This window comes from Sarcophilus harrisii, chromosome 1 (genome assembly GCF_902635505.1).
Source record: "Sarcophilus harrisii chromosome 1, mSarHar1.11, whole genome shotgun sequence".
Taxonomy (NCBI): domain Eukaryota; kingdom Metazoa; phylum Chordata; class Mammalia; order Dasyuromorphia; family Dasyuridae; genus Sarcophilus; species Sarcophilus harrisii.
The window spans coordinates 645,363,369-645,507,547 of NC_045426.1; the positions used below are offsets into that span (position 1 = coordinate 645,363,369).

Genomic DNA, 144,179 nt, shown 5'->3' on the forward strand with positions numbered 1-144,179 from the left:
AAATTTGTAAGAAATCAAGCCATTCTCCAATTGATAAATGGTTAAAAGATATGAACAGGCAATTTTCAGATGAAGAAATTGAAATTATTTCTAGTCATATGAAAAGGTGCTCCAAATCATTATTGATCAGAGAAATGCAAATTAAGACAACTCTGAGATACCACTACACATCTCTTAGACTGGCTAAGATGACAGGAAAAGGTAATGACTAATATTGGAGGGGATGTGGGAAAACTGGGACACTAATACATACGGATCCAACCATTGTGGAGAGCAACTTGAAACTATGCTCAAAAAGTTATCAAACTGTGCATACTCTTTGATCCAACAGTTTTACTACTAACCTTATATCCTAAAGAGATCTTAAAGAAGGGAAAGGAAGCTGTATGTGCAAAAATGTTTATGGAAGCCCTTTTGGTAGTGGCTAGAAACTGGAAATTGAATGGATGCCCATCAATTGGAGAATGGATGAATAAAGTGTGGTACATGAATGCTATGGAATATTATTGTTCTGTAAGAAATGACCAGCAGGATGATTTCAGAGAGGCCTGGAGAGACTTACATGCACTGATGCTAAGCGAAATGAGCAGAATCAGGAGATCATTGTACACTTCAACAACGATACTATATGATGATCAATTCTGATGAATGTGGCTCTCTTCAACAATGAGATCATCCAAACCAGTTCCAATTGTTCAGTAATGAAGATAATCAGCTAAACCAGAGAGAGAACTATGCTAATAAGTGTGGACCACAACATAGTTTTTCCACTCTTTCTATTATTGTTTGCTTGCATTTTTGTTTTCGTTCTCTGATTTTTTTTAATCATCTTTCTAGATCCAATCTTTCTTGAGCAGCAAGTTAACTGTATAAAGATGTATACATATATTGTATTTAATATATACTTTAACATATTTAACATGTATTGGACTACCTGCCATCTATGGGAAGAGATGGGGGAAAGAGGGGAAAAATTGGAACAGAAGGTTTTGCAAAGGTCAATGTTTACAAACTACCCATGCATATGTTTTGTAAATAAAAAGCTATAATAAAAAAAATAAATAAAGTGGAGGGAAATAAAGTATAACAAGATAAAAATGTAGAAAGAAAGGTTGTGAAGGGCTTAAAATGAATATAAAAGAACCTTGCAAACTAAAAGTGTTATATAAATGTCAAAAAAAGAATATTCTGTAATTTCCTATTATCTTTGAATAAAACACAGATTTTTCTGTTTAAAAAAAAAAGGAAATGAGATTCCCAGCACACCTTCATTCAGAAGGAGTTAAGTGGTGCAGTGGACATAGAGTTGGAACCAGAAAGATCTGAGTTTACTTTCTGCCTCTTCCTTGTTGTGTGACCATGGGCCAATCCTTTAACTTCTGCTTCAGTTTCTTATATGAAAAATGATGTTAACAACACACATACCACCCAAAATTCTTTCTAAGGATCAAGTGAAAAAGATTCAGTTCAATAAATATTTATTTGGTGGCTTATATGTGCCAAGCATAGTGCTAAGCATTAGGGAAGGAAAGAAGGAAGGGAAAAAGTAAGAAAGAAGGGGAGGATAATTGCTAGATGGCTCAGTGGATAGAGCACTAATCCTGAAGTCAGGAGGACCTCAATTCAAATCTGGCCTCAGACACTTAACACTTCCTAGTTGTATGACTCTGGGCAAGTCACTTAACTCCAATTGCCTTAGGAAAAAAAAAAAGCGGAGAGGGATGAAGAGTGAGAAGAAACAAGAAAGAGAAATAAAGATGAGGAAGAGAAAGTATAGGAAGAAGAGAAGAAAAAAGGAATATGGAAGGAATAAAGAAAGGAAACAAATTAGGAAGGAAGGATGGAAGCAAGGCAGAAAGGAAGGAGGGAAGGAGGGAGATATCTATGGGTGAATAAAGGGGACAAGGAATGGAAGAGAGAGTAAAAAGGGCCAGAAAACCTAGGGAGGGGGCTAGTGATTAGAAAACCTGAAATGTAAGGCCATGGCCCCTGTTCTTGCTATGCCCATCCTTCTCCCTGACCAGACCCAAGATGGCCCCTCTCCTCAACAAGAATGTCCTTATAGCTAAATTTCTTCTACTTGGGTATGAGTTCCCAAAGACCAACATGGAATACTTTTCCCTGTGCTAGGATAGAGTATGAAGGCCATACTCTCCTGAGTGGGCATGATGTGTTTCTGGTGAGGAAGTGATGATAGCAGGGCATTCCCTGGTTGGATTTATGATGGGACTATCATTTTTAGACAATGTCATATTTAATTTCTACATTCTTCTTACTTACTTTACATAAGTATGATGAAAAGTCAGGGCAGGAATTCCACTTGAGCTCCATGGATCAGTTTAAGCATGGAAAGTGCAAGGATATGAGAATCCTGTACACTTCATTAAATCCATTTAGTCCAATAATGGCACCAGTAACCCTTAAATACCTTTGTGCTTTTCTGGGGTGCTTAACTCAAAAGCTAATTCAGATAGAAAATTTACAGGAGTACAAGATGTATTATCATTCCAGTGTTTCTCTTTCTTTGAGCATCTATGATAGGAACTAAGGAATTCTCCTCTACAGTGATCTTTATCATTTTTTGAAATGTTGCCAATATAAGAAACTATTGGTGTAAAAAGTGGTAATGAACTTACTTTGGTGACCATGAGATCTCCCCACTTCAGTACATTCTCTCTTAGATGGGAGAGTTGAATATGATCATCTATCAGAGATTTAGTTGGAGAAAATTCCTACTTCCAGTCCTTGGGGCACTCAAGTCCTTTTTTCAAAACTGACAGAAAAGAGATACATGATACAAATTCTTCCCAGTTGGCAGCTTCTTTTTTTAATCCTGTTGATCAGTTCATTTTATTCACATTACTATTTATTCACATTATTATCTATTCTTTGATGATCATTGTAATACTCTCTGACTGACTGACTTTCTCTCTCTCTCTCTCTCTCTCTCTCTCTGTCTCTCTCCTATAACTGAAATATACCTGATAGGCATTTTTAATGACATGCTCTTTAATAATCAAGTCAGGTATATATCTCAAGCTTATTAGGGTATAAGATGTGATTTTCCTAAGCCAAATTTTTATTCTCAAATTGCTTTCCAGGTCTTCCTAACTTCAGGTCCAGCATTATATCAATTCACTACAACATCTTGCCCCTTCAAATAGCTAGTATTTATATAGCACTTTAAGATTTATAAAGTCCTTGATTACTCCATCATTTGGTGAAACTGTAAAAATATAGTTTGTATTATTGCAGTTTGAAAATGATCATTTGTCATTCCTTATCTTCCTAATACCCAGCTCAGTTATCCCTGCTTCCAAGAAGACTTTTCTGATTCTATGGATTAGAAGAGATTCCTCTTTCTACTCTCTCTTTTCACTTCTTGATCTCCTCTATCCACTTACATTGTAACCATAATTCTCTGTATTTGTTTCTCTGTCTCTCTGCCTTTCTGTCTCTCTGTGTGTGTCTCTCTGTCTCTTTGTCTTTCTCTGTCTCTTTGTCTCTATCTGTCTTTGTCTCTCTGTCTCTGTCTCTGTCTCTGTCTCTCTCTCTCTTTTTCTGTCTGTCTGTCTCTTGGTCTCTGAATCTGTCTATATTTCTTTCTATGTCTCTTCCTTTGTTTAGTTCGGCTTCTGTTTCTATCTCTGTCTTCTCATTTTCTCTGCGTGTGTCTGTTCCTTCCCCTCTACTATATTTTCAATTTCTGAAAATAAATCCATATAGAAAGCACCTAATATATGTTTGTTGTCTTGAAATTGAATGTTTTGGTTGACCAGCTCACATTTTCAATGAGTAAATGTCTTCCCCTTCCCCGCCCCCTCCTGTGACCCCATGATCTGGTTTCTATGCTGTTTATCCCTTCAGCTCCAGTTAATTATAACCAGTCACAAACCAGAGGCCACTTTATCTTTGAACATAAACAGGGTGAAGAGAGCCACAATGAATATACAGAAAAATAACCTGTGGCAGAGACGCCACATGTTTAAGGTTTCTTCAGAGACTTTCCCTAATATTGCCTTATACAATCACTATACTTTATCTTGGACCTCACTTTTCCCTTGACAATAGCTTTTGATTCCAGCACATCACCTTTTATACAACAGGACTGCTTTCAGTCCAGAGTCAATCTGAAGAGATTTTTCACATGTTCTATGCCCAGGTATTATTCTAGAGTTCCACCTACTTGATGATAGTAACAAAGGCTTGTCATCTGACCCAGCCCTACCCAATGGGGTTCTGACATTTCACAATCTTTTACTTGATTTTATATATATTATTTGAACTTTCACTTTTAGATAGAACACAGAATATAGCCACACTCTAGGATATTTCCTCTGGATACCAAGGTAGGTAATGTCATAAATATCATCTGTGAATTTCCTTAAGTCTCCTCTGTCTTTTGGCTGTTTTTTTCCTATGATAAAATGTGTGGACTGGGTGAATGTGAAGTGGGACGGCATGCCAGCCCTGAATATTTAGGTGGGGGTGGGGGGAGGGGGAGATATTGGACTTGGTAAACTCCCAAGATCTCATTCATCTTTGTGATTCTCATTACTATGATTTCCCACTCCCACATCTACCCTTTCCCCAATATTTTATTGAAGGAAATTGTCCAGAAAGCTTGATACCTTGAAAGAGTACTCTCTGGGAGATCCATGCTAGGGGAGGAGTGTGTGTGTGTGTGTGTGTGTGTGTGTGTGTATTAATTTGGGACAGAGGTGGGGAATATTCATGAGTGGAGAACAGATAAGGTGGTGAATAGAAAGTTGGAATCTAGGTAACATGGATTCATATCCTGCTGGTGATGTGAGTGGGAAATCTGTAAGTATGAGAAAAGTCCTTAAAGTCTTTGATGATCAGGAAGGATCAGGGATGATTGAGGAGGGTGAAGCCAGGATGGCAGAGTAGACAGGTCTTTGATTTCTTCCTGTTTTCCCTCAGAACAATACCAGATCAAGCATCTGAATCAGTTTTGATGTGACAGAACCAACAAATATTTGGAGTGTAACAAATTTCCAGCAGAAAATATTTTGGAAGAACTACATAAAAGGTCTGTTTCAAAAAAAAAATTTACTTGATGTCTATAATGTTTTGTCTAAAATGTCTATAAATATTTTATTTATCTATAAATGATGTCTATAAAATGTTTTGCAATTTTCAAATTGTTATACAAAGAATTTATTATTGTTGTTATTACTGGAGAAAGAATATGAGACCCAAGGCCACATGATATAAAATTCTTCCAAATAGATTCTAAATACAAACTCTGGTCATGTCTCTAATAGAACCTGAAATGATTCAGACTTCTGAATGAACACAAATATGTTTGAGCAAAACAGGGCTAAAGAAATTTGCAAGTTGAAGGCACTTCAGAAATAAGGGATTAAGGGGAGTCCAGGAGACGAGGCACTGATTTTTTTTTTTATAATAGCTTTTTATTTTCAAAATACATGTAAAGATAGTTTCGAACATTCATCCTTGCAAAACTTTGTATTCCAAATTTTTTCTCTCCCTTCCCTCTACCCACTCCCCTTGAAAGCAAATAATCTAACATATGTTAAACACGGGGACACTGCATTAAGGGAGGAAGAAGAGTGCAGCCCAGTCCCTGAAAATTTGTTCAGAGATGAGAAGAGAGGATAATGAGACTGTGGCAAGAACCCTAGGGGAGATGGAATTAATTAGTATAGGAAGTAATCAGTCCAGTAGCGAATTAGCAGTTGCCAGACCAGTCATTGTGAAAGCTGAATTCCTGTTGATAAAAATGGGGCTTACTCAGGAACTGGAAGCAGACTTCAAGCACTGCTCCTTTCTCAGGTTCCATCTCCCATATTCCAGGGTGGGGTACTTTTCACCTTTGAGCTCAGGTCTGTTCTCTGTTTTCTAACTCCACCCACGATTAAACATCACAAGAGGGAGAGGCAGGGGCCTCTAAGAGGCTAGTCTGAAAGGGAAAAGGATTGTTCAGAGTACAGGATTGTACATTGTACAGGATCCAACGTATGTTAGTTATTTGAAAAGAAGACATTCTTAAGAAAGAGAGGATAGAGAATTCTAGGGTCCCTATCATGCTCTTAGGATCTCTCTTGTCAGTCAATTAAATTTGCTTCCCATATTCAAAGGACACTCAGCATATTCTGGTAATATAGTTAACTGAAACTATAAAAATGAAGAGGAAAGAATAATATGCTTCCACATGGAGCCCTTTACCCCCAGCTTCCATCTGATCCCACACTCCCAGGTACTGAATGAAGAGATTAAAGACCATTTATATTCAGGATCTTATGGAATATATGGGAAACACAATGGGAGAGTAGTATTTCCTCTTTCATTTCAGCAAATAATGGGATTTTCAATAATTGCCAGGTCCAGTCACTCTAATCTTGATCTCCATGTGCCTCAAATTGACTGGAACGCTGGTCTTTCTTCCCAGCTCTTCCTTCCCTGGCCTCAATACGAGAAGAAAAAATCTTGAAAAAGTTCCAACCCCACAGTTCCAATCCTGACGACCAGGGCAGTTTATAACCCTTGCCCCATGGGGTAATTTCAAATCAAGTGCACAATAGAGATTGCTATCTTTTATCTAGAAAAACCAGGTTCAAAAAAACTAACTTAAACCATTAAAGAACAGTTTAAATGTAATAGCAAACTTTGGATTTAAGTTTCTGCCTTAGAGGATAGAAGGGAAGAGGGGAATGGAGTGGGAGGAGAAAAAAAGGTATTTCTTCAGCCACCTGGATTCATGGATAGAGATGAGGACATCCACGAATGATCAGGCTTATCTTCTACTTTTGGTGCTGCCATCCTACCTACCCAGGATTGATGCAGACCTTGGCTATCCTGGTGCCATGCTCAATACCATCTCCCCACCTCTGCCAGAGTCAGTGTCTGCCTCTCTATCTTCTTCCTGAAACTTATGAAAAAATTGAAAGACTCATGGAAATTTGCCTCATTCCCATCTGTTAGTTCTGAATATTTTCCTGGATGGAAAAATGACAAACTCCATATACCAGAATTGTCAGAGAAGATTTAAACTACTTCTAAAAGATTTCTACCACTGCCCTCTTACTCAGAGAGGAATCAGATATATCATTACTTTTTTATTTATTTGTTTCCAGGGCCTGATTAAGAATTGAGTAGGAGAATCACTGAAAGCTAAGAAAGTTGGGAGATTCTGGTCTTTTTCCTCCCCATAATCTTATTACCTAATAAATCCGAGTAACTACTCTTGATTCATTTTCTTTGAATTTTTTTTTCTCTCTATGTCTTCACTAACTCATATGGAGCCACTTTTTTTGCTGCTTCTAAGACTTCAGATAATTGGAGAAGATGATCTCTGGAGTCTAATATGATCTAGAAGGCTTACAAGTATGTGTGTGATTCTACTATTTTATGAACCCAGCAAGAGAAATGATTATGGATCTACCATATAAATAACCACTTACAGTATTGGGCAGATCCAAGTTATTTTTTTTCCTTTGCTATTTCCTCATTCTTTACTAGAGCAAATCACTTCATGAAAAACAGGTTTGATAATAAGATTGAATTTAATAGAGATGAGCATAGATAATTTGTCGTCATAGATCATGTTAGGGAAAGTTTGAGAGTAAGAATGACATGATTAAAATCACGCCTTATTAGAATAGCTCAGTTTCCAATTATAATATTCATTTTCCTCATTAATTGTTATCCAATCAGAATTGATTGCCATCTCCAGAGAATACTCACTTTACCAACAGTATATGTGTCAGTAGGCTTCCATGATCCATTTTTGGCTTAAAAGAAACAATCAAATGACTAATCTTTTATTAATTTTTCATAGTCATAGAGATCTCTACTATATTGATAGTACACAGGAACAGCCAAAGATCAAAAGTTTCCAAACTAATTTGACCAAGAAATACTTAGGCCTTTCAAATACATTGACAAAAAGCATAATTCTTATCAGTATGGGGCATGGAATATGTCATGGGAAACAAGATGAGAGATCAAGAGTAAATTTGACATCGAAAATGATATTTTGCTTGTAATTAGTTGTAGGAAGTGACTGATAGTATTCTGGTATGGGACACTACTAAATATGACATATACATGATTTTAATTGTTAATAAATTAACAGGAAAATATCACTGGTATCAATATTATTTTTTTAACTCGTCTTCATGAGGTGCTATAAAATAAGTTAAAGAGTGAGATGCTGAACATAACCTTTTTCAGAAGGAGCTGAGTGGTGTAGTAGATGCTCAGAGTTGGAGTAAAAGATCTGAGTTCACTTTCTCAGCAGACAGCTTGCTAGTTATGTGATTCATGTCATTTCCTTAATCTCTCAGCCTCAGTTTGTTCATATGTAAAATGGAGTTAATAACAGCACATACCACATGGCATAATTGCTGAGGTTCAATTGAAAACAATTCAATTCAATAAACATTTATTAAGTACCTCATATTTGCCAAGCACTGTGCTAAGTAGTAGGGAATGAAAGAAAGAAGGCAGAAGGGGAGGAAGGTGAAGGAAGGAAGGAAAGAAGGGATGAATGAACAGAGGGAAGAAAGGAGAGAGGGGTTTGAGGAGAGGAATCTGTGGACAAGAAATGGAAGAGGGAGAAGCAGCAGAGTCCTGAGAGCCCCAGGGATGGGGATAGTGATTGGAAAGCCTTTAGTGTATGACCATGGACCTTGTTTTCCTATGCTCAGTCAGATGTCCAACCTCCTCCCTGAGGAGGGCCATCAGTACCCTTCTCCTGGAGAAGGATGTCACTATAATTGATCATTAGTTTCTAGTTCTAATTTCCCAGTATAATTGATCAGGAGATCTCTCCAAAGACTAATATGTAATGATTTTACCTGTGCCAGGACAGAGTATGCACATCAGATTCTCCTGAGTTATACGATGTCTTTCAGGTAAAGAAGAGACAAAATCAATGGATCCTCAGGTGGGAAATACGATGAGAAATATCATTGGCTTGTGGACAATATCATATATATATTGTTCATTCATGTTTTTCACCTACAAAAGTAAGTATAAAGAAAAGGGAAGGGCCCTAAAGGCCAGTTTTGAGAGCGATATAAGCACTGGTTGCCTCTACCCTTCCCCTAACTAATTTAAGCCAATAATAGTACCTGTAATCCCTATAATAAACACCTTATTGGGGTTTTCTGGGGTCTTTGCCCATAAGCTTATACAGACAAAGTATTAGTTTATAGTCAGATTATAAGACATATCAGAGATTGAACAATTCTCTTTCCTCAGGACTCTGAGACTGGAGCTAAGGAATTGTCTCTGGATCCCTGGAATCCCTACTAACACCTTCTATCCCTGAGGCTACTGGTCTCTTTCCTTATCTGGGATGTTTCTTGTATGAGAATACATGGGCACAAAAATGTGGTGATGAGCTACCTTTTTTTTTTGGGGGGGGGACTATGAAATCTCAATTCATATCTATCCATTTTTGTGTCTTCAGTGGGAGAGCTGGGGCAGCAGTCTTCTTCTGTGAGATAGATTCAGTTGGGGAAGGCTCCTACTTCCTGTTTTTGGGGAACTCTTGAGTCGGTTAGTCAAAGCTAACAGGCCAGAAAGTTGGGGAGCATTTGAGTGGTTATGCCCTTGACGCTTGTTGTCTTTTTGCAGAAGATTTTCAGATGCAATCTTTTCTGTGGAACACACATGGGATCCTGTCAGTGACTTATTCAATGGAAGTGGGTGTTTGTATTTGTTATTTGTGGACAAAGCACAGTTGTCCAGGTAATGGTGACATGGGAGCAAGGATGGGATAGGGGGAAGATAATTGGACAATATTAAAGGGCAGTTCTCATGAAAAACTCATTGGGTGTCAACTCCTTGTGCTCATTCTATTCTTACTCCAATCTCTGGACAGTCCTGACCCTCAGGTAATGCAGAGGTGGTAGAGAGAGCTAGCTCTGGGCTTTGACTAGGGAGATAGTTAGTTTTTTTCTTTTCTTTCTAGATTCGATTTTTTCTTATACAGCAAGATAACTGTATATTATTGCCCATGCATTCTCATACAAGAAAGAGATAAATGGTTTCCACCTCCCTAGAGGAGAAAACTAGGAAGGGAAATCATATAGTCTGTCTTGTACCAATTTCTAAGATCTATTTATCCTTTATTTGGCAGGATTTATTTACAAAGAAGACTGGATGAACTGGTGTTCTTGGAGTCTCATTGTGATCTTCATCACACTCTTAATAATATTTATTTTTAAATTTATGCTACGATATTTTTACTTTTTTTTTATATTGCTCTTTTCAATAACTTTCACCAATACTGATAGTGTTATCTTTTTGATTCCTGTATTTAGGTTATATTTTTGGTGGTTTCTTCGTATTATTCAGTCAAAAATGTGCTCTGTTTCTGGGGAAAAGGAAGAGCTGTCTAAGTTGTGAGCACAGGAACCCCTTGTGTTTGCAGAGGGAAGCTTTGACTGCTCTTTTCAGGAAAGAGCCTGGTTTCCCAGAGTTTGCCTTTTGAACTGGGACTGGAAGCTGCCCCATTGATTTGCTCATCTACTGAGCCAGGACTGAGCATCTTCATTGTGATTTGCTGTGATTAAGACTCTCTCACCAACTTTCCCAGAGTCCATCTGAGCTGGCCTGAACACCCTTTTCACCCCAATGAGACTGACCTTTCTTTTTATTATTATAATTAAAGTTTTTTTTTATTTTCAAAACATATGCATGGATAATTTTTCAACATTTACTCTTGCAAAATTTTCTGTTCCAAATTTTTCCCTCCTTCCCCTCACTCCCTCCCCTAGATAGCAGGTAGTCCAATGCATGTTAAATATGTTAAAATATATGTTAAACACAATATATGTATACATATTTACACAGTTATCTTGCTGTATAAGAAAAAATCAGATCTAGAAAGAAAAGAAAAAATGAGAAGGAAAACAAAATGCAAGCAAATATCAACAGAAAGAATGAAAATGCTATGTTGTGATCCACAATCAGCTCTCACAGATTTCTATTTGAGTGTAGATGGCTTTCTTCATCATGAACAATTGGAACTAGTTTGAATCATTTTATTGTTGAAGAGAGCCATGTCCATCAGAATTGATCATTATATATTCTTGTTGTTGCCATGTATAATGATCTCCTGGTTCTGCTTATTTCACTTAGCTTCAGGTCATGTAAGTCTCTCTAGGCCTCTCTAAAATCATCCTGTTGGTTATTTCTAATATAACAATAACATTCCAAAACATTCATATACCATAATTTATTAAGCCATTCTCCAATTGATGGGCATCCATTCAGTTTCCAGTTTCTAGCCACTACAGAAAGGGCTGCCACAAACATTTTTGCACATATGGGTCCCTTTCCCTCCTTTAAGATCTTTTTGGGATATAGATATTCCCAATAGAAATACTGCTAGATCAAAGAGTATGCACAGTCTGATAATTTTTGAGCATAGTTCCAAATTGCTCTCCAGAATGATTGGATTCACGGTTCTACCAACCATTTGTGATTCAATTTATCTAGTTCTGAGAGAGCAAGGTTGAGGTCCCCCACTAGAATAGTTTTGCTGTCTTTATTTTCTTGCATCTCTCTTAACTTCTTCTCTAAGTATTTCCATGCTATACCACTTGGTGCATGTATGTTTATTGCTTCATTGATATTGCTTCATTTTCTATGGTACCCTTTAGCAAGATATAGTTTCCTTCCTTATCTTTTTTAATTAGATCTATCTTTGCTTTTACTTGATTTGAGATTATGATTGCTACCCCTGATTTTTTTCTTCACCTGAAGCATAATATATTCTGCTCCATCCCTTTACCTTCACTCTGTATGTATCACTATGTTTTAAATGTGCTTCTTATAAACAACAAATTGTAGGATTCTAGCTTTTAATTCAGTCTGCTATCTGCTTCTGTTTTATGGGGGAGTTCATCCCATTCACATTCACCATTAAAATAATTAATTCTATATTTCCTGCCATCTTATTTACCCTAAGTTATGCTTTTCTCTTTCTCATCCCCTTCCCTCCTCCTAAGTATTATGCTTTTGATCACCACCTCCCTCAGACCCCCCCCTTTGGAGCCCTATCCCCCATTTTTACACCTTTCCCCTAATTCTTCAGTTTTCCCTTCTATTAGTCTTTCCCCTTTTTCCCCCTTTCCCTCCTACTTCCCTATAATGTGAGAGAAGTTTCTTTATACCAAATAAGTGTGATATTCTTAAAGCCAAATCTGATGAAAGTAAGATATACGCAATGCTCATCACCTTCCTTCTTTCCCTCAATAGATTTCCTTTGCCTCTTTGTGAGATGTAATTTCTCTTATTTTACCTTCTTTTCCCTCTTCTTACAGTATGATCCCTTTTCTATCTCTACTTTCTTTTTCATATCATAATAAAATCAAATTATAGTTACATTCTCTAAGTATATCCATAACAGAAATAGAGTTCTCAAGAATTCTTTTCTTTTTACATTTTTATGCTTCTCTTGAGTTCTGTGTTTAGAGATCAAATTTTTTTGTTCAGTTCTTATCTTTTCATTAGAAATAGGTGAAATTCACCTATATCATTGAATGTCCATTTTCTTCCCTGAAAGATAATGCTCATTTTAGCTGGATAACTTGTTCTTGTCTATTATCCCAGTTCCTTTGCTTCTTGGAATATCAGATTCCAAGCCCTTTGATCCATTAAGGTGGACACTGCTAGGTTCTAGGTAATCCTAATTGTGGCTCCTCTGTATTTAAATTGTTTCTTTCTGACTGCTTGTAATATCTTTTCCTTGATATGATAGTTCTGAAATTTAGCCACTATATTCCTTGGGGATTTAATTTTGGGGTCTCTTTTAGGAGGTGATCAGTGGATTCTGTCAATGGCTATTTTACCATGTGATTCTAATATATCAGGGCAGTTTTCTTTTATGATTTCCTGTAAGATAATGTCTAGGTTCTTTTTTTTTTCATCCTGGCTTTCAGGAAGCCCAATAATGCTTAAATTGTCTCTCCTAGATCTATTTTCCAGGTCAGTTGTTTTTCCTAGGAGATATTTCATATTTTCTTCTATTTTTTCATTTTTTGTTTTTGTTTGACTGATTCTTGAAGTCTTATTGTGTCATTCACTTCCATTTATCCAATTCTAATTTTTAGTATTTTTTTTTCAGTTTTCTATGTTAGCTCCTTTTGGAATTGGCCAATTAAATTTTTTTGTTCATTGCATTCATTTTTTTTCCATTTTTCCATTCCTTCTTGCAATGATCTCATTTCATTTCTCCATTTTTCTTCTAGCTCTCTTTTAAGATCCTTTATGCAATCTTCAAAGAAAGTCTTGTGAAATGGGGACCCGTAGAGGACCGCAGATAGTGGGGGAATTCTGGATAAGATATAAGACCCTTCAGAGCAGAGGGAACCCAATGACAATGTCTGGTTTGGCTCCCTACCTCCATTTGGTGTTCTCACCCTTCCTGAGAAGTCAAGAAGGGTGTGAGCACCTGTGCTCTTCTTGAAGCAAGGGATACTACAGTAAGAGGGATTTATATATCAATAGTGAGATGCTTACAGTTAACACTTGCTCAGTATGATGTGATATAATGGTTCTCTAGTTGGCACATGCTTAGTGTGCTGTAATGATGTAATCATACTGAAATATTTAAGAGCTGAGAGGACTGGAAATAGAGACACTCCATCTTTTACCATTCTGGTGGCTCTCCTGCCTCCTTTACTCTTACACTAAGACCAAGGCTGGAACAGAGATCCTCCAGAGAGCTAGTCTGGATATTACAGAGACCAGCTCATATCTATCTTTGGGGCTTTCTTCTTGAGTTGCTTTGCCTTTAGGAACTTCAGGATTTGAGGTCTGTTCTTTCTCTCCATAAAAACATCTATGGTGAGTGTTTTTTGATTTTTATTCTTTTTTTTTAACACCTTGAGGTCTGTTTAATGCAAAAAAAAAAAAAATCAGCTGCTTTAATTTGCCCTGGGGCAATTTTGCTGATTGATTTCCAGTGCTGGGTAATCCAGCATTCTTCTGGGACTCGATGACTTTTGACTTTTGACTTTTTGACTTTTACAAAAATCTAATCTTCCAAACCATCTGTTTGCAACCAGGACGGAGTGGCCGAAGAGGCTCACAGAAGATTCCCAGGTGTGTGGAAGCTTCAATGCTCTGACTCCTGTCTCTAGTGCCTTGCCTCAGGCTCCCTATACTGTGGTTTGGGTTCAGCAGACTGTCCCCCTGCCCGATTGAAATAGACCTGTTCTGAAATTCTTCCAAGGTATCTTCTTCTAGAAATGTGTTGTACTCCAAATATTTGTGAATTCTTTGACTTCAAAACCAGTTTAGAGACTTAATCTGCTGTTAGTGTGAGAGAAGGTTAGAGACGGTTACAGAGTCACGTCTGCTCTCTGTCATCTTGGCTCCACTGAGACTGACCTTTCTTGAAGTTTTTCCAGTCTGTGTTGAGCTGGAGTATGGGTTCATTCAATCAGTCTCTATTCAGAGGCTTCATTTCATATACTTTTCCAGGGAAATTGGGAGAACTAGAGCAGCTCCCTGACTTTACTCCATCTTGACTCCACCCCCAGAAGTCTTTCCTTCTGATTCTTATTTAGAGGTTTGAGTTCCAAATTCTATCCTTCTTTCTCTTCTCCCCTCTCCCCAAGATTGTAATCAATCAGATATAGTTTATACATGTGCAATTATGTAAGATACTTCTATATTAGTCATTTTGTACAAGACAACTCAAATGAAAGAAAAAAAGCAATAAAGTGATAAATAGCATGCTTCACTCTGAATTCAATCAGTATGAGTTTTTCTTTGGAGGCAGATAATGTCTTTTATTACTATTATTTTGGGATTGACTTTAATCATTGTCAAGTTGAAAATAGCCAAATCATTCAAACTCTAAGTATACTTTTAACCTGTATTCAGCTTATCTTCACCAGTGGTTCAAGTAACTGGAATTTATCCTTTAGACTTTTTGGCAACAGAAAATAGCCAGACTGCCTTGGCAAAAGAGTTAAGGATCATCCAGTGTTTATCCCCCAGAGCCATTGATGCTCACTTTGAGAGAAAATGGGGAAATAGTCCCAAGGGGAAGGCTAACAAAAATGAAGCCAGGGGAAAGAAAGGCCCGAGGAAGAAAGTAGTTCAGGAATCTTAGGACCTGATATGAAGGCATCTAAGGAACAAAGATGGGCTGAGTTAAAGAGCAAGATAATTTTTTTCCATCCCTACTCTCTCCTACCATCTTTTTTCTTTCTCTCCTTTTCTCTTTGTTCTTATCTTCTTCCTGCTCACTCTCTGCTTCTTTCTTCCATCTAAAGCTAGAACTAGTATCTAAACTATCTGGGATTCTGCCCCTCATTCTTACAACTTCCCCTGGAAAGGGGAGGGGTATTGCTTCCCACCTTCTGTCCTTGTTCCCTTCTACTGCCATCTGGTCCACAGGCTCACTAACCCTCTAACCCTCAAAACTTCATGATAGTCATTCTCCTTCCCTGAGGAAATTTCTCAAAGGAGAGGAGAATGCACTTCTCTTCCTCTACATCAAAGAACCTGCTAGTATCAGGATTTGTTTGTCTCTCCATTCTATATCTACATTTCATAAGAGTGGCTATGCCCTAGACTTGACATCTGAGCAACACATTCCTCGTGTCCCTATCCAGTCTTCACCTCTGTTTCCCAGGGAATTTGCTTCAGTAGCTATAATTCCTTTACTTGTTTCCCTTGATCACTCTCTTTTCCTCCTTTCATCTTTCCCAACAAACATTCCCCCAGTGTCCTTGTCAGAAACAGGATTCTGCACAGATCTTGGACTATATCCTGAGGAATCTCCAATTTCATCCTTTTCCCTAGGATTGATCTAATTTTTTCATAAGCATGATACTCTTGGAAGCATTGCTGACATGAGGCAGCAAATGCCCCCTGGAACCTTTCTTGATTGACCCTTTGCAGTCTAGTGTTTTATGAGCATCTTCTGAGTCACAGATTTGATTCTTTAACACCTTTACTCATTACCTGTTGTATAGAGAATGTGAGTCCACAGGAGTCAGATCTCTCATTCAATATTACATAAAACAGAGCTGACAAAATATTCTTCTGGATATCAACATAAGTAGATCATGTGATTGTCTTTGTAAAAGAATAAGAAAGCTGGCAAGTAAGCTCATCTTCTGTACACTCACTGGAAGCCATTTAAAATCCATCTAAGAGCAAAGACAATGATAGGAATCACATGGATTATCTTGTTCACACTTGGCTCTGATTTCTTCTATTTAATCTCCTTTGCTTTGGAAACTTTCAATCCAAGTAGTTTGGATATCATGAATATTCCATGTAACCTCATCTATCAAAAATTGTTCTTAATTTTACATATCAGTAATTATGGTCATAATCGTCATCAACACAGAATCATCATCATCATCATCATCATCACAGAATTTCAGATTTAGAAGACTTGGCCTGGAATCAGGATGACCTGAGTTCAAATTTGGCCTCAAATGTACTTGTGTGATCCTATGCAAGTCACTTAATCTGTATTTGCCTCAGTTTTTTCAACTGGAAAATTGGGATAATAACAGCATTTACCTTTTGAGGATCAAATGAGTTAATATTTTAAAGTGTTTAGCACTGTACCTGACACATAGTAAGGCCTACATAAATGCCATCATCATCATGATCATTTTTATAATCTCTGTCAGATTCCACTTTTGGTCCCAAGAAACAGAACAGCAATGGGTGGAAGTCATAAAGTGGCCAACTGAGTTTTGATGTCTAGAAAAAGTTCCTAATAAATATAGCTGTATAAAAGAAGATTGCGAATCCTTGGGAGGAACTGGGTATCCTCTTACTATTATTGTTATTGTTCTTTTTTGTGTGACTCTTAATGACCCTGTGGATCTCTATCCATAAGGCTACCTGGCAAAGACATTTGAATGTGGTCAAGATATAATTTCTGGGTATTTTAATTATTTTTTTTAATAATGTCAGCATTTTAATAAAAGGATAAACATCTGGCCATCTCTCTCTTAGACCAAAGAAAATCATGACAGTTAGCTCACCATTTTTATGTCCTTTTTTATTTTTTAATTTTTAATACCCGTTGCTTAAGAATTAGGAAAGAAAAATCAGAACAATGATTTCCATGATTTTCCCTTCAAAAGGGAAAAATTATGGAAAATATTTTAAAAACAGAAAAAAATAAGTGAACATAGCATGTTGACTTATGTTCAATCTCCTTAGTTCTTTTTTCTAGATGCAGATGGCATTTTTTCTCTAAAGTCTACTGGGATTGTTTGGATCACTGAACCACTAAGAAGAACTAAGTCTTTCGTAGCTGATCATAGCACACATTCTTGTTATTTTGTATAATATATTCCTGGTTCTGCTTGTTTTACTCAGCATCCATTTGTGTAAATATTTCCACCCATTTCTAAAATCAACTTCAAAAGCAGGTAAGTCCTGCTTCATTAGTGATAAGGGTGTGAAATTCAGGAGCCAGACAAAAGACTTCCTTATGAAATCTTCAAATTTATTATACATTATATATAATGTTTTCAATGCTCATAGATGCAAATGATTAAGCCCAGATTTTGGCTACTTCAACAGAAATACAAATAGTTGTGATACACATCAGAGCAAAATTATTATACCAATGTCCTCAAGTACCTTTCTCCCAAATGCCTTTAGTCTTCATTGTAGGCTGCTTTTCCTGTCCTGAGTTCCAAGTTATATGTTTGATCTATTATATAGCTGTTTGCATTTTGCTTCAGTCACAAGGATCTTTATCAATGTGTTAAACAGGTCTGTCTCTGTTGTTATAAATTAGGAAGGGAAATTGGTAAGCTGAGTGATTGTTTCTTTTTTTTTAAGATATGAGGCAATTGGGGTTAAGTGACTTGCCCAGGATCATACAGCTAGGAAGTATTAAGTGTCTGAGGCTAGATTAGAATTCAGGTCCTCTTATCTTCAGGGCTGGTTCTCTATCTACTGCACCACCTAACTGCCCCAACTGTAAGTTTCAAAACCTAAAATGGATTCTTACCTCCTAGCCCTTTTTAATTATTCCTTTTAATTAAGTCTATTTTTACTTTGGGGTAGTTGGGTAATACAATGGATAAAATACTAAGCCCAGAGCAGGAAGATTCATTTTCCTTAGTTCAAGTAGAGCTTCAGACACTTAATATCTGTGTGACTTTAGGCAAATTACTATAACTCTGTTAGCCTTAGTTTCCTCACTGTAAAATGAGATGGAGAAGGAAATGGCACACCACTCCAGTATCTTTTCAAAAAAAAAAAAAAAAGAAAAAAAAAAAAAAGAGAGAGAGAGAGAGAGAGATCACATTTTGCCCCCACTGTAAAAACTTTTCATTCCATGACTCTTTAACATGAAAAAATTTCCTCCATTGTACTCTCCCCCCCAATTCTTCCAGTACTCATTCTTTTAATTTTTTTAGATGATTCCAACATAATTGACTCATATCTATGCCCTTTATCTATGTAAATTTAATTGCCCTACTAGTGATAAAGTTCTTATGAGTTACATGTATAATCTTCCTGTATTAGAATATAAAAAGTTTAACTTTATTGCGAGCCTTATGTTTGCTCTCATGTTTTTATGCTTCTCTAGAGTCTTATATTTGAATACCAAGTTTTCTATTAAGTTTTGATCATTTCATCAGAAATACCTATAACTTCTCTACCTTATTAAATATTTATTTTTCCCTAAAGGATTATACTCCATTTTTCCTGGGTAGGTTATTCTTCATTGTAACCCTAGATCCTTTGCCTTCCACAATATCATATTTCAATCCTTCTCCTATTTAATGTCAAAGTTTCTAAATCTTATGAGATCCTGATTGTGGATTCACAATATTTTTTTTTTTCTTTCTGGTTGCCTGAAGTATTTTCTCTTTGACCTCAAAGATCTGGAATTTGGCTATGATATTCCTGGGAATTTTCATTTGGGAATCTCTTTCAGAAGGTAATGAACAGATTCTTGCCATTTCTATTTTATTCTCCCCTCCCAATTTAAGATATTGAGTCAAAACTTCTTAATTTTTTAAAATGTGATATGTAGACTCTTTCTTTGATCATTGTAAAGGGCTGAAACTTTGAATAGGTTGAATCAGACAACCGAGCACTTAAAACTAAGTACCTAATAGCAATAAGATAATGACTCTATTAGCATATATTTGGATAAATGGCCCTTGTCATCACTGATGCTGGCTCAATGTTTATGTAAAGATAATAGGCAAGGAATAGAGAGTGAGGTGACAGAGGCCATAGTCATTTGGCCAGAGGACAAGGAGGAGAAAGGTGTGGAGATTTTTAGAATTCCTGAAGTGATCTTTGGCAAAACTCCTGGCAGTTTTGTCCATCTCCTTCACTTCACCTAAAGACCAAGGATTTTTACTTATCCTGATTCTGGATGATTCTGAGGCCTCCAGGGAGTTAACCCAGACTTTACAGATCGTGACTTTCAGTAGCCCAATAATTCTTAAATTATCTTTCCTCAACCTGTTTTTCAGTTTGATTGTTTTTTTCAGAGATATTTTAGCTTTAACTTTGACTGAGATCATGATTACTATCTCTGCCTTTTTACCTAATAAATTCTATTCCTAAATTTATTTTATATTTGTGTGAATCTCTTATTTCCCATCCCTGCTGTCTCCTCTGCTTTTCTTCTACCTGCTCCATTCCTCTGCCTTAATCTACTCTCCCTCCCAGGATGCCTCTCTTGTCGTGCCCCTCTCCCCACACACTTTTTCTTCTTGCCCTCTCCTTTATATCTAAATTCAGAAGATTTTTATAGCCTTCAAATATATATAATATATGTTGTTTTCTCTTTTTCCCATTACTATTAATCTACATACCCTTCAATACTTTTCTCCTTATCCTACTCCCTAATCCTCTTATTTATTTATAAATTTAGAAGAATTTTATTCCCTTATAAATATATGTTATTCTCCCTTTAACACAAATCTGTGGTGAGAAGAGTTCCCTCAAAAAATCTCCCCTTAGCATCTCCTCCTCAATCCCTACAGCCTCTTATTTCTTTTTGAATTTAAAAGATTTTTATACATATATATGTATTTATATATGTATATTTCTTTCCATTTTATACCATTTAACCCCTGAGGAAAGTAGAGCTCTACAGATGTTAAAACCTCCTCATCTTTCTAATTTCTCTGTTTTAGGGCTTCCTCTCACATATCATTTGTATAAAATAATTACTCTCTTTACCTTTTTCTACAGGATTTTGTTTTTTAGAATTACATCATACACAGCTCTTTCCCAGTCTTTCTTTTGAACTACCTAATTATTATTGATCATCTTAAAATATGGCTTACATTGGATCTTGTCTGTCAAATTAGTTATTAAGTTCAGGTCTTTCCTGAAATCCTGAAAGTCTGACAATTTATTGAAAATCCTTTTTTCCATTAAGGATTAAGTATAACTTTGATAGGTATGGTATTTTTGGCCATAACCACAGTTCTTTTGGTCTTTGATATATCGTGTTCTAAGACCTGAAGTCTTTTAGTGTAGCCTCTGCTAAGTCTTCTCTCATTCAAATTGTGTCTCCATTGTATTTGAATTGCTGCTTGTAATATTTTCTCTTTGAGAGATCTTAAAGGAGGGAAAGGGTCTCATATGTGCAAAAATGTTTGTGGCAGCCCTTTTTGTAGTGGCAAGAATCTGGAAACTGAATGAATGCCCATCAAGTGGAGAATGGCTAAATAAATTATGGTATATGAATATTATGGGTATTATTGTTTTGTAAGAAGCAAGCAGCAGGATAATTTCAGAGAGGTCTGGAGAGATTTACATAAACTGATGCTAAGTAAAATGAGCAGAACCAGGAGATCATTGTACATGGTAACAACAAGACTATATGATGATCAATTCTGATGGACATGGCTTTCTTCAACAATGAGATGATTCAAACTAGTTTCAATTGTTCAGTGATGAAGAGAGCCATCTACACCCAAAGAGAGAACCAAGGGAGCTGAGTGTAGACCACAACATAGCATTCTCACTCTTTCTATTGTTGTTTGCTCGCATTTTGTTTTCTTTCCTGGTTTTTTTTCCTTCTTGAGCCTATTTATTTAACATATATTTTAACATATGGTACAGTATTTACATATTGTAACATTAATATGTATGGGACTACCTGCCATCTAGGGAAGGGGGTGAGGAGAAGGATAATTTAAAACAGAAGGTTTTGAAGGGTCAGTGTTGAAAAATTACGCAGGCATATGTTTTGTAAATAAAAAGTTTTAATAAAAATATTAAAAGATAAAAATATATTCTTTCTCTTTGATATGAGGATTTCAGACTTTGAGTATGATATTGTTGTAAATTTTCCTTGTAGGATCACTTTCAGGTGATGATAAGTAGATTTTTCCTATTTCTTCTTTTTCCTTTTATTCTAACATTTCAGGTCAATTTTCTTTAATTATCTCTCATATTACCACATCATGATTCTATTTTACAGGGAGAAGATTCTGAAAAAAATGGTGGAATAGGTCAGAAAATTTTAAACTTTCCAGATTTCCTCCACAAATAAGAAAAAATTGTGCCTCAAGGTAAATGTAGAATAGTTAAAAACAAATAAGAGATCAGACAAAACAGTGATCTTCCTGGGACATTTGGAAAAGGTTTAAAAACAATGATACCAGGATGGAAATTTGGTCCCTATGAAACGTAAACACCTCCATGGTAGATTCATTGAAAGAGCAAGAAGTGAGCCCTAAGGCAAGCTAGGATGGGAAATCCTAGCCACAAGAATTTTCACATCCCAGACATGTGAGGAGTTGGGTATCTGATTTTGGAAAGATTGGGGAAATCTTTGGTAATAAAAAAAAAAATCATACTTACCTGTGCTATCTTGACCTGACCCCAGGTGAGAAAGAACCAGCATATTCATGATGGGTACAAAAGCAGTAGGGCAAAGATGCTGCTTCACTTACAGAAAGATAGAGTTCTTGGTTTGGAGTTCCAGACTAGAGGGCAGAGCTGAAGGCCAAGGCTAAAGGTACCATTTTCCCACTCCCACCCTAGGACTTAGAAGTTATTACATCAACAAGCTGCCATTTTTTAAAAATAGCAGATAAAGGAGATAAATGAGAAAGAGCCCAACCAGAGACATATAAGATCTAGGAGAAACATGAGGTAAATGTCAAAGATTAATTTCAAGGGACTCAATAAAAACAAATTATTTACTTTTTATACATGGAAATATAAACCATATTCTAAGATTGTTCTTAGTAAATGGGTAGTTAAAAAGAAAGATTGGGGAGTATTATGTGATTCTAAAAAACAAAAACTGTGCAAGAAAAGGTAAAAAAAAAAAAATAATTAGATTATATAAATGAGGTCCAAGAACAAGAACTGACAGAGGAATTAGATTGGGTGGGAGGGCTGGTAGTTCTGAAGTCCTAGTCATATTGGGAATGGATAAAAGGGGCAACAATAAATATATATCTATAAGGATATAAAAGTCTTCTAAATTTAAGAAATAAGGATATGAGGAAATAGCATAAAGGAGTATAGAAGGAAGTGTTAATTGATGGGAATTGGATAAGATGTATTGTTTAATGAGAATGGGAATAAAAAGAGAGGAAGCAGGTTGGGATAGAGAATAAAAGAGGTATCCTTCTGGAGTGGGGTGTAGATTAACTAGTAACAAAGCAAAGTCAGGTAGAAGTAAAATAAAAGCATCAATAAGGATAGGAGATGAGAAGCACACAAATATAATAATGATCAGGAATAGAATTTTTCAGGAAAAAAAGGGACAGTAATCATTCATCTCAAATGAAATTAAAATTAAAATAGACTCAATCAAAAGAGAAAAATAGGGAAAACACTACATATTAGCCATATTAATTAATATTGTAGGCTATTTAAAACAAGAAGAAAGTATGTTTGGGATATTGCTATAATATAAGAGATGATGAATTGGTGGTTTTAGAAAAATATGGAAAAACTTGGTGCTGAGAAGAATGATGTTATCCACATTTGAGAAACAGAGGACAGATAAGCATAGTACAACCTTACATAGATGTATATGAATGTATATCTGTATATCTATGTATTATAAATATCTATGTATATGTAAGTACTTACAGTATGTTATTATGTACATATGCATGTATGTGTGTATGTATTGAGTATATATGTCAATATAAATATATACATGCTTAACTGTAGCCAGCTTTGGTGGTATGGGGGGAGTAGAAAAGGAAATAAAAGAGTAAAATGAAAAACCCATTAACTCCAGAACATGTGGCTTGCTATTTCTGTGGAGCTAGCCTGGAAGTGTTTACATTTCAAATGGGCCTAACTTCAATCCTGGAATCTTTCTTTGCCTCTTCCCCTATTGTCCCAGAAGGACCACTGTCCTCCCCAAACTCTTGCAAATTTTTGTCATTCTATGTTCACGCTGAGGAACTATTTTGTTTTGTTTGTAGAGGAAATCTGAAGAGCTTGGAATTTTCTGACTTATTCTTCCATATTACCAGAATTTTCTCAAAGCATTCTTTTCTAAATAAAAGTTTTTGTTCCAATTTTTTTCCCCTTCTCCCTGGCACAGTTATTATAAGTCATATGGGTACAAAAAATGGATGAATTTTTAATGATGTGGATAAATTCACTTACCTTGGCAACATACTTTCCAGAGACGTCCACATAGATAATGAAGTTGATGCATACATTGCCAGAGCTGGCTCAGTGTTGGAGATGCTCCAAAAGAAAATGTAAGAGAAAAGGTATTAGACTGCCTGCCAAACTAAAGGTTTACAGAGTCATTGTGCTGATTTCATTATTGTAAATCTGTGAAAATTAGACAGTCTATCAGCACCATGCCAGGAACAGAAGTGCTTCCATTTGAAATATCTTAGGAAGATTTTTTTCAATAACTTGGTAAGATAAGGTACTGAACACTAAGGTCCTTTCTGGAGCTCAACTGCAAGCATTCAATCTTTACAGCAAAGAGCACAACTCACATGGTATGGCCAAATTGTTTGAATGTCAAACAATTTACATTCAAAAGAAATGCTACAAGGACTTCTCAAGATTTTTCTGAAGAATTTTGGAATTTATTGTGAGACATGGGAGACATTGTAAAAGGGCTGGTCAAAAAGTAGAGCCTACATCAAAGAAATCTGCGTGTTGTTTTTCAGAGAGGTTTGAGAGTTTCCTCATCTTGCTTCTTCTGAGCACTATGTGAGCATTTACTTTGCGTGAGTTCTCTACAAAATAGTTTGTTAGGTATGACTGTAGTTGGAATTCTGATGGGCTATGCCTGGGATGGGCTCCATGGCCAGCACATCAGAGTTGTGCTCCCTGCAATATATTTTGAATGCTTGGCAGTTAAGTTCCAGAAAGGACTTCAGTGCCTAGTGCCTCATCTTGCTAGGTGATTTTCAGAATGTTCCTAAGACAATTCAAATAGAAGCAGTTCAGTTTTCTGGCAAGTACTGATAGACTATCCAGATTTCACAGCCATAAGACAAAGAAGTCAGTACAATAACTGTAGACCTTCACTTTGGTGTGCAGCATATCACCTCTTCTCTCCCACACTTTCCTTCAGAGATTCCCAAACATTGAACTAGCTCTACTAACATATGCATCTTCTTCTCATCTTCTTTGTGGACATCCCTAGAAAGTATCTTATCAAGTAAGTGTATTTATTCACAGCATTCAAAATTTTTTCCATTTACTGTAACCAATGGATGGTGTGATATTGGCTAGAGGAGAACTGTTTTCTTGGTGTCAGGTAACAGGACAAAACTAGCATATGTAGCAAAGAATCAATCCCTACTCTTGCAACTTATCCTCACAGGATGCATTGAGTTCACTATCATCTTTGAACAAAAAGTTGTATACTACTTCTGACTCCACTTTAGTCTTATCTTGTAGTCTTTTTAAGTTAAATAATTTACCATCAGTGTGGCAATTGATCTTGATGCCATTTTATCCTTGTTGAAAATGGTCAGTATCATTGTTGAACATATGCTAAAAATCATGGTAGGAAGCATATAGCTCTATTTCACTCCATTGGTGACTGGGAAGGCATGAGAGCATTGTCCTTCATCCTGAACCCATGCAATCATCCCTTGTTGAATTGGGTGTACAATACTGATGAGCTTTGGGCAACCAAATTTTGCTATGATCTTCCAGAAGCTTTCACAGCTGATAATATCAAAAGCCTTGATCAAGTCAGTGAATGTTGTATGCAGACCTCTACTGTGCTCGTAAATTTTTTTGGAATTGTTGGGCAGCAAACACCATGTCAGCCATTCCTTTGTCCTTTCTAAAGCCATACTGTCTCTCAGGCAGATGACCATCTTCCACATGAGGAATCAGGTGATTAAGAATGCTTCTGACAAGAATCTTGCCAAAAATGACAAAGAGAAAGACAAATCTCCTTGTAAATTGTAATGGGATAGTCTGTTTCTTTTGCCTTTATGTAGGTGGATAATGGAGGCAAACTTGATCTCCTGGGGAATAATTTCCTTGTGCCTTTAAATCCAAAAGATTTCAGTAAGTTTCTCTATCAGCAATGAACCCCCTGACTTGTGGATCTCTACTAGGATAAAATTACCACTAAAGAGAAACCTGATGGTATTCAATGCCATTTCTTCCATTGGAAGCTCTGGTTAAGAAGGATTGATGACAACCTGCGGGTAATAGTTTGTGGCTTTGACATTGGTTGATGATTGTCTGTTGATATCACTATGGAAATGTTCAGCCTACCTCTCCACCTTATCACTAATCAGTGTGATTCCATCAGCACTGAGTAGTAGAGATGCACCAGACATCTTTGACCCATAAATAATCTTCAGGGAATTGTAAAAGCATTTTGCTGTTTGCATAAAGTTGAATCTCACCTGCATTCTTACTGAGCCAAGAATACTGCATTTCTCCAAGTTTCACTTATACTTTATTTTTGATGGAGTTAAAGGCTGCTTTCTTGGGAACATCCAAAGAGTTGCTAAATCCCACCATTTTCAATCCAGCAAAAGTCAATACAATTGGCATTGACCTGGAATTCAGTTGAAGATTTTGATGTCAGACCAAGTTCTCCGCACTCTCAGCATCTGCTTCAGCCACCATAACACCTGTATGAATAATTTGTCTACCCATTCTTCCAAGGGAAGTTTTTACATGCTTAGGATAGACAATTTCCTGACTCACCAAAGAGTGTAAGGCTTGGCAATTACCCTCAGCCTGGTTTAATCCATCTGCTAAGACAACTTTACCAGGTGCATGATACACTTTCTTGGAGCCACAGTTGAGAATTGAGGAAAAGCTATAAAGTAAAAATGGATGAGAGGCCTTTAAAAGGGCTCAGTCAGCAAGAACTAGTCCTCCTTGAATAGCCCATATACATACATATAAATGTTAGCTATTATTAGCTACTGTCATTATTATCATTATGTGCTCCAGATGGAAAGAGTCAAGAAAAGGGGCTTTGATCATGACGTTATTTCTGCCAAGGTGGATATTGTAATGGACAATTAGGTGACACTATGGACAGAGCATTGGGTTTGGAATCAGTAACCCTCTCCCTGAGTTCAAATCCAGCTTCAGATACTTACTAGCTGTGTGATCCTGGATTTAGTTTCTTAATCCTGTTTGTCTCAATTTCCTCACCTGTAAAATGATTTGGAGAAGGAAATGGCAAACCATTCCAGTATTTTTGCCAAGAAAATCGCATGACATGACTGAAGCAACTAAATAGCAACAGGTGTTTGCAATTATGAATGCTTGTGTGTAGTGTTCTGGTTGGTTTTCTGTAGGTCTCTGGACCGACCAGCCTTCATTTTAGCAGAATAATCACCGTGAGACTAGCCAGGGATAAAGTCCAAATTCTTTATTGTCTCCTTGCCTGGGGCTCAGCTAGCTTTCTAGAGGCCCTTGACTGGCCTTGGTCCCAGTGGGGGAAGCAGGAGGAAAGGCCAGCCACCACAGAATCTCTCTCCTTGGCTCTGAGAGCTTGAGCTCCTACCTCCAGTTCTCTGTCTTCTCCGAGTCTGACCCTGGCTGAGTTTTCCAGCTTATATGCTCTATTATAATTAGATCATTTACAGTATAATGAGTATAAACCAATCATTATATCACTAGGGAACCATTATTTGTGGTAAGATTAAATCAATCATACTGAACGAGAGAACTATTAATCACCATGCTAAACTAGATAACCATTGTCTTAGCACCTTGTAAGAATCCTTGTTTCAAGTACAGAGTTCTGGCCCATAACACCTGTGTTTCATCATAAATAAGAGACAATCTCTAGGCTCTGTACCCTTAGCTAATAATAATGATAATAATAGCCTCACAAAAGTAATATGGTACAATGGATAAATAAATGAAGGAGGAGTCAAAACATCTGGATTCAAGTCCTTGTCCTACCATTCACTAACCCTGAGACAACTAGTTTCCTTATCTGTAGAATGAATGGGTTGGACTAGATGTTCTCCAAGGTCACATCTAGATCAAAGACCTTGATATTCTCACTGATGTTCTAAATGCAATAAAGCTGTTTCCTGCAGCCAACCAATTGTCTGTGCTGCCTCAGTACCACCTCTAGGGGGCAATGCCACCATGCTAATTAATGCTATGAAAAAACAAGGCTCATTTGGGATCTCCACCAGTCACAATTCCACTATCACAACTACTTATAGACACAACAAACTTTTTCCTCATGAATGTGCAGAAATCTTGCAGATTTCCAACCTCCAATCTAAAATGGTGATAATATTGATGCTAATACCTCACTCTTCTAAAGGGTTTCAAGGTTCCAAAGCATTTTCCAACAACAATCTTTTAATGATTTAGTACAAATATTATAATTGCTTCTTTGCAGATGAGGAAAGATTCTCTAATAAGTAGTCAGTCCCAGATAAGCCTGAATTGATCTGGGAACTTCTTTTCCTTCTCCCATTTCTCTGGATGATTTCACCAAATCTGTTTTTTTTTTCTTTTTTCTTTTTTTTTTTTTTTTTTTTCCTGAGACAATTGGGGTTAAGTGATTTGGCACAGCTGGGAAGTGTTAAGTGTCTGAAATCAGATTTGAACTCAGATCCTCCTGAATTCAGGGCTAGTACTCCATCCACTATGCCTCCTAACTGCCCTTGATTTCACCAAATCTGTTGGGCTCAATTAGCCTCTAACTCTCAGATTTATATAGCTAAATTTGATCTCTTTCCTAAACTTAGACTCCAGAGATCACCAACTTACCTGAAGTACATTTTCACCTGTATATCCAGGATGCATCTCAATTTAACTTAAATGGAGCCCATTACTTTTTTTCCCAATCTACTCCAAACTTCCCTATTTCTTTTGAGGCCACAGCCATTTTGACTTGTGATGTTTCCTCAGTACTTCATGCTCTATGTAACTCCACCACCTCAACTAATTACTTATCATGTTTTGCCTGTTCTATTTCCCCAACATCTTTCATATCCATTGCCGTTCACACAGCCACCACTGGAATATTATGAAAGTTTCCTATTTGATCTCCTTCCCTCCAGACTCTCTGGCCTCTAATCAATTCTTCTTATAGCTACCAAAAAGACTTTATAAAGTGCTTATGTGACCTAACTCAAGAAGCTTTAGTGGCTTCCCATTTTTCTAAGATATAATACAGACTCCTCAGCTTAGCAATTCACAACCAAACATTTCAGTTACTTCCCCTGACTCTGTTTCAGATAAACTGGCTTCCTTTCTATTCTATCCATCAAGATTCTTTTCTGGTGACACCTCTTAGGACAAAATCCCACCATTTTTAGTGCCCTTTCCCCCCTCACATTATGTTGTTTATGTGGCCTTCACAGTAACTGGCATGTTCTATTAAAACTGGAATTATTCTTTGTTATAATTCTTTTTGCCCAAGGGACATATAGTCCGTATTTTTTCATGACTACTTTTATAAAAAGCTGGGGGGGTTCTTTTCCTCTTAAATTGATTCATGAAGAGATTGTATGAAGGAAAGAATTGGCAGCCAGTGCTTCTTCCCATCAGGAGGAGGAGGAAGGAAGCAACAAGATGACTCTTCAGGCTCCTCTGAGCTGGACCCCTTTCTGATGGACCAACAGACTTCTTTCTAAGTTAAGACTATAATAATTCTCCTATACTGGGCAAGTATCTAGAGAAGACAAAAGTTCTTGCGATAAGGATAGAAACCAAACTGAGGAAGCCAAGAGTTTGATTTGGATATATTTCACAAGTGTGTGTGTGTGTGTGTGTGTGTGTGTGTGTGCGTGTGTGTGTCTGTGTGTGCACGTGTGTGTGCCTATCTAATAAGCTACACATGTCTACTTGGGTTGTGGTAGTTCTGTATTCTTCTGCCTATATCATACAAGGTCTAGAGTTGGTTTGGGGGTGAGTGTCATCAGTTAGTTCAGTCTTGGACCCATTGATGTTGAAATGCAATGATGAGAAAAGTTCAAAGAGCAATGAGCAATAGTGATGAGGAGCCCAGGAGAGAGATCAGACCTTGAGATCATTCCCATTTCAATAACACATTAGAATTTACAAAGTACCTCCTTCGCAGCCATTTTGTGAATTAGGAAGTGTCAGTATTGCTGGTGTTCAATTATTATAAGGGTCATCAAATGGAAAGGTGACTAGACTTGGTCTTTTTGACATGAGAGGGCAAGCTAGAAGATGACAAATGAAAATTTGAGGTTTGATAGGGGAAAATTCTTAACAATTAGAACTTTCCAAGAATTAGTAAACCAGATAATGAATTATTCCTCACAAAAGGTCTTTAAGAAGAGACTGGATAACCACTTACTGAATGAATTTTAGAGGGGATTCTTTTTAAGATGTGGATTCAACTGAATGACCATTCAACTATGACCAGTTACTAGCTTATTAGCTCTGAAAATGATTCTATAAGGAAGCACAGTTACCTTTCCAGGGACATAGTGGGTCAGACGGTGAAGCACAATTTCTTTTTTTTTTTTTTTAACATTTTTTATGTTAAACGTGGTAGAAATAAATGTTAAATCCAATATATGCATATATATATTTATACAATTATCTTGCTGTACAAAAAATCAAATAAAACCAGAAAAAAATGAGAAAGAAAATAAAATACAAGCAAATAACAACAAAAAAGAGTGAAAATGCTATGTTGTGAACCACACTCTGTTCCAACAGTCGACTCTCTCTGAGTGTAGATGGCTCTTTTCAACACTAAACAATTGGAACTGCTCTGAATCATCTTATTGTTGAAAAGAGGTATGTCCATTAAAATTGATCATCATATAATCTTGTTGTTGCCATGTATAATGATCTCTTGGCTCTGCTCATTTCACTTAGCATCAGTTCATGTCTCTCCAGGCCTCTCTGAAATCATCCTGTTGTTGTTTCTTACAGAACAATAATATTCCATAACATTCATATACCACAATTTACCCAACCGTTCTCCAATTGATGGACATCCACTCAATTTCCAGTTTCTTGCCTCTAAAAAAGAGCCGTGACATTGTGGATCCTTTTCCCTCTTTTAAGATCTCTTTGGGATACAGGTCCAATAGTAGCACTGCTGGATCGAAGGGTATACACAGTTTGATAACTCTTTGAGCATAGTTCCAAATTGCTCTCCAGAAAGGCTGCATCTGGTGAAGGACACTTTCTACCAAAATGTCACACCTCCAAGCAGCTTGCAGAGGTATCCACATGACACAGTAGTGGACCTGGAATCAGGAAGACATTAATTCAAAACTGATCTTAGATACTTGCTAGCTGTGTGATCCTGACATGTCTGTTTACTTTCCAAACTTTCAAAGTTTGGATATAATAATAGCACTCTGAGAACAAAATGAAATATTTGCTAAGGATTTTGCAAACCTTAAAGAGCTATATAAATGCTAGTTCTTATCATTGTCAATATCATGATTATCACTCTTCAATTAGTTCACACAATTTCACTCCTGATCCCTGTTTATACCCATAGTCAGATTTCTATTGGCATGAGTTAATACCTATGCCAGCTTCCAATAGAGAGAAAGGAGTGTGTATGGGGACGGGGGGGAGGGGGATTGTGGGGTGAGGGCATCACAAAAGGCTAAATTGTCAGATCCATATAAACTTGGCCTTTGGATAACCCCCCGTGATACATAGAAGCCCAGAGCCCAGCAAGGTTTTCTCATCTCTATTGTTGAACTAAAGAAATGAGAAATGCTATATCATGGGGAACATAGACTCAGGATTGAAGAGTCTGTAGTTCAAAAGAGATTGAATGTAACTGAGATAATTTTGGGTCCTTAGTATCATTAGAGAGTTATCTTGAGGTTATCCAGAAGTCATTCTGGGATCCCCTGAGAGATCCAGAATCCAAGCAGTAGCTTCTTAGACTTTCTTCCTCAGGTTCTTCCTGCAGAAACAGAAAGAAGAAGGCAAAAGTCAAAGAATCAGATGCCAAACACATTGCCTTGTCCTCAGCTTTTCTCTTAAGGTCCAGTCTCAAGAAGAAAGACAAGATGGAAGAGAAACCAAGAGGGCAGAGATGAGACCAGGATGAACAGGAGTCTGAAGTGAAGCTGGAGAAGGGTGAAAGAGTATACAAGAGGAGAGAGAAGAGACCAGAGAAGAGAGGAGGCTGAAAGGCAAATGGTGCATAGTGAATGAAGAAAAATCCCTGGAAAAATTATGACAAGTCAGAGAGGATTCTGTGAGAAATGAACAAAGCATAGAGCAAAGGGTCTAAAGAAAGTCTGAGGGACAAACAAGAGTCTGAGGAGATAAATTGGACACTGAGAAAAAGGATGTGATTGCTATGAACTACAGAGGAAAATCTGAGAAAACAGAAAGGAGACTAAGATTAATGGTAAGAGAAGCTAGACATTTACCTCAGAAGCTCAAGGCTATGGCACCGAAGAGGACATTGATAGCCACAGTCTTCATGAATAGCAATCTCAGGACTAGCACATCAAAGAGTAGCTTGTTCCCCTGCTCAGGTCCTTCTGAAGGGGGCAATAATCAAGGTCAAGGGGAATCATGCTGAATTCTAGGGCTACCTAAGCAGTAGATACATTAATCTGGGCTTACATTTATGTAGGGCTTATATGGTTTGCAAAGCAATCTACAAAAAATCTCATGAGATTTTCACCAAAATATCATGTGGTAGATACCAGTTATTATTGCCATTTTATTTTAAAAAATAGCTCAGAGAGTTTGCCCATGGTCAATAGCTAATATGTATCAAAGATGAGAATCAAATTTAGATCTTCTGACTCCTGCTAGGTATATCCTAGGCATTCTAAACTGAGCATGACTAACATAAAATTCATCACCTTTCCCTTAATATTACAGAAGGAACAAGTTTAAAGGAAATTCTAACAATCTCTATTTGAAATTGGATGTCTGCTGCAATGGTGGAAGATAAGGGAAGAAAGAGGAGAGTAAAGGAGGTCTGGAGTAATCTGTAAGGAATCAAGAGAAAATGAATTATGAAAGAGCAGGGAGGGCTTAGTTCAGTTTATGGAATATCACATTTCCTGAGTCTTGGATAACATATACTTTGATCCCTAAATTATGACACATTCACACTGTGAATATGAGACACTCTCTTGTCACTCCAAATCCTGGACTATTCATCATCAAAGGAAGACACATAAAAACTGGCAAAGAACTTCACTTAGAAAGAACCTGAGGAGCTAAATGCTTCAACCTGTTCCTGGAAGGAATTCCCTCTACAACATTCCTCAAAATGTTCTTATTTAGTTTCCCAGGAAGAGCCTCAAGGAGATGGTTCCTTGACCTCCTCAGACAGCCAATTCCACTTTTGAACTGTCCTAACAGTCAAAAAAATATTCCTTACATTTTCGGAGCTAATTTTGCTTCCTGGTGACTTCTAAGCTTTGTCAGTTTCCCTTCCTGGTCACTAATGGACTTTTCTTTCCTATGAATCTCTCAGGTACAATCTCATTAGCTCTGCCTTTTATCGTGAATCTTAACTCACCCATGAGGTCCTGCTCAGAGCAAGATAGTTTCTGGCCAGAGGCAATTGCAGAGTCTGGTCTCATAGGATCTGAAGCAAGAAACACATTCTCAGACACAGCTCTGATCCTCAGTGACCCCAGGATTGGCTTTCTCAGTACACAGCTCCCATCAACAGCAGAAATCACCTTTCCAGCCTAGCATGATGCCTCTTTCAATCTAAGACATTCCTCAGACTAGAATTCCTACCTTCAGCATTAGGATACCCTTTTGCTAGGACAGACCTTTCCATCCTAGGATCCACATTCCAGTTCCAGGATCCTTTTCCCATGCTTAAAACTTTACTCAGTTTTCTGTATTATCCCATCCCCAGATAGTCTATATCCTTGTCCCTGTTCTTCAGTGAACATATGATGCCCCTTCTTGGACTAAAATACCCCTGTTTTCAGTCTTCTTCACCTCAGGGGCTAATCATACCTGGCTTGTGGGACACATTTATCTCTTTCCCAAAGTACTTCACTGAGCAGGTTACTGTATCATCCTCACCAACCCTGCCAACCTGGATGGCATTGTAGTTGCCATTAGCCATGGGACCTAGAGTATGGGTCTGGGCTGAGATCAAAGCCCTAGAGGATGCCAAGGACACATGGATTTCCTTGGGGTAGAAGTTTCTGATCAGGCAAGCCATAGCATCCTGACTCTTCACCAAGAACACACTGGGTGACAGTGGGTTTCCAAGTCCTGCAAGAAAATGAAAGTTTCCTGTCTCTTCCCTGCACCTAGCCCCAGATGTGGGAAAGACACACATATAAACAACATATATCTGTGGAAAACAATCTTTACCACCTAATTTCCTGCCCTGCTCTTAACCTCAGTCTGTATGTGGGGAATAAATTCATGTGACCAAGTAACTGTAAAAAAATAAACCTTAGCCCCATTTCCTGTCCCAATCCCCAGTCAAAGCCTGCTTCCCATGTGCCCAACTCACATACCTGTGCTGCCCCCAGACCAGTCTCCCCTCCCCTTCCCAACAATCCTGATTGTCCCTCAAGTTAACAAGTCTCAGGATTTTATTGCTGAGTGTCCCAAGTCACTGGGTTTTATGAAGACATAACTCTGTAGCCCTTGAATGACCTATTATAATCCATCCCAAAGGATTACATCTAGATTAGGAATGTTAGCTGAGTATGGTTACAGAGCATATTGTGGTAGAGAGAGGAGATTGGGAGATAGGAAACAATGTTTCTGGTCTGCGTCCAGCAGTGACTATGTGCCCTGAAATCGTACGATTTTCATAGGTCTATGATAGTAGAGGTACTCACCAGGCTCCACAGTCACATCTGTCCCAAGACCAAAGACCAATCTGTCTGTGTCATCTCCAGGGCCCACCCTCCTTACACAATGGTATTGGCCAGAATCTTTGAGGCCCAGGTCCTTAATCTGTAGGAAAATTCGGCTCCCACTGTCCTCCCTGGAGGTAGTGATTCGGTCTTCAGTGACATCTATAGAACTACTGTCAAGATTGTTCAGTCCTAGTGGGGCATGACCAGGTACCCAAAAGTACCAGCCAAGTTTGCTTGTCTTGAACTGGAAACCAGAGGTTTCACATTTGAGGTTCAGGATGCTTCCAGCTAGGTGAGAGCCTCCCCCTGACTCTTTCAGCAATGGTGGTTCCACTGAATGAAGCAGAGATGAAGGTAGAGTAAGTAGGGGAAGTCCATTGATACCTCCTCCCAGGAGATAGAACTTTGATTCCCTTAAATTCTCTTACACCTTTACCCTGACTCATTCCCCTGCCTCTAGCCTGGGCCTAGGGAAGAGTATGGGGGACAAAGGACCCAGAGCAGCAGGAATGATTGTTGGTAGGATCCAGGGAATCACAAGGATCAAATGTGGTCCTAGGTTCAAAAGAGTTATCCCTGGGGCCAGAGACTTCTCAGATTATCAGATGCTCTGAAAGTCAGCAGATTCTCAAGGATAGGGAGATAGGGATTCATAGTAAGAGCAGACTGACAGAATTGGGGATTCCTGCAGCAAAGAAAGGGGGTCTATTTAAAAACAATGTGGTCTCAGAAGCTCACTAGGTCTAAGCAAGACATAGAATGAGTGGGACCCTCAATCCAACTTAAAGCCCCCCCCCCAGTATATTGGTAGGCCTAATCAAGATATAGAATGACTGGAACCATCAATCCAATCTAAAGTCCTCCCTCACTCCTTGGTAGCCTTCATTCCAATGGAATGAAATCCCTCTGCCAAGCTTTCCCCACCCCCCACACACATTCCCTGAAAACACAGAAACTTACATGGCCACACAGTAATTGTTGTTCCAGAACCAAAATTTTCCCACTGAGCTGCTCACAGTGCCACAGGAAGGAACCTAAACCCCTTGTCTCCAGAGAATTAGAAAGGGTGGAGGAACGTGAATGTGACAGGAAGTGAGTTAAGAGTCCCAAGAGTTGAATCACTCTTCAAGGTAATGAAGCCCAGGGAAAGATCTTCAGGTAATTGTGAGGGATCTCAGGATATACATTCTAAATCAACTTCACAACAAGGCTCCAGGCAGGCTAGACATTTGGGTAGGGGTTCACTTTTGCAGGATTTAAGATCTGTCCCCCACATGTCTTCTAGGATGGCTGAATTAAATGACTTGTGTGAGTTTGACTGATCTATTCTCAGGCTAATCCAGGAAACACAAGGGTATCTTTGAAAGGGGAGTCCACTCTGGGATACATTGGAGGAACTGGTCATAGACTGGACAATACTCAAGAAGAATTGGAGAATCTCAATAACCAACTATGGTTGCCCAGAGATGTCTAAGTTGTTAGTCTCTTCTAGACCTTGTCTTGGTAGGTACCTGTCCAAACTGTAAGTGACCAATGTCTCAGGCGTTGGTAGAATTGGTGGATATTTGCATTGATGTATATTACTGTGGATTTTCGGAATCTTAAACCAACCAATCCTCTCAAAGTCTTTGGAAATATTTCAGGGAGCCAATGATGGAACCCTGATGTTCTTGCAAAGAATGTTGTAGACCCTCGTGGAGCATCCAGGAAGGGTTTTCCAACACCAGCTTGATGAATTCCAGATCATCAGAATTTCACATGATGACATAATTCTGATATGGGATTTCTTTTTATTCTTAAGAATTTTTATTGTTACCTTTATGTGATCTGTGGATTTTATTTTTTAATATTTGTTTTTTAAATCTTAAGTTCCAATTTATTCTCTTTCCCTCCCATCCCTTCCCCACACATTTAGAAGACAAGCAATATGATGTAAGGTATATATGTGAAGTCATATTTACATATTAAGTCATAGTTTAAAAAACACAAAGAAAAATTTAAAAGTATGCTTTAACCTGCAGAATTCATCAGTTCTTCTTTAGATTATGGGTTTTTTGGAATCATTCTGGATCACTGTAATGATCAAAGTAGCTAAGCATTTTACAGCTGATCATCATTTCGTTATTGTTTTTACTGGGTGCAATGATCTCCTGGTTCTGCTCACTTTCCTTTGCAATTTTTCCAGGTTTTCCTAAAAGCATTCTTTTCATCATTTCTTACAGCTTTCAATATTATTCTATCACAATCATACATCACAACTTGTTCACCCATGTTCCAGCTGATGGACATCACCTCAATTTTCAGTTCTTTGAAATCCCAAAAAGAGTTGTTGAAATTATTTTTGTACAATTAGGTTCTTTACCATTTTATTTGGTTTCTTTGGGATGTACATCGAATAGTGGTATGGTTAGGTTAAAGGATACCCACAATTTCATAGTTCTTTGAGCAGAGTTCTACATTGTTCTTTGTGCAAAAAGACTTTAATTTTTTTTAATTTGTTTATTTTATCATAATACTTTAGTACTTTATGAATCATGTTGGGAGAGAAAAATCAGAGCAAAAAGGGAAAAACCATGGGAGAGAAAAAAATAGAAAAAAGAAGTAAACATAAAATGTGTTGATTTACATGTAGTCTCCTTGGTTCTTTTTCTGGATGCACATGGCATTTTCTTTCTGAAGTCTACTGGGATTGCTTTGAGTCATTGAATCACTGTAAATTGTTCTTTAGAATGATTGTACCAGTTCACAACTTTAACCAATAGTGTTTTGGTTCCAGCATCTGCTATTTTCCTTTTATGTTAAGTTAACCAGTCTGAAAGGTGTGAGGTAGTAACTCAGAGATGTTTTCATCTGCATTTCTCTAATTGATAGTAACTTATCACATAATTATGGACACTTTTGATTTCTTCTTCTAAAAGCTACCTCTTCATATCTTTTGGCTATCAATTAAGGAATGGCTCTTATTTTTATAAATTTCACATGATTTCTCATATAGTTAAGAAATGAGGTAAAAAAATATGTAAACTTTTTTTGTTTTTGGCATCTTTTAGTAAAATGTAGTTTCTCTGATTATCTCTTTTATTAAAGTCAACTTTTGCTTTTTCTTTGTCTGAGAACATGATTACAATTCCTGCCTCTTTTTTTTTAACCTTAGTTGAAGCATGGCAGATTCTGTTTTAGAGTCTTATTTTTACTCTATGCATATTTCTCTGTTTCAATTATATTTATTGTAAACAAGTTATTGGATTTTGTTTTCTAATCTGCTATCCATTTCCATTTTATGGGTTAGTTCATTGCAATAATATTCACATTTATGGTTACTGTGCTTTTTTCTCCATCTTATTATCTTCTGTTTATCCTTCTCTCTTTTTAGCCTATCCCTCCTCAAAAGCAAATTTTGTTACTAACCACAAGCTTCCTTTTATTACTGCTTTTTTCTCTCACACCCTGCCCCCTTACTTCCCTGTTGTATAAGATCAATTTATTTGCCCACCTAAGTGTGCATGTATATTACTTCCTCTTTGAATCAATTTCAATAAATGAGGTTCATGTTGTCAATCAATTTTGTTTGGTAACTTATTCTTAGGTGTAATGCTAACTCCTTTGCCTTTTGGAATATCATATTCCAATCCCTCCACTCCTTTAACATGAAACCTGTTGGATATTGTGTACTCTTGACTTTAGATCTATATTTCAAGGGTTTTTTTTCTGGCTACTTGTAATATTTTCTCCTTGATCTGGGAACGTTAGATTTTTTTAAATAACTTTTTATTGATAGAACCCATGCCAGGGTAATTTTTTACAACATTATCCCTTGCACTCACTTCTGTTCTGACTTTTCCCCCTCCCTCCCTCCACCCCCTCCCCCAGATGGCAAGCAGTCCTATACATGTTAAATATGTTACAGTATATCCTAGATACAATATATGTGAGCAGTACCGAAAGTTCTCTTGTTGCACAGGGAGAATTGGATTCAGAAGATAAAAATAACCTGGGAAGAAAACAAAAATGCAAACAGTTTATACTCATTTCCCAGTGTTCTTTCTTTGGGTGTAGCTGCTTCTGTCCATCATTGATCAATTGAAACTGAATTAGATCTTCCATCAGAATACATCCTCATACAGTGTCGTTGTTGAAGTATATAATGATCTCTTGGTTCTGCTCATTTCACTTAGCATCAGGAATGTTAGATTTTTTTATAGTAATATTCCTGAGAGTGCTCATCATGGGATTTCCTTCAGGAGGTATATTCTTTCCATTTCTGTTTTGTCATCTGGATCTAAGATATTAGGGCAATTTTACTTTATAATTTCTTGAAATATCTTTCTTAGGTTCTTTCTTGCTTTTATTATGCTTTTCCAGTAGTTCAATAATTCTTAAATTATCTCTGCTAAATCTATTTTCCAAAGTAGTTTTTCCAATGAAGTGTTTCGTCTTTTCTTCATTTTTTCATTCTTTTATACTTTATTTTATTATTCTTGATGTCTCATGGAGTCTTTTACCTGCCCATTTCTTACATTTTAGGATTAGTTTCTTCAGGGAGATTTTGTACCTTTTTCCAGTTGGGTAATTCTGATTTTTAATGGTTTTCTTTAGTACTTTTGGAACCTCTTTAAATCAAGCCTGTTAATTCTCTTTTCATAATTTCCTTTTATCATTCTCATTTCTTTCTCAATGTTTCTTCTACCATTCTTAGTTCTTCCTTTAGTTGTTCCACAAATTCCTGAAGGGTATTTATCTGATTTGCATTTTTCTTTGAGGCTTTGTAGCTGTTTTAACACTGTCATCTTCTATGTTTGTATCTTAATTTTCTCTGTGACTATAGTACCTTTATATGCTCAGATTCTTCTGTTATTGCTTGATCATTTCCCCAAACTATTACTTGACTTTGAATTTTATGTTATTAAAGTTAGGCTCTGTTCACCTTGGGGTAGGGAGGCACTGTTCCAAGAGTCAGGCTTAAATAAGTGCTGCTGTTTTCAGAGCTAGTTCTAGGGATCTAGAAGTTTTTGATACTTCCAAGGTGATGTTAACCTCTGATCTTTACTTAGGAAGGGCTCCTCCTTCCCTGCAGAAACAAGCTGTCACCTCTCTGACCTGTAACTATGATTAAGACTTCAGCTCCTTTGAGACTGATCACAAGAACCCCCCCTCCACCCTAGAACTGCACCACAAAACTGCATATGGGCAATACAGTTAGCATCCAGAAACTGGCCCTATATCCAGTGTTAGTTTAGTGTCCTCTGTAATCTATTTCTGGTCAGTTATCCCCTTCCCTTCTGACCAGCTAAATCCCCATCTCTGAGCTGATAGTTCCTGAAGTTTCTTTTGTCATTGTGAAAAGTATTCTCCAAGGCCCACTCCTGGGTTGCTACACATGTGCTCCAGGCTGGCTTCCACCCTAATGTTACAAACTTCTTCCAATATCCTAAATTGTTTTGGGCTGGGAAATTATGTTTCATCCTAACCTTTTACTGGCTATGTAACTCCAATTAATTTTTTTAAATAATTATACCTATTTAATGACAAAACACATGTCTGAGTAATTTTTTACAACATTATCCCTTGCACTCACTTCTGTTCTGACTTTTTCCCCCTCCCTCCCTCCATCCCCTCCCCCAGTTGGCAAGCAGTCCTATACAGGTTAAATATGTCACAGTATATCCTGTGCAGAACTGAACAATTCTCTTGTTGCACAGGAAGAATTGGATTCAAAAGGTAAAAATAACTCAGGAAGAAAAACAAAAATGCAAACAGTTTATACTCATTTCCCAGTGTTCTTTCTTTGGGTGTAGCTGCTTCTGTCCATCATTGATCAATTGGAACTGAGTTAGATATTCTCTTTGTCAAAGAAATCCACTTACATCAGAATACATCCTCATACAGTTTCATTGTTGAACTATACAATGATCTCCTGGTTCTGCTCATTTCACTTAGCATCAGTTCATGTAAGTCTCTCCAAGCTTCTCTGTATTCATCCTGTTAGTCATTTCTTACAAAATAATAATATTCCATAACATTCATATATCACAATTTATTCAACCATTCTCCAATTGATGGGTATCCATTCAATTTTCAGTTTTTAGCCACTACAAAAAGGGCTGCCACAAACATTTTTACATATACAGGTTCCTTTCTCTTCTTTAGTATCTCTTTGGGATATAAGCCCAGTAGTAGCACTGCTGTATCAAAGGGTATGCACAGTAACTCCAATTATTAATTAGACATTTTAAGGTTATTTGGAGGGGAGTATGGAGGAGTTCAATTAGATTGTTGCCCCAGTGTCATCTCAGCTCTGCTCTTGTACTATATTTTAAAATGCAAAAGTCTCCCTTAGCTTATGGACCTTACATTTTGCCTTTAGGTCATATTATGATAGGAAGCTACTGGGAAAAAATGTAAGGTAAAGAGATTGTGGAGCAGAATCAAGATGGTGGAGAGCAGACATGACTTTCATGACCTCTGATCTTCTCTAAAAGCAACAGTAGATTAAGCCTCTAAACTTATTTTGGAGTCAAAGAATCTACAAATATTCGGAGTACAACACATTCCCAGAAGAACTTCAGAACAAGTCTGTTTCAATTGGCGAAAAGGAAAGTCTGCCAAGCCAGACCACAGTACAGGGAGACTGGGGCAAAGAGCTAGGGCAGGGAGTCAGAGCATTGCAGCTTCCATGCAACTGATAATCTTCTGTGTGCCTCTTAGGCTACTGTGTTCTGGTTGCAAGCAGGTGGGTCGGCAGATTTATTACAAAAAGCAAATTGTAAACCACTGACTCGGCGAAGAACAAGGGACATAGCCACAATTACCTAGCACTAGAAATCAATCAGCAGAACTACCCCAGGGAAAATTAAAACAGCTATTGAACCTCAAGCCTTTAAAAAATGAGTTTAAAAAAAACAAAAAGAACTCTCACCATAGACAGTTTTTATGGAGAGAGAGAACAATAGACCTCAAATTCTGAGGTTCCTAAAGGCAAAGCAACTCCAAATGAAGCTCAAAAGGGAGGTTTGAGCTGGTCACCATTTCATAATGTTTTCTTGGAAGACTGCATAAAGGATCTTAAAAGATAGTTAGAAGAAAAACGGGGAAAGAAAATGAGATCATTGCAAGAAGGAATGGAAAAGCATATAATGCTCTACAAAAAGAGCTATGAAAAAGACACCAATTCACTGGAAAACAAAATTTGTGAAATGGAAAAAATGCAATGAACAAAACAATTCAATTGGCCAATTACAAAAAGAGCTTAAAAAGATGACTGAAGAAAATAATACACTAAAAATTAAAATTGAACAAATGGAAGTGAATGACCCAATAAGACTTCAAGAAATCAATCAAACAAAAACAAAAAAATGAAAAAAATGAAGAAAATATGAAATACCTCCTACAAAAAACAACTGACCTGGAAAATAAATCTAGGAGAGACAATCTAAGGATTATTGGATTTTCTTAAAGCCATGATGGAAAAAAGAACCTAGACATGATCTTACAGGAAATCATAAAGGAAAACTGTACTGATGTCTTAGCATGAGAAGGTAAAATAGCCATTGAAATAATTCAATGATCACCTCCTGAAAGATACCCCAGATTAAAACTCTAAGGAATATAGTTGCTAAATTTCAGAACTATCATACCAAGGAAAAGAAATTCCAATCAGCCAGAAGGAAACACTTTAAATACCGAGGAGCCACAATCAGAATTACCTAAGACCTAGCAGCTTCCATCTTAAGGGATCAAAGGGCCTGGAATCTGATATTCAAAAAGGCAAAGGAACTTGGATTACAGCCAAGAATAAGCTATCCAGCCAAAATGAGCATTATCTTTCAGGGAAGAAGATGGACATTCAATGATATAGGTGACTTTTATCTATTTCTGGTGAAAAGACCAGAACTGAACAAAAATTTGCTCTCCAAACACAGAATTCAAGAGAAGCATAAAAAGGGAAAAAGAAAAGAATTCTTGAGAACTATATTTCTATTATGGGTATAGTTAGAGAGTGTGGGTATAATTTGATTTTATTATGATAATGTGAAAAAGAAACTAGAGGTGGAAGGAGGATTGTACTAGAAAAAAAGGGGAGGGAAAGGAGGTAAAATAAGGGAAATTACACCTCACAAAAAGTTAAAGAAGACCTATTGTAATTGAAGGAAAGAAGGGAAGGGGATAAGCATTGTGTGAATCTTACTCTCATCCGTTTGGCTCAAATGGAGAATATCAAACTTATGGGGTTTCACAGAGAAATTTGTCTCACCTTAAAGGAAAGTGGAGGGGAAGGGGGAAAAAAGGGGGGAAGATTAATAGAAAGGAAAACAGAAGTAGTGGGGCAAAGGTGTAAGAAAGAGGGAGAGGCTTTAAAGGGGAGGGCTATTTGAGGGAGGTGGTAATCAGAAGCAAAATATTGGGGAGGAGCAAAGGTTTAAAGGAAAGAGAAAAACATAACTTAGGGTAAATGAGATGGCAGGAAATACAGAATTAGTTATTTTAACTGTGAATGTGAATGAGATGAACTCTCCCATAAAATGAAAATGGATAGTAGACTAAATTAAAAATCAGAATCCTACAATATGTTGCTTACAAGAAACACATTTAAAGTAGAGTGATATATACAGACTCAAGGTAAAGGGCTGGAGCAGAATCTATTATGGTTCAGGTAAAGATAAAAAAACAGGGGTAGCAATCCTGATGTCAGATCAAGTAAAAGCAAAGATAGGTCTAATTAAAAGAGATAAGAAAAATTGTATCTTACTAAAGGGTACCATAGATAATGAAGCAATATCAATACTAAACATATATGCACCAAGTAATATAACATTCAGACACTTAGAGGAGAAGTTAAGAGGAATGCAAGAAGAAATAGGAAAACTATACTAGTGGGGGATCTCAATCTTTCTATCTCAGAAGTAGATAAATGAGCCTCCACAGCTGTGAATATCTGAAGGTGTTACAAAGCAACCTTTACTGACACAAGTATTATTTGTGGACTGGGAAAATAAATTGAATAAATTGGAGGCAGAAGGAAAAAGAGAGAGGTCAAACAATTCAAAGGTCAAAAATTTAGTGGGGAGGTCAGAGAACAGCAACTGACTCTCAGTCTCCTTGAATCACCATCATCCTCTCACAAGAAGAGAAGAAATGTTCTACCAGAGTTAAAGCAAAGTTACATATTCTGTTCCAACACTGTATCAATAATCAAACTAACAAAAAAATATGATTATCTCAATCAATGCAGAAAAAGCATTTAATAAAATCCAACAGTCATTCCTATTTAAAAAAAAAGAATAGAAGAATAAATGGACTTTTCCTTAAAATGCTCAGCATCATCTATTTAAAACCATCAGCAAGCATCATATGTAATGGGGACAAACTAGAACCATTCCCAATAAGATAAGGAGTGAAACAACATTGCTCACTATTACCATTACAATCCAATATTGTATTAGAAATGTTAGCTTTGGCGATAAGAGATGAAAAAGAGATTAAAGGAATTAGAGTGGGTAACGAGGAAACCAAATTATGCACTCTTTGTAGATGACATGATGGTACACTTAGAGAACCCTAGAGAACAACTAAAAAACTATTAGAAACAATTCACAACTTTAGCAAAGTTGCAGAATACAAAATAAACCCACATAAATCATCAGCATTTTTATGTATTGCCAACAAAGACCAGCTATAGATAGTGGAGATACAAAAAGAAATTCCATTCAAAAAATTGTTGATAATATAAAATTTTTGGAAATCTATCTGCCAAGGGAAAGTCAGGAACTATATAAACAACTACAAAACATTTTTCACAACAAATAAAGTCATATCTAATCAGTTGGAAAAATATCAAGTGATCATGGGTAGGCCAAGCAAATATAATAAAAATGACAATACTATCTAAATTAATCTACTTATTTAGTGATATACCACTCAAACTCCCAAGAAATTATTTTACAGACTTAGAAAAAAATAAGAAGAAAGTTCATTTGGAAAAACAAAAGGTCAAGAATTTTAAGGGAATTAATGAAAAAAATGCCAATGAATATGGCCTACCTGTATCAGAACTTAAATTATATTATAAAACAGAGGTCATCAAAACCCGTTGGTTTTGGTTTCATTATACACAGCAACAATAAAACTATCCAATGGTCAATTCTGATGGACGTGGCTAAACAATGAGATGATTTAACCGGTTCCAATTGTCCAGTGATGAAGAGACCCATCTACACCCAGAGAGAGGACCGTGGGAACTGAGTGTGGACCATAACATAGCATTCTCATTTTCTCTTGTTTGCTTGCATTTTGTTTTCTTTCAGTTTTTTTCCTTCTTGATCCAATTTTTCTTGTGCAGCAAGATAACTAGAAACATGTATACATACATTGGATTTAACATATATTTTAACATATTTAAGATGTATTAGACTCTCTGCCATCTAGGGAAGGGAGGAGAAGGGAATAATTGGGAACAGAAGGTTTTGCAAGGATCAATGTTGAAAATTATCCATGCATATGTTTTGTAAATAAAAAGCTTTAATTAAATTTCTACTGGGCTTGTATCCCAAAGAGATTTTAAAGGAAGGAAAGGGGCCCACATATTCAAACATGTCTGTGGCAGTCTTTTTCATTGTGGCAAGAAACCAGAAACTGTGTGGATGCCCATCAGTTGGAGAATGGCTGAATAAAGTTATGGTATATGAATGTTATGGAATATTATTGTTTCATATGAAATGATCAGCAGGATGATTTTAGAGAGGCCTGAAGAGACTTATATGCAATTCTTTTAAATGTATTTTCATATTTATGATACTGTGAAAAACAAATTAGATCAAAAGGTAGAAAAGCATGAAAAGAAAAAAACAAGGAAGCAAAAAGGTGAAAATACTATGCTTCAAACCACAATCAGTCTCCATAGTTCTTGCTCTCTGGATGCGGATAGCATTTTTCCATCCCAAGTTAAAAATTGGAAGGTGGAAAAAGCTGAAGAGTAGAGAATTAATGAAAAATTCCACTTTCATGGAAGGGCATATGTGACTACAAAGGAGATGATAATAGAGAAAAACTAAAAATATTTTGTGCCTAATTTGTATTTATTGATAACCAGATTTTTTTTCTGTGCTGATGAATAGAAAATAATCTTCTGCAATAAGTATACTCTTTATCTGATGGTAATCACTGCAAATCCTATTCAGTCCCAAAATTCTAGCTTTACCCAAAGGTAAAGCTTTTGTAGTACAGACTTCAGGGGATGCATCACTGGGTATGCCCAATCACCTTGACTCAGCCCTCAACAAAAACCTTCCTCTAACCAGACTCTTCTGCTCTCTCTCCACACACCCTAATGTTCCATGTCTCATGATTTTTTTGGACCTTTGATCTTAAAGGAAGAGAGGAGACAACTACCATTCTTTAATGTTAACAGAAGACACCTGTGTTACACAGAACAGACAAACTAAAATTGCAATAATCCAGACCCCCTAGAGAATAATAATCTGGGTGTTAACTCAAATTCTGGCTAGCATTTGTCAAGTCTTGTAGAAGTTTGCTGTAAATTTCTCCAACTGTTCCTTTCTACTCATATTACACCCACTCTATTTCATATAGATCTGATTATCTTTTTCCTGGACTTTTAAAATGGCCTTTAATTGGTCTCCTAGTATCCAGTTTTTCTCTTCTCCAAAGCATACTCCAAGGAGCTACCAAATTGTTATTCCTAAAATTCTGATCAGCTCCAGAAGCTTCATGTGGCTCCTTTTTGCCTCTAGACAAACTCTTCACATCCTTTTCAGACTGATTGATGATGATACTTGAATTTTCTGTGTTATCCTACTTGCTCCATAATCTTTCCTTTTTTGTTGTTTTTAAGAGGTTTTGTGGGGTTATTGGAGTTAAGTGACTTGTCTAGGGTCACACAACTAGTAAGTGTCAAATATGTGAGGTAAGATATGAACATACATAATGATTCACTTCTCCTATACTAAGTCTTATTAAGACTGGCAAACTTTAAAGATTCTTATCTTGACATATTAAATCCATTTTCTCTCAGAGCCCTCCAAGGATCTACCTAGATTGTTTCTTAGTATTATGGACTGAATAATTATGGTAGCTATACACAGTCACATAATACTAAGCTGAATAAGGAAGAGAGAAGACGTCAAAGAGGGGATGGATCCATATGTGCAAGAATTTTTGTAGAAGCACTTTTTTGTACCAAAGAAACAGAAACAAAATGTGGTGCCCTTCAATTGGGGAACAGCTAAACAAATTATGGTGTGTGAATATAGTGGAAGATTATCGTGCAGTGAGAAAAGATAAATATGAGAGATTCAGAGAAACCTTCAGAGACTTCTGTGAACTAATACAGAATTAAAGAAATAAATTTATGGATCAAATTTATGGCCCAGAATTCTGTTGATTCTTCCAACAACCTTCTCTTTTCCAATTGCCCTGTGTACTGCACATCCTTCATCCTGCTCTACATCTAGGGCCAGCATAGTATGATAGGTAATAGATTCTGAAGTGAGTTCTGGAAAACCACAGAAATCCAGAGCAAGCAGAGATGTAGAAGGAGTGAGGAGATGAAGATCCTCTTGCCCAGGAATAATCATAGATGGACTGCCCCTCCTTATTCTAAATCCACTAGAGATTTAGAGATAACTGGAAGAGTTAGAAGTTCCACATCTAGCAAGCACCATGTCACATACCATGCATGAACCAAGTTATGTTTTGGACATACTGAATTCAAGATATACAAGGGACATTAAAAATGAAGATTTCTAACTGGTGATGTGGAACTAGAATTGGGAGAAGACTGCATCTGGCAAACCTATCAAAATAAGAATTATAGTTGTAATACCTTTAATGTCTGCACTTTTTAGTTCAAGTTTGATATTGGGTTAAAGTGAGGCACTTGTAAATCATTGGATGGTTAATGAAAGGTATGAATTTAGATGGTTGCTGTTTGTTCTTCATTTTCAAAGACTATTAACATCACAAAAGTGATATCTTGATCTGCATATAAATTGGATTTCAGTGAGTCGGAATTGCACAAAGTAGTCAGCATCACTCTCTCTTCCAAAGTTATTGAAATCCAGTAGCAAGACAAAAGTTAGAATGACTGGCAATGCCCTGGGATGTAGTGGATGACATTGGCATCTTCAATATCTGACCACACTTTAATTGCTCTATATCTCCAACTTCAACCACATTCATAGCCACTGGACCAAATTATTCAAATATCAAGAGCAATTTATTGGGAGAAGTTTTCACACGCTTGAGGCGGACATCCCCCTAACTTACCAATGGGTTTGAGGTCTATCAATAATCCTCAACCTAGTTTAAATTATCTGCCAAGATGGTTTTACTAAGTTTTGGCCAATGTGCTTGCTACATACATCTTCTTGGAGCCATCAGTTAAAGTTGGGTGAGAGATAGACACTAACAGTACATGAGCAGCCCTGAAACCAAAAGTGCTAATCCTCCCTGAACATCCTATATGCTTTCTGCACTTCAGTAAGTGCTATATAATTAGAGAGGAGATAGACATGAGAGATATTCTGGAGGTAGAAAAGACAAGATTCCAAATAATAATGGCATATATGGGTAAGGTTGAGGAATTCAGCTGAACAATCTCTTCCTTTCTATAACACACACAGTAAGCCATCCCCTGGACCTTTCCAACAGATCTCTAGCAATGAGGTCAGTGATATTTTCTCAAATGAAATCCCTGGGAGCCACTAATTTGATTAATTTGAACTCTGTTCCTCTCCAGTGACTGGAACAAGTGGTAGAATTTGTTTTTAAAAATTATTTACAGACAGAAAGGAGAACCAAGCTAAGAACATTTTATTGAGTTTTTCCATGATCTTTCTTGATTTTCTTCAGGTTTACTCTGCAAAGAAAAATCTCAATTTGAGCCTTCCTTAATGCCACAAATTCCAGTATGTGACACTGGCCTCTCAGATTTTTCCAGACATTCTGGAAACAGAGAATATGAGCCTGAAGTAAGAAAGGCCAAAAATATTTGAATATTTCAAAAATCCAGGAATAAGAGAAGAAAAGTTGCATTTCATTTGATATAAGTGATAAAGAAGAGCAAAGAGTACAAGATAACCTCAAAGCAGGCAACATTGGGGATTAAATAGAGAGTCCACAAATAGATTAACAAAGTCAAAAAAGAAGTCATTTTGGGGAGGAAAACTAATGAATTTAGCTTTGAACAAAAGATGACTAATATGACAGGAGTATGAGGGATGGATCAGACAGGTAAGAGCAAAAGCAGGATACATTGGAAAATTATTAGAATGACACAGGTATTCAACTTTGAGTGTCTGTGTTATGAGATAGAAATGAGATAGAAAAGAGAAGAGGGGATAGATGTGTGTAATGTGTTAGAGACAGAATAGAAGAATTTGTAACTAAACAGGAATCTACTTTACAGCTTCATCAATGAATGGTCCTCTAGTCTTCATGTGAATCCTACAGAGATAACGAACCACTGAGCCAAAATCTGTCCATTTCAAATTTCTATCTTGTTGTGCCTTCTGAAACCAAGAAAATCAAGTCTGATTTCTCTTCCCCATGACAATATTTCAACTACTTAAAGGGTTTTTATCCTCTCAAATAACTGGAACTGGGAGTAGCTTGTCCAAAACAATACTGGGGAAAAGGAAGAGCACAGAAGCCTCCAGTGAATTACCCAAAGTAAGGCCTGACATTTGGCCTGCTGAGCTCTACAAGAGTTTCATCTCATTAGGAACCTGCTCAAGCTCCCCATTTTTCATCAGTATCAATGTTCCTTCCATTCTGTCTCAGATGTTCTAAGATCAATTGCGCAATGTTGCAGGAATACTGTAGCACCAAGATATGTTGCATGATTACAAGTCCCAAATGTCCCTACCACAGCTCCTAACCTCTCCAACTGGCTAGCATGTTTTTGTCCTAGTTGTCCCTGAGGTCATGTCACTGTGTTCCCAAGTCCCACACTAATACATGGCCCACCCTATTTTCTTCCTGAGAACATAAGAGTCCTGGCAAGGCTACAGAGATTCATAGGAAGAATTCACAGACCACAGCAAAGCATTTAAAGAAGATACACAGGTTGTTAGAGTGAATACACAAGGCAAGAAAAGGAGATAATGGATCTATGAAGAGAATATACAGACCGTGACCAAGGATATACAGAAGTGTATCACTATTTCCCAGATTTTACATAGAATGCTTCTGAGGGTAAAATGGAACACTGATGAGGAACAGTCTTCTTACAATGTATGTGGTAATCCTTATAGAGGATGCACTAAAAATAAACAGACTCTGAAATAGATATCTAGTTACTTGATGGACAATATAGAGGACCTTAAGGAGGATATTCAAATTCTGCTGAGAATGTACATATACTTCTGGTGAATGCATGCCTCTCCTTAAAGAACACAGATTCCACAGAAGAGATAGAGAAGTTACATAGATTCATAAAGGATGTCCAGGTTATTGCAGAGAATGCACAGGTTCAGCAAAAGATGAACAGGTACAGTATATTGGAAGCTTCACAGAGGATATTCAAGTTCTTTAACAGATTGGCAAATCAAGGAAATGCTGTTGATAGAATTTATTATTATTTTAGAAAAAGATTTGACCAAGTTTCTCATGTTATTCTTTCCTGTGAAAAAGGATGGACAGATGTGGATCAGATGAAAGTAAAATTACACAAATCTGTAACTGATTGACTAGCTGGAGCCAAAGAGAAGTCATCAATTGCTTAGTGTCAACTGGGAGAGTCTCTCATACAGTGTGCCTAGAATCTGTTCTTTTTTAATTCAATTTTATTTTATTTTCCATTCTGAATTCTTTTTCTAACCTCCACCTTCCCCCACTTTATTGAAAAAGCAAAAACTCATTACAAATATGTATAATCATGCAAAACTAATTCCCACATTGCTTGTTTCAAAAAAAAATTAAGGGAAAGCTGGAGGAAGGTAGGAAAGAGGATAAGGATAAAGGAACAATGGAAGAGAAGAGAAGGAAGAAAATATGCTTAAATTTACCCTTTGAGTCCATCAGCAATCTTTATGGAAATGGACAATATGTTTTGTCATTAGTTCTTTGAAATTGTGATTGGCCAATGTGATCATCAGAATTACTGAGGTTTTCAAAGTTGATTTTTTTTTTTTTACAATATTGTTATTATTGTTCTCCTAGTTCTGTTCATTTCGCTTTGTTTAGTTCATACAAATCTCAGTTATTTTTTTTTTCTGAAACCATTCCAATAATTGTTGGAATCTTTACAAAGTGTTAAGCCATTAGAGTTGATAGAGACAATAATTATCTAATTTAGCATGGTTCAATGATTCATTTGATCTTAGAAGGAGATATTTTGGGTCAGAACTTGAAACAAGGTACTAAGTACAACTGATAGAAACAATGCTTGTGTTCACACCTTTGGAGTTCATACGTTTGGGAGATTTCAGGGCTTAGTATGGCTTAGTATGAGATATCCGAATTCACATCTCCCTTAGGGCCAGAGAGCACTCTGGGAGATAACCCAGAATCCCTCTCTCTCCAGAAGGAGGAGTTAACCTTTGGGAAATCATACATATACAGGAAGCTCTTAGAGCTGGAGAGAGTTACTTGGGAACATTCCCAGGGGTCAGAGAGGAGCACTCCGGGAGGAAGCCCACAAGCCCTTATCTTCGAGGCAAGAGAGATTGCATTGCATCTTCTACCTTGGTGCTGGCTGGAGTTAGAAGGACAAACCTTTGGATTTGGAGACATTCGGGCAGAGCTCTTAGAATCAAGTGGAGAGGTAGGCCTCTGCAACCGGACTATATTGAAGGACACAATAAAAGATCTGAACTTTTATCACCTGGCTGTGTTTTGGAAAAAGAACCCCACATTTTGGCTCCCTGAACGTGGAGCTGACAGGCCCCTCAGTGGATTTCAGTGGAAAAGCTCCAATCCTGATTTCAGTAGAAAAGCCTTTGATCCTGATTTCAGTGGAAAAGCCTGTGATCCTGATTGAGTGGAAAAGTCTCCTCAACCCAGAAATTAGAGCGAGTACAACAAAGAAATTTTGTTAAGAGTTAAAGTAGGATTTCAGCTAAGATGGGACAGATATTTAGAAAACAGCCTTCTGTTTCTGTTCAAGGAAAATGTTTAGAGAGCATTGTCAAAGTTATGGAAAGCCAAGGTTTGATTATAATTTTGGAGCAGATCACTGAACTTTTACAAACTGTTAAGAACATATGTCCTTGTTTCTCTCTGGAGAAAGAATTGGATCTAGATGAATGGAAGTTAGTAAGAGAGGATCTTTATCAATTCTATAATAGAAAAGCAATCAGGATTACAGTTGGGGAGAATACAAGTTTTTTAACCCAACGGGGCAGTGGCCAGTGCAAACAGCTTTAATGTAATTACCAGATGATGAGGAGAAATCCCAAAAGTGGTAAACAGAAGGGAATTAGATAGGTTAACTGCTTGGGGAAGAGGATTTGCTTGTATCTCCACAGGAGGAGAAGGAATCAGATGGGTGCCAACGAGCCATATTCGCCTTGTCCATCAGAGAGAAACAGAAAAAGAGAAAACTCTCAAAACAAAGGAAAAGATTTAAGAAACATCTGACACTGAAGGAGCATGGCTGACAATGAGACTGTTAAAATAACTTTAAAATCTTCAGGAATCATTGGATTTCTATCACAAGAAGAGACTATTTCAAGTTCTTCAAAACAAAGGAGAAGATTCAAGAAATATCTGATACTGAAAGAGCATGAGTGATAATGAGACTGTTAAAATAACTTTAAAATCTTCATGAATCATTGGATTTTCTAACACAAGATGAGACTCTTTCAGTTCTTGAAAACCAGCAAGAATCATTGGATTTCCTTGAGATGAAAAATTGTTGATGAGACTATTGCAGTACTCCAGAGCTTACAGGAATTATTGGATTCTTGGCACATGAACTAATGGACAATGGGTTCCTTTTGGACTATTTTTAGGACTTATGGACATGTATAATTTTGTATGTTGATTCATGTTATGAAAAATTGTTTACTTCAAACTTACAGGAATTATTGAATTCCTGTCACATGAATTAATGGGCAATGGGTTCCTTTTGGACTATTTCTAGGACTTAAGGACATGTGTAAATTCTTCATATTGATTCATGTTACTTGTTAACATTACTACTAGCCTGTGTTATATTGCTATGTGCTTATGTAACTATGTGTAATGCCTCCCATATTGATGGATTTATGTACACCTTGTTTCATACCTTGTTGTATTCACCTTGTTTCAAGTGAGCCCCTTTAGAAACCCCCTAATCTGATTTGATTTTCTATTTTCTTTGGTATTTTCATCTCCCTTCCTGAGATGTCAGGGAAAGCACGATCAGCTTTTTGGAGTTCTCACCTCCTTAAGAAGTCAAGGAGGTTATGATCGCCTATGTTCTAAATCAAAAGAAAAGGGGAGATGTTGGAATCTTTACAAAGTGTTAAGCCATTAGAGTTGAAAGAGACAATAATTATCTAATTTAGCATGGTTCAATGATTGATTTGATCTTAGAAGGAGATATTTTGGGTCAGAACTTGAAACAAGGTACTAAGTACAACTGATAGAAACGATGCTTGTGTTCACACCTTTAGAGAGCTCATAAGTATCTACTCAATGGAGTTCACACGTATGGGAGATTTCAGGGCTTAGTATGGCTTAGTATGAGATATCTGAATTCACACCTCCCTTAGGGCCAGAGAGCACTCTGGGAGATAACCCAGAATCCCTCTCTCTCCAGAAGGAGGAGTTAACCTTTGGGAAATCATACATATACAGGAAGCTCTTAGAGCTGGAGAGAGTTACTTGGGAACATTCCTAGGGATCGGAGAGGAGCACTCTGGGAGGAAGCCCACAAGCCCTATCTTCGAGGCAAGAGAGATTGCATTGCATCTTCTACCTTGGTGCTGGCTGGAGTTAGAAGGACAAATCTTTGGATTTGGAGACATTCGGGCAGAGCTCTTAGAACCAATTGGAGAGGTAGGCCTCTGAGCTAACCGGGCTATATTGAAGGACACAATAAAAGATCTGAACTTTTATCATCTGGCTGTGTTCGGGGAAAAGAAGCCCACAAATAATCACTTGGTTTTTTTCTTTATTTTCTCTTGTTGTTGTAAAAAGAATTTTAATTTTTCTAATTACATGTAAAGATGGTTTCAAGTACTCATTTTTATAAGATTTTGGGTACCAAATTTTTGTTTCTATTTTCTCCCCAAGATAGCAAGCGATCTAATATAGATTACATGTATGTAATTATATTAAACATATTTGCTTATTAGTCATGTTGTGAAAGAAGAAAAAGAACAAAAAGGAAAACCCATAAAAAATTAAATATACAGAAAAAGAACTCTGGGAGATGACTAAAAACCATTACATTGAATTCCCAATCTCTATATTTATGCACACCTGCATTTTTGATTTCCTTCACAAGCTAATTGTACAATATTTCAGAGTCTGATTCTTTTTGTACAGCAAAATAACGTTTTGGTCAGGTATACTTATTGTGTATCTAATTTATATTTTAATATATTTAACATCTACTGGTCATCCTGCCATCTAGGGGTAAGGTGGGGGGTAAGAGGTGAAAAATTGGAACAAGAGGTTTGGCAATTGTTAATGCTGTAAAGTTACCCATGTATATATCCTGTAAATAAAAAGCTATTAAATATAAATAAATAAATTAATTAAATATAAAAAGTGCAAATAGTATGCTTCAATCTACATTCAGACTCCATGGTACTTTTTTTGGATGTGGATAGTGTTTTCCATCATGAGTCTTTTGGAATTGTTCCCTTCATTATTGCTTACAGCACAATAGTACTCCATCACATTCATTTGCCATAATTTCTTTACTCATTTTTCAATTTATGGGCCTTTCCTCAATTTCGAATTTTCTATTACCACAAAAAAGAATTACTATAATTTCTTTACACATATTTATCCTTTTCTCCATTCTTTAGTCTCTTTGGAATATAGAATAGTATTTCTGAGTAAAAGGATATTCAGAGAATGACAGAATTTGACATGCAGGTGTAAATGGCTTTTCAGAATGGCTTTTCACAATCCCATCAACAATGTATAATATCCCTCATTTCCCACAGACTATGCACCATTTGTTATTTTTTTTATTTGTCATCTTAGCCAATCTGTTGGGATAGAATAGTAACTCAGAGTTGTTTTGATTTGTATTTCTCAAAATACTGATGACTTCGAGGATTTTTTTTACATGGTTATTGATGGTTTAGAATTCTTTCTCTGAAAATTATCTGTTAATATATTTTGATCATTAGTCAATTGGAAAATGGTTCTTTTTCTTATAAATTTGACTTGATTCCTTAAATATCTTAGATATGTGACCTTTATTAAAAACAATTACTGCAAAGATTTCTACTTCCCCCATGAAACTATCATCACTATCTATTCAATATTGTATTAATCAATCTCAAAGAATCTAGTTTGAAGCCAGCCTCTCACGCCATGTAACAAAATGAAATTAAAATAGGGATATAATTTAGACATAAAAATGATAACATAAAATTAATGGAAATTGGAAGAGATTTTCTTTTTTCATGATTGCATAAAATGTTAGCTACATTGATTTCCTTTGTTCAAAACTTTTTTCATTTTATGCAATCAAAATTATCCCATTTTATCACTTGTGAACTCTTCTCTCTTAACTGGCCATGAATTCTTTCCCTATACATAGATTTAAAAGAAAATCTCTTCTAAATTTTTCATCAACATGTATTATAAAACGCTCTTTTTTCCTTATTTTTCTATTTCTCTCTCAAAGATAGATATTTACATATTATATTTACTGTTCTATTAATCTGTATAATTATATTTTTATAAATATTGATCTATATAATATAGATTGTCAATTTTATTAGTATATAGTTGGGAAAAATAATACCTCATAATTCTTTTTAATTTTTTATTATCTCTTGTGAATTCATCTTTTTAATCTTTCATACTGGTAATTTGGAGTTTTTTCTTTCTTTTTTCTTAATCAAATTAGCAAACGACATCTCTTTTATTGTTCTTTTGAAGCAATTCTTTGTTTTAATTATTAATTCAATTTTTTCACTTTTAATTTAGTTCATCTCTCCTGGGAATTTCAGAATTCCTATTTTGATCTTTAATTGAAGCTTTTTAATTTGCTAGTTCCCTAGGGTTTTTAAAATAATTACATGATTTGTTGATTTCTCCTTTTCTTTTTACAGTGATGAAATAGTTTAGAGGTTTAAATATTTCCTTAATGGAAAGGGATCCACATGTGCAAAAATGTTTGTGGCAGCTCTTTTTGTAGTGGCAAAAAACTGGAACTGAGTGAATGTCCATCAGTTGAAAAATGGCTGATAAGTTATGGTATATGAATCTTATGGAATATTATTGTTCTATAAGAAATGATCAGCAGGATTTCAGAGAGGCCTGGAGAGATTTATATGAACTGCTACTTAGTAAAATAAGCAGAACCAAGAGATAATTGTGCATAGCAACAAGATTATACAATGATCAATTCTGATGGACGTGGCTCTCTTCATCAATGAGATGATTCAGACCAGTTCTAAAGATCATGTGATAAAGAGAGCCATCTGCACCCAGAGAAGGGACTGTGGGAACTGAATGTGGATCACAATATAGCATCTTCACTCTTTTTGTTGTTGTTTGCTTGCATTTTATTGTCTTTCTCATTTTTTCCTTTTGATTTGATTTTTCTTGTGCAGCAAGATAATGTATAAATGTGTATGCATATATTATTTTTAACATTTTTTTACCATGTTTAACATATATTGGATTACTTACCATCTAGAGAAGGGAGTGAAGGAAGGAAGGGAGAAATTGGAACACAAGGTTTTATATTATCTATGCATATGTTTCAAAAATAAAAAGCTTTAATTAAAAAATAAACAAACAAGCAAATAAATAAATATTTCCTTAGCTACCATTCTGACTACATTACCACAATGGAATATTTTCCCATTGTTTTCAACATCTTTGATGAAATTATTTAATGTTTCTATGATTTTTTCTTTTACCCACTTATTTTTTAGGTTTGGGTTATTTAGTTCTCAATTAATTTTACATATTTGCTTCAAAGCTCCTTATTAAATGTAATTTTATTACATTATGGTAATTAAAAGGCATATTTAATATTTCCCCACTGATGCATTTGTTTGTGAGGTTTTTTGCCCTAATATATGGTCATTTCTTATGATGGTGCTATAAATAGATGAAAAATAGATATACTCCTTTCTATTCTTAGTCAATATTCTTCAGAGATTATTATATCAAACTTTGCTAAAATTATATTTATATCCTAAATTTCCTCTTTTCATTATTCTTGGTTCAACTTATGTGGGCATGAGAAGGTAAATTTAGGTCCCCCATTATTATGATTTTATTATCTGTTTGTGTAACTCATTTAATTTTTCCTTCAATAATTTAGATGCTATGTCATTTGTTTATATGATTAGTATCACTATAAATTTATGATTTATGGTAATTTTTAGAGAAAAAATGTAGATTCATTGCATATTTCTTTTAATTAGGTCTGTTTTTGCTTTTGCTTTATCTGAGATCATGGTTGCTATACGCAACTTTTTTACTTCAGCTAAGGTGTAATAAATTCTGCTCCAATCCCTTCATTTCAACTGTGGACATCTTTCTATTTTTAATGTATTTCTTATAAACAACATATTGTTGAGTTCTGGTTTCTAATCCTTGGTGCTATTCTCTTCTGTTTTATTTTGGGGTTTTTTGGTGGAGTCTAAACCATTCACAATTGTGATTACTAGCTGTATTTCACGCACACACACACACACACACACACACACACAGAGAGTATATTTATGTATGTATGTATATGTGTATGTATACTTTTATTTTTCCTGCCCCCTTTTTTATTGCTTTTTCTTCTGGTTATAAATGTTCAATAATCTTTTTAATACATATTTCTTTATGAATCATGTTGGAAGAGAAAAATCAGAACAAAAAAGTAAAAATGATGGGAGAGGAAAAACCAGAAAAAAGTGAATATAGCATGTGTTGATTTGCATTCAATCTTCATAGTTCTCTTTCTGGATGCAGATGACAGTTTCTATCCAAAATTTATTGAGATTGTCTAGGATCACTGAACTGCTGAGCAGCATCAAGTCTTTCATAATTGATCATCACACAATCTTGCTATTAGTGTGTACAATGTATTCTACTTGTTTCACTCAGCATCAGTTCATGTAAATCTGTCCAGGCCTTTTTCTAATCAACTTGTTCATCATTTTTATAGTACAATGTACCACAACTCTTGCTGAAGGGATTTGTCAGTAATATATAGAAATGTTGATGATTTGTATAGGTTTATTTTATACCCTGCAAATTTACCAAAACTGTTCATTGTTTTGAGTGGTTTTTGAATGATTTTCTAGGATTCTCTAAGTATATTGCTACATCATCTGCAAAGAGTGATAATTTTATCTACTCATTGCCTCTTCTAATTCCTTTAATTTCTTTTTCTTTTCTTATTGCTAAAGCCAACATTTCTAGTACAATGCTGAATAATAATGATTATAATGGGCATTCTTGTTTCGCCTCTGATCTTATTGTGAATATATTCAGCTTCTCCCCATTACAAATAATGTTTGCTGATGGTTTTAGATAATTGCTGCTTATTATTTTAATGAAAAGTCTCCTTATTCCTATGCTCTCCATCTAGTGTTCTTTTTGTTTTTGCTGGGGAAATTGGGGTAAAGTGACCTGCACAGGATCACACAGCTAGTGTTAAGTATCTGAGGCCAGATTTGAACTCTGGTCCTCCTGGCTACAGGGCTGGTGCTCTGTCCACTGCACCATCTAGCTGCTCCCCTCTCTAGTGTTTTAAATTGGAATGAGTACTGAATTTTGTCAAAAGCCTTTTCTGCATTGATATTATTATATAGTTTTTATTGGTTTTGTTAATTGATATAGTCAATTATAGCAATAGTTTTTCTGATATTGAACAAGCCTTGCATTCCTGATATGGAAACCACTTGATCATAGTGTATTATCCTGTTGATAACTTGTTTGTAATCTCTTTACTAAAATTTTATTTAAATTTTTTACATTGATATACATTAGATATATTGGTCTATAATTTGCTTTCTCTGTTTTGGCTCTTCCTGGTTTAGGTAACAGTACCATATTTATGTAGTAGAAGGAATCTGGCAGGACTAAATCTTTATCTATTTTTCTAAATATTTTATATTATATTGAAATGAATTGTTCCTTAAATGTTTAGTAGAATTTACTTGTGAATCCATCTGGTTCTGGAGATTTTTTCTTAGGGAGTTTATTTGATGGCTTGTTCAATTTCTTTTTCTAAAGTGGGACTATTTAAGTAATTTTTATCCTCTTCTGTTAATCTGGGATTCTGCCTTCTTTTTAAGAGTTAGTTTTGCCTTAATGCCGCCCTTAATCTACTCTCCCTCTTACTCTTCCCTTTTCCTTTAATCCCTTTCTTTCCTGTTTTACAGTTAGCTAAGACTGTAGGGTCTAATCTTCTATCTTTTAACCACATCAAATGAGAGTGAGCTCCAAATTTTATCTGCTTTTCCTCAAACCTCCACAAACATACACACAGATGCTTCCTTTCTGTAACAATTTCTCTTTGTACATCCCATTTATATGAGATGATTTTCCCCATTTTTTCTTTCCCATTCTTCCTCTCCACTATAATTCTCTCCTCCACTCCTTTCGTTTTTCTTTTAAAATCATCCAAAAACAAGAGAATCACACTGAGTCCTACTATTAGACTCCCTCTATGACTTTGGTGATAATATACTTTTGAGAGGTTACATGTATCATCTCTGCATATAAAAATGTAAACATTTTAACCTTGTTTAATCTTTCATTATTTGTCACTTATGTTTACTTTTTTATGCTTGTCTTTATTTTTGTGTTTTGTCAGCTTTTCTACTCAGTTCTCATCTTTTCATCAAGAATTCTTTGAAGTCCTCTATTTCATCTGTTTCATTTTTACCTGATATTTTATTAACTAGGCAAGTTACTTTTGGCTGTAATCCAATGTCCTTTGCCTTCTGGAATATCATATTGCTGGTTCTCCACTCCTTTATAACAGCTACTAAATCATGTATAATTCTGACTGTATTTCTTTTGTATTTGAATTCTGTCTCCATTCTGGAGAGGAATTTGGAACTATGCTCAAAAAGTTATCAAATTGTGGATACCCTTTGGCTTAGCAGTGTTTCTACTTGGATTATATTCCAAAAAGATATTAAAGGAGAGAAAGGGACCCACATGTGCAAAAATGTTTGTGGTAGCCCCTTTTGGAGTGACTCAAAACTGGAAACTGAATGGATGCCCATCAATTAGAGAATGGCTGAATAAATTATGGCATATGAATGTTATGAAATATTATTGTTCTTTAAGAAATGACCAACATGATGATTTCAGAGCAACCTGGAAAGACTTACATGAATTGACGCTAAGTGAAATGAGCAGAACCAGGAGATCATTATATACAGCAATAACAAGATTATATCATGATCAATTCTGATGGACATGGCTGTCTTCAACAATGAGATGATTCAAACTAATTCCAATTGTTCAGTAATGAAGAAAGTCATCTATACCCATAGAGAGGACTATGGGAAATGAATGTTGACCACAGCATAGCATTTTCATTCTTTCTGTTATTGTTTGCTTCCATTTTTGTTTTCCTTCTCAGATTTTTTACTTTCTTTCTAGATCCAATTTTTCTTGTGCAGCAAGATGGCTGTGTAAATATGTACACATATATTGGATTTAACATATATTTAACATGTATTGGACTACCTGCCATCTAGGAGATGGAGTTGGGAGAATGAGGGGAAATTTTGGAACAGAAGGTTTTGCAAGAGTCAGTGTTGAAAAATTACTCATGCATATGTTTTGTAAATAAAAAGCTATAATAATAAAAAAAGAAAGTATTTAATAAAATAAAAAAAGAAAAAAGAAATGACCAGCAGGATGATTTCAGAGAGGTTTGGAGAGACCTACATGAACTGATGCTAAGTGAAATGAGCAGAACCAGGAGATCATTATAAATGGCAACAACAAGACTATACAACAATCAGTTCTGATGGCTGTGACTTTCTTCAACGAGATGATTCAAACCAGTTCCACTTGTTCAGTGATGAAGAGAGCCATCTACACCCAGAGAGGGAGAACCATGGGAACAGAGTGTGGAACACAATATAGCATTCTCACTCTCTGTTGTTATTTGCTTGCATATTGTTTTCTTTCTCAGTTTTTCTTTTTCTTCCTTCTTGATCTGATTTTTCTTGTGCAGCAAAATAATTGTATAAATATGTGTACATATATTGGATTTAACATGTATTTTAACATATTTAACATGTATTGGACTATCTGCCAACTAGGGGTGGGGATGGGGGGAAGGAGGGAAAAATTTGGAACAAAAGGTTTTGCAAGAGTCAATGTTGGAGAAATTACCCATGCATATGTTTTGTAAATAAAAAGCTTTAATTTTAAAAAAAAGTTAAAGAGTAGTTAAACAAGAGTAAAATGTTTCTGGACTCTGTCGCTAGAAGCTTAGAAAACTGTTGATTCAGAAGAACAGGCTTGTAAGCTCCACTTTGGTATGGAGGTCTTCCCCAATTACTTCTTTCCAGGCTGAGATAGCTGCTAGAAATGAGATCCTGTTCTGTGCCACAACACTCTTGTTATTGATGCTGAATTTTGAATTTCTACTTTATCCATAAACTATTCAGGACCTCTCTACTGGGAATTGACACTCTTCTGTGATGCTCCCCTCTTCAGTCTAATCTGGAACTGACACTAGAATTGAATAGTAAACAGCAAAACTGTCACGTCACACCTGTCCCCATTGCAATGCCCACAAATGGTTCTAGGCATACCCCGGTATGGATCTGGGATCTCCTCTCATCCTAGTGTATGATCTCTCTCTTAATCCTATGTCCTATGATTCTGGCTTTCCACCCTCCCCAATTGTCCATAGACTTCATTCTATCTCCTTGTTCAAAGCTAAGTTGAAGAAATAACTCAGTGTGAATTTTTCTGAATTTCCTCTTCAGGATTCATTCTGCATTTTTTCAGATCTGTGTGAGAGATTTTGCAGAGAAGAGCTCACCACACTAATTCCTAACACACTAACCTATGGTTAACCAATAGTTTGTATAAAGATTTAGGCAATATACTTTTCTAATTTGAGGGTAGCACAACTGGAAAAAATAATTAATTTTCTGGATGAGTCAGGATTCAAAAAGATCTAGATAAAACAAATCATACCATCAAACAAAATCAAATACAATGGAATTTAAATGGGATAAATGTAATTTTTTACACTCATGTTACCAAAAAAAAAAAAAAAACAACAACCTCATAAGTAAAAGATGGAAGAAATATGGTTAGAGAAAATTTTCTGAGGGAAAAAAAAAGATCTTGAAATCTTTTTTTAATAATAACTTTTTTTTTATTTTCAAAATACATGCAAAGATAGTTTTCAACATTCACTCTTGTAAAAACTTGTGTTCAAAATTTTTCTTCCTCCCTCCTTCCCACTCCTCTCCCCTAGGCAGCAAGGAATCAAATACAGGTTAAACATGTATAGTTCCTCTAAACATATTTCCACATTTATCATGCTGCACAAGAAAAATCAGATCAAAAAGGAAAAAATTAGAAAGAAAAAAAGCAAGTAAACAATAATAACAAAAAAGGTGAAAATACTACATTGTAATCCGGAATTCAATTCCCATAATACTCTTTCTGGATTCAAATGGCTCTATTATTCACAAGTCTATTGGAATTGGCCTGACTCCCCTCATTATTGAATACAGTCAAATCCAACACAGTTGATCATCATGTAAACGTGTTATTGGTGTATACAATGTTCTCTTGGTTCTACTCACGTTCAAAATCTCTTCAGGCTTTTCTGAAATCAGTCAGTTGATGTTTTCTTATATGCTTCTTACAGAACAATAATTTTCTATTGCATTCATATATTATAATTTATTTAGCAATTCCTCAACTTATGGGCATCCACTAAGTTTCCAGTTCCCTGCCACTACAAAAAGGGCTGCTACAAATATTTCTGCACATGTAAGTCTTTTCCTCTTTTTTGTGATCTTTCTGGGATACAGAACCAACAGAGACTCTGCTATATCAAAGGGTGTGCACAATTCAATAGTCTTTTGGGTATAACTACAAATTGCTCTCCAGCGTGGTTGGATCAGTTCACAACTTCACCACAATATATTAATGTCCTGGTTTTCTCACATCTCTTCCAACATTTATCATTAACTTTTCTTATCATCTTAGCCAATCTGAAAGATATGTAGTAGTACTTCAGAGTTGTCTTAATTTGCATTTTTCTAATCAATAGCAATTTAGAGCATATTTTCATATGACTATAAGTGGCTTTAATTTCTTCATCTGAAAATTATTCATATCTTTTAACCATTTATCAATTCAAGAATGGCTCATATTCTTATAAATTTAGTCAGTCCTCTATATATTTTAGAAATGGGGCCTTTTATCAGAATCCTTAGATGTAAAAAATTTCCCCCAGTTTTCTGCTTCATTTCTAATTTTGACTGCATTGGTTTTGTTTGTACAAAAAGATTTTCTTATTTAACATAATCAAAATTATCCATTTTACACTTTATAATGTTCTCTAGTTCTTCTTTGGCCATAAATTCTTTCCTTGTTCACAGATCTGAAAATGAGACTACCCCTTGTTCTAATTTGCTTATAATACCATTCTTTATGTCTAAATCATGAACTCATTTTAAACTTATTTTGGTACAGGATATTAGGTGTTGGTCAATGCCTAGTTTCTGCCATATTATTTTCCAATTTTCCCAGCAATTTTTGTCAAATAGTGAGTTCTTATACCAGAAGCTGGAATCTTAACAAATATTAGATTACTATTGTCATTGACTATTGTTATCTTGTGAACCCAACCTATTCCACTAATCTCTATTTCTTAGCCTGTACCAAATGATTTTGATGACTGCTGCTTTGTAATATAGTTTTAGGTCTAGTACAGTAGGCCACTTTTGCTTGCATTTTTTTTCATTAATGCCCTTGAAATTCTTTACCTTTTGTTCTTCAGATGAATTTTATTATTGTTTTTCTAACTCTAAATTAACTTCTTTGGATTGGTATGGCACTGAATCAGCAGATTAATTTAGTTAGAATTATCATTTTTAATGCTTAGCCTACCCATGAGTACTTGATACTCTTACTCTTATCTAGATTTAACTTTATTTGTGTGGAAAGTTTTTTTTTATTGTGTTCATATAGTTTCTGGCTTTGTCTTAGCAGGTAGAGTCTCAAATATTTTATACTATCTATCTACAGTTATTTTAAATAGAATTACTCTTTCTATTTCTTGCTGCTATACTTTTTTGGTAACATAAAGAAATGACAATGACTTATGTAGATTTATTATATATCCTGAAACTTTGATAAAATTGTTGTTTCTAGTAGTTTTTTAGTTCATTCTCTAGGATTCTCTAAGTATACCATCATATCATCTGCATGCATCATGTATCTGTTTTCACATTGCCTTCTCTAATTCTTTCAGGTTTTTTTATTGCTAAAACTAACATTTCTAATACAATATTGAATAGTAATGATGATAGTGAGCAACATCTTTCACCCTTGACCTAGTGGGAATGCTTCTAGTTTATCCCTTTAAATATCATGCTTCCTAATGGTTTTAGATAAATGCTATTTACCATTTTAAGGAAAACTCAATTTATTCCTATGCTCTCTAATGTTTTCTAATTGGAACTGATGTTGGATTTTGTCAAATGATTTTTCTGAAACTATTGATATAATCATATGATTTCTGTTAATTTGGTTATTGATATAATCAATGATGCTAATAGTTTTCCTAATAATTGAAGCAACCCTGCATTCCTCGTATAAATACTACTTGGTCATAGTGTATTATGCTGGTAATAAGTTGCTGTAATCTCTTTGCTAATATTTTATTTAAGATTTTTGCATCAATATTCTTTAGGGAAATTGGTATATATTTTTTTCTTTATTTTGATTCTATCTGCTTTAGGTATCAGCATCATAACAATGTCATGAAAGGAATTTGGTACAGCTCCTTTCCCCTCTATTTTTACAAATAGTTTTCATAGTACTGGAATTAATCATTCTTTAAATTTTGGCTAAAATTCATTTGTAAATTCATCTGGCCCTAGAGATTTTTTTTCTTAGGAAGTTCATTAATAACTTGCTCAATTTCATCCTTTTTCAATGTGACTATTTAGGTCATTTATTTTTTCTTCTGTTAATCTGAGCAACCTATATTTTTTAAGGATTCATTCATTTCAGGTGGCCTAGTTATACTTGATCTAAAACTATATTATAAAGCAAGAGTCATCAAAATTATTTGGTATTGCCTAAGAAATACACTAGTTGGTCAGTGGAATAGGTTAGGTTCACAGAACAAAATAGTCAATAACTATAGCAATCTAGTGTTTGACAAATCCAAAGACCCCAACTTTCGGGATAAAAATTCACTATTTGACAAAAATTGCTGGGAAAATTAGAAATTAGTATGGCAGAAACTAGGCACTGATCCTCACTTAACACTGTACACCAAGATAAGATCTAAATGGATTCATGATCTAGGCATGAAGAATGAGATTATAAATAAATTAGAAGAACATAGGGTAGTTCTGAGACCTGTGAAGGAGGAAAGAATTTGTAACCAAAGAAGAACTAGAGATCATTATTGATCACAAAATTGAAAATTTTGATTATATTGAGTTAAAAAATCTTTTTACAAACAAAACTAATGCAGATGAGATTATAAAGGAAGCAATAAACTGGGAAAACATTTTTACAGCTAAAGGTTCTGATAAAGGCCTTATCTCCAAAATATATAGAGAATTTACTTTAATTTATAAGAAATCAAACCATTCTCCAATTGATAAATGATCAAAGAATATGAACAGACAATTTTCAGGTGAAGAAATTGAAACTACTTCTACTCATATGAAAAGGTGTTCCAAATCATTATTGATCACAGAAATGCAAATAAAGACAACTCTGAGAAATCACTACACAACCTGTCAGATTGGCTAAGATGACAGGAAAAGATAATGATGTTGGAGGGGATGTGGGAAAACTGATGTGTTTTGGGGGGATTTGTGAACAGATCCAACCAATCTGGAAAGCAATTTGGAACTATACTCAAAAAGTTATCAAACTGTGCATACCCTTTGATCCATCAGTGTTACTACTGGGCTTATAACCCAAAGAGATATTAAAGAAGGGGAAGGGACCTGTATGTACAAAAATGTTTGTGGCAGCCCTTTTCGTAGTGGCTAGAAACTGGAAATTGAATGAATGCCTATCAATTGGAGAATGGCTGAACAAATTGTGTATGTGAATGTTATGGAATATTATTGTTCTGTAAGAAATGACCAACAGGATGATTTCAGAGAGACCTGAAGAGACCTACATGAACTAATGCTAAGTGAAATGAGCAGAACCAGGAGATCATTATACACTTCAACAACAATATTATATGAGGATCAATTCTGATGGAAGTGGCTGTCTTCAACAATGAGAGGATCCAAATCAGTTCCAATTGATCAGTAATGAACAGAATCAGCTACACTCAGCGAAAGAATACTGGGAAATTAGTATGGATCACAACATAGCATTTCTATTCTTTCTGTTATTATTTGCTTTCATTTTTGTTTTTCTTCTCAGGTTCTTTTTATTTTCTTTCTAAATCCAATTTTTCTTGTGCAGCAAGATAACTGTATGTATATGTATGTATAGATATAGATATATTGTATTTAATATATACTTTAACATATTTAACATGTATGAGACTACCTGACATCTAGGAAGGGGGTGGAGAGAAGGAGGGGAAAAGTTGAAACAGAAGTTTTTGCAAGGGTCAATGTTGAAAAATTGCCCATGAATATGTTTTATCAATAAAAAACTATAATAAAAAAAGATTCACTTATTTCCCTTAGATTATAAGATTTCTTGGCATACAGTTGGACAAAATACTTCCTAATTATGGTTTTAATTTTCTCTTCATTGTTAGTAAATTCACCCTTTTAATTTTTTATACTGGCAATTTAATTTTCTTATTTCCTTTGTCTAATCAAATTAACTACAAGTTTATCTATTTTGTTAGGTTTTATTCATAAAACTAACAGCTTTATTAATTCATTAGTTTTCTTACTTTCAATCTTATTGATTTTACCTTTTATTTTCAGAATTTCAAATTTGTTATTTAATTGAGGGTTATTAATTTGTTCTTTCTCTGGCTCTTTAAGTTGCATACCCAATTCATTAATCTTTTCTTTTTCTATTTTATTTAAGTAAGTAGAGATATAAATTTTCCCTTAAGAACTGCTTTGGCTGCATTCAATAAATTTTGGTATGTTGTTTCATTATTGTCATTCTCTTGGATGAATCAATTGTTTCTATGATTTGTTGTTTCATCCATTCATTCTTTAGGATTAGATTATTTAGTTTCCAATTAATTTTGATCTATTTTTCCATGGTCCTCTTTGACATGTTATTTTTATTGTATCATGATCTGAGAAGGATGCATTTACAATTTCTGCTTTTCTGCATTTGATTTTCAGGATTTTTTGCCCTGATACTTGGTCAAATTTGTGTATGTTCCATGTACCACTGAGAAAAAAAGTATATTCCTTTCTGCCCCCGTTCAATTTTCTTCAAAGTGCTATCATATCTAACTTTTCTAAAATTCTATTTACTTCCTTAACTTTTCTTGTTTATTTTGTTTTGATTTATCTAATTATGATAGAGAGAGCTTGAAATCTCCCCACTAGTATGGTTTTGCTGTCTATTTCTTCTTGCAACTCTTTTAACTTCTCCTCTAGGAATTTGGATGCTATACACCTTGGTGTGTATGTTTATTATTGTTATTACTTCACTATCTATGGTACCTTTTAGCAAAATGTAGTTTCCTTCTTTTTGTCTTTTAATTAGATCTTTTTTTTTTTGCTTTTGATTGATCTGAAATAAGGATTGCTATCCCTGATTTTTTTTTACTTCAGCTAAAACATAATAAATTCTGCTTCATCCTTTTACATTTTCTTATATGTATCTCTCTGCTTGAAATGTGTTTCATATAAACAACATATTGCAAAATTCTGACTTTTAATCCAGGCTGCTACTCACTTCTATTTTATGTGAAAATTCATCCCATTCACATTCACAGTTAAAATTACTAACTCTGAATATCCCACCATTCTATTTTCCAAGATATGCTTTTCTATGTCCTTTCCCCCTTTCCCTCCTCACCAGTATTTTGTTTCTGACTATCGCCTCTCTCAGTCTGCCTGCCCTTTTTTCAGTCCCTTTCCCCTTTCTTATCCTTTTCTCCTTGTATTTCTGTCCTCACTTCTATTAGCCTTCCCCTTTTTTCCTCTTTTCCTTACTACTTTCCTATAAAGTGAGAAAATTCTTACATTAAATTAAATGTGTATGATATTCTTTATTTGAGGTAAATCCAAGGAGATTAAGTCACATAATGACCATTCTCTTCCTCAATTGAACTTGGTCTTTTTTTTTGTCTCTTCATGTCATATAATTTACCCCATCTTAGTTCCCCCTTTCCCTTCTTACAGTACAATTACTATTCCACCCTTGTTTCTTTTTTATATCATCACATTAAAGTCAACTTATAAGTACACTCTCTGAGTATAGCCCTAACAAAGACACAAATCTCAATAGTTACACATATCATCTTCCCACGTTGGGATGCAAACATTTTAACCTTTAAACAACATACTATTTTTTCTTCTCTTTTTACTTCCTTAGGCTTTTCTTGAGTTCTGTGTTTGAAGATCAAATTTTCTATTTAGCTCTGGACTTTTCATCAAAAATAATTGAAAATCCCTTATTTCATTGAATGTTCATCTTTTTCCCTAAAAGATAATGCATAGTTTTTCTGGATAGGTGATTATTGGCTGTAGTCCAAGAACCATTGCCCTCCAGAAATATCATATTCCATGCCCTTCAATCATTTAAAGGGTAAGATGCTAAGTCCCAGGTAATTCTGAGTGTGGATTCTCAATATTTGAATTGTTTCTTTCTGGCTACTTGCAATATTTTTTTCTTGATCTGATAATTTTGGAATTTAGCTACAATATTTCTTGAAGTTTTCATTTTGGGGTCCCTTTTGGGAAGTGGTGGATTCTTTCAATGGCTATTTTTCCCTCTGGTTCTGGGATATTGGAGCTGTTTTTCTTGAAGATTTCTTGAAAGATATTGTCCTGGCTCTTTTTTTTTCATCATGATTTTCAAGTAAACCAATAATTCTTAGTTTGTTTCTCCTTTCTCTATTTTCCAAGTCAGTTGTTTTTCCAATGAGGTATTTTACATTTTCTTCTATTTTTTTTTGGTTTTGTTTGACTAATTCTTGATGTCTCATTGAGTCATTCACTTTCATTTGCCCAATCTAATTTTTAGTGAATTATTTTCTTCAATTATCTTTTTTACCTCCTTTTACAATTGGTCAGTTGTACTTTTAATGAAGTTGTTTTGTTCTTTTTTCCATTTCACCACTTCTATTTTTTAAGAAGTTGTTCTCTTTTTGCATTTCACCAATTCTATTTTTCAAGAAGTTGGTATCTTCTTCTAGTTTGCCAAATCTATTTCTTTAAAAGGGGCTTTCTTCAGTATATTTTTCTCCACTCACCAAACACATTTTTAAAATTGTTTTCTTCAGACAATTTCCATGTTTCTTATTTCTGTGTCTTTTATATCCTTTCATCATTTTTCTTCTAACTCTCTTTTTATATTCTTTTTGAATTCTTCCAAGAGAGTCATTTGAGTTGGGGACAGTTTATGTCCCCTTTTGAGGCTTTATCTGGGGAGGCATTTTGCCTTTAGTGTAGGTCTATTCTTTCTTGTCTCCATAATAGCTAGGTAAGTTCAGAGGTCTTTTTACCTTTTTGCTCATTTTTAAAAGTTGAAATCTGCTCCTAGGGTTTGAGTTTGTCTCAAACTTTTTCTACAGCGTGTCTTTACACTGACCTGGAGCAGGTGGTGTTGCTGGCTTCCTCCCAAAGCTGGGTGGATTTGGCCAAGTTCAACCTGTTTTGTTGGGTTTCAGGGGCTTACTATTTGCCTTCTGCAATTGCACTGAAGGTCTCACCACTAATCTGCTGAACTTCTGAACTCTCATTATATTCCCCTATTCACACTGGGTTTCTCTGTAGCATGCCTGCACTGAGCTGCTGTCCTCTTGCTTGATTATGACAGACCTTTCCTGAAGTTCTTCCAAGATATCCTCTGCTGGAAATTTGTTACAGTCCAAATATTTGTGGATTCTGTCACTCTAAAATTTGTTCAGAGATTTGACCTAGTGTTGATTCTGAGGTAAGCCAGAAAGAGCTCAGGCAAAGTCCTATATACTATCTTCCATCTTGGCTCTGCCCCTAGATCTTGGAGTCTTAATGGACTTCCAAGATCAATATGGGACTTAAGATAGTTAATACAGGGACAGCTAGATGGCACAGTGGATAGGCACACTAGCACTGAAGTCAGGAGGACATGAGTTGAAATCTGACCTCAGACATGTAATACTTTGTAGCTGTGTGACCCTGGAGAAGTCACTTAACCCTAATTCTAAAAAAGAAAGTTAATACAATCTTAGATCGCCAGGAGTGGGAAAGTAACAGTGTATCAAGACTTGAATCAGATGATGACAGTGGTGTTAATGGTTGTGAGGATGATGATAGCAGCTAACATTTATATAGTGCTTACTCTGTACCAGACACTCTGCCAAGAAAATTATAATGATTTGATCCACACAACAACCCTGGGAGATAGGTGCTATTAATTTCCTCATTTTACAATTGAGGAAATTAAGTCAAACAGAGATTAAATGATCTCCCCAGTTATACTGCTAATAAATGCCTGGGGCCATCTTTGACCTAAAGTATTCCTGGATCTAGACTTCATTTGTACTTTTGTTTAAAAAGGTCAAGGCCATCCATTGCATCACAATTTGAATTGAATATTTCTTCTTCTTCTTCTTCTTCTTCTTCTTCTTCTTCTTCTTCTTCTTCTTCTTCTCCTTCTCCTTCTCTTCCTCCTCCTCCTCCTCCTCCTCTTCTTCCTCCTCCTCTTCCTTCTTCTTTTCCTTCTCCTAATCCTCCTTGTCCTCCTTCTCTTTTTCCTTCTCCTTCTCCTTTCTTTGTTTCTTTCTTTCTTTCTTTTTCTTTTTTCTTTCTTTCTTTCTCTTTCTTCTTCTTCCTTCATCAAATTTAAATTCACATAAAGAATCAAATCATTACATATGGGTACTCTGTCCAAAGGAATATAATTTTGGGTCATATATTTTAAGGAATATTGTGATTTAAAAGGTTGATTTTTAATATCCTATTATTTTAGCTTTTTGTAAAGTGAGACAATTAACGTTGTTTTGCATGGTTTTAATTTATGATTTCTTGAAATATAGCTCTGAAAAAAGCAGGTTTAGAAAAAGTTCATTAGGATTCAAATAGAGACACTTTAAACCCAAATCATTCTGGCTTTCATTGAATGGCTTATAATAGATCCATTCTCTCTTGATCATTGTTGGGGTTTTGGTGGCTCTGAGTGAGTGTAAAATAGAAATTGATTCTATTCTGGCTAGAAACTCTGAGGGTCTTCCCTTCCCAGATTGATTCTTTTGTGATGGCAAATTAGGCCATTTTTTTCTCTCTTAGCTATTGAAGGGTTAATACCTTAGGCAAACTAACCTGAGAAAGACCTTAGTCTAAAAAAGCCAAGATCTTTCACTACATCCTGGACCATCACCAAGTCATCTTGACTCATGTCATTCTATGGGAAGAAATGATAACTGACAGAGTTTGACCTAGAGAAGAGAAGTCAGAGGACAATCTGATAGCTGTCTTCTAATATTTGTAAGGTTGTCCCATGGAAGAGGAATGTTCTGCTCAGCCCCAAAGGAAGTAAGAGTGAGAACATTGGGAACACTTCAAAGAAGCAACATTAGACTTGATAGAAGAAAAGATTTCCAAACATTTCAAGCTATTCAAGACTACAATAGACCATCTTAGGAAATAGTGGGCTCCCTTCAAGCAAAGAGTAGATGGGCACTTGTTCAGTATATGGCCAAGGAAAGCCAATTGTTCAGTATATAGCCAAGGAAATCCCTTCTCAGAAACAGCAAAAACTAGCTGGCCCCTGAGCATTTGTGTTGCTGATTCCTTACATAGGACAAATAGGTCCTTATAATGAGAGCACAAGTTTCTTAGCAATTAATACACCATGGCTGCAGAGGTTAGCATTTTTTACATAAATCCCACTGAGAACAAATCACAGTGTAACTCCTGCTAACTGGCACAATGATTCACAGCTTACCCCAAACCACCTCTCTGAACCACCATGAAGCCCTAAGGAGCTCTAGTTATTACAGGTGTTTCTCTCAAACATTAGTCTCTCCAAGAAGCTGTTACACTTTATGCTAATGATTTTAATAGCTCCCAAAAACTTACTTTAAAGATTTAGTACTAAAGACACCAAAAGGGGCTCAGTGTAGCCTAATTAAGATGTCTGAGGGTCCTCCTGCTGCAAAACATATCTGATTCAAAAAACCCTTTCAGTCAATAGGCATGTCACTGACAGCTCCCCAGATTTCATCCCTGGAAAGTGTGATGTCAATGTCCCTTTCCCCCAGTAGACTAACTAACAAAACCATCAAATATCAAAATCTATGCCCTCCCATTCCCACCTAAGCAAATACTTTTTTACAGTTTCCCTAGTGTGGTGTTCTCTTCTTTTGTATAATATAATGGTTCTCTGGGAAGAGGTTTCTTGGGGAGGTTTTCTGGAGGTAGCCTTAGCTTCAGTTCCAAGTAATAATCACCTCAAATACAGCCAGCTGATAAAAGTTCAAATCTTTTATTGTCTCTTCCAAAATAGCCCAGTTAGCTTTCTTTGGTTCCAAGAGCTCTCGTTGCTAGTCCTTTGCCTTTAGCTCAACTCCAACTCCTGGCTTCTCAATCTCCCACTCTCTTCTCATTCTGTCAATCTCCCAAACTGAACTGACTCCACTGACTCAGCTCCTTTTTATGCTCTTTTAGAGGTGTAAACTCAAAGGTTGACTCCTCCTCTGAGAGTGGAATTATGGGAGATGTGAATCTCATTCTTGTTAATCTCATACTAAATTCTGACTTGTGAATCTCCCAAACTTGTGAACTAATGTGTGAGCTAATGTGTGAACTCTCAAAGGTGTAAGCATTGTTTCTATCAATTCTAGTGACTTGACACCTTATAAGGATTCGCTCTAATATGTGAACCAATAAGCATTGTTTCTATCAATTCCATTGAGTTAACAGTAGGATACTAACACCTAGGATGGGGTTATCTACCACATTGCATTGGACATCTCCAGGAACAAGGATCTCTCTCTTTCCCAAGAGTTAAAATCACAGCTTGAAAGTTTCTTACCAGGATGATCTTGGGAAATCATTTAAATTCCCTGATCTAATAACAGGGAGGTTAAGCACACAAACTTTAAGATCCTTCCATCTCTAAATCTCCATTCCTCTAATCCATTGTAGGATGGCTGATTAATTGGAATTATTCTTTTAAGGCAAAATCTGCCATTTTATACACACAAACACACACACACACCCTTCCTGTAGGGAAGACATGAACCATCTCCATCACCTGTCACCAGCCTAACTAAAGCAACAGATTACTCTGCGACAGGAACAAAGACAATATATGCCAAGCAACTGTCACCACCAACAACACCTTGAGTACCATGTCCTTTCAGATCCATGTGAATCACAGTTCATGATCCTGAATCCCCAAATTTTGAAAATAACAACACTTTGCATTGCCAAGCCCACAGCCATCATATTAGGAAAACTGTCTCTATGGATATGCATCTTGGCAATCACTCCTGCAGGAGCTACTGCCACACACCTTCTAGAGACACCAAAAAAAAATAGTATTACCACAAAAGTCCTTTGGATTCTCAGAAAGATAAATATCAAAAATGGATATAACTTCATCAGTGGAAGTGACAATAAAGAATAAGTATGACCATCTGCTTTGCCCCTGCACCTTAAAGACAAGTGACCTTTTCATCTGATTTGCAGCAGAAGCCTTCACCTCCAGACTTTGCTGAGTGCTTTGCACTTAGCAAACAACTAATAAATGCTTTTTTAACATTATTTTATTTATTTCATTCACCAATTTACACACACATATATACATTGCTCCTGGTTTTATCCAGTAGAGTCAAATGGATTAGTTAAATCCCCTTTCAATTTAAGGTATTGCAAGATAGTTCAAATTCCTTCCATTCCCAATGGAAACTGAAGTAAACTTTGATTGATTGCTTCCTCCTAAAGTTGTAAAGAATCCAGTTTAGGCTCAATACAATACAAAACTTACCCATTGTTAATATTCTCCAAAGCAAAAGAAACTCATTTAACTAAATAAACCCAAAGCTCTTCCTGGACTACCCCACCTTCAGGCTTTTCTTCTATCTATACTGATAATAAGTGTGGTCAGGTCCCACATTTTTCTGGGTAGAGTAGCCTTGATCTTAAAATCTAACATAGGGGTGGAGCCAAGATGGCAGAGAGACAAGTGTCTATGTAACCTCCTCTGAGCTTTCCTCAAATTAACAGCAAATTAAGCCACCAAAGTGGTTTTGAAGTGACAGAACCCCTCAAATATTTGAAGTACAACAAATTTCCAGAAGAAGATACTGTGAAATAATTTCAGAAAAGGTCTGTTTCAATTGGGCAGGGAGAGAGCCCAGACCAGCCCAGACCAAAGTGCAGGGAATACAGGGCAGGGAGTTGGGGCAGAGAGTTAAGGCTTTGCTGTGTCTGTACATCTGGGGATCTACTATGAGACTCTTAAGCTACTCTATTCTGGTTGCAAGCCTGTGTTTAAGCAGATTTGCTGTAAAACACCCAAAAGCAAATACAAAAGGCAAATAATAGTCTCTGAGGCTCAGAAAACACAGGACCTGGTTAAACTTACACAGCCTCAGAAGTCAGGCAGTAGAACTTCCCCAGGTCAAATTAAAGTGGCTGTGACCCCTTTGGATTAAGAGCAGACCTCAACTTTTTTTAAAAAATTAGCAAAAAAGCAAAAAGAACTCTGACCATAGACAGCTATTATGAAGGAAGAGAAGAATAGACTTCAAAACCTGAGAATCTTAAAGGCAAATCAGCACCAGATGAAACTCCAAATGGTGATAGGAGTTGGCTTCCATTTCACAAGGCTCTCTTGGAAGAACACAAAAAAGACTTAAAAGAGAGTTAGAAGTAAAATGGGAAAAGGAAATTAGATCTTTGCAAAAGGTTACAGAAAAGGAAAACAAGGAATTATTTAAGAAAATTCCTTTAAAAATTTACCTGAAGATTCAGAGCAAGGTGTGGTCTCACTGGGCAGTGCAAACTCTGCATGGCAGAAAATATAGGGGGAGGATTCTACAACAGTGTTGGCTACTCTGCCCTGGTTGCAAGCCAGTAGATAAGCAGAGAAGTTATAAAACATACAACACAAACACAAAAGGTAAATAGTGAACCCCTGAAGCACCAGATTCTCAAGGGACCTGGACACACCCATCCAGCACCAGGAGTGAGTTAGCATGAACTCAGTGCAGCCACTGCTGCTTTGCTGCCGTCTTGCAGAGGAAGCTTGGAAAACCTCCCTTGCCTTAAAAGCAGATTCCCAACTTTTTTTTTTTTAATGAGTAAAAAGGAAAAGAAAACTCTATCCATGGATAGTTTTTTATGGTGAAAGAGAAGAACAGATTTCAAACCCTGAAGAGACTAAAAGCAGATTGTCTCCAGATGAAACCCCAAAGGGTGATATAAATTGGTCCCCACACAAGACTCTCCTAAAAGAAATTAAAATAGATCTTAAAAGAGAGCTAGAAGAAAAATGGGGAAAAGAAACGAAAACATTGCAAGAGGGTTTGGAAAACGTTTATATAACTCATTAAAAGATAGATTTCACAAAATGGAAAAAGAAAACAATTCCCTGAAAAACAAAATTTGTGAAATAGAAAAGGTAAATAACTCCAAGGAAAACAGAATTTGTGAAATGGGAAAAAAATAACTCCTTAAAAAACAGAATTTGTGAAATGAAAAAAAAATTCCATCGAAAAAAACAAAACAGTTAAAACCTCAATTGGATAAATCCAAAAAGAAGTTAAAAATGTAAATGAAGAAAATAATTCACTAAAAATTATAACTGAACAAATGGAAATGATTGATGCAATGGTATCTTGGGAAAACAACTGACCTAGAAAATAGATATAGGAAAAACAGTCTAAGGATTATTGTACTCCCTGAAAACCATGATAAAAAAAAAGAGCCTAGACATGATTTTTCAGGAAATCGTCAAAGAGAACTGTCCTGATGTCATAAAATCAGAAGGTAAAATAGTTATTGAAAGAATTCACTGAACACATCCTGAAAGAGACCCCAAAATTAAATCTCCAAGGTATATTATAGCTAAATTTCAGAACTATCAGACCAAGGAAAAAATACAAATTACAAGTAACCAAAAAAAAAAAAAATCAATTCAAATACCAAGGAGCCACAATAAGGATTACCCAGGATTAGCAGCTTCCACCTTAAAGGATCAGAGGGCCTGGATCTGATATTCCAAAAGACAAAGGAACTTGGAATGCAGCCAAGAATAAACTACTCTGCTAAACTGAGCACTTTCTTCCAGGGAAGAAGATGGGCATTCAATGAAACAGGTGAATTCCATTTATTTCTGATGAAAAGATCAGAGCTAAACAAAAATTTTGACTTCCAAATATAGGACTCAAGAGAAGCATAAAAAGGTAAAAAGAACTCTATTTCTGTTATGCATCTACATAGAGAGTGCATGTATAATTTGATTTTACTGTTACAATATAAAAAAGGAAATAGAGTTGGAAAGAGGATTGGATCAGAAAAAGGGAAAAGTGGAGGGAAAATTAGGGAAATTACATTCCACAAAGAGGCAAAGAAAACCTATTATATTTGAGGGAAAGAAGGAAGGGGGATAAACATTGTGGGAATCTTACTCTCATAAGATTTGACTCAAAGAGAAAATATTAGACATATCTGATTTCACAAAGAAATTTCTCTCACCTTTTAGAAAAGTGGGAGGGGGAAAGGCAAAAAAGTGAAGGGGTGGGCTAAATAGAAGGGGATATAAAAATAGTAGGGGAAAGGTATAAGAAGGGGGCAACTCTAAAAAAGGAGGACTGCTTGAGGAAAGTGGTGCTTATAAGTTAAATACTGGGGAGGAGGAAAAGGGAAAAAGGAAAGAGAAAAATATAATTTGGGGTTAATAAAATGGCAGGAAATACAGAATTAGTGGTTTTAACTGTAGATGTGAATGGAGTGAATTTTCCCATAAAGCAGATGTGGATATCAGATGGGATTAATACCAGAATCCTAAAATATGTTGTTTACAAGAGATACATTTAAAGCAGAGTGATACATACAGAGTAAAAGTAAAACGCTGGAGCAGAATCTATTATGCTTCAGGTGAAGTAAAAAAAATAAATAAATAAAAGCAGGGGTAACCACCCTGATCTCAGATCAGGCAAAAACAAAAAATTGATCTAATTAAAAATGATAAGGAAACTATATCTTGCTAAAGGGGACCATAGATAATGAAGCAATAACAATACTAAATATATATGCACCAAGTGGTATAGCATGAAAATTGCTAAAGGAGAAGTTAAGAGAGCTGCAAGAAGAAATAGACATCAAAACTATAATAGTAGGAGATCTCAACCTTGCTTTCTCAGAACTAAGTGAATCAAATGACAAAATAAATAAGAAAGAAGTCAAAGAGGTAAATAGAATACTAAAAAAAGTTAGGTATGATAGATCTTCAGAGAAAATTGAATGGAAACAGAAAGGAGTACGTTTTCTTCTTGGCAGTTCATAAAACCTATACAAAAATTAACCATATTAAGATATAAAGACCTCAAAATCAAATGCAGAAAAGTAGAAATAGTAAATGCATCCTTTTCAGATCATGATGCAATAAAAATTACATTCAATAAAAAGCCAGGGGAAAATAGACCAAAAAGTAATTGGAAATTAAATAATCTCATCCTAAGGAATGAATGGATATAACAGCAAATTATAGATACAATTAATAATTTCACCAAAGAAAATGACAATAATGAGACAAAATACCAAAATGTGTGGGATGCAGCCAAAGGAGTAATAAGGGGAAATTTTGTATCTCTAGGTGCTTATTTGCATAAAATAGAGAAAGAGAAGATCAATGAATTGGGCTTGCAACTAAAAAAGCTAGAAAAAGAGCAAATTAAAAACCCCCAATCAAATACCAGACTTGAAATTCTAAAAATAAAAGGAGAGATTAATAAAATTGAAAGTAAACAACCTATTGAATTAATAAATAAAACTAAGAGTTGGTTTTATGCAAAAACCAACAAAAAGGATATACCTATAGTAAATTCTATTAGAAAAAGGAAAGAGGAAAATCAAATTGTTAGTCTTAAAAATGAAAAGAGAGAACTCACCACTAATGAAGAAGAAATTAGAGCAATAATTAGGAATTGCTTTGCTCAACCTTAGGCCAATAAATTCAATAACTTAGATGAAATGGAAGAATACCTTCAAAAATATAGATTGCCCAGATTAACAGAGGAGAAAATAAGTTGCTTAAATAGTTTCATTTTAGAAAAAAAATAGAACAAGCTATTAATCAATTCTCTAAGAAAAAATCCCCAGAACCAGATGGATTTACATATGAATACATTTAAAGAAAAATTAACTTCAATACTATATAAACTATTTTTTAAAAAATAAGGAATGAAGGAGTACTATCAAATTCCTTTTATGACATAGACATGGTACTGATACCTAAACCAGGTAGGGCAAAAACAGAGAAAGAAAATTATAGACCAATCTCCCTAATGAATATTGATACAAATATCTTAAATAAAATATTAGGAAAGAGATTACAGAAAATTATCCCCAGGATAAAACATCATGACTAAGTAAGATTTATACCAGGAATGCAGGGCTGGTTCAATATTAGGAAAACTTATTAGTATAATTGACTATATCAATAACAAAATTAATAAAAACCATATGATTAATGCAATAGATGCAGAAAATGCATTTGATAAAATCTGACACACATTACTAATAAAAACACTAGACAGTATAGGAATAAGTGGACCTTTCTCTAAAATCTATTTAAAACCATCAGTAAGCATCTTATATAATGGGAATAAACTGGAACCATTCCTAATAAGATCAGGAGTGAAACAAGGTTATCCACTATCATCATTACTATTCAATATTGTATGAAAAATGCTAGCTTTGGCAATAAGAGAAGAAAAAGGGATTAAAAGAATTAGAGTAGGTAATGAGGAAACCAAATTATCACTCTTTGCAGATGATATGATAGTATACCTAGAGAACCTCAGAGATTCAACTAAAAAGATATTAGAAATAATCCACAACTTTAGCAAAGTTTCAGGATACAAAATAAATCCACATAAATCATCAGCATTTTTATACATCACTAACAAAATCCAGCAGCAAGAGATAAAGAGAAATTCCATTTAAAATAACTGTCAATAGTATAAAATATTTGGGTATTTATCTGCCAAGGGAAAGTCAGGAACAGTCTGAGCAAAACTATAAAATCCTTTCCACACAAAGAAAGTCAGATCTAAACAATTGGAAAAATATCAAGTGCTCTTGTATAGGTCAAGCAAACATAATAGAGATGACAATACTACTTAAACTAATTTATTTATTTAGTACTATATCAATCAAACTTTCACAAAACTATTTTACTGACCTAGTAAAATAACAACAAAATTCATCTAGAAGAAGAAAAGGTCAATAATTTCAAGGGAATTAATGAAAAATTAATTTTAAAAAATCAAATGAACGTGGCCTAGCTTTGCCAGATGTAAAACTATATTATAAAGCAATGGTCATCAAAACCATTTGGTACTGGGTAAGAAATAGACTAGTTGATCAGTGGAATAGATTAGGTTCACAGGACAAAATAGTCAATTACTATAACAATCTATGTTTGACAAACATAAAGACCCCAGCTTTTGGGATAAGAATTCACTATTTGACAAAAACTGCTGGGAAAATTGGAAACTAGTATGGCAGAAACTAGGCATTGACCCACACCTAACACCATTTACCAAGAGAAGGTCAAAATGGGTTCACGATTTAGACATAAAGAATGATGTTATAAATAAATTAGAAGAACTTACCTCTCAGGCCTGTGGAGGAGAAAGGAATTTATGACCAAAGAAGAACTAGAGATCATTATTGATCACAAAACAGATAATTTTGATTATATTAAGTTTAAAAGATTTTGTACAAACAAAACTAATGTAGACAAGATTAAAATGGAACCACTAAACTGGGAAAAGTTTAAAAGCCTCATTTTTAAAATATATAGAAAATTGACTCAAATTTATAAGAAATCAGGCCAGACCATTAATGGTCAGAGGATATGAACAGACAATTTTCAGACAAAGAAACTGAAACTATTTCTAGATATATGAAAAGGTGCTCCAAATCACTATTGATCAAAGAAATGCAAATTAAGACAACTCTGAGATACCACTACACACCTCTCAGATTGGCTAAGATGCCAGGAAATGATAATAACCAATGTTGGAGGGGGTGTGGGAAAACTGGGACACTGATACATTGTTGGTGGAACTGTGAACTGATACAATCATTCTGGAGAGCAATTTGGAACTATGCTCAAAAAGTTATCAAACTGTGCAAACCCTTTGACCCAACAATGTTACTACTGGGCTTATATCCCAAAGATATCTTAAAGGAGGGAAAGAGACCCACATGTGTAAAAATGTTTTTGGCAGCCCTTTTTGTAGTGGCTAGACACTAGAAACTAAATGTATGCCCATCAATTGGAGAATGGCTGAATAAATTATGGTATATGAATGTTATGGATTTTTATTTTTGTGTAAGGAATAACCAATAGGATGATTTCAGAGAGTCCTGGAGAGACTTATATGAATTGATGTAATGATGTAATGAAATTAGCAGAACCAAGACATCATTATACACAGCAACAAGAAGACTATACTATGATCAATTCTGATGGACATGGCTGTCTTCAACAAAATGAGATGATTCAAATCAGTTCCAATTTTTCAGTAATGATAAGAGCCATCTACATCCAGAGAGAGTATTATGGGAACTGAATGTGGACCACAACATAGCATTTTCACTCTTTCTGTTATTGTTTTCTTTCTCAGGTTTTTTTCCCCTAGATCCAATTTTTCTTGTGCTGCAAGATAACTGTCTAAATATGTATACATATATTGAATTTAACATATATTTTAACATATTTAACATTTATTGGACTACCTGCCTTCTGGGGAGGAGGTGGGGAAAGCAGGGGGAAATTTAGAACAAAAGTTTTTGCAAGGGTCATTGTTGAAAAATTACCCATGCATATGTTTTCTAAATAAAAAGCTATAATAAATAAATTTTTAAAAAAGAAATAACAAAAGGGACAGTTTCAGAGAAACCTGAAAGACTTGTATGAGTTAGTACAGAATGAAGTGACCACAACCAGAAGGGTAATTGATCCAACAATAACCTTAGAAAGAGAAACAACTTTGAACGAACTCTGACTTAAACAATGATGAAACATAGTTACAGAGTACCAATGATGAAGCATGCAACGTAGTTCTTTTCAAAAAAAAGTGATAGAACCAAGAAGCAGAATGAGACATACTTTTGGATATTACTTGTGAATTTGTTCTGCTTGACATTAGTTACACAGATTTTTTTGTTTTATTTTCTGTTGATGGGAAAAGATGTAGAAGGGGAGAAAATAAATGCTTATGATTTAAATAAAATTAAATAAAACAAATTTTAAATGTAAAACAAAAAACATAAATCATATTACTTGTTATTTAAAGGAGTGGGTGGGGAGAAGGGGATGAAATTAGAACACAAGATTTTGCAATGGTTAATATTGAAAAATTATCTATGCATATCTTTTGAAAATTAGAAAGTGTCAATTAAAAAAGCAAAATAAAAACCCTAACTTGGACCATATTACTCTCCCTGCTCAAAGTATGTCAATGACTCACAATTACTCAGAGGATAAAGTCCAAACTAATACATTTCTCTCACTCTGTATTATATGCTTTTCTCCAGGGATTCTATGGCCTAGCTAAATAACTTCATCAAATATACAAAAAATATCAAAACTTCCGATTCTTGCAGTTTGAAGGAATCTCATGGTCCATCTATGCAGGGACTATTTCCATTGTAGTAAATTTATTTATTTTTAATACACAGAGCTTTATAAATCATGTTGGGAGAGAAAAATCAGACCAAAAGGGAAAAACCATGGGAGAGAGAAAAAAAAATAGAAGTGAGCATAGCATGTGTTGATTTACATTCAGTTTTCTTAGTTCTTTTTCTGGATGCATATGGCATTTTCTGTCCAAAATCTATTGGAATTGCTTTTAGCTAGAGACTTAACTAGGGATGAGATAGCCAGAGCTCTAACCCAAGGCAAGGAAGTTTTGATCATATAGAACTTTTAAAAGATGATTTTATAAGATTATTCAATTTATTAGAGTGTTGCATTTTAGTAAGATTTTAGGTTCAAAAGCTGGAAGGGACTTTGGAAACTATTTAATCCAACGTCCTTATTTTTACAGATTAAAAAACTAAGGCCCAGACTTTGTGTCTAAGGTCACACAACTAGCAAAAGTCACACACCCCTTCAACACTATAGAGATGACTTAGCAATAATAATTAATTAATTTTGGAAGATTCTAGATGGTGTGTCTTCCACTTCCTTGAACCCAGATCAGATGAGAACCCTGGACATTTATTTATTTATTCCCATCACTATTAATTTGAAGGCAATTTTTAAATCTAGTGCCAAGATGCCTAGTTATACCTCTGCATCTAGCCATTTTCAAGGCTGTTTGATGTTCATCTTTTACTCAACTCTCATCCGTGGCTCCAAAAAGCTGCAACATATACAGCAGCAACATCCTAGTAGAGCCATCACAGAAATAGGGCTAAACGAGGTTGAAGGTAATCAATAGGCTGAGTTGGTGAGTTAGAGAGATGTCTACCCCAACATGTGAAGACTCTCCCTGTCCCTGTGGAATAGGTGGTGAGAATAATTTGTGCCAACAAGCCATGAAGGTGCCTCAGAAGGCTTTGTGGACCACTTAGACCTTGGATAGACATCAGAGACACCAAGGTCATCCACTACATCGAAGGCCATTACCACTCATCTTGTCTTCTTTTTTTTTTTTTTTTTAATTTAATAGCCTTTTATTTACAGGATATATACATGGGTAACTTTACAGCATTAACAATTGCCAAACCTCTTGTTCCAATTTTTCACCTCTTACCCCCCCCACCACCTCCCCTAAATGGCAGGATGACCAGTAGATGTTAAATATATTAAAATATAACTTAGATACACAATAAGTATACATGACCAAAACATTATTTTGCTGTACAAAAAGAATCAGACTCTGAATTATTGTACAATTAGCTTGTGAAGGAAATCAAAAATGCATGTGTGCATAAATATAGGGATTGGGAATTCAATGTAATGGTTTTTAGTCATCTCCCAGAGTTCTTTTTCTGGGTATAGCTAGTTCAGTTCATTACTGCTCCATTAGAAATGATTTGGTTGATCTCGTTGCTGAGGATGGCCTGATCCATCAGAACTGGTCATCATCTAGTATTGTTGTTGAAGTATATAATGATCTCCTGGTCCTGCTCATTTCACTCAGCATCAGTTCGTGTAAGTCTCTCCAGGACTTTCTGAAATCATCCTGTTGGTCATTTCTTACAGAACAGTAATATTCCATAATTTTCATATACCACAATTTATTCAGCCATTCTCCAACTGATGGACATCCATTCAGTTTCCAGTTTCTAGCCACTACAAAAAGGGCTGCCACAAACATTCGTGCACATACAGGTCCCTTTCCCTTCTTTATAATCTCTTTGGGATATAATCCCAGTAGTAACACTGCTGGATCAAAGGGTATGCACAGTTTGATAACTTTTTGAGCATAGTTCCAAACTACTCTCCAAAATGGTTGGATTCGTTCACAACTCCACCAACAATGCATCAATGTCCCAGTTTTCCCGCATCCCCTCCAACAATCATCATTATTTTTTCCTGTCATCTTAGCCAATCTGACAGGTGTGTAGTGGTATCTTAGAGTTGTCTTAATTTGCATTTCTCTGATTAATAATGACTTGGAGCATCTTTTCATATGACTAGAAATAGTTCCAATTTCTTCATCTAAGAATTGTCTGTTCATATCCTTTGACCATTTTTCAGTTGGAGAATGGCTTGAATTTTTATAAATTAGAGTTAGTTCTCTATATATTTTGGAAATGAGGCCTTTATCAGAACCTTTGACTGTAAAAATATTTTCCCAGTTTATTGCTTCCCTTCTAATCTTGTCTGCATTAGTTTTGTTTGTACAAAAACTTTTCAGTTTGGTATAATCGAAATTTTCTATTTTGTGATCAGTAATGATCTCTAGTTCTGCTTTGGTCATAAAGACCTTCCCCTTCCACAGGTCTGAGAGGTAAACTATCCTATGTTCCTCTAATTTATTAATAATTTCATTCTTTATGCCTAGGTCATGAACCCATTTTGACCTTATCTTGGTGTACGGCGTTAAGTATGGATCAATGCCTAGTTTCTGCCATATTAGTTTCCAATTTTCCCAGCAATTTTTATCAAACAGTAAGTTCTTATCCCAAAAGCTGGGATCTTTGGGTTTGTCAAAGACTAGGTTGCTATATTTGTTGACTGTTTTATCCCTTGAACCTAATCTATTCCACTGATCAACTAATCTATTCCTTAGCCAATACCAAATAGTTTTGGTAACTGCTGCTCTATAATATAATTTTAGATCTGGTACAGCTAAGCCACCATCATTTGATTTTTTTTTCATTAATTCCCTTGAAATTCTTGACCTTTTGTTTTTCCATATGAACTTTGTTGTTATTTTTTCTAGGTCATTAAAATAGTTTTTTGGGAGTCTGATTGGTATAGCGCTAAATAAATAGATTAGTTTAGGTAATATTGTCATCTTTATTATATTTGCTCGCCCTATCCAAGAGCATTTAATATTTTTCCAATTGGTTAGATCAGACTTAATTTGTGTGAAAAGTGGTCTGTAATTTTGCTCATAAAGTTTCTGATTTTCCCTTGGCAGATAGATTCCTAAATATTTTATATTATCAGTAGTTACTTTAAATGGAATTTCTCTTTGTAACTCTGACTGTTGGATTTTGTTAGTGATATATAAGAATGCTGATGACTTATGTGGGTTTATTTTATAACCAGCAACTTTGCTAAAGTTGTGGATTATTTCTAATAACTTTTTAGCAGAATCTCTGGGGTTCTCTAAGTATACCATCATGTCATCGGCAAAGAGTGATAATTTGGCTTCCTCATTGCCTATTCTTATTCCTTTAATCTCTTTCTCAGCTCTTATTGCTATAGCTAGCGTTTCTAATACAATATTAAATAGTAACGGTGATAGTGGGCAACCTTGTTTCACTCCAGATCTTATTGGGAATGGTTGCAGTTTGTCTCCATTACATATGATGCTTACTGATGGTTTTAAATAGATGCTGCTGATTATTTTAAGGAAAAGTCCATTTATTCCTATACTCTCAAGTGTTTTTAATAGGAATGGATGTTGGATTTTATCAAATGCTTTTTCTGCATCTATTGAGATGATCATATGGTTTTTGTTAATTTGGTTATTAACATGGCCAATTATATTGATAGTTTTCCTAATATTGAACCAGCCCTGCATTCCTGGTATAAATCCTACTTGATCATAGTGTATTATCTTGGAGATGATTTTCTGTAGTCTTTTTGCTAATATCTTATTTAAGATTTTAGCATCAATATTCATTAGGGAGATTGGTCTATAATTTTCTTTCTCTGTTTTCAGCCTACCTGGTTTAGGTATCAGTACCATGTCTGTGTCATAGAAGGAATTTGGTAGGACTCCTTCATTCCCTATTTTATCAAATAATTTATATAGCATTGGGGCCAATTGTTCTTTAAATGTTTGGTAAAATTCACATGTAAATCCATCTGGTCCTGGGGATTTTTTCTTAGGGAGTTGTTTAATTGCCTGTTCTATTTCTTTTTCTGAAATGGGACTATTCAAGCAATTTACTTCCTCCTCTGTTAGTCTGGGAAGTCTATATTTTTGGAGGTAGTCATCCATTTCACTTAGGTTATCAAATTTATTGGCATAAAGTTGAGCAAAATAACTCCTTATTATTTCTCTAATTTCCTCTTCATTGGTGGAAAGTTCTCCCTTTTCATTTTTAAGACTACTAATTTCATTTTCCTCCCTCCTTTTTCTAATCAGATTTACCAAAGGCTTATCTATTTTATTGGCTTTTTCATAGAACCAACTCTTAGTTTTATTAATTAGTTCAATAGTTTTTTTACTTTCAATATTTTTAATTTCTCCTTTTAATTTTAGAATTTCCAATTTAGTATTTGATTGGGGGTTTTTAATTTGGTCTTTTTTTAGTTTTTTTAGTTGCAAGCCCAATTCATTAATCTTTTCTTTCTCTGTTTTATTCAAGTAAGCCTCTAAGGATATAAAATTCCCTCTTATTACCGCTTTGGCTGCATCCCACAAATTTTGGTATGATGTCTCATCATTGTCATTATCTTGAGTGAAATTATTAATTGTATCTATAATTTGCTGCTTCACCCAATCATTCTTTAAGATGAGATTGTTTAGTTTCCAATTACTTTTTGGTCTATTTCCCCCTAACTTTTTGTTGAATGTAGTTTTTATTGCATCATGATCTGAAAAGAAAGCATTTACTATTTCTGCTTTCTTGCATTTAATTTTGAGGTCTTTATGTCCTAATATATGGTCAATTTTTGAATAGGTTCCATGAACTGCTGAGAAGAAAGTATATTCCCTTCTATCTCCATTCAATTTTCTCCAAAGATCCAACATACCTAATTTTTCTAATATTCTATTTACTTCTTTAATTTCTTTCTTATTTGTTTTGTGGTTTGATTTGTCTAATTCTGAGAGTGCAAGGTTGATATCTCCTACTATTACAGTTTTGTTGTCTATTTCTTCTTGCAACTCTCTTAACTTCTCCTTTAGGAAGTTGAGTGCCATACCACTTGGTGCATATATGTTTAATATTGATATTGCTTCGTTGTTTATGCTACCCTTTAGCAGGATGTAGTTTCCTTCCTTATCTCTTTTAATTAGATCAATTTTTACTTTTGCTTGATCTGAGATAAGGATGGCTACCCCTGCTTTTTTGACTTCACCTGAAGCATAATAGATTTTGCTCCAGCCTTTTACCTTTACTCTATATGTATCCCCCTGCTTTAAATGTGTTTCTTGTAAACAACATATTGTAGGGTTCTGACTTTTGATCCAGTCTGCTATCTGCCTCCTCTTTATGGGGGAGTTCATCCCATTCACATTTACGGTTAGAATTACTAAATCTGTATTTCCTGCCATCCTAATAACCCCAGATTGTGCTTTACTTATTCTTGCCTCCCCCAACCCTCTTTCCCCTTTTAAACTTATGTACCCCTCTTGTATCACGATACTTTATCCTCTTTATAATCCCTCCCTCCCCCTTTGAGTCTTTCCCCCTTCCTTCCCTTATTACTCTTTTTCTTTTCCTTTTCCTCTCCCCCGTTTTTAATGAGGCGAGGAGAATTTCTCTAAAACAAATGTCAATTATTTTTCTTTGAGTAACTCTGATGAGGTAAGATTCACACAATGTTCCTCCCCCTCTCTAAATTCCCTCAGATATGATAAGTTTCTTAGCCTCTTTGTGGGATGTGTTTTCCCTCTTTTTATCCCTCCTTCCCACCTTATTCTGCCATCATCCCTTTTCCTTATCTACTTCCCTTTTTTATGTTATATCAGTACAATCAAATTATACATGTATTCTTTTTGTATATCCACAACAGGAAATACAATTCTCAAAAGTTATTTTACCTTTTCTGCATCTCTTGAGTTCTATTCTTGGAGATCAAATTTTTTGTTTAGTTCTGGTTTTTTCTTCAGAAACAAATGGAATTCATTTGTTTCATTAAATGTCCATCTTCTTCCTGGAAGAAAATGCTCAGCTTAGCTGGGTAGTTTATTCTTGGCTGCATCTCAAGTTCTTGTGCCTTTCGGATATCATATTCCAGGCCCTTCTTTCCTTTAATGTAGAGGCAGCCAGATCTTGGGTGATCCTTATTGTGGCACCTCGGTATTTAAATGGTTTTTTTTTTTGGCTGCTTGTAAAATTTTTTCCTTAATCTGATAGTTCTGAAATTTTGCCACAATATTCCTTGGGTGTTTTATTTTTAGGGTTTCTTTCAGAAGGTGTTCGATGAATTCTTTCAATGCCTATTTTACCTCTGATTCTATTACATCTGGGCAGTTCTCTTTGATGATTTCTTGTAAAATAGTATCTAGGCTCTTTTTTTCATCATAGTTTTCAGAAAGTCCAATAATCCTCAGATTATCTCTCCTAGATCTATTTTCCAAGTCTGTCGTTTTTGCAAGTAGATAATTCATGGTTTTCAGTTTGTCATTTTTGTTTTTTGCTGACTGATTCTTGCTGTCTCAATGAATCATTAGTTTCAATTTGTTCAGTTCTAATTTTTAAAGAATTATTTTCTTCATTAGCTTTTTACTTCTTTCTGTATATGTCCAATTGAGTTTTTGAATGTATTGTTTTGGTCTGTGGAATTTTTTCCATTTCACTAATTTTTTTAGTGAATTATTTTCTTTCCAATTCTAGATCCTACTTTCTTGCGAGTTCTTTGTCTTTTCCAATTCACAAATCCTACTTTCTAGTGAATTCTTTATTTTTTCCAATTCACAATTCTTACTTTCCTGAGATTTTTTTACTTTTTCCAATTCGTATTTCAGGAAGTTGTTGCTCTCTTGTAAGGCTTCTCTTTCCTTTCCCCATTTATCTTCTAACTCTCTTTTGAGACTTTTAATGGTCTCTTCTATGAGAGCATTATGTAAAGGAGGACAGTCTGATGCATTTTTGCTGTTTGAGGTCTCTTCAGTTTTGCTGACCTGCTCTTTTTCTGCATAGAAGCTGTCAATTGTTCTTTTCATCTTTTTATTCATGTTTTAAAGCCTTTAGGGTAGGTCTCCTAGGCAAGGGGGTTACCAGCTTCCTCTTCAGAGCAGGGAAAGATGTAAACCGATTTCCGGCTCCGAGGTATGGGAGTGCTCTGAGTGAGAGTTTTCCCTTCCCCCAACAGGAAGTGGATTCAGCACTGCCCCAGGCTATCAAACTGCTTAGTAGGGCTGAGTGGATTATCGATTGCCCTCGGCTAGAGACTAAGGGGTGAAAGTGTCACTGCCCCAGGCCGGAGCCTCTTGTGGGACTGTGAGTATTAGCCACTGACCCCACACCACAGACCGCAGACTGCAGACCGCAGACCGCAGACCGCCACAAACTCTGCCCAGCGTCTCTGCCTGATGCAAATCGGCCCTGGAAAAGCTCTATGGCCCCAAGCCGAGCCCCCCACTGCGCAGATTGGAGGCTAACCCGGGCTACGTCCTCCTGCCGTGCAGGATCACAACTGCCCCAAGGAAAAGCCCCGTACTGCGGGTTGGGGCTGCGCGCTTGTGCTGAGATCTGTGCCTTCACCCTCGGTTTGAGACTCTCCTCGGAACCTAATTTCTCTCCCAGTCTGCGCCGATCTCCCCCCTGGCCCCGGAACCAACCTTTTTTGGCAAGACTGCAGATTTTCTTCGGCCGGTGAGTTGTTCTACTTCTTATCTTTACGAATTGTAGCAGTCAAGACTATTTTTGAGGCTCGATATAATATTGATAAAGAGGGTAAGAGAAGAGCTTAGAAAGTCGCGTGTGTCTTCTCCGCCATCTTGGCTCCGCCTCCACTCATCTTGTCTTCTGTCTTGCCTTTGGATTCTGATGATTCTGGAAGGAAGAAAGAATCCAATTTACACACAAGTCAAAACTTAGTCCCTTGATGTCATTGGTCCCTTTTGAAACAAATGATGAACAAGAGTCCTATATGTGCATGAACATATGAAAGATCTTCCTCAGTAAAGGTGGCAGAATATGCCAAAGAGCAAACAGGAGGTGAGGAATGGTTACAAACCACAGAGGAAGTAATAGATAACAAGCAACTAATTATGCTTACAATAACCAAGGAGCATTGTTGCTAGGGACAAGGGCATACTAGTGCCCAGCTTGCTTCTGAGATATGGCTTAGTGTGGATAGGGGAAAAGTGGGATTTAAGTCAAATCACCCAGACCAGAAGAATGGGGTACCTAAAGAGGTGGTGGGTTCCCTCTCTTTTGAGGAGTACAAGAAAAAGCTATTGGGTATATTATGTAGCAAGAATTCCTCTCAAGTATGGGTTGGACTAAATGGCTGCTAAGGTCCTTTCCAATTCTCAAACTCTGTCATTCTCTGACGATGCTAATCATTCAGCCTCAGCCTAAACTCTTTGAGGGACAGGAAGCTCAGTATTTAATTCTTTAATTGCTCAAGGATGTTGACTAACACTGACCAACATCTCCCAATTTGATTGGACAGAAAACAATTTAAACTTAGTCACTCTCTGACTAGCCAAAGATTTCAAATAGATCTCCATGAAGACTTTTCTATGGGGCTGATAGACATACAATCTGGGAATATGGCTTCTTAAATGTCAACATCATGACAATTAGATGGCACAGAGTTTATAGAGTGCCAGGTCTGGCATCAGGAAAATCTGAGTTCAAATTCTGCTTTACATACTTACTAGGTATGTGATCCTGGGCAAATGACTTCACCTCTGTTTGCCTCTAGTTTCCAAGCTGTGAAATGGTGATGATGATATCTACTTCTCAAAATTGTTGTGGTGATCAAATAAGATAAAAATTGCAAACTGCTTAGCCTAGTGCTTAGTGCTATATAAATGTTAACTATTATTAAGCCAAAGGGCTTTTTCGATTGTGGCATTCTTCTGGATGGCTCTCACTCATACAAACTGCTGAAGGGCTTTAAGTACTGGACCTACTATTGAGTTCACTGATAGCTACAATCCAAAGTTATTTGGGGAGCTACCTATGGGAATCAACTGGGATGTTCAGAATAGGAACAAGACCCAGGGAATACAAAATATGTTCTATCAAGGGGTCAGGGAACCATTATACCCTATCTTGGATACCTAAATCATGAATAGACATAAACTGTGAACAGGGATGGACTAAACTTTTTGCCTCCTATTCACTCATCCAATATCCCACTTCACACACACCCCCATCACCATCTCCTTCAGTAGTTGGTGCTCTCATACTGGTCCCAACACATCGAAAGTTCATTCCTTCCCCTTTTGGTGCTGTAATGCTCTACCAACACTCAAGATAATTAATTTGTCATGGAAAACACTGCCATCAAGTGGAGCTAGATAATTTCAACATAACTTTTAGAAATCAAGGGTCTATGAGTGATTCCTGAAATCCACCATAGGCATAGCTAACTGAGATCATAAGTTTTCTAGGTATTTCTCTTTTAGTAAAAATATAAATTTTTCTCAAAATATTTATACTTAACACCATTAGTAATGAAATATGAGATTTCTCTCCCTAGAATACAATATTCTTAACAATAGCAATGACTTATTTTTATTTCTCTATCCCTAACACATAGCAGTGACTTACACAAAATAAGTACTTAAATATTTCTTGGTGTGAAATGAAGAGAAGTGAATTCTGTTAAGGGTCCACCCTTCTTCAAACTCATACAAGGTCTTAAGTTGTAGTCATCTTGAACACTTTCCTGTTCTCAAGTCACACACACACACACACACACACACACACACACCTGCCAGTATGTTTTTGTAGGTCCTTTGTCAAGCATTGAGAAAAATAATTCATTTGTATTCCTACTCTTATTCCAATCAGTATTAATCAATTTGATAGGATCATAACAAAGTTCTGTATGTAAAGCTTTAGAGATGTGAGCTGCAGATTTAAGTTCACTTGCTTCACTATAGGAAATTAACTAAACATGTTCCATCCTTGTTTTGCATTGGGATGGTGACCAAGACCAGCTTGGCACAGATCACAAATATATAGAAAGATCCAAAAAACATTTTTGTATCTTCAGACCAATCTCTTGTGCAATAGGAGAAGATGACCATCTTATGACCACTTTAGTCACTGACTGTGAAAGCTTGTACCATTTATTCCTGCCCAAATTAAGGAGAATCCTGTCCATCATATGTAAAAATATTCCTTGTTTCACCCAACCTGTAATGCTGCTGACATATTACTTATTTTAGCTTATGCATCACACATCAATCGATGCAATTATTCTGTATTTGTATGGCTGTTCTGGAATGACTGAAATCTAGCTCAATAAAAATAAGGTCCTGGACGGAGGTGGCATCTCAGATCATGAGGAAGATCTGAGTTCCATTTCATTAGAGGGAACCAAGGATCCTTTAATAACGTGCCATTGGCTCACACCTCTGCCTCAGTCTCTCTTATTGTAGATGAGAGAGTTTTAATCCATACGCACACACACACACACACACACACACACACACATACATATATGTGGAATAACATGGAAAGAAGCACACAGACTGAAGAGACAAAGACGAATTTCAGTCCACCATCGCAGAAGAGATCACATGTGGTGGTTTTCCTGGAAGCAGCCTTAGTCTCAGTTGAAATAAATAATTATTCCAAAATCGCAGCCAGCTGGTAAAAATGCAAACGTTTATTTCTCCTTCCAAATTAGCCCGGTTAGTTGAGGTCTATCTCTCTGCCTGGCTCCAAGAGATCTTGCAGCTTTGTCCTTGGCTTCTGCCTCTGCTTTCTTCAGCCTCCAGCTCAACTCCGACTCATAGCTTCTCAATCTCCAACTGAGGTGAGTAGGCTTCTGTATCTCCCAGAGTGCTCTGTCTCCATCCCCAGTTGAAGTTTCCCAGAATTCTCTCAAGTGGCTCATAGGAACTGAATTTATGCTACTTCTCTGAGAGTGGGATTGTGGGATATCTCCCAGCATGCTCTCTGAAATCTCCCAAACATGTGAACTCCATTGAGTTCTTAGATACTTATGAGCTCTCTAAAGGTATGAACACAAGCATTGTTTCCATCAGTTGTACTTAGTACCTAGTTCAAGTTCTGGCCCAAAATAACTCTAAGATTAAATTAACTCCGATGGCTTAACACTTTGTAAAGATTCCAACAATCACAGATAATTATCATACCTTGTTGCACATTCATTTATATAGCACTTTAAGGATTACAAAGCATTTTGCATACATCATCTTATTTGATCTTTATAGCTCTGAAATAGATGCTATTAGCATTACCATTTTACAGATGAGGAAACTGAGGCTGGGGGAAATTAAGTGAATTTCCTGGGGTCACGTAGATAGTGAATGTCTGAAATAGAATTTGAAATCAGGACTTCCTGACTTCAAGTCTGTCATTTTATTATGCTACCCAACTGTCTCTCATCACTCAATCTATATAAGTATCCAGTTTTTGAGAAGAGAAAGCACAGATGGAAAAGGAGTTGTGTGGAGTTGTCTCTAAAATCAAAAGTGGGGGAAAGGAAGATGCAGGAGAGGATGAAGCTCTTTAATTATGTCTAAGCTGGGTTTTTTTTCCCCTCAAATGTGTCTAGCACTCCAGGACCTGTTCATGAATGTATGCTAGCTCCACAACCAATCTAGATAAACAGCTAAATCTAGGTAAGCTAGAATTCTTGGTCATTGGATGAATAGCATGTGATGACAATGACCAGATACTCAGGTAACTGTTGTCACTTCTCTTTTCAATGACATTTCTGATCAAATCATTGAGATTTTGAAATACAATTGCCACTAAAGACCAGGAATCCAGAGATATCATAGACACCTGGAGGCATTCTTTATTGTTTCGTTCATGTTGCAGATGTGCTAGTCCAAATAATGATTGGTTAGAAGAAGTATCAGAAAACTGATACATGCATCATGCCCAATGTCCAAACAGGAGTCCTGTATGGAACAAATGCAACATAGCAATTATCCTGCTTCTGATGAAAGAATCTGATTGAGAGGAAAACCATCATACCATATCAAGCTTTGGGGAAGCTTGGAGAGCTAAGAGTTTTTCTATTTTTCACACCAAACTAGAATCTGCCTCTTTTGGTTCTGCCTGCTTACTTGTTATCTGAGTTTTTCCTTCTCAGGAAAAGATATATATATCTAACTTATTTTCCATGTGGTCATCCTTCAAATACATGAAGGTTTTTCCTTCTCAGGTAGCTAGAATGAGAAATAGTTTTTTCCAAAGAACTTTGATCAGAGACAGTAATACCAAAAACCAGGACCTTATCCTGGGCTAGTCTCATAACCCAGATATATAATTTCTGAATATTGCCTCCTCTGTTGTCCTTGTTCCTCTAGAGTCAATGAGGGTAATCCTAAAATCAAGGAGCTCCTTGATTTTAGATATATATAGATAAGCCTATCTTGGGACAAGAGGTACCAAAGTATGTTTCTGAGTGAGGTACTCTTCACAACACATTCTCTTCAATTTGCTGTGGGTTTTTGTTTCACATGCTCCAGAAGTTGTATTGTTGTGTCTGCTGACCTAGTCACACAGTGACACATAGCTTGACATAAACCCTGGGAATAGTTCCAAATGGCAAGATTACACAGAGATTTAAGGAATACAATTAAGTCTCTGAAGTTCCTCAGTCTTCAGGTCTTTTTTCAGTTCTCTGATTTTTATAGAAATCAGAAATAAGATTAAATCATAGAATTAGAACTAGAAGGGATCTTAGAGATCATCCATTCTAACCCCCTTATAATTCCAACCTGGATTTCAAAGGTCTTCTTTACATAAGAATCTCCTGTATAGATAGAAAAAATGATGAGTCAATGGTAAGAGGAGAATTGACATAAGAACTTTGGAAAAGAGACCTATTCTTCACCCCTACTTTAATAGAGAGACATACAAGGAACTGCACACTCTTCTTCTTCTTCTTCTTTTTTTTTTTACAAAAAGAAACCAATCACATTGCAATACTCTTATCAAACATTTTTCCCATTTTTTATTTTAAAGCTTGAATTGAAAATGTATAAAATGAAAGAAAAAAGAAAAAGACAGGAAAAAAAGAAATGTGAACAGCAGAATATTCAAAAGGATTCAAAATATGTAACAATAAATTTCCATTTCAACAAAGCAATATAATAATAAAATATGTTATATTCAGAACTATCCATCTTTTCTTTGCTTCCTTGATGGTTTTCTTTTGTTTTCTGCTGCTGACTTTCTATTTTATTCTTTTCCCCTATTTCTGCCCCTGCCTTCCATCTGCCCCTGCCTTCCATCTCCCCGAAGCAAGCTACAGTCAAGCACAGATTCATTTATATTTATATACACACACATATATACGTACACATTCAGACATATATATGTATGTATACACATACATGATCGCACATATAAACACATATATGTATGTTTATATATGCATGCATACATACAAATAGAGCATTATGCATTATCTCATTTCCTGTCCTTGCTAACTCTTTTACTTCAACCTGCTAACTTGCCTTGCTATTACTTAACCTACCCATACACCCCAAGAATTCTTTCCATATCATCTCACTCTACTCTTTCCTTCCCTTTTTATCCTTTTCCCATTAATCTACACACCTTTCTACACCCCATCTTATCCTATTTCTTCCTCCTCTTATTTATAGATTTTGGAGGGTGTTAAACCCTTCTTGGTATGCTGTTCCTTATTTAACCTATTCCCAATGTGACTAAGATTTCAGAGCTACCAGCTCTCTTCTCCATCTAATTCCTCCTTGTCATTTCTTGCTCTCATACCTAATTCTTATAGCATAATTAACATAATTATTCCTTTTACCTTTTCCTACATGGTTTTGTTTTTATAATCAAATCATACTCATCTCTATCCCATCCTTTCTTTTGGACCACTTCATTATTAATGATAGTCTTAGAGATATGGTTTTCAATTCCAAGTATAGAATATAAAGATTTTATCCTTATTGAATCTCTTGAAATCAGCCTTTGATATTGGCTCTTATGTTAAATTTTCTATTGACTTCAGGCTTATTTGCAACCATATCCTGAAACTCTGAAAGTTTGCTGAATGTCCAATTTTTCACTCAATATATTTAATTTTGCTAGATATGATATTTTCAGTCACAACCCCAGTTTTTTTTATTGTCAGTATATAATATTCTAGGTCCTGTAGTCTTTTATTGTAGTCAATGACAAATCTTGTGTAAATCTCATTGTAGCTCCACAATATTTGAATTGTTTTTGTTGTTTTTTGTAGTTGCTTATAAAATTTTCTCTTTGATCTAGGGGTTTCATAACTTAGAAATGATGTTCCTATATGTTTCCCTTGTAGGATCTCTTCCAGGTGATGATTGTTAGATTTTCTATATTTCTACTTGTCCTATAACTTAAGGACGATTTTCTTTGATTATTTCTTGTATTATTGTATTATCTTTTGGGGGAACATAGCTTTCAGAAAGTCCAATTATTCTTATGTTTTCTCTCATTGATGTGTTCAACTTATGTATTGTTTTTCTTAACACATTCTCTTCTTTTTCATTCTTTATATTTTATTTTATTACTTCTTGGGCTTTTATAACTTCATTGACTTACCCTTACCCAACTCTAACTTTTTTTCTGAGGCAATTGGGGTTAAGTGACTTGCCTAGGGAACACAGTTAGGAAGTGTTAAATATCTGAGATCAGATTTGAACTCAAGTTCTCCTGACTTTAGGGCTGGTGCTCAATCTACAGCACCACCTATCTGCCTCCCCAACTCAAACTTTCAAAGTTATTTTCTTTTTTAAAACTCTCAATCTCTTTTGATAGTTGATTGAATTTATTTTCATAATCTTTTTGTTTTTCTTGGGTTGTTTTGTTTTTTAGTTTTTTCACAGTCTCCTTCATTTGATTTTAAAGGTTTTTTGAATTTCACAAATTCTTTGGGAGCAGCTAATCATTTAACATTAGTTTTTGAGGTAGGTGAGGCTTTTTTTTTTTTTTTGCTTCAGTATCCTCCTCTGAAGATGAGCTCCAGTTTTCCCTAATTCCCATAGTAACTTTCTATGCTTGGATTCCTTCTCTTTTGCCTACTCTTTTTTTTTAAATAAGACTGGTTAATCCTGGGGATGGAGAGAGTGCCTTCATCTTCAGGTCTTCTTTTAGTTCTCCCCTCTAGCCTGGAACTCCAAAACAAGAACTCCACCCTCCTGTAAGTACCTGGAAGCTGGAAATATTTCTACCCCAGTGCTTCTGCACTTACCAAGTGCTTCTCATCCAGGGTTGCATTTAGGCAGCCAGCTGCGCTTAATGGTCCTTACCAGAAGAGATTCCCTCATTCTTTCAAGCCTCAAACCCTGGGTTGGGGCGGAAGCTACTTCTAGCACAGCTAGGCCCAGGGCTATCTATTTGCATTTCAGAGGAGTTATCAAGTAGGTATTTACACTTCTCACTAGCCAAAGCTCAATCCTGGGGTCTTTCTTCATGACTTCCCTGGTTATCCCAGGAGAAGTTATTGAGTTTGGTAAGGGTGGACCCCAAAGGTTTGGGGTCCCAGACCAGTGTTGCCAGGTGTCTCAAAAGAATTTGCAGGCTTGAACCCATCTCCTAGTCAAGGGGCAAAGTTTATTGAAAGTAATAATAATGCCATTACAAAGCAGACTGAATTGTAAGGGAATTCAGTAAAGAAACAAAAGCTAAGGAGATACTTTTATCTGGCTTCTACCATAGATATGCTAATTCCATGACTCAAGGGTAGGAGTAGGAAGTAATCTCCAGGTTGAGGGCTGTTCTCCAAAATTTGATTATCAATGACCAGATCATCAGTCACCAATGAACCGATAAATAATCTATTCAGAAGTAGACAGATTGGGCGTGGGGCTTTCCTGAGGCAGACTCCAAAACCAAAAGACCCACGATTTCCTGAATCACTGAAGAATAGAAGCCCCCCCCAAAAAAAAATCAGGAGATCACAAAATGATATTACATCAGTCCCCTCCAGTGTCCCAAGTCTTATTTATTTTTCACTAGTATACATTTGTCCTGAGATGCAATTTTATATTGTTTGTAGGAGAAATCTGGAGAGCTTGAAATTTTCTCATCTACTCTATCATCTTCCCAGAATCATCTCCAGCTTCAGATTCTTAAAGTTGATTTCAAGGAGTCAAAAGAGACTACTGATGCTTCTGCTGAGGGAGAAGGAGAGACTGAATTTCCAAAAGGTCTCATTTCTAGCTTGTCTCCCTAGAGACTTCAGGGACTTTCCACTTAGTAAGATTATGTCCTTTCTTTTGATTGATGGAGACATCAACTCATTCCCATTTAAAAGATTCATTCATTTTTATTTATTTCTAGGTATGTGTTACTATGTAAAATTTAAATTTGTTTGCTAGCACTTAGATAAATATTCACAATTTGTGATGGTCTCTTGTGTAACTAGTATTTCGTAAAAAGGAGTTAAGCCTGCAAATGTAAGCTTTGGATACCCTCCCCCTTCAAGAGATAGTAACCAGGGGAGCTAGCAGCTTTGTCACTTTTAAAACTATACATATATAGATATAGATGTGTATGTATACATGCATATATACATATACATAGGTGTGCACATTATATATATATATGTATATATATATATTATATGTTTATATATTTATATATGTGTGTGTGTATGCTTCTAGACCAGCAATATTGGAAGAGATTAGAGGAAACAGATATAATCTTGGTCTAGTAGCCCCCTATTAGAGTAGAACTGAGTACCCTGCCTTTTTATCCCTTCTTTTGCTCTCTTCCAGGCAGGAAACAAAGTTTCTTTTGGAGCAAAGTAGGTAGGATCCTAAAGATATCTATCCCCATAAGCAATATTTAGACAACTATTTTGGATATAAACATTTTACCTAGGGCCATATACTCCTCAATACTGTTGAGGAAATAAGGCTAGGGAAAGGAAATGATTTCTCTTAGTCACAAAAGTAGTAAGTGTCAAATTTGAAGTCATATTCCCCAGGAGCAATATCTATGAGGATCTATACTATGTTGGCTGGGCTAATTTTTTCTAAGGCTTTACTAAAATACAGATCAGGCAAGTTCTTTCCTAAAAAGCATTGAAATTATTCTCAAGACTTAAAATCTTCTAAAAACTAAGGCTCAAACCATTGCTATGACTTTAAAAGTACAAAAACTTGATCACAAAATATATCAGAAAATCCTTTCTCAGGCCTTCTGTCACACCAGCATGATCTAGTTGGTGCTAACTGAAGCAGTGCTACATCACTACAGAATATAGTTCCCATCCTATGGTGAAGTAAACCTTTTGCTCATTGCCAGATGTTCTATAAATGGGTCTTATTCCTTTCTATTCTTTAACCTGAACCACCAAACTAGCCTGAGGTACATCACCTTCTCTTTTTTTGTCTTTTTTTTAATAATTATAATTTTTTTATTGACAGAACCCATGACTAGGTAATTTTTTACAACATTATCTCTTGTACTCACTTCTGTTTTGACATTTCCCCTCCCTCCCATCACCCCCTCCCCCAGATGGCAAGCAGTCCTATACATGTTAAATATGTCACAGTATATCCTTGATACAATATATGTGGTACACCACCTTCTTCAAGAAGCCTTTCCCCACCCTACCTCACCCCATTCCACCCCCCAGATACTAGTGCTTTCCCTCTAAGGTTATTTCCCATTTTTGAGAGGCAGAGAAATAGAGACACAAAGAGAGACAGAGAAAGAGACAGAAAGAAAGAGGCAGAATGGGGCGGGGGGAGAAGGAAAAAGAGAGGGAAGAAGGAGAGGGAGGGGAGGGGAAAAGAAAGAGGAAGAGGGAGAGAGAGGGGGAAGAGGAAAGGAAGGGGAGAGGGAAGGAGAGAGGGGCAGAGGAAGAGGAAAAGGGAAAGGGAAGGAGAGAGGAAGAGTGGGGGGGAGGGGAAGAGGGAGATGGAGGGGGAGGAGAAGAGGAGATGAGAAGGAAGAGGTGGGGGGAGGGAGGAGGGAAAGAGAGAGGTCTTATTTAGTAAGCTCCTTGGGGGCAGGAACTGTTTTTGCTTTATTTGTATCTTTTTTTTAACTGTTCCATGTTAACATATTAATAGAAGCAGAAATCCAACAGAGATAATAGTAAAAATAATAATAACTAGCAATTATATTAGGTCTAGCAAAGTATTTTACAAACATTTTCTTAGTTGATCCTCAAAACAATTTTTGAAGGCAGGTGTTACCATGATCTTCATCAAATGACTTGTCCGGGGTCACACAGCTAATAAATGTAATAAATACAGAATTTGGACTCAGCTCTTCCTGACTCCAACTCTATGCTTCCTAATTGCCTTAGTCATCCTTGACCTTTAGTTTTCCTTCATGTCCCATACATAATCAATAACCAATCTTATTAGTTCCATCTCTATAACATCTTTTCTCTGATTTTCTCTGCATTAATTCCACTTCTATAACATCTCTCCTCTATCTCTTTCTCTGCCAACACTCCAGTTTATTAAGTGTACTGTTGCCATAGCTTCTTAATTTGTCTGTCTGCTTCTGATCTCCCCACTTGAATCTATCCACCCCCCCAGATGCCAAATTAATTTTCCTAAAGCACAGGTCTGATCAATTCACTCCTCTTCTCAAGTACCTTCAATGACCCGCAATACCCTGTAGTTTCATGTTTTGAGACTGGATCTCTCTATTTCATCCAGACTGGAAGTACAATGGCCAGTCACATATCTGAATCCATAACTAATTGATAGGGGAGCTTTGACCAGTTACATTTCTGATCTGGTCAGGACACACTTTCTTGGGTAACCTAGTGCCCCTCCCCTCAGGGGCTAACCATATTGATGCTAGACTTACTGTGATGACATAATATCAGTTTATTAATGAATTAATTCCAGGATGGAGCTCAATCAATCCACAAGCCTCAGCTTCCCCAGGAATATAGGAAATATTGGTATGTACCACTACACTCAATCTTCCTCAGTGCCTTTGAAATAAAATACAAACTCTACCTGGAATGCTCTTCATGCTCACCCTACCTCATAGAATCCTTTGCTTCCTTCAAAGATCAATTTATATCATATGGAAAACTTTCCTGATTCCCTTAGTGGTTAACGATCTCTCCTTCCTTTGATTTTCTTATACTAACTTTTATGCATAAAAGTTGTACCATCCATCAATATAGAAGCTTCTTGGGGACAGAATCTCTTTTTTTTGTTTTAGTTTTTGTGATTGTACCTAGTATCTTAAACATTGGATGTGTTCAATAAATGCTTGCTTACTAAAATGAAATAAGATACAAGTCCACAATAAAGTGAACCACAATTAATTTGAAAAGGCCGATAAAGATCACATTTCTCAAATATGTAGAGAATTTATTCAAATTTATAAAAAGGCAATAAGAACCATCCTCCAACCAATAATCAAGAATATGAAAAGGCAGTTTTTAGATGAAATAATCAAAGTTATTTAGAGTAATAGGAAAAAATATTGTAAATCATTATTGATTAGAGAAATGCACATTAAAATTAGTCTGAGATATTACTCCACACTTATGAGGTTGGATAATATGATAGAAGAGAAAAAATAATAATGTTGATGGGAGAAAATTGAGACACTAGTATATTATTGATGGAATTATGAATTAATACAATCATTCTGGAGAGCAATTTGAAACTAGGCCCGAAGAGCTATAATCTGCATGTATATACTTCGATCTAGAATAATACCACCATGTCTGTATCCTAAAGAATTTTTTTTTAAAATGAAAAGCATCTAAATGTACAAAAATATTTACGTCAGCTCTTTTTGTGATGGCAAAGAATTGGAAATTGAGTGAATACCTATCAATTTGGGAATAGCTGAACAAGCTGTAATATATGATTTTTCTGGAATACCATTGTGCTACAAGAAAAGATGAAAAAAATGCTTTTCAAAAAACCAAAAATTACATGAATTGATGTAAAGTGAAATGAGCATAACCAGGAGAACATTATATATAGAACATAGCACAGTAACAGATATTCTACAATAATCAACTCTGAATAACTTGGCTATTCTCAGCAACACAATGATCCAAGGCAATCCTAAAGGGCTTATGGTGAAAAATGCTATCTGTCTCCAGAAAAACAACCAATAGAGTCTGAATGCAGATTGAAGTATAATTTTTTAACTTTATTTTTGTGGAGGATTTTTTTGATCTGTGTCTTTTTCATAATACTAATATGGAAATATGTTTTTCATACTTGCACAAATATAACCTATATCAAATTACTGGTCTTCTCAATGTCTCATGGAGGCATGAAAGTAAGAAAATATTTTTCAAAACAAATATTAACATTTGGTTTTACATATAATTGAGGGGGAATAAAATATTAAACGATTATATTCAAAAAAGTTAATTTTAAAAGTGACAGAACATTGCCAATGATGTAGATTCAGAAATGGATCTTCTGGGATGTGGTAACTGTTCTCAGCCTTGGAAGAAACCAAGAAAATTATGATCACATCATTTCACTACTCAGAACCTTTTAATAACATCATATTACCTATAAGATAAAGCCCAAATTGAATTCAAAGCCTTCTGGAATATAACCTTGTCCTAACTCTAAATTTAATAGTTTTTTCAGTTTGAAAGCTAGGAAAAGATAAAACATGAGTCAGACTTGGTAGCTGCACTCTGGGATTTCATTTGATGGAATAAAATAGAGATTAAATAAAATTTAAAAATGAGGCAGATAAAGAGAGAGGTTTTATCGGTGAGTAAGAGGTGAATATTGAGGAGGTGGATCAGATGAGGGAAAAGTCATGCTGCATGTTGAATGAATTGTCATGGGAGAAATTTGAGACAGGGAGACCAAATGGGAGGACATTGCAACAATTCAAGTGATCATGGAAACTTGAATTGAAGTGAAGATTTTGGAAGTGGAAAGAATGTAGAAATGGAGTGCTAAATAATATCCCTTTTACAAGATCCTCATTATTTATACTTGTTGTTGCTGAGTCTCTGGTCATCATGTGGTCCTCATGGGAGGACAATTCTCAATTCCAGAGTTCCATGGTCAGCATATAAGAGATAATTCCTTCTTCAAAATGAAATGGGCACAAGAATGTAGCATAGAATATGCAGTTAAGAACATCATTGGAAAGACAATTGTGAATTTGAGATTGAAACAGTCAGCATGGGCTGACAGTAAAGACCTGACAGAGTAAATGAGACTTAAGCTGAGCCTTGAAAATGCAATGATAGATAAAGGAGGGAGATAGAAGTAAGAAAGGCATTCCAAGTAGGATAAGAGCCATGGGAACATCCAGAAATGAGTTTGGAGCCGAGAATCTGGAAAGAACTATGAGCAAAAAGGCAAAAGAGGGCAAAACTCAAGGACTTTTCAAAGATGATCTATAGAGTTTGGTCCTTATTCTATAGGAGCTGCAGTAGGTTTATGATCAGGGAGCAAAGTAAATAACCTACGCCTTGAATATGTTGGTTTAGTGACTCTCCTCTGGGGGGTTTTGCCCATTCAATTTCCATTCAAATGCCTCTTTATTCTTTTCCATCCTTCAAGGGTGAGAGATAAGGTCCCTTCCATTTCCCTCTCATCACCCCAAGAAAGTTTTTTGAAATCCTTGATCCATGAGTGAGAGATAGTACAGCAGAAAAGTCAGTAGAGTTTGGCTATGGGATCAAGAAGGCAGCAGCTACTAATAATCCTGACAAGGGCATCAACCTGTCCTCAACACCACTGCTTCCTGAAGGTAACAGAAAGACTAGGAGGAGCAGGAGCAGTTTTCACTGATGATATTTAATGGTTGGCCCTAATCATGTGGCACCTGAAGAATGTGACAGTCTTTAGTAGAAGGATAGGCGATGGACAGAATAGCCTTGTGGGACCTAAGTGCCCTAGAGATACTGCTAGAGAGGTTGTGTGCAAGGGCATCTCTCTTTTCATTTCCCCTTGCTATGTGTATTTCCCTTCATCTGAACCTTACATAGCATACTGTGCATAGTCTGGAGCACTGAGAGTCCCAAAAAGATTTTTTAATAACAATGTTACAACACAAGTTTAAAAAAGACTTTGTCCTTGATAGGATCTTTGGAGCCTTTCTTTCTCTCAGATCTAAATCGTAGGTTGAAATGTTATGCCACAGTTCTCTTTAAATTGTTCTGACTCAGTTTCTCTAATTGGTCCTTCCTCAGTTTCCCTAATTATCCTGACTCAGTTTCCCTAAACTGTTCTGTTTCAGTTTCCCTAATTGGTCCTGCCTCAGTTTCCTTAATTGTTCTACCTCAATCCCCGTAGTTACAATTCCTCCCCCTCCAGTGCATTAAGACTGGTATAACTCAGAGGTTATAAATTGTCAATGTGTAAACTCAAAAAGGAGGGATCCAGACTTTCTGTCTATAGCCAGACACTTTCTTAACTCCCAGTTTGTTAGAATTTATGGTCCTACCCCCCAACCTGTCAGAACTAAATTAATGGTTCCTGCCTGGAGATTCCCACTCACTAGAACTTGGAGTCTACCCTACTACCTTTGTTTAGCTACTGTGTATACATATGTCATGGGAATTCACATTGGCTGCTGGATGTTGGATTCTTGAAGATTATAGTCTCCTTCAGCCCTGGTACCAAACCATGGATCCATTTGGTCCCAGTAAATCTCTCCCTTTCAGAGAAAATATTAAAAACTCTCTAATTTCTATCTTGCCGCAGTTTTTCCAGCATTATATTTGGAGGTCCCACCAAGATATTAAAAATTGAGGCAGGACCAATTAGGGCAACTGAGACGGAACAATTTAGGGAAACTGAGTCAGGACAATTAGTGAAACTGAGGTAGGACCAGTTAGGGAAGCAGAACAATTTAAAGAGAACTGTGGCACAACAGAAAGAACTCAAAAAGGACTTTTCCTGAGATCTTACAAGCCAGCAAACATTGTAGTGGAAGGAGTGGATTTAAATCTCTACTGCTTAAGTTTGGTAAATCTAGGCACATTTCTCCCCTCATGTGAATCAGTTTTCTCTTCAGCAAAATGAACAAATACTTTATACTTGTATCTCCTGCCTCAAAAAGTAATAAATAGTGGGGAAAAGGCTTCCTGAGGGCAGCAACCAATCATTTCTTTCGTGATTCCTTTGAACTAAGACTTTGAGCTACTTAGGGTAGAGATGTTTAGTTCTTCTGTTTTCCTGAGCTGGAAAGACCCTCAGAAGGGAGCTTACTCCTCCTGTTTGGTCCCACAGCTGACTCAATTCCAGGACCAGGTTCATGGCACCAATAATGTGCTCTCACAGCAGAATTTCAGCCTGAATTCCACCTGCTCTTAGTCACTGATTATCTTCCCAGGAATCAAGTCTGGAGTCCTAGCTCCAGGGGGGCACATGAGGAAGCATGGTGGAGGCCATCAACTGAGCCTGAAGCAGTGGTTAAAGTCTCAAGATTGCAAAGTAATACTTCAGGCTGGGAGAAAAGTCCTACCACTTACTTTAGCACACACATATAATTTGTTTCTTCCTTTCTCTGTATACATGTACATATGTAAACACACAGACACACACACAAAGCCTTTCTCTTCCCTTCTCTGAACACTCAAAAATGCACACATGGAGAGCCTATTTCTTCTCTTCCCCAGATATAGTCAAAGAGTACCACACAGCACAGTTATCTGGGGCTCTAATCTCAGGTTTGTGTTAAGGTCTCTACCTGGACTGTAGCAGAGTGAGTCTGGCACAGTAGTATGTGCCTGAGTCCTCTTTTTGAAGCCTGCTCAAGGTCAGAGAGACAGTTTTGTCCACATTGTCCCTGGTGACATAAGCCCTGCCTTGAATTCTGGGGCTGTATATTTTGTCACTGCCAGTTTTGGGGCTGATGCTGGCCACCAGCTCCCTGTGGCTCTCAGTTAACCCCCGGTACCAAGCCATGATATACTCCTTGAAGTTAAAGCCAGAGGCCTGGCAGGTCAGGGTCACAGACTGGCCTTCATGTGTGATTTGTCCTCCTGTCTCCACTAGCCGCACCTGGGCTTTGGAACCTGCAGAGGACATAGCAAGAACAGTAAGCCCTACACAAAACCTTCATGAGAAGGGGAGTTTAGGGAGCACAACAAAGAGAACTAGCTCTTAATTAGAAATAGCAGTCCAAACCCAGATTACCTAGGAGTTGAAGCCAAGCAACTAGAAGAAGAAGCATCTAAACTTCATAGCTCTTAACAACACAGAAGAGAGGACAGGGAGGAGATAGGGATAGCGGTATCTAGAAGCTAACTAGAGCCGCAGCCCTACAGAGACAGTGAGGAAGAGGAGAGAAGCAGTGAGAACAGGACAGATACCTGGGAAAATGGAGAAGAGCACACCCAAGAGGTAGATCCTGGCAAGAGTGGGAAAAGTCCTGACAGACATGCTGCTGAGTCTGGCAGGATTCTCTAGGAAGGATGGGGTCTGCAATTGTGGTCCAGGGATGATAATATCTGTGTAGAAAGGAGTTCTGCTCAGAGGGAAGAGTTTTTAAGTAGTCACCTGAAAGCAGTGTGGTCTACCCACCCCCAACCCTGGCCTAGGAGGGGGTGGGGCATGAAGCAAACAAATGTAAACTTGGGCAAGAGAAGGGAGTTAACGCCAAATAACTCTGCCTGCAGGGCTAACTTCTAGCCCTACTGGTGTTCAAAAAATCACCTTTGGTTTTGATACAGGATCTGCAACAAGAATCCTGATGTATGGGAGTGCTTGGTGCATAGATCAGCATATATTAGAAGGTAGATCTGGCCTTTCTATTCTTAGCTCCCCTGGCTATACCTCAATCCAGTCATCCCAAGAACCTGAGGAAACTGCATTCTTGGGCACTAATTCTTCAGGGCAGCACCATGGCTTCAGGAATACATTGTTATTTTTACAGATCTAATAGCTATTCTGGATTCTCAGGTAACCCGAGGCCAGATAAAATGACCACACTAAGTTTGTATGGAGCGGAAGGAGAGGTCATTGTCAACTGGGGCAGTCACAGTGGAATAAGTGATTTGGAATGGTTCATAACATGCTAGGCTCAGAAATTCAGAGCAACCAGCTGGTGTAGTAGGTGAGACATTGGTCCAATAGTCAAAAAGACTTGTATTCAAGTTCAGCCTCAGACAGTGGCTTTGTGACTCTACACAAGTCACTTAATTTCTGTCTACTTCAGTTTTCTCACCTGTAAAGTGAGGATAATAATGGCATGTAAATAGCATGTATCTCCCAAAAAAGGTGATATGATAATATTCATAAAAAACTTTCAAATCCTCAAAATGCTATCTACATGCTTGCTATTGTTATTATTAGAGCTAAAAGGGAATCCAAAGGTCATTTATGCTAAACCTCTTCATTTTTTTATTAAAGCTTTTAATTTACAAAACATGCACAGGTAATTTTTCAACACTGACCCTTGTAAAGTCTTCTGTTGCAAATTATTCCTTCCTTCCCCTAGATGGCAGGTAGTGCAATACATGATAAGTATATTAAAATATATGTTATATACAATATATGTGAACATATTTATACAGTTTTCTTGATGCACAAGAAAAATAGGATCAAGAAGGATAAAACACTGAGAAAGAAAACAAAATGCAAGCAAACAACAACAGAAAGAGTGAGAATGCTATGTTGTGGTCCACACTCAGTTCCCACAGGCCTCTCTCTGGGTGTAGATGGTTCTCTTCATCACTGAACAATTGAAATTAGTTTGAATCATATCATTATTGAAGAGAGCCATGTCCATCAGAATTGATTATTGTATAGTCTTCTTGTTGCAATGTATAATGATCTCCAGGTTCTGCTCATTTCACTCAGCATCAGTTCATGTAAGTTTGTCCAGGCCTCTCTAAAATTATCCTGCTGGTCATTTCTTACAGAACAATAATATTCCATAACATCCATATACCACAATTTATTCAACCATTCTCCAATTGACAGGCATCCATTCAGTTTCCAGTTTCTTGCCACTACAATAAGGGCTGCCACAAACATTTTTATGCATGTGGGTCCCTTTCCCTCCTTTAAAATCTCATTGGGATATAAGCCCAATGGAAATATTGTGGGGTCAAAAGGTATGCACAGTTTGATAACTTTTTGAGCATAGTCCTAAATTGCTCTCCAGAATGGCTGGATATATTCACAATTCCACCAACAATGTATCAGTGTCCCAGTTTTCCCACATCCCCTTCAACATCTGTCATTACCTTTTCCTGCCATTTTAGCTAATCTGCGGTAAAGTAGCAATATACTTATTACCTACACACGGTAATTGAGGTAAAGTAGATTAGTTGCAGTGAGTGTGATACAATGGAAACAATGAAGTGGAATAGCTGAATAAAAGAAGTGCTGTTGAAACTGGATAGAGTCAATGAGATGGTCTGCTCAAGTTAAATGATTGCAGTAGAATGTAGAATACAGCAAACAGGGTATTGTCAATGGAATGAGGGGAGTCTTTAAGTCCTCAGCAGGGTCAGCTGCTTTAAGTCCTTGGAGGGTCAGCAGGCTGGAGTAAGTGAGATAAAGGAGTTAAGGAAATGACTTTCTAAACATTGACAGGGTAAAATGGTCATAATAATAATAATGGCTAATATTTTCCCAGCACTATTTTCAAAACCTTAATACATACATTATCTTGTTGTTTTTCATAACTATAGGAGGCAGGAGCTATTACAATCCCCATTTAACAGATGAGGAAATTAAAACAGAAAAAGATATTTGTCCAAAGTAACACAGCTAGTATGTATCTGAGGCTGAACTTGAACTCAAGTCTTCCTGATTCTGACCCAGCCCTCTATCCTCTGTGTCCACCTAAATGCCTCTCACCATTTTGGAATGGGTGAAGTAAGGAAGGGGAAAGGGAGGAGTAGACAAAATCATGTTAATAAACTGAGCCACTTTCTTTTCAATAAACATTTATTGTGTGCCTACCATTGGTCAGGGCACTTAGGGAGACACAAGAGGTGGATGAAGCAAGCCTTCATGTAATTTACAACCCAATACTACCCAGTTCACTTGGGGAAACTCCCATTGTTCCCACTATGCTTCTCCTTATTTTTTAGGAACTCTCCTGATTTCTTTCTCCTCCAGAACTGCTGAATATTGCTGGAGAAAGTCACAAAACAGTTGACCTGGTTTCACTGACTCCAAATATATAGTACAAAACCTCAACTGAGAGGCAGCATAACATAAATACTGCACAGAAACCTGGTGATTTGTCAGATTTCTCCTTATATCCTATATTTTCTTACCTTGATCTTTGATGATATTGTCTCCCCTAATAGAATATGAGTACTGAGAGAGCCAAGCTATTGCATTTCTGTCTGCCCAGCACAGCCCTATGCAAATAACAGAAATTTGGCAATATTTGTGTAATTGAATTAGTTCCAGAGAGCAGGGCAAGGATCCAGAGGTGGGCACTGCAGGGACAAATTTGAACTCTACTTAAAGAAACAATCCTTAAAAATTAGAGCTAAGGTTAGAAGAGAAAGGCAATGTTGCTAGTTAGTGGACAGCATGCAGACCTCCTGACAACATGACTTTCAGCAAGTTTAACTGTCAGTGCCTTGGAGAACTCTGTAAGCTGCAGAAGTTTTGGAGAACTTTTCCTCATTGGTAGAGAGAAAAGTCTTCACAAGAGTTCCCTACATACTAAGGAAATTTTAAGTCTTGAACTGCCCCCCAAAATGAACAAATCCTACACTTGGCAGTCTATAATATTCTCTAACCAACATTTGGCCTCACAACTATACCAAGACTTTTTACAACTTCTAGCCTACCCCTCATCAAAGGGAAATTTTTTTTCACTTTCTAATTCATGAAGAAGTTTGAGGCCACTTCCCCCAAAAATAAATTTGCTTTGTTTTTAAGATATATTTATGTGAATTGAAAATTCTGCTCCTCACCCTACTCTCATAGAATTATAAAGTGCAGGGACTGTTGCATCTTTATCTTTGTTTGTCCAGCATCTCGCATAATGCCTAGCATGCAGTAGGTGTGCTTAAGTAGTGGTTTAATATATGTTTAAGTAGATGATTAATAAATGCTTTTCTTCATTAGTCTGAACAGATTAGGCCTTAAGCTGTAGGTGCTGTTGAAGATATGTGAACAGTGATTAGAATCTAAAAAGTTCTGATTCTTAAAAGATCAGTAAGCTTCACACTGAAGAGGGCACTAATAGCTTCCAAAATTCTCAATGCTATTTAGGAATAATTCACTATTTAAGAATTAATTAAATGATTAACTGGAGTACCATTAATTCTTCTACTTACTTTTTAGAATTATCATCTACTCCTTCTTCCTTACTTTAAATGACAAAGGAAGTAATGGTTCTACTTTTCAAATAAGATTAATAATCCCTCTTCAAATGTCTCTGTCTCCACTCTTTTCAGCCTCCTCTGGCTTCTTGCTTTAGAAACCAACCCCGTTCTCTTTTTCATGGATCTTCAGTCTCTTTTCTTCTGCTGGCCTCTTGTCATCTGTTTATAAACATGCTCAGGTCTCTCCAATCCCCAAAAAGCTTCCCTTGATTTTCCTACTCCATTCTCCTCTTGTCCCATCGCTCTTCCTCTCCAAATTTCTTGGAAATGCCTTTACACTTAATTTTCCCATGCCCTCACTGCCAATTCTCTCTTCTCAAATCCTTAATTATTAAAGTTTCTCTCTTTCCAAGACCACCAAAATTTCCCAATTGCCAAATTGAATTGTGTTTTGTTCAAGACTCACTGTCCCAATCACTGATGCCTACTTGAGTCCTCCTCCCTTTTGAATATTCTTTCTTCCCTAGGTTTCATAGACATCACAGGTTGTCTACCAAACTTTCTAACCATTCTTCCTCCATTTTTTGCACACTTTTTCTTGACCATAAAAGTGGACAATGCTAGAGGCTCTGCCCTTTGCTGTCTCCTTTTCTCCCTTTAGGAATAAGATTACATTACATTTCTATAGTGCTTTGGTTCACATTATCAATACCTGTCCATCCTTTTGACTTTGCTATTGCAATAATATCCCCAGTGGGAACATCACCATTTGGCTAGTCTCCCATGCTGGATACTTTAATGTTACCTTTTTGTCTACTGCACTATTAATATCCCATTGTTTGCCAAATCCTATCAGCCTTTACAGCATCTCTCATACATGTCCCATTTTCTATTTCTACTAGCTTAGTAAAATGGGAGCTCCATTTTGTCAGTTCAGCTATATGGACTAGGGCTCCAGATTGAGCAGTTGTCTACCCCAAATTTGGAGGATGGGAGGAATTTCATCATGATCCTTATTTTTTAATCTTTTTTTGTCTGCTATCACAGTGCATTGGCATAGTAAGTACTTATAAAATTACAGGTTCAGTACCTAAAAATGTGCTTAACATCTTTTTGTTGAAATGAATTAAATTGAATCATCATTGCTACCTTCATAAACTATTGACATAACCTCCTAATACAATTTCCTACCTCTACTGTCTCCTCTGTCTCCTCCATGCTATATACAACTGCCTGATAGCTTCCTTATGTTCAAAATTGAATTTATTATCTTTTTGATGAACCTGTTCTTTATGGCAGCACCATTCACTGAGTCTCTCAAGTTTGTAACCTAGAAAATATCATTGTCTCTTCTATCTCCTTCACTCCTTTTATTTGAGTAGTTACCAAATCCATTTCCACAGTATCTCTCATTTCCCTTTCTCCTGCTCCACTCACACTGTCGTTATCCTAATTTAGGCCCTCATTACCAATGACTACAATTATTGCAATAGTCTTTCCACCTTTCCTCCAATCCACCCTTCCTATGGGTATATATCTGGTCATATGATCTTTCCATTCAAAAATATTCAGTGACTGCTAGTTGCCTGCTGAGTACCATTCAAACTCCTCTGCCTGGTATTTATCTCTACATTCTGATATTATTTCCCCCCCTTCTCCTTGTCCAATCTTGTCTTATATTACTCCCCTATGCATATACTGTGTTCTGGGCATCTCTCTGCCCAGAACAGGCAGGTTGAACTCACATTCCCAAGGCTTTTAGGCTATTTGCAATTAATATAGACCATATTGTACAACAGCTACCCACTGTGAAGATCTGACATGTTTCCCCTATGCTGTCAGAATTGTTAAGCCCCAAAGGGACACAGAAGTGTGGGTCTGAATAGCCACAAGGAAAGCTAACATAAAGCACTTTTCTTTTAGGATCCAGGGAAGTCTCAAGTTCCTTTCAGAATTCTAATTGAATAAGGTATCTCTCTCTTTGAAGCCTTTATTCTCTCACACTCCCAGTAATCTAGACAATCAGTAATCACATTGGTGGCCAGAATCATCATCATCATCAAGCAGTGACTTCACCTAGAAGGACAGAGAGTTTCAGGAGATCACAGAATTAAGAGATAGAAGTGGGTAAGTATAGTGAGCTAAGAAAGCACCTATCCTATGGTCTTTTAGTTTAATTATATCTGCTGATAGAGAGATAAAGAACAAAAAGCAAAACAGAGACGTGGGTCATGAAATTCATTCGGGGCTTCCCATTAGAATTTCTATTTCTTAAACTGTATAGTATCACTTTCTACTTGTTATAGTAAATATATTTAACCAAGATGGAGCTTAAATATTCCTACTGGGTTCATACCAAGAACTGAAATATAGACCAAGGACCAAATAAGATGTAGTACAAATGAGTTATGAATTATGAAAATTATGGAAATTCAGGATACCCATAGATTAGATACAAATCTGAGAAAGCAATAGAAGGAAAAGGTTGGGAGAAACATAGGGATTACTAGGGCTGACAATGAAAACCAGCTGATATTTTCAATATTAGAGTGCTACCTACTGGCTTTCAAAGATAACAGCAATTCATGTAGCTATTTCAGATGTATTTCTCCCCTTGGTACAGGCATGTGCCCAGAAGTGCAAGAATGCATTAGTTAGGTCATTGAACTCATATCATTCTCTAAAAATCTGGGATACACTTTCTCAAGACAGATTTCTCCACAAATCCAGACACTGTAGGCACCGTCTTGCTTAGTTCTATAGTGAGCTCTCTACCTTCCCCAGCAGGCTGTTAAAAGAATTGTTATATACCAGAATCCCAGCTTGTTTCACTTCATCAATTTATGCAGAGATTCCCTTTTATCTTCTCAAGACATAGTACTGTTTAGTATTGGTGACTTGGGTAGGAATCAGTAGATCCAGTATCTCTTGTGTAAGTTCTACTTATTAGGACACCTGGGGTTTTATACCTATCACCTTACAAAGCCAGTCTCCAGGTTATATAAAATGTCTAGCATCTAGGAGGCACAGGGGAGAGAATGCAAGAACTGGAACTAGTAAGATGAGTTCTAATCTTTTCTTAGACACTTACTTTGTGTGTGACTACCAAGTCACTTTTCTCAGCCTATTTCCTTATCTGTAAAATGGAGATATTACTATTAGCACTTATCTCACAGAGTTGCCACAGGGTCATATTTAATAATATATGTGGGGAATAATATGAAAAAATTTAATACTAAAAAATGCTTTGCAAGCTTTCAAATACTAGATGAATGATGATGATGATGATGATGAAGATGATGCAAAAATCAATTAAGGTTGGTAGTCTATCATGACCAGGATTCAGATAATGGTCAATGTCTAACCATCATGTGAGTGCTGGCTATGCCTCCCAGGGTATTCATTTCCCCAAACTATGTTAATTGTAGAGGAGTCTTGTCCCATCACCTACCCATTTCCCTCATGCCTTGGATTAGATTTCCCTGGATAATTGTAATGTGTAGTCCTATATCCAATAATCCAGAGAACATTTGTTTTCTATGTCCCCATCCTATTTTGTTACCACCTTAGCATAAGACATAACAGGAATGGTGGAGCCAAGAACTGGGCAAATTGAGAAAGTTGGCCCCTGCCCTATGGATCATACTCTTTCTTCAAGCTCTTTAAGTCTGAATAAAAAGGATATGGGGAAGGAAGGGTAGGAGGATACAGCCCCTTCTCCTTCTGCCTTGAGCCACTAGAACCTCCACACCAAGGTACTAAATGTTTTCCCATCTATATCTTCTTTTTTAGGAAAGAAGGCAACATCCATTTATTAAGGGATTCTTACTGTCAATGGTAAGTACTTTACCAGTATTATCTTCCTTGATCCTCTTGATAACCATGAAATCAGGTCCGCTTCTGGGCCCAGAGTTCTGGCCATTGCTTTACCTACCTGCTTCAGAAGCCTCAGGTTTTAACAGCCACATCTCTAGCTCCCATAGGAAAGGATTTCTTTCCCTCATGTTTGGACAAAGAGTCCCTTTGCGAAGATCACATCATCTTAAGGGCCTGATGCCCTAAATCTGCTTGATCTCAATTTTTTAGGTTCATGAGCACCATTCTATATCTCCCCAACCTTGATTACAAGTAGGACCAGATGGAACTCCCAGATCATTTCAGCCATGACAGGGTGGCTACATGAGGTTGTTGGGGTGCTTTCAGAAATCATTTTGGGAGGACAGGAGAACAGTTCACTGGCTTGGTTTATATTCCTTGGGAAAGTCTCACTTTGGGCATCACTGTAACTGCATTAACTTATCTACCCACTGGAACAGGATGGCAACCCCTTGCTGTTCTACTTAGGTAATTCACTGAACTTGCAATGGTCTGAAGGGGTTTGGGGTTAGGACTCTCAGGTGCTTCAACTCACTATCAGTAAAGTTAATTTGATAAGTATGATTGTCCAAAGGCTATAGAAGCCATGGGAAAAGCAGCTCTCAAGACCACTGAAGGAATATGGTTTGTAACTAACCCACTTCCTTGGAAGAATATTGCACTCTTAGATTACACCTACTTCACCATAAAGTCTAGATTAGTGATGAGAACTAGGTGGATTTCTTCCCCTTCGCTTAAGGAAAAGGAGCTGTGAAATGTCTGTATCCATACTATAAAATAGAGCCCCCAGTCCTTCAAACCCAGGGATCTTGTGTGGAATTTTCCTTCAGTCTGTCAAGAAACATTTATTAAATATTAGACTATAAAGCCTGGGACACTCCTAAGCAACAAAGATCAGAGAAAAGCAAAAACAATCTTGTCTTCCAAGGACCTCACATTCCATTGGAGAAGACAACATGCAAAAACCTTTATTATATCCCATAAAAATGCAAAATAAATTCAGAAAGCAGGCATTTCCTATTGATCGAGGGACTGGGAAGGACTGAAAAAGTCCTCTTGTAGAAAGAAGGTGGGATTTCAGATGAGTTTCAAGGATGAACTTGAGGAAAGATTATTCCAAACATAGGGGACAGCCAGTGAATGGACAAGAAGTAGGGAAGCGGGGTGGAGACCAGTGGCTCTGGATCATAGAATACATTTAGGAGAGTAAAGGTAAAAATACCGGAAAGGTAGTAAGTGGTTAGTTGTGAAGGTTGTTAAACCAAAAGGAGCATTTTGTATTTGATCCTGGAGTTTAAAAGGAATCACTGAAGTTTACTGAGTGGGGAGCTGGGAAGATTAGAGTCAGATATGCATTTCTTGGAAATCACTTTGGCAGCAGAGTGGACTTTCCCAAGGGGTCCTGATGTTGTCTGACCTCCTCCCACCACACATTGTCAGTATTATCTTTCAAATTCCATGGTTCCTCAAACTCCGCTTGAAAAGATTAACTTCCAGAGGGGAGGGGGATGGATCTTCCAGACTATACAGCCAATCCACAGCATGATCCTGTCACCCTTTCCTTTTTTATATCCTAGCAAAGTCAGATTATTTTTTCTCTTGCTTTTTTATTACAGTAAGAGAAACCAGAAGACAGCCTTCATTCCTCTCTTGGTTCCTATCCTTTTTGATCCATCTGTCTATGCTCCTCAAGTTTAGTGGAGAATCTCCCAATCCCAAGCTGAGATTTATCTCACAAGTCCCATAGTTCTTCTGTGATCAGATATAAGAGATCATATTGAGCCATTTAACCTCTGAGGGAGGGAACTATTCATGTCCTCCTGAATCCTGATCTTTTTGAACCCTCCCTGGCCATTGCACATGATCCTGACAACTCTGACAACTGACAACCCTTCAAGAAAGGATCTTACCTAGCACAGTTAAACCTTTGGAGTCTGGGAATGAAAACAAATGATCCATTATTGAGATGCTAAAGTTATCATTCTTGGACAATAGCATCAGGATGAAGAACTCTGACTTTAGATTTGGGCAAATCACTTAACATCTATTTACCTCAGTTTTCTCATCTGTAAAATGGGGGTGACAATAAAATTGTAATATATGTAAAGTGTTTTAGCAGTGTGCCTGACACATAACTGTCATATAAATGTTAATTATCATAATTCCTTCAGAGATGAGAAATTGAACAAGAATAGAGTAAACCTTATACTTCTTGGGGGAAGGGTTCCTCTCTATCAGCTTAATCAAAGGCCTGGACCAGATCAGCATTCTTTTTGGTTTCTAGCAAACTGCCTCCTATTGCTCTCTCACTATCTAACAACTTCCAAGCTGCCACAAGGTCTAATAATCAGGGGAAGGTTAATTTTTGTTTTCCACTAACAGGTTTGGGCAGAGAAGGTACACAGAAGGCAAAGGGTTTCATGGGTAATGGGATGTGAGCCTCAGCTTATCATGAGTCTTGAAAAAAAAATTGAATGCACTGGCTTGTGAATGAATGACATGAGGAGAGGACAAGAGGAGGGGAACTTGACTTAGAATATAGGGAGGTACATGAACAAGGAAGTTGCTGGCATATCCATATTCCCAGCATCTCATTCCTCACCCTCATTATCACTTCTAGCACCTCACTCCCATCAAGGCATCATGGTACTTTCATTATGTTCATCATAGTAGGTTGATACCCACATCAAATTTTTGCAGGTTTTACCCCATGAGCCTCAGATGATTGGATTTTTTTTTTGACAGAGTTCAAGGAAGGTAGTATGTTAGTTTTGTGACCCAGATTTCTCTGGCATCACCTCACTCAATGAGTTTAATCCCTGAACATTTCTTTGTTCAAATGTGGGGTTTTATTGTTGGGAACAAGGGGTCTGTTCTTGGCTTCCATTTTCAGAACCATGCCCCAACACCGTCTGTCTCTTTCTGGAACTTCCTTTAGCATCTGGGGCCTTCTCAACCCAAAGCATCCTAATGTGCCTGTAGTCTCTTCAACCTGGAATATGTCTCTGTGGGGCTTACTCTTTTCCCATTGGTGAATTCCTCCTAAAGTCTCCATTTTGTGGAGGAACTCAGGCTGACCTTTTCCCAGACTCTTGTACTTCAAAACCATGCCCTTGAATCTCTTCATCCTTTCCTCTTTTACTCTTTTTTATGTGTTATCTTCTCCCATTAGTATCTTTTTTCTTGTCTATATTTGTATCTCCAGAGCTTGGTATGGTTCTTGGTGTGATGACCGCATTAGCACCCTGGATACTTTAGAATCAGCAGGAGTCAGGGTAAGCAAAAGTCCTTGATCTTTATTCTTTGTGGATGTGAGAGGAACAGCCACACAAAAGCCAGGAGTCACTCTTACTTGACTTCCTTTACTCCATCCTATAATCCCTCCTCCAAATCTCTATAGGCCAAAAGATGAGCTCAGCACAGAATGGCAGGAGGCCATTTTCCAAGCAAATGCTAATAGAGTATTGTCCAATTGGTAATTAGCCTCAAGTACTTGCTTGTCCAAACCTCAGTGCATCTGCTCAGCTTCAGCCCATTACATCTTGACACATAGTAATCACTTAATAAATGTTTGTTTCTTTCCTTCCAAGGGAGTGTCAGTGTTTGAGGTTAAGTTCAATCTCAGGACCTGCGAGTCATTACCTTATTCTTTCTCCCATAGTCTGAAGGATTATCCTATCCATTCCTATTCTTGGCTATCTGTCCTTGTCTCCCACTCCAGTTTCTCCAGCCTAGACCCCTTTGGCTTCCTAAATTCCTTCTAGTAGTGTGTACTCCCTGGATCCTTCTTACATTTCCTCTCTTATCAGGGAAACAAGGTGCAGAGAGTGCAGAGGACTCCAATTACATTTAGCAGCATCTCAGAGAAAATCTAGACTTTGAGTTGCAGCCTAAAAAGTATCCTTAATAGGATATATATGCTTCTTACCTCAGGAATGACCTTTGGGAAAGAGAGAATATAGATAGCATTAGGGGCTTAATGAAATCTTTTACCAAAAAGTCTCTCCCTACACTTGAATCATATCCATCCTGATGGAAATTAAGAAACCTCCCTCATGTGATTCCTTCTTCGATTATAGGAACTATAAGAATGAAGGACCTCCCATTTGATATAATAAAAGAAGACAGGGACTACAAGGGCATGAGGCAAGTGTTTCTCCCCCACAGGTCCCCAGCCTTCATAACCTAACTTCTATTACTGGCTCCAAGCAGCTCACATGCCAAAATTCCATGAACAGGAACTGGAGCTTGCAATCTTGTATATACACCCAAAATAAACCTCATATAGGGAAAAGGGAGTAGTGAGAACTGTTACTATTGCCCAAACTATGGAAACCTGGGGAAACTGGACTATGAATATTTTCCCCACACACATGCCCATTCCTATTCCCACTTCCACTTCCATACTGTGACATCCAAGGAAAGAAATAACCTATTTCAGGGGAGAAAGATTGAAGATGCACAATTCTGAATTTCAGAAGGGAATGAATATGACTGGAGTCATTAGAATCATTCTGGGCCTCTAATAATCACAGAAAGGTCCAAATCATCTCCTAGAACTTTGTTTCCTAGGCTTCTAGAGGAACAAAATTCAGAAGTCAAAAGTCAGGGAGTCAGAGAACAAACTCATCTAGAGGGCACTTATTTTCTTCATTACCCTTTTTGATTCAAAAAAGAGACACCACAGGGACAGAAAAAATAATAGGCAAGAGAAGAAACTTGGAAAATAAAGATGAATCTAAGAGAGCAGAAATGAAAGTAGAGAGGAGACTGAAAGAAAAGAGGCTAAGTATGGATGAGGATTGGGAAAGACAGATGGAAGGAAATATGAAGGAACAGAAAACAGACAAGAATAATTTCATGGGATGGAAGGAAAATCAAAATATCAAAACCATGGTGGTAAATAGAATGTCAATAGCCAAGGTCTTCTTCCATAGCAATCAAGCCCAGTAGTCTAAGGAGCACCTGGTTCCCCTGCTCAGATTCTGTTTTTCCTGATAAAAAAGACAAAAGTTAGAGTCAGGAAGAAAGGTATCTTTGGACTGCCTTAGGAATCAATGTTGGAGGAAATGGAGCCAAAATGGAAAAATAAAGGCAAGAACTTACCCAGCCTGTCCCCCAAAGTACTCCAAATTCCTTTATATAGTGGCTCTAAACAAATTTTAGAGCATCACAATACCCAAAAAGATGGAGTGGAACAATTTCCAGCTGAAGATAACTTAGAAGGTCAACAGAAAAGGTCTGTGGTATAGGCTATGAGTACAGCAAGCAGTCCTGGCCTCATGACAGTAAACCAAAAATGGGTCTAGGAACCTCTGAATCAACATCAGTACTAGGGGTTTCTGGATCTGCAATTCCAGTGCAGACTGAACCAGCACAGGCACAGCATCCACAAAGCAGGAGCTCTGAATCAGTAGCAGTATTAGTGGCTTCCAGAACTCTCAACCAAGAGACATCAAAGAAGACGTGGAAAGTCAACAGAAAAGGTCTGTGGCAACAGGGTAGGAGTCCAGTTCACAATCCAAGGACAGTCCTAGTGCCAGCCTCAGCCCTGGCCCCCAGCTTCAGCAAAACAAGATTCTATTACTTTAGCATATTTGTCTTACAATTAAAGTGGGATAGGAACACTCCTAACAGCTTCAGGACAGAAAAGAGGGCTTATGGTCATTTTTCTAGAAGGAGTTTTGAAAATAGCTGCACAAAACCTCTAAAGCTTGGGACAGTGTGCCATCCATTCTAGAAACAGAACCCTACTTTAACAAAGAGTTAAAAGGAAATGGAACAAATAACAAAAAATAAAGTTTTGACCTTATAAAGTTACTATGGTGACAAGGAAGCTCAAAACACACATTCAGAAGAAGATAACAAAGTCAAGCTCTTACATCCAAAGCCTCCAAGACAAATAAGAATTGGTCTCAGGCAGTGGAAGTATATAAAAGGGATTTTGAAAATTGAATAAGAGAGATAAAGGAAAAACTGGGAAAAGAATTGAGAGAAGTGCAAAAGGAAATAGAAAAAGAAAAGAATGCCTTAAAAAGCAAAATTGATTAATTGGGAAAGGAGGTACAAAAGCCTTAAAAATTAGAACTGAGCAAATAGAAGCTAACAACTTTATGAGAAATCAAAATACAATAAAACAAAATCAAAAAAATGAAAAAAGAAAAAGAAAAAAATAGGATTCAATATTGGGGCCTTACTATGTTAGAAAAATGAGTCTATTTTGTCAGCTGCCTCTAGAGAAGGGAATATTACACACATGATGGGTATTCACAAACCCAGCATGGAATATTATGACATAGTTTAAGTGATGTTTTATTATATGCAACCTGAGTTTTAAATATCAAATACATTGAACCAAGAGACATCTCAGAATCTGAGCCAAGGGGAAATCATACCCTAAATAATGGCTTCTCCCAGGCACTGAGCTCTAAGATATCACATACTCTGAGCATTGGGTTATCACACACTGAGCCTGAAGCTATCAATATTTTGACCACTTGATTATTCCAAACTTATGTCCTGGATTATCACAAACATTGAAAATGAGTTGCTATACCTTTTTCCCTTAATCATGCATTCCAATTTCAGGAGTATTACATACCCTCTGCTTGAGACTCTAAATTGGACTTATTCTTCTCAGTCCCTAGGAAGATATAACCTGGCTTTTTTCATTTCTTCATTACTTCCTTTATGTGAGTTGTTAAACTCATACCAAATACTGTTACATACTGAAAAAGATACAGTGTTTTGATGGTACATAGTAACTGCTTTCACAAAGCTAACAGTCTAGCAGGGACCAACACAAGACACCAACACAAGTGAATATAATATACAATGTTAACATTGAGAGTTGCAAAACAAGCTGCTTTCTGAAGTCTGAGGGGAAGGTCACTATGGAATTGGGGCTTCAAGCAGAATTAATGGACAAGGTAGAATTTGAGTTTGATCTAAAAGGATGGTTCAAGAGTTCAACAAATCAGAGGGAAACAATGAGAGGTTATTGAAGTCATATGGAAGTCAGAAGGATATAGTGTATTCAGTGGGCATGAGTTGGCCAGACTGATGAGAGATTAGAGTGTACAGAATCAGGTTGGCTTCAAATGGTAAAGGGCTTTGACTGTCAGACAACAGTTTGGACATTATATGGGAAACCAAAGGAAGCTATTAATGACTTCTTAACAGAGAAGTCAAATGACTTTTTTTATAAATACACACACGTGTATGTCTATGTGTGATCTTCCATATGTGTGGGAGATTATATTGGTGATTGTATTGTGATGTGGAGGAGAAAGGAGAGAAGACATGTATAGAGTTTATCTAAACAGGAAAATAATAATTAGGGCCTTTACTAATAAAATGATAAGAAGAATAAAGAGATACAATAAAGAGTAAAAGATGTTGTAGAAGCAGAATTGGCAAGACTTGGAAACTAATTAAATATAAGACTGAAGAGAGCTGAAGAATCAACAATCACCCCAAGGATACAACAAAGGAGAAGAAACGAATAGAATAGTAGAACAAGGAGAAATCTTGTCAAAAATGGGGAGAAAGAGAATAAGCTCCATTTTAGACATGTTAACTTTGAGTGACTGTAAGCTACCCAGGTAGGCATGTTCTAAAGCCATTTGGAGATGTGGTTTTGGGACTCATAAGAGAGGTTAAAAAAAAAAATCTTTATCTAACAATACAGATTTGTGAGTCACCAGCAGAGACTTAATAGTAAATCAGGGAAGTGAATGAGATTAGCAAAGTAAAGAAAGTCAAGAGAACACAAGAAAGTCTAGGACTGACCTTTAAGGAATATCCACACTAAAGAGGATTCAGAGAGGAAAATAGTGATGGAGCAGTTAGAAAGGGCAATGAAAATAAAGGTAGTGTCACTGGGGGACAATGGAAGAGAAGGTGTTCAGTCATAGGTGACAATCTATAAAAAGTTGCTGAGAGGTCAAAAAAGAATGGAGTTTGAAGGAAATCCTGATTGATAGTTAGAAAATCACTAAGAGAATTCTCTTTGTAGAGGAGAGGAATGTGAAAGACAGGTGTGAAGGGTGGGGAGAAAATGACTAGAGAGTTGGTTAAGACAACTCATAGAATTTTAGCAATGAAGGGGAGAAGCAGGTAAGCAATTAAGGTCAAGGAGGTTGGGAAGACCCAAATTTATCATCAAAGGGAAGGAGCTAGGTGTAAAGGAGAAACTGAGGACAGATCAAAGTCCTGGAGGAGGCAGGGGGAAATGGGCTTAATGGCAGAGATAGCACTAGGAAGATTTCGCATGATCAGCATGATGAATTAGAATAAGTGATAGATTTAATCAAGAAAGACTATTATTAAGCTTTCTATTTGAGTCTCTTTGCCCCAGGTTTTTTCCATTCAAGCTTATTCTCCACAATCACCAAAGTAGTATTACTGAAATGAGGAACCAACAGTAGATCAAAATCCAGACTCTAATTGTACCAACTGTAGGGTGTTGCTGTTGTTCAATCATTTCAATCGTGACTGATTTGGGGTTTTCTTGGCAAGACACCATAACATGAATGGTTTGTCATTTCCTTCTCCAGTGGATTCATTTTGTCAGGCAATCAGAGGTTAAGTAACTTGCCCAGGATCACACAGATAGAAAGTGTCTGAGTCTGGAACTTCAGGTCTTCCTGATTCCAGATCCAGTGCTCTATCCACTGAGTCACTGGTTTCTCTCTTACCAACTGTGTAATGATAGAAAAATCAGTAAATGTCTCTGAAATTTAATTTCCTCATTTTGAAGAGGGGAGAGAGGCAATAGCATTAGTACCTTCCTCAGGGCACTTATGAGGGTCAAATGAGATTGTCTATGTAAAAAGATTTGAAGACCTTAAAATGTTGAATACATGTTGGCAAATATTATGATTTGGCCAGAAGGTGGGAGTAGATAATGAAGCTAAAAAGCTAAAAAGTCTCATGAACATGAGACTGAGAACTGTAAGGAAAAACTCACATAGGAGAGCCTCAGGATCCTTAGGGAAATAGAATGCCAAAATGTCTTCCAAATCTGTGGGACATGTGAATTGATGAGGAAGTTGAGGAGAACAGTAAGTTTAAAACTTTCACTATAGGGAATAAAGATAGCAATGGGGACAGGACTTACTTTATTAGTAGAAGGAAATCCTGGGTGTAACTCTTTCTACCAAGATGGGTTGGTATCTGCAATGCAAGTTGTTATATTAGAAAATAGCCTAGAGTAATAAAGTGCCCAGAGGCACACAGCCAGTATATGTTAGAAGTGGAATTGAAAACCAGATTTTCCCGACTTGAAGGTCCATTCTCTATCCACTATGTTGACAAAAAAACAGTTGAATAGATATAAATTCAGAGTGAGGACCAGCTGATATGCTACAGCATAAATCTGCAATGAATGAAGTTAATTCAGGTTTGAAATTTCCTCCATTGAAACTCAGAATTCCAAAACTAGAAATAGAGAAAGAAGAAGTGGGAGCCACCTCAGGATGAGGAGCATCTGAAAAGGCTAGGAAGAATAGGAATGAGATACCCTGAGCTCTGGACTGGCACATTCCCTGAATTTTGGATCTTCACTCTGAAGGTCTAGACCATCACTCCTCCAATTCCTCAAACATTATTCACACTGAGCCCTGATTTATCACATACATAGGGCTATTTGTATCATGCTCTGCATTGATCATAGCACATGGAACTCCAGAGATACCATATTGTCAGAGTGGAGACTGGCAGACTGGTCAAAATATCTCCCCTCTGATCATCCTAAATTCAATCTCATTATCTCTGCCCTTCCCCTTTTCACCTTTAACTCACCTGTGATCATGGAAGGTTAGTTCTAGCTGAGGGATAACCCCAGAGTTTGAAAGTAGAAAGATAATCAGCTACAGCTTTGGGATTCACTGAGCCCAAGACTTTCTTCTTCAGTTCAGGATTTCCCTCTATAAATCAGAAATCCCTTCATCAGCCAGACTTTCCCCTTATCTATTCTAGGAATTTCATCTATTATTTATGAATTCCTTCCCCAACTTTCAATCAGGAAATATGGTCTGGAATAGCTCTTTTTACTCAAGGATACCCTAGTCCAGACCCCTGTTCCCTAACCAGGCACTTCCTCAGCACTCTATAAATAATTTTCCTCCAATTCCTGCTCTTACCCCTGTTTCTACCCCTCGGTGATCTAGAAAATTGTTCTCAAGCACAAGATATCCCTTCTTGGTACCACCCACCACTCCCAGGTAGGTGGTACTCATACGTGACTGGTAGGACACAAGGGTTTCTTTCCCAAGATGCTGAATTAAACAGATTAGTGAATAATTCTCAGCAATCCTGCCAGCCTAAATGGGACTGTAGGTTCATGGGCTCTAAGAATCACAGTGAGGGTCTGGGCTGAGACTAAGATCCCAAGGAAAGACAGGGACATATTGAGTGACTTGGGGTAGAAGTCACTGACCAGGCAAGCCATGGTATCCAGACTCCTCACCAGGAACATGCTGGGTGACAGAGGAGTCCAAGGTCCTGCAATCAAACCATGACTTTCTGTTACTCAGCTGGCCCATACAGAGCATCCTGCCAGCCTGCAATGCAGATCCAAGTGTGGCAAGACACATATTGACCAAATAAGAATAAAAAAGCAAACTTCACCCATTTCCTGGCCCCTTCTCAGCCCTGGCCTGGCCCCTTATGTGGGGGAGCAAACACATGAAACCAAGTTAACTGTGAAAAACAAACCTCAACATTGATTCCCACCCTTCTTTTACCTAAACCCCATGTGTGGGAAGTGAATTCATGTGACCAAATAACTGTGAAAAGTAAACCTCAGCCCCAGCTCCCTGGCCACAGCCCAAAGCTGACTCTCACATCTGCAGCTCACATGCCTGTGCTAACTCCAGACCACAAGCCACTTTTCTCTCTCCCAAGTTGCTCCCCCATCTTTGCTTCTGCTGGGGCTAACAGTTCTCTGGACTTCATATCTGAATGTCCTAAGTCCATTAGTCTTATTATGGAAGGAACTCAAAGTCCTTCAATTTACCACAGTTTTCATTCCTCTCTCTCTCTCTCTCTCTCTCTCTCTCTCTCTCTCTCTCTCCCCACTAGCAAATATGTGACCTACAATCAGACCTGTTCTCATCAGATCTAATTCCCTATAACAGAGATAGGAGATACCAGGTCCACAGTCACATTTGTCCTAGAACCAAAGATCAGCTTATCTGTATCACCTCCATCAACCATCTAATTATAGTAGCCAGAGTCTGCAAGGTTAAGGTCCTTAATCTGAAGAAAAATCTGACTGCTGCTATCCCTTTACTAGAGGTGATGTGGCCCTCTCTGGATTCTGAAAATGTGCTGTCAAGGTTGGTCAGCCACAATAGGGCACATTCAGGAGCCCAAAGGTACCAACCAAGGCTGCTTGTATTAAACTTGAGTTGGAGTAGATAATGAAGCTAAAAACTAAAAAGTCTCATGAACATGAGACTGAGAACTGTAAGGAAGAACTCACATAGGAGAGCCTCGGGATCCTTAGGGAAATAGAATGCCAAAATGTCTTCCAAATCTGTGGGAGATGTGAATTGATGAGGAAGTAGAGGAGAAGAATAAATTTAAAATTTCACTATAGGGAATAAAAATGGCAATGGAGACAGGACTGGGTCAGGGCTTTTCTGCTCTTACCTCTCCTAACCCTAACAAGATGGGCCAGGTTTCCCGAGGAGCAATCCAACCTATCTTTTACTATGTTAACCCATATAATTACTGTTTCTCCTGTTAACTGGATAATTCTGAGCAATGTTTTTCTCATAATTTCAAGTGTCTTAATATAGTTCTAGTGAACTTTTGGTCTTTGAGATATGTAGTAATTCATAAATGTCATCATTTTGATGTATAACTCCTATGGGTTATGTAGGAGCTAAAATAACAGAGCTATGTAACCTTTTTTGTGGAAGTACTCTGAGTGCTTGCTTTTGCCATTATTTGTATTATCTGCTTTATGCTGTCAAGGGCTTCAGGAGTCCACATCCTGCTGGAATCCAACCAAGGATCACCCTCTAGTATTTTACACAAAGGAAACATCAGAGGGTTGGGTATATATAGAGGGCCAGAACTCTGAAAAGGTGTACTTAAATCAAAGACAGCAGGGTGTTTATAGTTAGGCACCTATTCAGTGTGAGATAATAGTTCTCTAAACATATACTTGGTGTAATATGGTGATGTAATGGCAACAGTTGGCCCATGAAAAGTATGCTGTAGTGACGTAATCATACTGAAATATTTAAGGGAGAATCAGATACAGAAGAACTCTCTCAGCCACAGACACAGAGAAGACTTCAGCCTCCAGACTCCAGATTTCAGACTCCATCTTTTACCAGCCTTGTGGTGGTCTTTCTGCCTTCATCACTTCTCCACCTAAAGACCAAGGCCCATCCAGAGATCCTCCAGAAAGCTAGCTTGGACAGTACATTTTTGTAGCCAAAGGTGGAACACTGAAAGACATTTCGAGGCTCTGCACATAAGGATCTACACTTGGGGCATGATGGCAGTCAATGTTACACCCAGAGAGTCTATAGAAGTTCAGTACATGCTCAATCAGCCGGAAGCGACCTGATGGAGAAAAGAGATTGCAAAGGGGGAGAATAGAATTGTATGCAGCTGGGAATACTGAGATATCCCCTAGGGAGATGAAATCTGTCCCTGTCTGGCCTATAGATCCTTTGCCTCCAGGCACAGTAGATTTGGCCATTTCACCTCCTGAAAGCTTAAGTGTCTATCCATTCACTGATTTGGGAAACTAAGGAATGTGTAACTAACATCCCAGTCACTAATACAGATAGACAATGTGTGACTTATCAACTAGAAGAAGTAGTAGCATCAGGTTTACTGATACACATACGGGATAGACAATTTTGTGATATTTGCCCAGATTTTGACTCCCAACAACAGAATCCAGGAATATTCTACACTGTAGCTGTTACTATAGCTGACCATCATATGCTCACTATATATGTAAATGGCATACCATTGAAAGGCTTGATAGACAGGTGCAAGTCATATAGTCATTAGAGGTGCCAATTGGCCCAGCCATTAGCAAAAGATTAAGGCAGACACCTATATTTCTGGCATAGGAGGATCAATAGCAGCTGAAATTAGGGCTCCTGCTTTGAGATGGATATTTGAAGGTGAAACAGAAGTTTTTACTCATTTTGTAGTAGAAAAAATCCCCATCAATCTATGGGGAAGAGACATCTTACAACAGTTAGGATTACAAATGAGTACTTTGGCTTTTTAGGTAGGGTTGCTGTTGAAGGCCTGTCTGCACTTTCACTTGTTCCCATTCAATGGAAAACTGATACACCAGTGTGGATAGAACAGTGGCCCTTAGCAAGTGATAAAATTCAGGCCTTATTAGATAATATAGATATATTAGATATAGACAATAAAAAAAACAAGAGCAACTTGACCAAGGACACTTATAATCTTCTCTAAGTCCTTGGAATTCCCCTGCAGGTAAACTTATTTAAGATGAAGAGTTGGAAACTATGGGAACTCTTCAGCCTGGACTTCCATCTCATACTCAAATGCCTAGAGAATGACCTCTTTGGGTTATAGCCAAACTTTTCTATCTCTCTGGATAAGGAGGATATGAAAAGATTTGCCTTTTCAGTAAAGATATGAATGGACAGTTTTGTCACAGAGAAAGAAAAATAGCCCTACTATGTGTCAAATGTATGTAGCTGCTGCTCTTAATTCAGTAAGAAAAGCATTTCAAAAAGTTATGTTATTACATTAAATGGATGATCTCTTGGGGTGTGCACCTGAGGAACAAATGTTAGAAGCTTGTCTACAAAAGACCATAGAAACACTAAGGGACTACAAATTGCATATAGTTCCTGAAAAAATTCAGATACCCTCTTTTTCAATATTTAGGATATGAAGTATATCCTAAGATGCTTATAGTACAAAAGCTTTCTTTAAGAATAGAGAAGTTGAACACCTTAAATGACTTTCAGAAATTGATAGGAGATAGCCAATGGATATGTCCAGTGTTAGGCTTAACAACAACATTTTAAGGGGAAGTACTGCTTTAAACTTACCAGGCCAGCTTACAAAAGAAGCTCAAGAGGCTTTGAGAGAGGTTGAACTGGGCTTTATTCGATGTGATTGAAAGAGTCACTCAGAAACCCTTGGAAATATCAGTTATTGCTACAAAATAGGCACCCACAGCAGTCCTTCATCAAGGAGACAGTATGATAGAGTGGGTGAACCTCCCAGCACAACCAGAACAAAGCCTTACTCCTTACCCAGTGCTTGTCACTGAATTTTATTAAATTCCTTAAAAGAATAGTACAACGATCTGGGATAAAACCTGATAGAATATATACCTTTTATACCAATGCACAAATTAATGTATGCTGTGAAACCATCCCAGAGTGGCAAATTTTATTGGCCACAGCTCCAAATTTTACACATAGGACTCCATTAAAGATAACCTGGCTATTACATAATTGGCAATGGATTTTTGAAGAAAAGGTTTCTAAGGTTCCACTTAAAGGATCAACTGTCTTTATAGATGCATCCAAACAAAATATTTGTGCTGTATACTCTCATGATATAACCATAAAGAGAGTAATCAGACCTTCTTTTCAGTCCACTCAGCAGAATGAATTGTATGCAATCATGCTAGCTCTTATTTATTATCCAGGAAATGTAAATATAATATCTGATTCAGCTTATTCCATAGGTGTGATAGAAAGAATTGCCACAGCCCAAATAAAATTTGTAGCCTCTAATATATATCAGCTCTTTAAGGAACTTCAAGAGCAAGTGAGAAAGCATCCAGGTAAGATTTATATCTTGCATGTCTACTCTCATGGTGGACTTCCAGGTCCTATTTTTGATGGAAATTCAAAGGCAGATAGCCTTCTAACCAAGTTAGCCAATACTCCTTTATTTCAGGCAGCCCAAGAATCTCATTCTAAATATCATCAGGTACACGCGCATTTCGACAGCAGCTTTCTGGTGAGGGTCGTTGTCTGTGAGTCTCGTGCTGTAAACATGTACCTGGTCTCCCTCCTGCCTTGTGCCCTTAGGAATCTCCCTCCCTCCCCCTCCCCCTTTCCCTCCACTCCCGGCTGGCCCAGAAGAACTGTTGCTGTGAACTCCACTGCAGCTCTCCCAGACTCTCTGGCCAGGCTGTCTCCAGAGCCCGGGAATCAGTGATGTGATGAAATACCTGCCTTATTTCTACTGGGGCAAGCTGGTGAGGGGCTTTGGATGGGGCTCCAAGGAGCTGGGCATCCCCACATCAAACTTTCCTGAGCAAGTAGTGGATAATCATCCACATGATTTATCTCCTGGAATTTATTATGGTTGGGCCTCTGTTGGAAATGGAGATGTCCATAAAATGGTTTTAAGTATAGGATGGAACCCATATTACAAGAATACTAAAAAATCTGTGGAAACTCACATTATACATACCTTGAAAGAGGACTTCTATGGGGAAATCCTTAGTATAGTCATCACTGGCTACATCAGACCAGAAAAAAACTTTAGTTCAACTGATGCCCTTATTTCTGCAATTCAAGATGATATGGAAGAAGCTAAGAGACAATTGGATTTACTAGAACATTTCAAACTCAAAAAAGATAATTTCTTCCACATGCAAGAAAACAAAATAATGAATAACCACTGATAAAAAGTCATTTTATTATTTGTTCTTTTTCCCCCTTGTATTCCACTACTCTATATCACTGCTGCAGCCTTGTATTTGATTAGCTTAAGAAAATTTTCCCAATATTTATATAATACAATGTAGTTGCCATTTTATGCTTAAATTAATATTACATTAAACTCATCATGGCAGCAGTACCAAAAAGGTTCATTTTAAAAAATCAAGATTTTTGAGAGATATAAAACCTGTCTGCTGAAGCCAATGCATCTTTATCAAAAATCAAGAAATTAATAGTATAAAGAGCTAAATGTAAAATTTCTCTAGAGTTACCTATGGCTCCCCCTTTATTTTGTTTTTGGAGGAGCATCTTGATGTCTTTGTTTCACCTCTGTACTATTTCCTGTCCTTGAGGATTAAAAGATATGCTAGTGATATGTAAAATCTGATACTGTGCACAAAAGTGGGCAAAATGTTTAGAAGTATATGCGGGTCCATTATCTGTTTTTATTGCTTGTGGCACACCCATAATTGCAAAAGCTTATATAAGGAATTCAGTGACCACTTAGGCTGTCTCTTTTGCTACTGGTATTGCAAAAATGAATCCTGAAAAGGTGTCTTGTGTAATACCTCCCATGCTGATGGATTTATGTATACCTGCTTCAAGTATGACCCTTCAGCTCAGAGGAAACGCACTAACAATATCTGCTTTGACTCCCCATTTATTTCCCTTTGGTGTTTTCATCTCCCTTCCTGAGATGTCAGGGAGGGTGTGATCACCTTCTTTTTGGTGTCTTCACCTCCCTTCTTGAGAAATCAGGGAGGGTGTGACCACATGTGTTCTAAAACAAAAGAAAGTGGGAGATGCAGAGGGCTGGAACTCTGAAAAGATGTACTTGAATCAAGGACAGAAGGTTGCTTATATTTATGTACCTACTCAGTGTGAAACTTAGTGTTAGGTGATGTAATGGCAACAGTTGGTGCATACTCAGTGTGCTGTGGTGATGTACTCATACTGAGGCATTTAAGGGAATCTCAGACACAGGAGATTCTCTCAGACACAGAGGGAAGACTTCAGGCTCCAGACTCCAGATTCCAGACTCCATCATTGACCAGCCTCGTGGTGGCCCTCTTGCCTTCATTACTTCTCCACCTAAAAACCAAAGCCCATCCAGAGATCCTCCAGAAAGCTAACCCCGACATTACAGGTATATAAATTTGGGGCCTAAGCCATTGAGTGTCCCCAATCAATTTTTAGATCTGATTTAATGTCTGTACCTGGTCAGTCTGAAATTCAAGTGGTTTTTGATTTATACCTTCTGGCAGAAAAGTAAAACTCAAATAGCTAAAATGGGAGTGTCTTTGAATTTTTTCTGATAATATTATTAAATATAACTCTAATTGTTCTTGTACTAATTGATGTAGAGCATCTGTTTTTTCTTTGGTCAGGGCCATTGCTCCCCCCATACTGGTGTGTTGGTAATCCAAGTCATTTTTGGAGAGGTGGAATCCACAGCAGCAATGACTCCTCCTAAAAATCTGTGGTGATTTTCATCCCTAATTGGTGTAAAATATCCCTACCCCACAAGTTCATATGTAAGCCATCTATTATTAAAGGAAAAAGGGTTCCTGTCTTTCCACCTTTTTGTCAATTCAGTTGTTCAGCAGACATCAAACCTTCCTTGCTGCCTCCTACCCCTGCCACTAAGTTGCTCAAAATATAAATTCATGTTTGCTCCTGGAACAACCTGAGTAGCAGTCAATGAAATCTGTTCTAAAAATTCTGTCATCCTTGTGGAGGAGGAAGGAATTTGTGACCAAAGAAGAACTAGAGATCATTATTGATCACAAAATAGAAAATTTTGATTACGTCAAATTAAAAAGTCTTTGTATGCACGAAACTCATGCAAACAAAATTAGAAAGGAAGCAACAAACTGGGAAAACATTTTTATAGTTAAAGGTTCTGATAAAGGCCCCATTTCCAAAATATATAGAGAATCGACTCTAATGTATAAAAAATCAAGCCATTCTCCAATTGATAAATGCTCAAAGGATATGAACAGTAAATTTTTAAATGATGAAATTGCAGAGAAATGCAAATTAAGACAACTCTGAGATACCACTACACAGCTGTCAGATTGGCTAAGATGACAGGAAAAAATAATGATGAATGTTGGAGGGGATGCGGGAAAAGTGGAACACTGATGCATTGTTGGTAGAGTTGTGAATGAATCCAACCACTCTGGAGAGCAATCTGGAATTATGCCCAAAAAGTTAGCAAACTGTGTATACCCTTTGATCCAGCAGTGCTACCACTGGGCTTATATCCCAAAGAAATACTAAAGAAGGGAAAGGGACCTGTATGTGCCAAAATGTTTGTGGCAGCCCTGATTGTAGTGGTTAGAAATTGGAAAATGAATGGATGCCCATCAATTGGATAATGATTGGGTAAATTGTAGTATATGAATGTTATGGAATATTATTGTTCTGTAAGAAATGACCAGCAGGATGAATACAGAGAGGCTTGGAGAGACTTACATGAACTGATGCTAAGTGAAATGAGCAGAACCAGGAGATCATTGTATACTTCAACAATGATACTGTATGAGGATGTATTCTGATGGAAGTGGATTTCTTCAACAAAGAGAAGATTTAATTCAGTTCCAATTGATCAATGATGAACAGAAGCAGCTACACCCAAAGAAAGAACACTGGGAAATGAATGTGAACTGTTTCCATTTTTGTTTTTCTTCCCAGGTTATTTTTACCTTCTGAATCTAATTCTACCCTGGATGGAAGATACACGAAATGGGGGCTAACATGGGTGAGGTAGTCAGAGAAAGTTAAAGTTCATCTCTCTGGGCACTGCTAAGACTATATCGATCTCTACAAGAGTGCTTTCTTTTGCTTTCACTTGAAGGGTTATTTTGGGGAGATGGAGTATTTTGAGGGGACGTGGGAGAGAGTTGAACTGTGGGACAGAAACAGAGAGAGATCCCATAGAACTATACAATAAAGTTAATATAGATGGGTTTTCTTTTGGGGGAAAAATGCTGATTTCTTTCCAAATTCTTTATGTGAAGTCAAATTTAAGAGAATTTAAGTAAAGTAAAAACTGTCTATAACTGTTTCTGGGTTGATTAATTAGGATTCAAATAACTTAGTGTACAACTCAGAACTCACAAAGGATTGGTATCTTGTCTTCTGCCCACACCACGTATGGTTTACATAGATCAGCAACCCCCTAAGCTCAGTTCTAATATGGGTTAATATTTCCCTTCAAGGCTAAGAAAGATAAATGTCCCATTGCCCACCTCTTATATGGGGCAATAACCTCATATTGACTAACCATCTAATCTTTCTTCAGTTGTAAAGTGTAAAGATTGGACTAGATGACCTCTAAAATCTTTTAGCTGTAAATCTAAAATCCTGTGATCTTTTCAATTATCTTCTGAGATTCACAAATCATCAGTTCTCTCTCATTCCCTAAATCCCTTGTTTGTTAAATCTTATAGATTCTGCTTTCCCAGTATCTCTCTAATCCATCACCTTCTTTTCAGTCACTACCCTGATTCAGGTCCTTATCACTTCTTGCCTTAATTGTTGCAATAGCCTCCTAATTGGATCCCTGGCCTTCAATCTCTTCACTCTATAATTGATTCTCCCCACAACTACCAGAGTAATCTTCCTGAATCACAGATCTGACCATGTCACTTCCCTGATTAAATACCTCCTTTAAGAGTAGGAAAAATTTAAAACACTTAAAGCCTTCCATCCTTTATATACACTTACATACACTTTTAGTTTATTTTATGCTCTGCTTTCTTTCATAAACTTTGCAGTGCAATCATGGTAGGAGTAATATTGCTCTGTCACATAGGCTAAAATAACTTCTTCTAAGGACTGATTCCATGGAAAAACTACACTATTTTTTTCCTTAAAAGACACAAAGGAATCCTCAACACTTAACTGTCAAGGGACAAAGATTCTCATTGTTGACATAGTTTCATGGTAACCTAATTACAAGATAGTGCACAGGAAAGTTGAAGTTTTTCTCCCTTAGAGTTGACCTATAAAGCTAACCTAGAAGCAGGGAAGCTACACTTAAGTGAATCAATGTTGTATTCTTGCTGAGAAAACTCCATGCCATGACTAAATAAACCTTTTTCTGACTATTAGATGATCCATAAAGGTTTCATGTTGTTATAATTCCAAACCAAAATGAGCCCAAATTAGGCCAGCCTGCAAAACAAGACAGGAATATTAGCTTCCTCTTGAACTTCATACTTTTTTCTTTTGAAACACACTTTTATATTTTATCTGCATTATATTTTCTCCATCACTTTCTTTTTTTTCAATAGTTTTTTTCAATTAAAGCCTTTTATTTTCAAAACATAGGCATAGAGTTTTCAACATTCACCTTCGCAAAACCTTATGTTTCAAATTTTTTTCCTCCCTTTCCCTAGATGGCAAGTAACCCAATATATGTTAAACATGTGCAATTCTATACATATTTCCACAATTATCATGCTGCACAAGAAAAATCAGATCAAAAAGAAGGAAAATGAGAAAGAAAACAAAATGCCAGCAAACAAAAAAAAAAAAGATAAAAATACTATATTGTGATCGACACTCAGTCTCCACAGTCCTCTCTCTGGGTGCAGATGTCTCTCTTTATCAGAAGATCAGTGGAACTGGCCTGAATCACCTCCCTTTTGAAAAGCACTACCTCAGTCAGAATTGATCATTGAATAATCTTGCTATTGCTGCTTACAATGTTCTCTTGGTTCTACTCACTTCACTTAGCATCAGTTCATGTAAGCCTCTCCAGGCCTTTCTGAAATCATCTCGCTGATCATTTCTTATATAACAATAATATTCTATAACATTCATACACCATAACTTATTCAGCCATTCTCCAACTAATGGGGACCCACTCAACTTCCAGTTTCTTGTCTACTAGTAGTAGTGTAGTCTACTACACTACAAAAGGGCTGCTACAAATATTTTTGTACATGTGGGTCCTTTCCCCTTTTTTATGATCTCTTTGGGATACAAGTCCAGTAGAGACACTGCAGAATCAAAGGGTATATACCCTTTGAAAGCCCTTTGGGCATAGTTCCAAATTGCTCTCCAAAATGGTTGGATCAGTTGACTTCATACTTCATCTCTTGCTTCCACACATTTATACAAGCCATTGTATATTACTGAAATGTATTTTTGCATCATTTCCACATTTATAAATCTTTATCTTCCTTCCATCACTTCAGCTTTCCCACAGCTATTAATGTCCTTTATCTCCTCAATTTTCCTCATTTTATATCATAGCATTTGCTATCATACCCTCCCAATGTACAGTAGGAAAACCAGTTTCTCTCTGCATCTCTACATGGGTATGCAAGAAAAAAGAAAGAAGGCTGAAAGGGAAAAGTTCAAGATTATCATCAAAGGAATTACAAAAAATCAAAATCATATGAATATAGGGATTTTAAAAGGACAAAACAGCACTTTTCCCTGGAAAGGTTTCTCTTCTAGCTGACTCTCAATGAGTAGTCACACTTATTCTCTGACTTGCAATGATACTTGAAAAGAATAGTGAAACTGATCATGGATGGATCTTGCAATTGGTCAGGAGTTTGAGATTCTCATGGATGCAACTTTCTAGTAGCAACAGATAGTGGATGGGGAGTTATACTATACTTGCTACCTTTCAATTATAAAACCAAGGTCCTTGGAAGATAAAATAAAGGAAATTAGAACTGGTAAGAACAACAACTCCAGAGTTTTAAAATCTACATATATTTTTTACTTTCAATTTCACTTTAGTACATACGATTTAAGAAAAATGTCAAATTCATTTTAGGAGTCATGCTAAGGAAGAGTGAAATATCAGGGGAAAGGTATAAGTTAGGTAATAAGGCAAGTGAGCTATGAACTCATTCTCTTCTAAGTTACTGAGATCTCTTTTTATTTCTTTATTTTAATAATTTTTTTATTGACAGAACCCATGTCAGGGTAATTTTTTACAACATTATCCCTTCCACTCACTTTGTTCCAATTTTTCCCCTCCCTCCCTCCACCCCCTCCCCCAGATGACAAGCAGTCCTATACATGTTAAATAGGTTACAGTATATCCTAGATACAATATATGTGTGCAGAACCAAACAGTTCTCTTGTTGCACAGAGAGAATTGGCTTCAGAAGGTATAAATAACCCAGGAAGAAAAACAAAAATGCAAGTAGTTTACATTCATATCCCAGTGTTCTTTCTTTGGGTGTAGCTGCTTCTGTCCATCCTTGATCAATTGAAACTGAGTCTGATCTCTTTGTCAAAGAAATCCACTTCCATCAGAATACATATTCATATAGTATCATTGTTGAGGTATATAATGATCTCCTGGTTCTGCTCATTTCACTTAGCATCAGTTCATATAAGTCTCACCAATCCTCGCTGTATTCATCCTGCTGGTCATTTCTTACAGAACAATAATATTCCATAACATTCATATACCACAATTAACTCAACCATTCTCCAATTGATGGGCATCCATTTCCAGCTTCTAGCCTACAAACAGAGCTGCCACAAACATTTTGGCACATACAGGTCCCTTTCCCTTCTTTAGTACTGAGATATCTTTTTAATATGATATGTTATTAGCTATTTTTATTTTTATAACAATAGCCTTTTTAAAATATATACAAAGATAGTTTTTAACATTCACCTTTGCAACACCTTATGTTCCAAATTTTTTTCCCTTTCTCGCTACCTTCCCCCTCCTCTACACAGCAAGCAATCCAATGTAGATTAAACATGTACAATTCTGCCAAACATATTTCCACATTTATTATGTTGCACAAGAAAAATGAGATAAAAAGTAGGATGGGGAATGAGAAAGAAGAAAGCCAGCGAGCAAACAACAACAACAATGAAAAAGAAAATGCTATATTGTGATCCACATTCAGTCCCCATAGTCCACTCTCTGGATACAGATGGCTCTCTCCATTACAAATCTATTCGAATTCACCTGAATCACCTCATTGCTGAAAAGAGCCAAGTCCATCACTCCATCACATAGTTTTCTTGTTACTGTATACAATGTTCTCTTGGTTCTACTCACTTCACTCACCATCAGTTTATGTAAATCTCTCCAGGTCTTTCCAAAATTAGCTTCCTGATTGCTTCTTATAAAACAATATTCCATTACATTCATATACCATAACTTATTCAGTTATTCCCCAACTTATGGGCATCCATTCTGAATGTGGATCACAACATACTATTTTCACCTTTTTTTAGTCTGTTTTCTTTCCCATTTTTTCCCCTTTTCATCTGATTTTTCTTATGCAACATGTTAATTGTAGAAATATGTATAGAAGAATTGCACGTTTAACATATATTACTTGCTGTGTAGGAAAGGGGGTAGGAGGAAGGAAGGGAGAAAAACTGTGGAATACATGATTTTGCAAGGGGAAATATTGAAAGCTATTCACTTATTTTGAAAATAAAGAGCAAACAAAAAAGCAATCTGGTACTAGATAAGAAATAAGATCAATGGAATAGATTAGGTATACAATATATAGAAACATATGACCACTATAACTTCGTTTTTGATAAAGTCAAAGATGCCAGCTATTGAGGCAAAAACTCACTATTCAACAACAAAACACTGCTGAAAGAACAGAGAGCAATCCAGCAGAAAAATATATAAAATGGATATTGTATTTCTTACTTAATGAATGGGAAGAGAGTGGAGAGAGGGAAGAAATGTAACTGAAAACAAAAATTAAAAATAAAAATAATACTTTAAAATTATGTTTTATTTGTTTCAATCAGCAAAAAAAATGGCTTTTTCACTCTCTCTTCTCCAGCTAAAAACAAAAGAAAAAGAAAACCCAGTACAAATATATAGTCAATCAAAACAAGTGTTCACATTGGTCATGTCCAAAAAAAATTTGTCTCATTCTGTACTCTGAGTCCTTCAACTCTTTATCAGGAAAGGGTAGAATATTTCTTCATTAGTTCTCTGGAATCATGGTTAGCCATTATGCTAAGAGTTCATAATTCTTTCAAAACTGTTTGTCTTTAGTATATTTTAATTGTATAACTTGTTTATACAAGTCTTCCCAGATTTCAACCTCTCCATCATTCCTTCCAGCACAATATATCTTATTACATTCATATACTGTAGCCATTCTTCATTTTATGCTCAACCCTTTAGATTCCTACTTTTTGATGTATCAAAAAGATCTACAAAAATGTTTGTGCTTCCTTAATTTGAGTTTGTTTTGCTTAGTATTAATCCCTCCTTTCATCTACCTTTCTTTTAATTCCTCATTCTCTCTTTTCCTTTCTCCTTCCTAATTTCTTTTTCAGTGAAATATATTTCTGTACACATCTATTTGCATATATTCTTCCTTCTTTTACTAGTTCAGATGAGAGAGGAGAGGGAGGTTTAAGTGTCATATTCTCCCTACTCCCTCTGTTTGTACAGATGTCAATTTATAAATACAATTTTAAAATATAACCTTATTTTCCCTAATCTTCTGTTCTCTCCCCCATAGTATATTCTCTTCCTCCCATACATCCAATGTTCTTTTAAAACCATCAACACATAACAAAAACATTTCCAGGCCTTCTCAATTAAATTCCCTCCATAACTTTTTATGTTAATTGAGTTCAGAGGGGAACATGTATCAGTTCTTCCCACATTACAATATAAGCAATTTAATACTTATTTAGCACTCTATTATTATTCACTCATGTTTACCTTGTTATGTATTCTTTTGATATTCTATGTTTGAAATTCAAGGTTACAGAATTCTGATAATCAGGAATTCTTGGAAATCATCTATGTCATTATTAGTCTTTTTTTCCCCCTGCAACATTTTACTAAATTTTAGTAAGTTCTTTTTATTTATAAGCCACTATATTATTTGCCTTGTGTAATATTATATTCCAAGTTCTCTACTCCATAGTAGCAGTTATTAAATCACATATGAATCTGTTTATGTGACTCCTTGGAACTTGAATTCTTTCTAGATACTTGCAATATTTTGAATTGGAAACTGAATTATGGCAATTATATTCTCAGAAATTGTTATGGGGAGGGGGAGAGGTGTTAGAGATTCTGTCAATAAGTGAATAGTGGTTCTATTTATCCTCTGCCCTCAGGTTCTAAGAAATTTGAACTGTTTTCTTTTAAGATTTCTTGGGTCTAAGCTCATTTTGGGTCATGGAATTCAGATAGTCCAATGACTCATTTCTTCTCAATCTGTTTTTATATCAGTCATTTTTACATTTTTTTACATTCATAAGATATCTTATATTTTCTTGTTTTCTTGTTTTTCAATTTTTAAAAATATTTCTTATTTTTTTATGAAATCATTGGGTCCTATTTGTCCCATTGTAATATTCAGTGATTTTGTTGCTTGTTCCTTTTACCTCTTATGCCAAACTGTTAATTCCCTTTCCAATCCTTTCTTCCATAGCTCTCATTTCTTTTCCAATTTTTCCCTCTAGCATTCTCAGCTCATTTAAAATTCTTAAAGTGCTATGTAAATACTTCATTGTTAGTTTTAAGTTGGCTAATGACTAATAACTCCTCAGGGAGAAGAATAGAAAGGTATTCAAGGTACAGCATGAAACCACTTTGGAACAGGGATTTTCTTTGAAGACTCAAAAGAAATATTTGACACAAAAAGCTCACACAAACACATACTGAAAAGACTTAAGTAATCAATGACTTATAATTCCATTTATGCTTTCCTTGGAAGTTAAAAGTTTAAATATCAGAACATGAAGCATTTCAAAGGACTACTAACTAGGCATATCACCTCAAGGAATCTCCTTCAAGATAGATGACCTATCTGACAAGCCAGGCTTAGTCTCTCATCCTCTTCTCCTCAGTAGTCTTCTATGATTCAAAAACTTCTTCTGCAGACTCTGACCAATCGACCCGGAATCTCCAATATCTCAAATTTGTGGACTTGGCTTCAAGATTTTGACATAATCCATCTCAGGATCACTGTTCAGTATCACCTGTGATCAGGAAAAAAAAAACAAAAACAAAAATAAAAAAAAAACAGCCAATAATAGCCATAAAGCAGAAGAGGTAGTCAAAGGTGCTGAATGAAACTCATCTTGAATCCGCCTGTTCTCATTGTCAGCCTTCTCCTTCAATCCAGGGATAGACTTGAGTAGTACTGACAGAATCTTCGGATTGTAGACAGGAAGAGGGAATTGAAGATGGGTGACTCCTTTCTAAAGATCTATTGAGGCAAGAGTACTTCTGCTGAATAACTAATAAAGGATGGCTTTGTCACACCTAAAATATCCAAGACCCTTCAGTTCTGAATCACACATGAGAGACTTTAGTATCTTCAAAGTGTCCATGTGAGCACATGTAACAGATTAGAAACAGGCAGGGCAGCTGTAGCCAACCCTGCTATAACTATATCTGTTAAGGACATCACTATCCTTCCAGTTATCTAAGTTTACAACCTTAGAGTCACCTTCAATTTTTTATTCTACTTCACTTTGTGAGTGGATCAAACAATCAGCTACCAAGTCTTGACAGTTCTAACTCTGTTACATCTCTAGCATCCATCTATTCCCTCTATTCATATGGCCTTGGCTCTAGTTCAATCCATAATCACCTCTTACCTGGACTATTGCAATGGCCTCCTAAGTGATCTCCCTGCCTCAAGTCTCTAGCTTCTTCAGTGCATTCTCCACACAGCTGCCAAACTGATTTTTTGTAATGTAGATCTCATCACGTCACTCTTCTTCTCAATAAACTTCTGTGGCTCCTTATTATGTGTACATAAAACTACTCTGTTTAGTGTTTAAAATCATCATAATCTGACTCCAATCTTCCTTTCTAGCCCCTAATATGCAAACCCCCTTCATCACACACTCTGTAGTTCAGCCAAACTAACCTTTGAATTATTCTTTACACAAAACATTCTGTCTCATCTTCACTCATTTGTATACAATCTCTTTCATGTCTTCCATGGAGTGTATTCCCCATTAGATTATGATCTTCTTGAAAGAACATGTTGGTTTGGGGTTTCCTTTTTCTCACCCATGCTTAGGACAATGCCTGGCACTAGAGCAGGAAGTTAACAATTGATTAACTTGTTAAGTAGATACAGCAAGTTTTGAGTGCCACATGGTGGCTTTCACAGATATAACAGCCCATGTAACCATTCAAGACACCAAAAACATCAACTACATTCCTCCAGGAGAGGGCCTATCCTATTTGGGGCCCTTTAAAATTTTTGTGTACATATTGTGTCTCACTCTCCCACAATCTTGTGGGATAGGCCCATTTTCATTCCCATTTTTTACAGATGATAAAATTGAGTCTGAAAGATTATGCGCATTTCCCAAATTCATACTACTAGTAACTGTCTGAAGCAAGATTCAAATTCAGCTCTTCCTAACTCCAAGTCCAATACTCTATTCTCTATATCACGAAACTATCTTAATAGCTAGTAAATTAGTAAGTTCCACTGAATCTGACAAAGTATTTGATAAAAAATTTTTCAAACTATTTATTAAAAAATAGAGGTGTGTTAGATAATATAAAATCCAATAGGATCTTGATAAATTAGATAGTTGTACTAAGTCTAAGGTGATGAAATTCAATAGTGGCATATATAAACTTTGTAGTTTTAAAAAATGCAAAATGAGTAAAGCATGGTTAGATGGAAGTTTGTCTGAAAAAATTTTTTGAAGTTTTAGTGGAATGTAACCAAAATATGAATCATGTTATAATGTCTTCTAATATAATCATGGGTCTCTTTAGAAGAAACATTGCTTCCACAAATAAGGAAGCAGCACTGTACCTTAAGGGCAGCTAGGAAGAATAGTGGATAGAGTTCCAGTCCTTGAGACAAGATGATCTGACTTCAAATCAGCTCTCAGACACTTTCTGTGTAACTATGGACAACTGACTTAACCTTGCCTCAGTTCTTTATCTATAAAATGAATTGGATCCAGTATCATGGTCAAGAAAACGCAAAATAGGCACAAAGATATGGACATGACTAATCAATAAAACAATACTTCCACATTAATGAGACCATTTCTGGAGTGTTGTGTTGGGTTCTGGGAACAAAAGAAAGATATCTATAAAGTGGAGATCATGTAGAGGAAGGCAACAAGGACAGTGAAAAGTCCACATCATATAAGAAGCAGCTGACATTTGACTTGAAGAAGAGAACCTAGTGGGAATATATATATATATGATCACTGTCTCCAAGCACCTGATGTACTATCTATGTGGAAGCAGAATCAGATCTGGCTTTTTTTTGGTCCCAGAATGAAGAACAATAGGGTTATAGTTACAAAAGAAATAAATTGAAACTAATTTGACTTTTGTATAGGTTCCATGAACTGCTGAGAAGAAAGTGTACTCCTTTCTGTCTCCATTCAGTTTTCTCCAAAGATCTATCATACCTAACTTTTCTAATATTCTTTTTACCTCTTTAACTTCTTTCTTATTTGTTTGATGATTTGATTTATCTAATTCTGAGAGTGCAAGGTTGAGATTTCCCACTGTTATAGTTTTGTTGTTTATTTCTTCTTGCAAGAGGCAGATGAAATTCTGTTTTATGCTGATAGAAACAATCCAGAGCATTTTAATGATGCTCAGAAGGTTATTTGTGGCCCAAAAACCTATGGTGCAACTAAACTACTCATTGCTGATGGTGCCATGTTAGAATTCTTACAAGGTGCTAAGTCAGTTATTTAATTTACCACGGTACTTAACAGTTCTCTAGCTCACTAATGTATTTAGTACTCATTGGAGTTCTACAAGATTCAGTCAGAGAGGAGTCCAGGAGATTCACAAGTCAGAGAGGTGTGGAGAAGATTCACAAGTCAGAGAGGTGTGGAGAAGATTCACAAGTCAGAAGCCCACAATTCCCCTCTCAGAGGAGGAGTCAACCTTTGAGTTCATACCTCTAAAAAAGCATATAAAAAAACAAGCCCACTTGGAGCACTCTGGGAGATTGAGAAGCCAGGATTTAGAGAGAAAGGGAGAGGCTGAAGCTGGCAGAAGCAAAAGACTAGTAGCAAGAGCTCGTGGAACCAAGGAGAGAGATAGGCCTCTAAGAAAGCTAACCAGGCTATTTTGGAAGAGACAATAAAGGATCTGAACTTTTAACCTGGCTGCATTTGAGGTGATTATTAAACAGAACTGAAACTAAGATTGCCTCCAGAAGCCTCCCTGAGAAATCTGCTCCCAGAGAAGATTATAATTTAGAGAAGAGAGCATTATAGTGCCACACTGATTAGTGATAAGTACATGAACCTAGAATGGTAGGTGAACACTTATTTTCATAGTATTCTCAATAAACCATCATCAATCAATGCTGATGCTGCTAGTCGTTTACCTCATGTTGAAATCAATTACTCCAACTGAATAAGAGGTTTTGAATGCCATTAGGCTTCTTTTATGTGGTGAAACATCAGATACTGAGTCTATTCTAGCTAAAACTTACAAGATAGAGGGACCATTACTCATACAAAATCTTACTGAAATTTTCTAGATTATGTGACAAGAGGAAATTATGCTCCAGGAGTTCAAGGATGCCTCCACTGCCCATGTAAAGGGAATAGATTTTCCAGTAACAGGCATGGGGTGGGGTCTCTCTCTTAGTTATTGCTGGCAAGATTCCTGCCAGTCTTCCCTAATAGGTTGCCCCTACACGTAGAAAAAGGTCATCTAACTGAGAGCTAATGTGGCTTCAGAAGGGGCCAAGGAACAGTCAATGTGGTGTTTACTGCCTGACAACTCCAGGAAAAATTCCAGAAGCAGAACAGAGGTCTGTATACAATATTTGTAGATCTGACCGAGGCCTTTTATACTGCCAATCATGAGGGTTTATGGAAAATTATGTCAAAATTGGGTTGGTTAGAGAAGTTTATCACTATAGTACTTCAATTTCATGATGGAATATTTGCCCAGGTTCTAGACAATGGACAATGCTCTCAAGTGAAGGAATGTTGGTGCATGATTTTTTGTTTGCAGAAGATTGTGCACTCAAGACAATCTCCAAAGCAGAGAGACAACAAAGTATGGATCAATTCTCTGCTGCTTGTGCTAATTTTGGCCTAACAATTAACAACCAAGAAAACGCAGGTCCTCTATCAGCCAATATCATCCTAACCACATGTGGCACCATCAGTTACAGTAAATGGTGAAGTTTTGAATTCTGTGGATAAGTTCTTTTACCTTTTCAGTATACTTTCCAGCTATGTCCATATTGATAATGATATTGACACACATATTGCCAGAGCTATCTCAGTATTTGACTCCAAAGGAAAGTATGGGAGAAGAGAGGTATTAAACTGACATCAAACTAAAGGTTTACAGAACTGTTGTGCTGACTTCATTGTTGTGTGCCTGTGAAACCTGGACAGTATACCAGTATCATGCCAGGTAACTGAATTGCTTTCATATGAATTGTCTTAGGAAAATTCTTCAAATGTCAGAAACTAAGATCCTTTCTCAAACTAAATTGTTAAGCATTCTCACTCTACTACAGAAAGCACAACTTCATTTGACTGGCCACATTGTTTGAATGCCATATGGATGCCAAAAAAAATTATTTTATAGAGGATTCTCATAGGACAAGCTCTCACAAGGTAGTCACAAAAAGCAACACAAGGACACTCTGAAGATCTCTCTTAATAACTTTAGAATCAATTTGAGGACATGGAAGTCTCTGGCATAGCACTGCTCAAATGGCATGTTCTCATCAGAGAAGATGCTATGTTCTATGGGCAGAGAAGAATTGAATTAGCCTAAAAGAAACATAAGATGTGCAAAATTAGAGAAGATCTAAAAGTATGTAAAGTCCACTAAAGTTATAAATAAATAGAAGGAATGAGAGACAGGATAATGGAGAGACTTTGAAAAAGTTGTATAAGTTAAGAT

General features: G+C 36.6%; 1 protein-coding gene, 1 long non-coding RNA gene and 1 pseudogene across 3 annotated transcripts; 1 reads left to right on the top strand and 2 right to left on the bottom strand.

The window, feature by feature from the left end:
* Positions 1-31,756: 31,756 nt before the first annotated feature.
* On the bottom strand, positions 31,757-113,710 carry LOC100914708 (Ig heavy chain Mem5-like). Its single transcript, XM_031947692.1, has 6 exons — positions 113,641-113,710; positions 105,192-105,479; positions 34,245-34,598; positions 33,400-33,663; positions 32,945-33,013; positions 31,757-31,961 (listed from the first exon to the last, which is right to left on the bottom strand). The coding sequence occupies exons 1-6, from the start codon at positions 113,708-113,710 to the stop codon at positions 31,834-31,836; spliced, it is 1,173 nt and encodes a 390-aa protein (XP_031803552.1). The 3' UTR covers positions 31,757-31,833.
* A 10,391-nt stretch (positions 113,711-124,101) lies between these two features.
* On the top strand, positions 124,102-129,255 carry LOC100932253 (annotated as a pseudogene).
* Positions 129,256-138,420: 9,165 nt separating this feature from the next.
* LOC105749709 lies at positions 138,421-140,313 on the bottom strand. Of its 2 annotated transcripts, none has more exons than XR_002769660.2 (2): positions 140,170-140,313; positions 138,421-139,500 (listed from the first exon to the last, which is right to left on the bottom strand). It is a non-coding gene; the product is annotated as an uncharacterized LOC105749709 (long non-coding RNA). The 2 variants fall into 2 exon arrangements; XR_004231162.1 differs by lacking the exon at positions 140,170-140,313 and adding an exon at positions 139,895-140,159.
* Between the last annotated feature and the right edge of the window lie 3,866 nt (positions 140,314-144,179).

Bases quoted from the DNA above. Each gene is read 5' to 3' on its own strand.
- LOC100914708 (XM_031947692.1), bottom strand. From the start codon at position 113,710: ATGAGGGAAAGAAATCCTTTCCTATGGGAGCTAGAGATGTGGCTGTTA. The intron at 33,664-34,244 runs GTGAGTACCTCT...ATTTTCTTGCAG, and splicing joins AGATGTGACTGTGGAGCCTG to GACTTGGAAACCCACTGTCA. The intron at 31,962-32,944 runs GTGAGTTAAGAT...CTTGACCTTGAT, and splicing joins CTCTGAGCAGGACCTCATGG to TATTGCCCCCTTCAGAAGGA.